At 40.5% G+C, this 127026-nt stretch overlaps 1 protein-coding gene and 1 pseudogene across 5 annotated transcripts; one reads left to right on the forward strand and one right to left on the reverse strand.

Moving 5' to 3' along the window:
• Window positions 1-22663: 22663 nt before the first annotated feature.
• Window positions 22664-121297, reverse strand: GJA5 (gap junction protein alpha 5). 5 transcript variants are annotated; one of them, XM_072644608.1, is made up of 3 exons: window positions 121046-121297; window positions 30259-30386; window positions 22664-25764 (listed from the first exon to the last, which is right to left on the reverse strand). In XM_072644608.1, exon 3 carries the CDS (start codon window positions 25727-25729, stop codon window positions 24659-24661), a length of 1071 nt encoding a protein of 356 aa, XP_072500709.1. In that variant the 5' UTR covers window positions 25730-25764; window positions 30259-30386; window positions 121046-121297; the 3' UTR covers window positions 22664-24658. The 5 variants fall into 5 exon arrangements, with proteins under 5 accessions (XP_072500709.1, XP_072500708.1, XP_072500710.1 ...); XM_072644607.1 differs by lacking the exon at window positions 121046-121297 and adding an exon at window positions 59719-59887; XM_072644609.1 differs by lacking the exon at window positions 30259-30386.
• LOC140522994 (etoposide-induced protein 2.4 homolog pseudogene) lies at window positions 72935-74624 on the forward strand (annotated as a pseudogene).
• Window positions 121298-127026: the final 5729 nt, after the last annotated feature.

Raw genomic sequence — 127026 nt, forward strand, 5'->3', positions numbered from 1 at the left:
TAACTGTACTTAAGAATGCAAATACTTTGTAACCTAAATCTGCTTAATTTTTTATCAATGTATATCCTTTTTTGGAAATTGGAAACCCTGGAGACCATATATGTGTTCTTGTATATATACTCACTTCCTAATGAGGTAGGAATTGCTTTTCCATTTTGTGGGATTACCCAATGCATATTTTGTTCCTTCTCTCTGTCTACTATTTGTATTACACAATCACAGAGCTGTTGTGTTGGAAAGGAACCCAGAGGTCACCTAATCCAGTCCCCACCCAAAACATGAGTCCTGTCTCCCATGTCCTCTACAAGGAACATACTTTTCTCAAAAACTACTCCATTACCTCCTAAGGAGCTCCATTATTCTACTTTGGGAGCACCTTTAATGATGGAATCATGGAATGTTTAGAATTGGAAAGGACTTCATTGGCCATCTATTCTAAACTTAATCCCTCCTTCCGAACCCCTAAGTTTTTTTAAAAGTTTTTATTAATTTTCTTTCTTTGATCATCATAGTTATCCCCCTTCCCCTTTAAGAGGAGCAGCTTCATGTGACAAATAGTATTTTTTTAGAGAAGAGAAAAGTTGGCACGACTGATCTGATACAATGAAAAAGTTCAAAAACGTGTCATGCGCATTATCTATGGACCTCCTACCTCCATGAAAGGTAGGTTGAGGGTGTCTTCTCATCTCTCTTCATTCAAGTCCTATTGATTTTTATAACTTCGTTACATTTACTTTTGATTTATTAATGTGTAGTTCTTCTTTCCATTTACATTATTGAAGTTACTGTGTAGACTGTTTTCTTGGCTCTGCTCATTTCACTCTGCATCAGTTCATATAAATCTTTCCATGCTTCTCTGTATTCATCATACACATTTCTTACAGCACAGTAACATTCCATTACATTCATGTACCACAATTTGTTTAACCATTCCCCTAATCAACCAGCATACATCTACTTTGTTTCCAGCTTTTAGCTATCACAAAAGGTGCTGCTGTAAATATTGTGGAGTATATGGGGACTTTTTTCTTAGTGATGGCTTCCTTGAGATACAAGTCCAGTAATGAAGTTTCTTTGCATAGTTCCAAATTGCTTTCCAAAGTGGCTGTACCATTTCACAGTTTCAACAACAACGTATTAATGTGCAAAATCCCTGTTATAACACAACTGACAAGTGGTTATGCGATCTCTTGCTTGAAGACCTCCAGTGACAGAGCAACCACTCATTCTGGAGGCAGCCCACTCCACTTTCCCAATGGTTATGAAACCTTTCTTGACACCAAGCCTAAATTTGCTCTTTGCCACTTCTGACATTACTTCTGGTTTTGCTCTTTGGGCCTAAACAGGACAAGTCTTATTTGAGAGACAGCAACATAAGATAGATAGGACACTGACTGGACACAGAATTAGGAAGCCCTGGATTCAAATCCTATCTCATATGCCAGATATATAACTCTGAGCAATTCACTTAATCTTTCTATGTCTCAATTTCCTCAACTGTAAAATGAAACCATTGGACTTGGTCACCTTTAAGCTCTCTTATAGCTCTAAATCTATGACCCTACTTCTTCTTCCACCCCTGAAATATTTGAACATAACTCCCCTCCTCAAATATTCTCTTCTCTAGGTTAAACACTTCCAGTTTCCTCAACTAATCCTCATACATCATCGTGCTGCTGAGTATAATCTGCATAGTCACCATCTTCTTAAACTGTGACTCCCAGATGTGAACACAATGTTTCAGATGTAGGCTGGCCTGGGCAAAATACAAAAGGATAGTCAGCACATTTTTAAAAAAATCCCTTTTATTACAAACTTAAGAATCATCAGCAAACGTGAGCATTTCAGTTTTTTTTAAAAGAAAGACCACTATTCTTGTAACCCTGCCTCTTTTCATGAAGCCCAAACTCACTTTAGTTTTTGGAGGCTTCCATAACAACCTGATGATTCATATTAAGCTTGCAGACCACTAAGACTTCTAGGTCTTTTTCAGACAAGATGCTGTCTGACTGAGCCTCCCCCATCTTGTCCTTGTAAACCTGATTTTCTTAACATGAGGTTAAGACTTTTAATTTTGCCTTGATGAATTTCATCTTATTAGATTCAGCTCATTTTTCTAATCAGTAAAGATCTTTTTGAATTCTGTTACCAGTGAACTGGATATTTTCCCTAAGGTGTGTGGTCTCCAAATTTGATAAGCATGCTATCTAGGACTTTATTGAATTCATTGATAAAAATCCCTGGGGCAACTGAATAGAGAATTATTGCCATGTTGACATTGATCCATTAGTGGCTACCCTTTGAGTCTGAAAATCCACCCATGAGTTTGAAATCCACCCATCCATTTCAATCACCTAGCCCACATCTTTCCATCTTTTCATGAGGTAATTCATGAAATGTCTTGCTAAATCTGGGTGAACTATGTCTTAGAATTCCTTTGATCTACCAGTTCACTAACCCTGACCAAAACGGAAGCATGCTTAATCTGGTGTCACCTTTTCTGGATGAAACCCCCGCTGGTTTTGTTAGGAAACTTAGTCTCATATCGAGACAAAAATCTTCCTCCTTGTAACTTTCAGTCTTTGGTCCTGATTCTGCCCTGCAGGGTCAATCAGGAGTCTAATCTTTGTGCACATGACAGCTCTCCACATATTTGAAGACAGCTATCTCTGTCCCTGGGCTATTTTTGCTAAAAGGAGCAATGCAAAGCCTCCCATGCTGCTATTTGTTATCAGGTCTGGACTGAAAAAAAAAAGGCTTGTTAGAGGAAGAGGTGGGATGTATTGACTGGTGTAGCGAAAAGAAAGTCTGCCAAGAGCTAAGTCACTAGTTAGCTCTGTCCCCTTAGGAAAGCCACTCCAACTCTCAGGGAAAATGAGGGAGCTGGACTAGTCAGGGGTTCTGAATATCAGATTTATGAACTTTTAAAAAATATATTTCGATTACTTCAGTTATGTGGTTTCCTCTGTAATCCTGTGGATTTTATTTCATGCATTTAAAAATATTAGTATGAAGAGAGATCCAGAACCTTCACTAGACTGCCCAGAGTTCATGACACAAACAAGGTTAAGAGCCTCTGGACTAAATGATCTTAGTGAGAGGAGTAAGACAGGTATTATTCTAGATATCATATCATATCATATAATTTTGCATAACATATCATATCACATCATATTATGTCATGTCATATCATATACTACACTATGTTATGTGATCATATTGGGGGCAGTCAGGTTGCACAGTCCACAGTGTGCCATACCTGAAAGTCAGGAAGACCTGAATTCAAATTTAGCCTTGGACACTTATTAGCTAAGTAATATTGGGCAAGTCTTTAACCTCTATTTGCCTCAGTTTCCTCAACTGTAAAATGGAAATAATAGCAGTACCTACTTCCCAGGGTTGTTGTGAGGATGAAATTAGATATTTATACAAGTACTTGGCCCAATGTCTGGCACACAGTAAATGCTACATCAGTGTTGGTTTTTATTATTATCATTCTTATTTCTGTTTGACAAGTGAGGAAACTGGATCTCAAAAAAGATCAAGTGACTTTACAATAAAAAAAAACAATAATAGTGATAATAAGACCTACCATTTCCATAGCAACTCAAAGTGTACAAAGGATTTCCTTTGATCCTTACAACAACCCTGGTAGGAGGTAGGTGTTACTGTTATTCCTATTTTACAAGTTAGGAAACTGAGACAGACAGAATCCCAGTGTCACACAGTTAATAAGTGTCTGAAGTTGACCTGGAATTAGGAAACCCTGGATTTAAATCCTATCTCAGATGCTAGATGTATAACTCTGGGCAATTTATTTAATCTTTCTGTGTCTCAATTTCCTCATCTGTAAAATGAAGACGTTGGACTTGGTCACCTCTAAGCTATCTTCTAGCTGTAAATCTCTGATCCTATGACCCTACTTCTTCTTCCATGTGACTACCCCTGAAATACTTGAACATAACTTCCCTCCTCAAATATTCTCTCTGGCTTGAGGTTTCAGAGTACATTTCATATGATCTGGGAATTAATTTCCCACCTTGTTCTCATTGTCTCTCATGTGCATTTATAACTGAGAATTCGGGTGTACATTTAAACTCTAGGCTTGTCAGTCGGACTGGGGGGGGGGCAGTGTGATGGCTTAAGAAGAACTTTTTAAAAAGTCTTTTTCAAATCCCTTCCTGCAGTGTGTGCTGTTCCCAGAGGTAAGCAGCTGGCATAGAATCTGCTTTCAGAAGCAAGCATCTCTGGGACCCCATCCTGGCTGACTCCCTTGCTAATCTTATTCCTTTTAAGGGTGGGAGCCACAGACCCAAAAAAAGAAAAATTTCCAAGGCATGACTATCCCAGAGATGGAGAGCTGGCTAGCTGGCTCCCCAGAGGGACACTAAATTTAGACCAAATGTTGATCTTGAATATTCCTTATAAACCCTCTGTACATTTAGGTTTCACTGCAAACTACCTCTTAGAAACGTTAGCTACTAAAAGGGACCTGGATTTCATGTTGACCAGCTGTTCCTGAGGGCAGTGAACACACCTGAGAGGGATTCACAATCATGCTCTGTTCCAACAATCCTTGTTATTTGGTTTTCTCTGATGACAGTCATTCTGTGACTCTAAAATGAGGGGGTTGGACTCAGTGGCCTCTAAGATCCCTTCCTTTGCTAATCCATGGTACCATGTCACCCCTTAGTCTTCTCCAAGCTGATCATCACTAGTTCCTTTAACAAATCCTTACATGGAGCATTCTGGCTGCTCTCCAATCTGTCACTGTCTTTTGAAATGCCTTTAGTGTCCCAACAGCCTTTACGTTCCAGATTTGTCTGGTCTGGGTCACCTAATCAGTGTTAGAGCTGGGAATAGCATCCAAGCCTTCTGATTCATGCTTCTGTTCTCTTTCGGCTAAATCATACTTGACTTGATGCATTTAGCCCACAGATATTTACTGATGCCCACTATAGGCAACGCATCATGTGAGTCATGAGAGGGAGGGCAGTTCCACAAACTCAGTGGATACACAGGTTATTCATCATAGGCTGCTTCCCATCTTCTTCCATCACGTTGCTTTCCATTGTTTTTGGTGCCCCCTCCACTTTTCTGCTGCCTCATTGTAGTGTAGAGGGGATGCTATACCAGCAGAATCTAAGCTCTGTCAGTTGGTACTAAGCCAGAAAGGCTTCCAGTGGAGTTCTGGCAACAGACTATGTTTCTGTCCAAGGACCAGTCTAGCTAAATGTGGAGAGGCCCATCACCAGCTGTTTGGATAAGGCATAAATCTTTTGGTTGTGGCAACCCATGTTACAGACAGATACAAAACGGCTCTCAGTTCTACATTCATAGTGTTGGTGATGGAATGGTGGAAATGGGAACTGAGGGTACTAAAAGTCATATAGTTATTAAATGGTCTATGGACATTAATGTAACTGATGGTACACAAAGTGTATAATTCCACCAAAAGATATAAAAACTACATTTGAAAAAGTTTTTGTGTACATGTATCACAATTCAATAAACAAAAAAAATTGAAACAAAATCTCAGTGGGTATTCTTTTCCCTTCATACCAGTTTCATGAGTATATAGGGACCAAGCATTTATTAAGGTATACAGAGCATCATGTGGGGTTCTGAGGGAGTTACAAGATTTGATGAAGGCCCTGCCTTCAAGAAGCTTACAGAGTACTAAAAGGGAAAAAACACTATGACAAATAACTGTAATCCACAGTGTTACAGGATATGTGTAATAGAGAATTGCAAAACAAACTGGTCTGAGAGGAAATCATCAAAGATTTCTTGGAGGAGGTGATGAAGTTTGTATATTTCATTTGCTTATGTAATAATTGGCTGAACATTAACTATAAACATTATTATAAACTAATTATAAAATTATAAAAGTTGTATATAAAATATTTTTTAAAAAAGAAAAGATGGGGAGGAATTCAACAGGCCAAGAAGCAGAAGGGGATATTCTAGGTTTAAGGAGAAGCCTGACCAAGGCCCATAGAGATATAAAGACTATAGTCTTTACATGGTGGGGCAGGGCTGGATGGGGGGAGCAAAGATTAGTTCAGTCTGGCTTGAATGAAGCATCACGAAGATGATACAAATTTGGAAAGGCAAGGAAGGCAAAACAAGTTGTATAAGGCGTTGAACACCAGAAAAGTACATACTTTTCTCCCAGTCATCAAGTATTAGGCACCTACTAAAGTGTAAGCACTATGCCAGTTTCAAGAATATTTGAATCTAATACTAGCTGCCCTAAAGGAATTTACATTCTAACAGGAGAAACAATATGGACATTGATAAGTATATATAAAAGACATGCCAAACAGATGTAAAGTAACCTGAGGGAAAAGGGAGAGAGGCTCAACCAATGGAGGAATGCAGAAAAATGTCATTCAGTAGGTGGCAGTTGATCTGAATGGTGAAGGAAACCAGGGATTTCAAGAAGTGGAGATGAGGAGAGTACATTCCAGGGACAGTAGAGCACCCAGTGCAAAGGTAAGGAGCCAGGAGAGGGTAGGAGGCCAGTCTCGCTGCACTATAGAAATAATATAAGTGCAATAAGTAGTAATAATGTTAATATATGGAAAAGTAAGATTGGGCCAGGTGGTGAAAAGCTTAAAAAGACAAATAAACAGAGGCGTTAATAGTTGTTCCTATAGGTAGGCAGCTAAGTAGCACAGAAGATAGACCACTGGGCTTGGAATCTAGGAAGACTCATTTTTATGAGTTCAAATCCAGCCTCAAACACTTCCTAGCTGTGTGACCCTGGGCAAGTCACTTAACCTTATTTGCCTCAGTTTCCTCATTGGTAAAATGAGCTGGAGAAGGACATGGGAAATCACTCCAGGATCTTTGCCAAGAAAACTCCAAAATTGGGGTCATGAAGAGTCAAACACGACTGAAGACAACTGAACAATGCATAGGTTATAGGGAACCACTGGAATTAACTGAGCAGGAGTATTCCATGGTCAAGTCTGAGGTTCAGCATATCACTTTGGTGGCTAGATAGTGGATGAGTTGGAGTAGGGAGAAACCAGAGGTGGTGAGGTCATTTAGGAACTCTAGGTAAGCGGTGATGAGAGACTGGATTTGGGTGAGGGTCAGAAGAGTGAAGAAAAGTATTCTTCTTGTAAGAGTCCTTTATGTAAGACATAAAGAGGACAAAAACCCAATAAGACATGGCAAATGATGGGGTGAGAAGTGTAAAATGATTCCACGTTTGTGATCCTGGATGAACAGGAGAATGGTATAATAATAGGGAATTTGAGGAGAGGGTGAGGATGTGGCAGGGAGGTAATGAGTTCTGTTCTGGACATGTTAAACTTTAAAAGCCCATGGGACATCCGGTTAGAATTGTCCAGTAGGCAATTGGTAATACAGGTGTAGAACTCAGGAAAAAGAGAGGCTAGGAGCAGATTTAGAGGACTGAGAGTCCTTTGCATAGATATGATTACTGAACTCATGGGAGCTGATGATGTCACCAAGTGAGAGAACAAAGAAAAGGGGGCCCAAGACAGAACCTTGGGGCAAACTTACAGTTCAAATATGTAAGCAATGCTCTGGAAACAATTACACATGTTGGAGAAAAGAAATGACAGTGTATCATATCCACATGTAAAGCAAATTATTCTGTAAGTGGTATGCAGGATGGATGCATAGTGGAGACTAATGCAAGGGCAGGTGGGAGATGAAGAAGAGACCTGCACTAGGATGGATGAGTGATGCTTGGAAAGTCTATCAACAGGACTAATTAACTGGTCACATGGGAAAGATGAAAGAGGAAAAAAGAATTATAAGTAACTCAAGGATCACAAACATGGGAGAGGTCACACTCCCTTAGCATTTGATTCAATTTGACAAACATCTATTAATTATATGCCAAGTATTGGGGATGCAAAGGCAAAAATGAAAACACTTCTTGCCCTCATGGAGTTTACATTCTGATGAGGAAAGATATAGGTGGGGAGAATACAACATGAATACAATTAAATACATTTAAAGACTCTACAAAAATAAATGCAAAGCAATTTCATGTGCACAAACTAAGATGGATGGAGACAGGCCTCTTATAGGCACCTGAGTGAATCTTAAAAGGAGCTAAGAATTCCAAGTGGGGAAGTAGGAGAGCATTTCAGGCATGGGGCACAGTCTATTCAAAGGCTTGGAGGTGGGATCACGAGTTCTATTGTAAAAAGGAATTGAGTCTTAATTAAATTTGATATCAAACCGAATTGAATACAGATGCCTGCCTAAAAATGCTTGTTGAATTGAAATAATCCTTTGGAAGATAGAATTATGTGAATATTCTTTTTTCTTTTATTTTCAATTTATGGAACAGAACAAGTATTTCCATAGTACAATAAAAAAAGATGATTGAACATAAAACTGCAAATCTACTAGCCTTTCTTTCAAACATATACAACAAAATTTTCATACAAATTGCTTTTTTTTCTTCTCTCCTCTCCTCCCCACCCTAGAGATGGCTACCACAGGACATGAATGTATGTGTATGTGTACCTGTTGATATCAATCTATCTTTCTACCTATCCTCAACAGGTATCACATCCAAATAGCAGCCCGGAGTGAAACAAGGTTGGCAAATGAAGGTCAGCTTACTGAAGTTGGAGCTGGATACACCTTTTTCTGGAGTGGGAGCAGTAAAGGGGAGTGCTGTGAAGCTGGCATGGGTTTTGCAATCAAAGCTAATCTAATCAGCAAGCTGGTATGCCTGCCATGACAATACGATTGACACTTGCAGGAAAACACCATGCCACCATCATCAGTACCTATGCTCTCGCCATGACAAACCCTGATGAAGTCAAAGAAAAATTTTATGAAGACCTAGAGACCGTTATCATCAATGTGCCAGAAGAGGACAAGCTTATAATTCTGGGTGACTTTAATGCTAGAGCAGGCTCAGACTACCAGACTTGGCAGGGAGTCCTAGGGAGGAATGGAGTTGGAAACAGCAACAGTAATGGTCATTTACTGCTGAAGACTTGTGCATCACATGACCTTCTCATCACCAACACTGTCTTCCATTTACCTAAATGCAATAAAACTTCATGGATGCACCCTCACAGCAAACACTGGCATCTAATAGACTATGTGATTGTAAGGAGAAGAGACAGACAAGATGTGAGAGTGAAAAAGGCAATATGTGGTGCAGAGTGCTGGACTGATCATAGACTTATCCTTTCCAAGCTAAAAAATCGAATTCATCAGATGCAATGCTTCCAAGGCAAAATGACTACCAAAAGAATTAATGTCAACAAATTAGAGCTCTTCTCTGAGCCTTAACGGTTTGCTGCTGACTTGGAGGGGAAGTTGAGCCAATACACAGTTGGCAACAGTAGAGCAGAAAAAGAGTGGGCAGCTTTCAGAGATTTGGTGGTGTACAGCACTGACTTGCTCATCTGGATCAGAACACTCGCAAACACCAAGACTGGTTTGATGAAAACGATGGGGAAATTCAAAAGCTGATAAATGAAAAACAAGAACTCCACGGGATTTACCAGCAGGATAGTTCAGCCACCTCTAAGAAGGCAGCATTTAATTCCATCCAAAGCAAAGTATAAACAAAACTTACAGAGATGCAGGATTCCTGGCTCAGAAAGAAGGCAGATGAAATTCAGTTTTATGATGATACTAACAATCCAAAGCACTTTTATGATTCCCTAAAAGCTATTTATGGACCAAAACCCTCTGGTGCATCACAACCACTCAATGCTGACGGAATCACATTGATTAGTGATAAGGACATGATCCTAGAGAGATGGGCTGAACACTTCCATAGTGTTCTCAACAGACCATCATCAATCAATGCTGAGGGCATTGATTGTTTACCTCAGGTTGAAGTCAATCCCTCCTTAGCTGAACTTCCAACTGAAGAACAGGTTTTAAAAGCCATTAGGCTCCTTTCATGTGGCAAAGCACCTGGTAATGATTCTATTCCTGCTGAGATTTACAAGGTAGGGGGACCACTGCTCATACAAAATCTGACTGAAATTTTTCAGGTTATATGGCAAGAGGAGGTTACCCCCGAGAGTTGAAGGATGCCTCCATTGTCCATCTCTCTAAGGGTAAAGGGAATAGATTGTCCTGTGACAATCACAGGGGACTCTCTCTCTCTTAGTCATTGCTGGCAAAATTCTTGCTAGAGTCCTCCTTAAAAGACTGATCCTTCACCTGGAAGATGGTCATATATCTGAGAGCCAATGTGGGTTCAGAAAGAGCTGAGGAACAGTCGATATGGTATTTGCTGCCCAACAAATCCAGGAGAAATACCAGCAGCAGAACAGAGGTCTGTACACAATGTTTGTAGATCTGACCAAGCCTTTGACACTGCTAGTCATGAGGGCTTGTGGGAAATTATGTCAAAATTTGGTTGCCCAGAGAACTTCATCAATATTGTACATGAATTTCATGATGGCATGTTTGCCCAGGTTCTGGATAATGGACAAGCTCTCTTGCCTTCCCAGTCACCAATGGAGTGAAACAGGGCTGCGTGGTTGCTCCCATGCTTTTTAGCATGATGTTTTCAGCCATGTTGATGCATGCTTTCAATGAGGATGAACACAGCATCAAGGTCAGCTACTGTACTGATGGCAAGTTCTTCAATTTGAAAAAGTTACAAATCAAGACCAAAGTGGAGGGAGAGTTAGTGCATGATTTTCTGTTTGCAGATGATTGTGCATTCAGTGCAGCCTCTGAAGCTGAGATGTAACAAAGTATGGATCAATTCTCTTGCTGTCTGTGCTAATTTTGGCCTAATAATTAACACTAAAGAAACACAGGTGCTCCATCAGCCACCACCACACCATCCACACATGGAACTATCAGTTACAACAAATGGAGAAGTTTTGAATGCTGTGGATAAGTTCACTTACCTTGGTAGTGTCCTTTCCAGGGTTGTACACATTGACAATGAGGTCAATGTACGCATTGCCTGAGCTAGTTAGCTCAGTGTTTGGGAGGCTCCAAAGAAAAGTTTGGGAGACAAGAGGTATTAGACTGACAACAAAACTGAAGGTCTACAGAGCTGTTGTGCTGATCTCATTGTTATATGCTTATGAAACATGAAAAGTTTACCAACACCATGCCAGGAAACTGAATCGCTGCCATTTGAACTGTCTTAGGAAGATTCTGAGGATTACCTGGCAGGATAAGGTACCAGACACTGAAGTCCTTGCTCAAGCTGAACTGCCAAGTATTCAAACCATGCTTCAGAGAGCACAACTCCGATGGGCTGTCCACGTTGTTCAAATGGGAAATGTATGCTTGCCAAAAAGACTATTTTATGGAGAACTTGCATGGGTCAGGCAATAACATGGTGGCCATAAAAAACGATACAAGGACACTTTCAAGGTCTCTCTTAAGAACTTTGGGTTTGACTGTGCAACATGGAAGACACTGGCACAGGACCGCTCAGCATGGCATCCCCACATCAGAAAAGGTGCTGTGCTCTTTGAGCAAAGCAGAATTGAGACAGCACAAAGTAAACGCATGATGTGCAAATTTGGGATATCTACCCTAAATATTCACATGGATTATCTGTGCACAACCTGTGGTAGAGTATTCCGAGTTCATATTGGTCTGATCAGCCACAGTCTGACACACTGAAATTTTACTTTACAATGGTGTTGTTATTTTGGTCCTCTTTGAAGACGAAGGACAACAACCAATCTATCTACCTATTTATCATCTATCTATCTAATGTATATATACAAACACACGTGTGTGTGTGTGTGTGTGTGTGTGTGTGTGTGTAAAATGTTTCTAAATACAATTCTATTTATAAGTTCTTTCTCTGGATCCAGATAGCATCTTTCTTCACAAGTCCTCCATAATTAATTTGGTCATTTATAATAGTCAAAATAACTCATTCAGTTTCTTTAAACAATATTGCCATTACTGTATACAATGTTCTCTTGGTTCTTCTCATTTTGCACTTCATTATTTCATGCAAATCTTTCCATGTTTTTCTAAGATCATTGAGTTCATCATTTCTTATAGCATAGTAGTATTCCATCACAATCATATACCACAACTTATTGGGCCGTTCCCCAATTGATGGACATTCTTGCAATTTCCAGTTCTTTGCCACCATGAAGACAGCTGCTACAAACATTTTAGAATATCTAGGTTCATTTTCTTTTTCCCTAATAATTTTTGGAAATAGACCCATTTTTGGAAATAGTGGTATTGCTGGGTCAAAGGGTATAGGTAGTTTAATAACTCTTTGGGCATAATTCCAGATTGCTCTCCAAAATGGTTGGATCAGTTGTAAACATTCTTTTTTTTTTCTTTTTAATTTATTTATTTGACATTCATTTTCACAAAATTTTGGGTTCCAAATTTTCTCCCCTTTTATCCCCTCCCCCCCCAAACACCAAGCATTCTAATTGCCCCTATCACCAATCTGCTCTCTCTTCTATCATCCCTCTCTGCCCTTGTCTCCATCTTCTCTTTTGTCCTGCAGGGCCAGATAACTTTCTATACCCCTTTACCTGTATTTCTTATTTCCTAGTGGCAAGAACATTACTCGACAGTTGTTCCTAACACTTTGAGTTCCAACTTCTTTACCTCCCTCCCTCCCCACCTCTTCCCTTTGGAAGGCAAACAATTCAATATAGGCCAGATCTGTGTAGTTTTGCAAATGACTTCCATAATAATTGTGTTGTATAAGACTGACTATATTTCCCTCCATCCTATCCTGTCCCCCATTACTTCTATTCTCTTTTGATCCTGTCCCTCCCCATAAGTGTCGACCTCAAATTGCTCCCTCCTCCCCATGTCCTCCCTTCCATCACCCCCCCACCCTGCTTATCCCTTTATCCTCCACTTTCCTGTATTGTAAGATAGGTTTTCATACCAAAATGAGTGTGCATTTTATTCCTTCCTTTAGTGGGATGTGATGAGAGTAAACTTCATGTTTTTCTCTCACCTCCCCTCTTTATCCCTCCACTAATAAGTCTTTTGCTTGTCTCTTTTATGAGAGATAATTTGCCCCATTCCATTTCTCCCTTTCTCCTCCCAATATATTTCTCTCTCACTGCTTGATTTCATTTTTTTAAGATATGATCCCATCCTCTTCAATTCACTCTGTGCACTCTGTCTCTATGTGTGCGTGTGTGTATGTGTGTGCTTGTGTGCGTGTGTAATCCCACCCAGTACCCAGATACTGAAAAGTTTCAAGAGTTACAAATATTGTCTTTCCATGTAGGAATGTAAACAGTTCAACTTTAGTAAGTCCTTTATGACTTCTCTTTACTGTTCACCTTTTCATGCTTCTCTTCATTCTTGTGTTTGCAAGTCAAATTTTCTTTTCAGCTCTGGTCTTTTCATCAAGAATGCTTGAAAGTCCTCAATTTCATTGAAAGACCATTTTTTCCCCTGAAGTACTATACTCAGTTTTGCTGGGTAGGTGATTCTTGGTTTTAGTCCTAGTTCCTTTGACTTCTGAAATATCCTATTCCATGCCCTTCGATCCCTTAATGTAGAAGCTGCTAGATCTTGTGTTATCCTGATTGTATTTCCATAATACTTGAATTGTTTCTTTCTAGCTGCTTGCAGTATTTTCTCCTTGACCTGGGAACTCTGGAATTTGGCCACAATGTTCCTAGGAGTTTCTCTTTTTGGATCTCTTTCAGGCAGTGTTCTGTGGATTCCTTGAATATTTATTTTGCCCTCTGGTTCTAGAATCTCAGGGCAGTTTTCCTTGATAATTTCATGAAAGATGATGTCTAGACTCTTTTTTTGATCATGGCTTTCAGGTAGTCCTACAACTTTCAAATTGTCTCTCCTGGATCTATTTTCCAGGTCAGTTGTTTTTCCAATGAGATATTTCACATTGTCTTCCATTTTTTCATTCTTTTGGTTTTGTTTTGTGATTTCTTGGTTTCTCATAAAGTCATTAGCCTCCATCTGTTCCATTCTAATTTTGAAAGAACTATTTTCTTCAGTGAGCTTTTGAACCTCCTTTTCCATTTGGCTAATTCTGCTTTTGAAAGCATTCTTCTCCTCATTGGCCTCTTGAACCTCTTTTGCCAATTGAGTCAGCCTGTTTTTCAAGGTGTTATTTTCTTCAGCATTTTTTTGGGTCTCCTTTAGCAGGGTGCTGACCTGCTGTTCATGCTTTGACTGCATATCTCTCATTTCTCTTCCCAGCTTTTCCTCCACCTCTCTAAGTTGATTTTCAAAATCCTTTTTGAGCTCTTCCATGGCCTGAGCCCACAGAATATTTAGTCTGGATGTTTGGGATACAGAGGCCTTGACTTCTATGTCTTTGCCTGATGGTAAGCATTGCTCTTCCTCATCAGAAGGGAAGGGAGGAGATACCTGTTCACCAAGAAAGTAATCTTCTATAGTCTTATTTCTTTTCCCTTTTCTGGGCATTTTCCCAGCCAGTGACTTGACCTCTGAATATTCTCCTCACACCCACCTCACCTCCTGATCCTAGCCAGAGCTTGGGGTCTGAGATTCAAATGCTGCTTCCCAGCCTCTTGGCTTCCACGGGGGGCGGGGCTGCTATTCAGTGTGAGATTAAGTTCAGGTACTCAGGTCAGGGCAGGGCCGCCTCTTGGGCTCAGTTCCCTCAGTGGGTTTATGCAGAGACCTTCAACAATGGATCCAGGCTCCTGTCTGCTTGGGGAGCCCTGGTCTGCCGCTGCATCAGCTACTGCCTCCCTAGGGGGCCTGAGTTATGGGGGCACCCCACTCCCCTCTCGACCTGCCAAGAAGACCCTCTCACTGACCCCTGTCACCTGTGGGTGGAGGGACCCGCGCGGCGCTGGAGATCCCGTCCCTGAAGCCCGCTCAGATCTACTCCTCTCCGTGCTGCGGCCGCGGCGGGCCGCGGCGGGGCTGGGCTGGGCTCCGCGTCCACAGCGCGACGGACCTTTTGCGAGAGGTTTACAGGTCCCTCTGGAACAGAAATCTCCTTTGCTCCACTGTGCTGTGGCCTCTACTACTCTAGAATTCGCCGTGAGTTCCTTTTTACCGATGTTCTATGGGTTGTGGGTTCAGAGCTATGTGTATATGCGTCTTTCTACTCCGCCATCTTCAGTTGTAAACATTCTTAAACTCTGTGGAAGGTGTAACTAGAATAAGGGTTCATGATTGTCCAAAAGGGCTGCTGAAAATGAGTCCATTGATAATAAGGAGGACAACTACACTGGAAACTTCCAAGACAAAAAGGAGCATGAGATTATAGAACCACAGAACCAGAGCTGAAAAGGACTCCCTCATTTTATAGGGGAAGAGACCTAGGTCTAGAGAGGGTTAGTGACTTGCCCAGGGTCACACAACTAGTAAGTTCCTAAGGCTGAATCAGAATCCCGGTGCCCTGGGGAGAATGTTTGAAAACAAAGGGGAAATTGTCCAAGATATCATGGTTGAAGAACTGGACAAATAAGGTTGGATGATCCTAGAACTATTGGAACAAGATGTCAGTATGACACAGAGGACCTTTGGAGCGATGCTCACTGGAACTTTGAGAAGAAGACAATCTTGTAAGTCAGAATTCTTTTCTGAAAATTCCATGCATTACACATTATCAGGAAATTCCTCTGTTTCTCCATGAAATATTGATGATGGTGATAGCTGATATTTATATAATCCTTTCAAATTTGAAAAACACTTTAGATACATTTTGTCCTTGGTTCCTGACAACATTCTTGTGAGATGGGTGCTATTATTATCCTCTTTTTATAGACGGGGAAACTGAGGGAACTAAGTGACCACCCCGCACCCTCAATCAGCCTAAGACTAGAAACTATTGACTCGGTACATGTGTGAACATATGAATGAACGGGAATGGGAATATGAATGAATCTCTGTGTGTATGAGTATAGCTTCTGAGATTAATGAAGCTTAATCGACAGACTCTTGATTAAGGGCTTCATAATTAAGATTCTTACAAGGTAATAAATCTTTGAAAATTAGGATTCCATGCCTGCTGCTGTTTCCTAATAGCTCCCTCCTCTGGTTCCTTGTATTTATTGGCACAATCATAGCTTGGATGGCATTGCTGATGGATAAGTTAACCTCTATGAATCTCAGTTTACTCATTTGTAAAATGAAGAAGTTAAACTAGATGATCTCTTGGGTTCCTTCCTATCTTTATGTCTTATGTCCTGTGTTCTTGCCCTCTTTCATATGTGTGCACACAAATATATGTGTACATACACGTACATACACATTACAGGCAAACATACACATATGCATAGTACTGGACTCCAGGTCCAATACTGAATGCACTGTGACACCTAGATAAAAATAATGTTGAATGATACAGCATATTTATATACATATAACACATATAAATACATATATAATAACATATAAATAACATATAACATATATAAATGCACATATATAAATACACATATATGATATATGTGTATCTACACACATATATTTGTATATATATACACACATATACTTATACATACACACATATACATATATATGTAAATATAATGTGCTGATTTCCAAGGTATACACACTCACACTGAAAATATAACATTCAGCTCCTGAACGTCTGAGCAGGCTCCAGCTTACTTCTGCTTATAACCTTTTATTCCTGAGGATTGGAGAGTGGTTTAGTGTGGGTTGCATGTATTAGAGGTATTTGCTGTTTCATGTGAGGGAGTTAGGAAGCATACTAAATAGAGAAATGGGTCTGAAAGTCATGAAGACCTGAGTTTGAATCCTACTGTAGACACTTGATAGTTTTTTCCCTGGTACAAGTTACTTAATCTCTGTTTACCTCAGTTTCCTCTTTTGTAAAACAGAGTTGAAATCACATTCATCAGGTATTTTGCAAACCTTAAAGCATAGTAGAAATACTAGCTATTCTTATTAATATATTTTTCAGTTTTTATATTATTTTAAGTAAATTATCCCCTTTTTACCCCCTTTGTCAGGTGATCAATGTGGGTTAGTAATAAAGGAAGAGATCCAAAGGGGGAGAATAGGGGCTTAGAGCGTTAATCAATATAGATGGTGACCCCAAATAGGTTTTAAGATGTATAAGGAGCTACGGGATACTACACAGCATTAACTCTTTCAAAAGCAGTTTTTGCAGTCACCTGTTTCCTCCTTCTGGAATCCTCCACAGCTCAGGGCTCCTGAGAGTCTTACTTTGGTCCTTGGCCCATCACTCTCCATCTTGTTCAGTTCTCATGAAGGAATATTCGTTAACCGTTTATTAAGGCTGGTTTGACCTTTTTCTACAGTTTAGCTTCCCCCTTCCCTTTGGTTGTATGTTAATGTGTGTGTGTGTGTGTGCGTGTGCGTGTGCGTGTGTGTGTGTGTGTGTGTGTATGCTCTGATTCATATCACCAGCAGCCATGAGGCCTCAGTGACAGTTACTGTCCTTCCTAGAGCCCATCTGCATCATATCAGCCATTTCTCTCAGTCAGAAACAGATTCTTTCCTGTTTTCAAATCCTGACTCCCTTTTTGGACCTAATAGAAACCAGATGAAGTGGTTGCTCCTTCTGCATTTTAAAATCAGATGCCCTGTGGGTTGCTATCAACATGAGATCTTGAGCCTGCATTGTAGCAAAGACATTGTGATGTATCACAAAATGAATACTCACATGCCATGGTGAACAGAATTTTCTGACATTGATAAAAGGCCATATTGAAGTCTTTCTCTTTGAGTTGCATCCAAGGCAACTCTTTGGGACCTGGTTCTTCCCACTAAGTTTTTATTTTGTACTTAGAGGAGCTCACCTGCAGAATAGAGATAACTGACTGATCTTTCCTGGACCCAAGGAATGATCATGCATGCATCTGATGGTGTCATCCCCAGAGCTGTACTTTAGAGTAAGCATAAGAATTCTGAGTTATAGGTGAAGAGGGAATACATTCTAATCACATCCTCTCCTGGGTGCTAGCTTTGATTAGGGGAAAACTGGAGAGCCCAGGAAGTGGACGGGATGCCTGAGGGTGGGTAGAGAGGAATCACAACCAAGGGTCAAAAATAGGAGTTCTTAACCTAGGGTCCATTACCTTATTTTTAAAATAATTTCAATAACTATTTCATTATAATTGGTTTCCTTTGTAATTCTACATATTTTATGCCTTTAAAAATATTATTTTGAGAAGGGTGTACCAAACAGTCCACAAAACAAAAAAAAGGTTAAGAATCTCTGGACTAAAGGTGTCACAAAGATCCAGCTAAAAGCATCAGAGGACATATTTCAGACATTTTCCTGGGGCAACCCTACATAGTTGGCTTGTGTTGAATCTCTAAGAAGTAATCAGAAGTGATGTTTTCCTATTAACACTCTGAGAAGAGGAGGCATAAATTCTAAATAAGAGTAATTCATTGTACAGATTCCTTGAATTTCTGTTTTTAGAACCAGACTTGGCACATCTGATTCTCACAGGACTGTCCTACTGTGGGGCCAAGAGTAAGGCAGGGGAATGGCAGGCCTGGTGAAGGGGATAAAAGACCTTCAGGAGCCAAACTTAGCATCTGTCAGGACTTGGAGATATATTCAGAGAACTCCCAGTCAGCTGTTTAGATCTATGTGAGTTAGAAAAGAATATGGTTGGTTGTTGTCTTTTGTTCTTGAGAGAGGACCAAAAAGCCATCACCATGATAAAGTGAAGTTTCAATGTGTCTGACTGTGGCTGATCAGACCAGTATGAGCTCGGAATGTTCTACCACAGATTGGGCACAGATAGTCCATGTGAATATTTGGGGTGATTATTCCAAATTTGTGTATCCTAAGTTTCCTTTGTGCTGCCTCAATTCTGCTTTGCTCATACAACACAGCACCATTTCTGATGTGAGCATGCTATGCTGGGTGGTCCTGTGCCAGTGTCTCCCATGTCACACAGTCAAATCCAAAGTTCTTGAGAGAGACCTTGAGAAGGTCTTTACAATTTCACAACATGAAATTAAACTAGATCACCCATTTGGGGAAATCACTAGAGCAAGTCAGCCTGGACCATTCCTTCATTCCTCCTCACCCACCTTCAACTTCCTGGAGAAGCTCCAGAATTTTCCCCCATCCTCAATGATGCCATATTCCTCATTATCACCCATGCTGATAAGAATTTTCCTAGGGCTTAATGGACCTCCATGACTTCTGTGAGAGAATGGCACTCATCAGGAGAAATAACCATGATACTGGCAATGTAATAATGTAAAATTATCCATTAATGCATAATTATTATATATTTGTAAATAAAATTTATTGTTACATAATAATGTAAAATGTGTGTGTTTGTCCTTTGTTGCCAAAGAAGACCATACCATCAGAGAAACAATGACATGACTTGCACTTAACTTTGTTTCGAGTGAGGGAGGGCTGTGCAGGTCACCAACCTCACTTCTCCTCCAGAACCATCTGAATCCAGTGACCAGATAGATATTCATCAGGATGACTGGAGATGACCCAGGATGAGGCAATTGAGGTTAAGTGACTTGCCCAAGCTAGTGAGTATCAAGTGTCTAAGGTGAGATTTGAACTTAGGTCCTCCTGACTCCTGCACTGGTGCTCTATCCACTGCACCACCTAGCTGCCCAATATAAAATGTTAAGAACCTGATATAAAGACCCTTCAATAATCCTAGCACTGGTTAGGAACTGGCAGAACCTCTAGGTATGTGACTTTCTAGCTCCAAGTAATATTTCTATGTATGGGACCATCTATATCCAAGCAGTAAGAGTACATTAGTAAAACATCACAGAGGGCAAACAACCCCTTACCCTAGGACCAATGATTAGATTATAAAGAGTTGAGAAGTTTAGTGGAACAGCGGGAATAAACAATTTTTTCCCTTAAGAATTTGGCAATTGAAATGGAAGAGAGATATGAGATGATAGCTTGGTTTCCTCATTTGTCAAATTAGGTTGTTGAAAGCACATGATGAAAAAAAAAAAGAAACCAGATGATGTCCAAGGTTCTGCATGGGCATCTTATGAGTCTAAGATTAGGAAATGCTAGGAAATTACCAGGGAAGGCTATGGAATTTCCTTACTAAAAAGTGCTTTGTCTGACCCATTAAAATGGATGTATCTTGAGGGCAAAGGCTGTTTTTTGCCTTTCTTTGTATCCCTTACAGGGCTTAGCACAGTCCCTGGTCCATAGTAGACTCTTAATGAATGATCCTAATCTGCTATCCTTCCATCTCTCCCCTCTTCTTCACTCCTCTTTAACCCAGTCTTTGTTTTTCCCAGGACCTCCAGTCTCTCTATCCAGTGGCCCTCTTGATTTTCCTAATTGATCTCCCCTGCTCTGGCTCTGCTTGTCTCTGTCTTCACATTTTCATCCACTATTTGACCTGTTCCCCTATATGCTATCCTCTACCATTGAATCCCTTGGCTCCTGTTCCTTCCACTGTTTACCCCGTTTATCTTCAAACCTGTGTCAACACCACTGTTCACCTTCTCTACTCTTACTCCCATGCTGCTGCATGCCATTCACCTGTGTTGACTGGGTTCACTATAAATTTACTTTCTCCAGTCTTGGTTGGAGGCTTATTGCTCCATGATTGTTTTGCTTTATTTTTTCCTGATTGTCTCTCTATTATAATCCCTGAATGACTGTTATAAACCCTGTCCTTTTTTTCATATTCCTTTTGTCTTCCCTACCCTTTGCCTCACTGCCCCAGCATATGACTTTACTTCTTATTTTACTGAGGGAAAAATGGAACTGTCATCTACCACATTCTATATGTAAGATGCTTTTCTATTTTCACCTCCCGTCACCTTTGCACCATACTTCTGCTTGGGGATAACTGTTCCACTTATGTCCACAATCCCATATTCTCACATCTCCCCTAGGAATTTGACACATCCCTTCCATCTTCCCCATTTTATTTAATCCTTTCTAGTTGTCTGTGAATGTACATGAGTTCCCTCCAGGTGTGTGTTGGTAAATGCTTAACTGGATCTCCTAGAAAAAAAGAAGTACATGACATACCTTTGAGTTTAAACACATTATTAACATTTTCTCTGTCTTAAGTCTAAACAATTAACAAAACCATAAACCAGATCCTGATTTTCAATAATCAATTAATAAACACTTATTAAGCACCCTCTATGTGCAAGATTCTATGCTAAGCACTTAAAGAGTGAGGAGACCTATTTAACTTTATTTCCCATGACATATTCTTTCTGCACTACCATTCTCCCAGTCATCCAGGTTCCCAGCTCTTTATTCTCTGTCGACATCATCGCATCCACTCCGTTGTTGGTCTTACCAATTCTCTCTTCAGAACATCTCTTATATAGACCTGCTTCCCTCCTCTGACACTGCTACCACCCTGGTGTATGTCCTTAAACCTGAACTACTACAGTTGCCTTTTGATTGGTCTTCCCATCTTCTCTCTCTCCATCCCAGTCCATCCTCCATAAAGCCATCACAGTGACCTTCCTAAAGCATAGGACTGACCATATCACTCTGCCCCCTATTCAATAAACTCCATTGGTTCCCCATTACTTCCAAATCAAAATATAAATACTTCTGTTTGGGTTTTAAAGCCCTTTATAATCTGCACTCCTCCTAACTTTTCAGTCTTCTTGTACCTTACTCCCCTAAATGCATCCTACGTTTCAATGACACCAACTTCCTTTCTGTTCCTCACACAACACCCTCTGTCTCCCAACTCTGGGCATTTTGATCAACTACCCATTATGTCTAGAATTCTCTTCCTCTTCATCTTCCCCTCCTGGCTTCTCTGGTTTCCTTCAAGTCTCTCCTAAAATCCCATCTTCTGCAAAAGGCCTTTCTCCATCTCCCATAAAGCTAGAGCCTTCTCTCCAATATTCTCCTTAGTTTATCTTATTTCTGTCCTGTTTGTTTGCATATTGTTTCTCCCATTAACCTGCGAACTTCTCAAGATTGGGGCTGTTTTAACCTTTCTTTGTTTCCCTAACACTCAGCACAGAGGCTGCCACATAGTAGGTGCTCATTAATTGTGTATTGACTAATCCAGACTTCTCTTTAAACCTCCAAAACAGGAGACAATGAGGCTGACGTTGAGCAGCTCTGCCTCACTTAAATCCAATTCACATACAAGTCAAAACATCACCTTCCTGATGTCCCTGGTCCTCTTGGAGAACAAAGGATGAACACAACCAGGCACATAGTAGGTATTATGTGTTCCCTTATTTTACAGATGGGGAAACCAAAGCTTGAGAGGTTATGTGACTTGTCTGCCACTTAGAACTAAGGATGAACCACAACAATCCTACCTCTAAGACTTTGCTCCTACTGTCCCCTCAAATGAAATGTCTTTCCCTCTTTTTTCCCAGTTGCCCAATTGAAATCCCAACGTCGTCTTTCCAGTTTGCTTCCTTGAAGCCTTTTTTAGTTTCTCTGTCCCATACTGAGTCGTCTCTTCCTTGAACTCCCTTCAAGGCTAGACTTGGTAAACCAATTATGCACATTGTTGTTCTCAAATGGTTCCATGTTTATGTGATTTCTCTCTTCTCCCTTGGTCTCAGAGGCCAGGAGTACTTCTCAGTCTCCTGTATCCTCCTAGAGTCTGGCAGGATTTCTGAGCTCATGATGGGTGCTCACTAGGAACTTATTAATCAATTGAGACAGAAGCCCATGTACCCTTCTTCTGTCCCTGACCTCCCTTACCCTTTCACCTAGAGCCCATCATTGAAGGGACATACAGAAGAAAAGGATGGCAGGCCAGCTTTTATTAAAACAAATACATAAATCAATGCCTTTCTCCTTGGTTAAAAAAACAACAATAACAATTCTATCAAGGAGAAACCTCACAGGGTTTCTAATTCAAGAATAAACAATTCATAAAACCAGAGACAGAAAGAGAAAAAAAGAAACTCCCCAAACCAAAGGAACATCAAGAGATAAAGAGGAATTGTAACACCTAAGAGTTGCATTTGAAGCCAGAAATGACCAGCTCTTTCTTTATTTGGTTAGGTTCATAAGTTCTGTCTTTTGAGCCTACCTTGCTTATGCAGACCCACTTAGGCACTTAGGATGAAAGCACAGTGGGAGTGGTGGGTGGGGTTCTCTGCTAGGAAGAGGAAGGCAGGAAAGCAGAGGATGCCTTTCCTTTCTGAATACCAGTGTCCAGTTTTGAAAAGTCCTCCTCCATCTGGTTTGGTGACCACTCCAAGGAATGGCCTAAGCAGGCAGATCTGTGTAGCTCCAAAGGGGACTCTTCTATAGACCACACTGGATCTAACAAGCATGTGCTTCAGGAGAAAAGAATAGAATTTCCATATGCCCAGTTGTGGCTCCTTCCAACAGGAGTACAGGAAAGCCTTGTTATTACTGTCCTCAAATCAAACCTCTTCAGGGAGATCACAGACTGGATGCCTCCACACAGCTGGTGATCTGGTACCTCCCATGAATGCCAACTTAAAAGTCTTCAGGAGAAATAAGATAGGGGATGCAGAGTGGATCTGTCCAGTGTGTCTCTTCCACCCCTCACCCCCAAGCCCACCTCCTGCCAACTTCTGGTTTTGGTTCAGAGCAATAGGAGTTGGATTTATCTCTGAGAAGTATGATGCCCCTTTGGGATTTGTGGATGACATACTACTGGTGATCAGTATCCCGAAGAAGGATAACTGGTGGGGGTACTATCCTCCCCCACATGCATTCATATTGACATGACCCTCGGTTCTTGGGGAGGACAGGGCATGGGAAGCAGCCTAGAGGAGGGAGAAGAAAACAGCTTCTAACAACTGGTTGAGAAGCGAAGGAAATGGTAATATTAACGGTTTCAAAGATTCAAGTAAAGTCAATCTTCCTAGTGAACTCTGGGCGGGCACACTGTCGGAATGAACAGACCCCAGGCAGACAATCTAACCAAATGAGTATTTCCTTCTGATATCGCAAAGTCAGGCATGGGTGTGGAGCCTGAGGATGTGGAGGCCGAGATTAAGGGTCCAAGAGCCTGTTCCTAAATCGAAAAGAGGAAAGGGGCATGCCAAGACTATGTGTGGGCTCCCAACCTCTGCCCAAAGGAGTAGCCTTGGGGAGACAACACCTTGGAAAATGTCACCGATCAAAGCTGCCCAGGCGCATGCCATCGACTGTGATCTATATAGGCTCCCCTGGATCTCACAGACCAACCTCAGTGGGAACAAATAAGGCTGAGACAATTTAAAAGACTCTGTGGGGCCAGGCATTTCACCAAGACTTGCCAAGGTGGTACTTGTAAAGCTGTGCTGAGCATGGGGATGAGGGACCCAGCTTAGGTTCTCAAGGCTACTCTCGGCCCTCCTGCGTGTTCTTGGTAGAGAGCATGCCCTTTGTACAGTGACATAAATCAAAATCTTGGAACCCTGAATGATTTGCAAAGTATCCCATCCCACAATCACTCCCCAGCCCCAATCTGCCCCACTTCAGACCTCCTGAAATGTCCTTACTGGGTACCTTCAGTGTGTGTGAAGATAAGGGGGGAGCTCCTTTTATGGGCCCCCACGAGCACTGCAGGTATGGTGCCAAGTTTCTCCTCTTCTTCTCTGTTGCCCCATTGCTGGAGGAAGGAGCAAGGTTATTATGAACAGAGCTGCCCAGCAGGGGAGCAAGGAGCAGAAACCGAGGACCCCTACCCAATGCTTAGGCTCAACATGGACATACATCCCTACTCCCAGCCCTCCCTCCCCCCAGACCCCACACGCCCCAGGACCATCCTGAGCACCATCACACTGACAGGTCGTCGGATCTGGCCTTGCTGCTAGCCTTGCTCAGGCGACGTTTATCACTGTGGTAACTCTGGGGGAGCCGGGGAGCGTTGGAAACCCCATTAGCCACCTCGGGCTCCTCAGCATACTGCATGTGCAGAAAAGCTCTCCCCGCTGCCTCCCCACAACCCTGGACTCGCTCGGTCGCCAAGTTGTCTGTATTCTGCCGCGCAGCAACGTTATTGCTGAAATGGCTGCTGTAGAACTTTCCACTGGAGCTGCCCTCTACGCACTCATTGAAGTCTGGGGGTGGCGTGCAATTCTGGACGGCCCCAGGCCGAGGAGGAGGCAGGCTGGCCTCCACAGTGCCAGGGCAAGCCTGGGTGAAGTGGCGCTTGGCTTTCTTCCAGCCCAGATGGTAGAGTTCAGCCAGACTAAGGCAGAGGGACAGCCCCCCCACAGCCAGCATGAATACGATGAAAACATTCTTCTCGGTGGGCCGCGATACATAGCAGTTGACAGGGTGAGGGCAGGGTTTCCGGCGGCAGATGTGCAGGGTTTCCAGGAAGATGCCATAGAGGAGATACTGCCCCACGATGAAAGCCACCTCCATGGCCGTGCGGATGAGGATGCTGCAGACGTAGGTGTTGAGCAACGTGCCCTGAAGGATGATCCTTCCGCTCGGCTCTTCCCTGCAGGATAGCTCAGCCTTCTCTGCCTGGTACTCATAGGTGCCCTTGGAATCCTTGGCCCTCTCAGCCTCCTTCAGCTTTCGCTTCTCCTCCATGCGGACGGTATGCATTGCATGGCCCATGTACACCAAGGACGGGGTGGAGACGAAGATAATCTGCAGCACCCAGTATCGAATGTGGGAGATGGGGAAGGCTTGGTCGTAGCACACGTTTTCACAGCCAGGCTGCAATGTGTCGCACTGAAAGTCGGCTTTCTCGTCCCCCCAGGAGGACTCTGCCGCTGTGCCCAGCACTAGCATGCGGAAGATGAAGAGTACAGTGAGCCAGACTTTGCCAATCACTGTGGAATGTTTGTGGACCTCTTCCAGGAACTCCCCGAGGAAGCTCCAATCACCCATCTCTTTTCAAGCTGCAAGGAAGAGCACCACCACCTCTGCAGACAAGACAGAAAAGAGGAGAGATCTACTCAGAGCCAGGATACATTCATAACATGCTTGAATAAGTCATTATCATTAAAACTCAAAATCACTGATTTATCACTGAAAAGGCTTATAGTTCAATAATTAACATCACCCACATTCCATTCCCATGCCTCATTGTAGAATGTAGGTGATAGTGGATTTCTGAAGGTTATGCCAACGGTAGGCTAGCTGAAAAGACTTCAGATTGGTAAGGCTTCAAGGATGGGCTTGCTGACAGGCATCCTATTTATCATTTGAGAACCAGTTCATTTAGCTGAGTTCAGAGAGACTTGTATCCAGAAGCTTAGATAGGAGGTGATGACAGGTTTGAGTCTCCAAACTATCTATGAAGGTGTAGACCAGTCAAAGTTTACCTCCCAGATTCCAGGGAGATGAGCAGGAATATTTATATAGCAGTTTAAGAATTTTAAGTGATATATATACATATATATAAAATTTGCCCCATAGAGTTATTGTGAGAGGTCAAAAGATATATCTCTATATATCTATATGCATATATACACACAATATACATAGACATATCACACATATAGACATGTCATACATCTATACATGTATGTATGTTGTGCATATGTATATAGATATGTATGTATATCAAGTGAGATATATATTTTTTGACCTCTCACAACAATCCTGTGAGGTAAATGCTATTATTATCTCTATTTTGCAAATGAGGAAACTGAGGCTGACAGAGTTGAAGTGACTTGCCTGTGGTCACACAGTTAGAAAGCATCTGAGAGAAGATTTGAACGCAGGTCTTTTTGACTCCCCTTATCCAAAACTCTATCAACTACACCACCTTATTGCCCCCAAAGTGTCAAGAGTTTTGTTTTGGATGCTGTGAGTAAGAGAAGGGAAGGAACAATGACAGATGTGTCCTAGATGTTGCAGGGGAAGGGAACTGTCCTTTTCTCATGAAGTTATGGGGAATGTTGGGACATGGCTTCAAGAATGGTGCTGGTTGATTTGGTGGTTCAGAGAGTAGCTTGGGAGTGGTTACTGAGGAAATTTTAAAAATGTACTTTTTCCCATTAAAACTGTACACAGGTTAAATGTTGGAAAAAGACTGAAGAGCGAGAGTAGAGGGTATTGGAAGTGAGGTCAGAGCGTAGTTATTTGGTCAGTCAGTCAACAAACATTTATTAAGCATTTACTACATGTCAGATCCTGTGTTGTGAGTGCACAGGAACTGTGTTTGGAACTGATGTGAGAATGAGTGATTTAGTGGATGGTAAAGCAAGCATAGAAAGTGGAAACCTGGAAACACATTGGACCCGAGTGCATGGAAAGGGATAGGATTGTGATTTGGGACATAGTTGCTTTCCCCACTCATTCCTCCACTCCCTCACCCTCTAACACATCCACCTGTAGACCACACCACAGCAGAGTTAGCTAAGAAGATCAGATTCTGTCTCATACCTTAGAATCTGTATTGAGAATTTCAGAACTCAGCAGAATTTGTTTCTACAAATATTAAGTACCTGCTGTATATAGAATACTCTGCTAGGCACTGAATTACACAAAACTCAAACTTTTTCACCCACATACAACCTGGCAGGTTGGGTGGAAGGTGTATGAGACACTGTTCAATACAAAACTCAGTCTGAATGAAGCAATGACAGATTCTAGGGCTGGCAAGTCAATTGAGAGAACTGTGGGTCTCTGCCTACTGGCTGTACCTGAAGGCTTACTCACAGGAAACCAGGAGTGACTGTGAAGGATGTGGGAAACACAGTTATTTGTTGTACCTGAAAGCTGCCTCTTCCTCTGGATTTGAATTTGTGGTATTGCACTCAGGGATCATCAAGTCCTATTTGCTCATTTTGACAAATGGGGAAACAGATGCTCTGACTATAGCGGCTAGCCCAAGGCTTCCTCACATGAAGATGAGAACTGAAAAAATAAACTTCCATACCACTGAGAGCACAGATGCTAAGCTGATTTTTCAAAATTGTCTGAACCCACACCTGTTAAGTGCACCCCAATAATGCTCTGATGACTCAGCTTCTCCAGAACTGGTTTCAACCAGCATCAGTAACAATGGATTTATGGCATTGATATATATGTGTGTGTGTGTGTGTGTGTGTGTGTGTGTGTGTGTGTGTGTGTGCATAGTATGTGTATGTATGTATGTGTATATGTATATATATAGTATGTGTATATGTATACACATACGTGTGTGTGTGTGTATATATATGCCAGCAATTATTGCCCAGAGCTGTAATTTCCAACAGCTGTTCTCTAGGTTCTGACATATGCTTGGCTACTTACTGCCCACGTAGGAGAGAGCTCCTGTGCTGATCAAAGGGGCCCATCTATCCCTGCTCCTGGATTTCATTTATCTGGACTTATCAACACAATCTTACACAACAAATCAACGGCTGATCTGGGATTGGAATCTAGCTCTCTGATTCCCCTACCCCTACCAGCCCACCAGGTGACATCTAAGAGCAGAGAATGATTACTTCCAATTTTTCCTGCATATTATTTTGCATATAGTTGCTTGCCCACTGTCTTTCCTATTAGATCCTGAGCTCCTTTCAAGCAAGGACTTTTACTTTTCTCTGTATCCCCAGCACTTAACACAGTGTCTGGCCCATAGCTGTTGTTCAGTTGTTTCTGACTCATCACGACCCCATTTGGTGTTTTCTTGGCAGAGATACTGGAGTGGTTTGCCATTTGCTTCTCTAGCTAATTTTACAGATGAGGAAACTGAGACAAACAGGGTGAAGTGACTTTTCTGGGGTCACACAGTCAGTAAGCATCTAAGGCCAGATTTGAACTCAAGAAGATGAGTCTTCTTGACTCCAGACCCAATACTCTATGCCCCCAGCACATAGTAGGACTTACTGGTTATTGAACTGATTGACTGGTCTCACTTCCTCTCATGTGCTAATCAAGCTGAGTTTATTCCTCCTTATATTTTCCAAATCATCTCACATCTATTCCAATATCATGAAAGAGCCTTTCTTTGGCAAGACAGAATGACCAGGGACCCTTGGTTTAACACTTACTTGTCTTTACAAGTGGTGACTTTGACTTTCCCATTATTTAAATGACCATATAAAGTGGTTTCACCACTCCACCCTCTTCCTCCCCTTCCCTCCTAAACTGGAGACATCATTGGACATTGTAGGTACAGGATCATAGTGTTTGCTCATAGTCTAAAGAGATAGAAACTGATATCAGGAGACCTGGATTAATTTCTTGCCTCTGCTTGGGAATGCCTTCCTTCACCACATCTTCTTCAATTTCCCCAGGTAAAGATAGAACCAATAATATTGAGTCATCCCTCAAATACTTATATGCATTTCTAATTCTCAAGTGCTTTGAAATTCTTTCTGAATTCCTGTGAGGCAGCACATTATTAACGTAGGAGTTGCTCACTTTAAGTAAACCAAATATCTGCCCATGTGGATTTGTATAAAAGATAAAGAAAGGGGTGCTTTGCTTAATATTATTCTACTGCAAAAATATGAAACCATTTTTATCATTGCAAATGTTTTCATCCCTCTGGTCCCAGGGGATCCTCACAATTCTTGAGTTAGAGAGTGGAGTTTACACCAGTTCACAAATCCACAAAGACCACAGAATCAGTGATTTGTCCAAGAGTCCCACAACCAATTTGTGGCACAATTTGTTTGTGGTCCCACCTCCTCCCACAACTATTGAATCCTTTTCCAGTTTTCATGTAATTAATTCATGACTGCCTCCCTCCCTCCCATCCCCAACCTGGAACCCTTTCCAGAGGAAGTTTCCTTTATAAGAATTCCCAACAGAATTCCTCAAACTATCCAGCTCCATGATTGTTTTTAGTTTGGTTGGTTTTTGGAAGAAAGAAAGGCAAAAAGCATTTATTAAGCACCTATTATATGTCACTGTGCTAAGTATTTGTCAAGTATCTCACTTGGTCTATGCAGCAACCCTAGAAGGTAGGTCCTAGGTAGTACAGTGCTACCCACTGGGCCTGGAGTCAGCCCTGGACCTAGAGTCAGGAAGACCAGATTTCATATCCAGCCTGAGGCTCTTACTAGTAGTGTGACCCTGGTCAAGTTGCTTATCTTCTGTTTGCCTCAGTTTACCTACTGGGGTTGTTGTGAGGTTAAAATGAGATAATATTTGTAAAGCACTTAGCAGGCACAATGTAAGTGTTAGATATTATTGTGATTATCTTTATTTTACAGTTGAGAAAACTGAAGCAGCAGGTGTTACTTGATTGGACTTGGACTCAGATTCTCCTGCCTGACTCCAGGCCCTGCACTCTATCCATTGCACCACCTTGATCCCTTATAAGGAAGCAGAAGGTAATTTGGTTCTTTAGTTAAACTGATGTAGAGAATTTTTGTTGAAATTTTCCCCTCTAATGCAAAACAATAGCTCCTTATAATTTAGTCTTAGAGAATTGCCCAGGGGACCGAGTGGCTAAGCAACTTGCTGATGTTTACCTGGACAGATTGGTCAGGAGAGGACTCGAACCTAGGTCTTCCTAATACCAGGGTCCACTTCTTGCATGCTATGCCTTACTGTAGGTGTACTTGTAGAATGGAATTCATCACCTTCTAGGAGTTTATTGCTTAAAGAAAAGCAAAATGAGACAACTTCATTTGTCAGGTGGGTAGACTGAGGATTAGAAAAATGAATTGATTTCTCATGAGTCATACATTTAGTTAGTAAGAGAACTCAGAAAAAACAGATCATAGGATGCAAGAACACTGGATTCAAAATGGGAAAGGAATCATGTCAGACATCACTTTGTTAGAGGCTCATTGAACTGAGAGTCGGAAAGGACCTTCTGGATCACATGTTCTGATCTCTTCCTTTTACTTCTCATGAATAAACTGAGGCCTAGAAATGTGCAATGGCTTGTCCAGTGTCAGAAAAGCAGAAGGAAAAAGCAGAGATTCTACCACTAGTTTTGACTTCCAATCCCGTTTTCTTTCCCCATATCCTATATCCTTCCTTCTGGTTGCTGAGCAAAACTGTCATTAGGGGGAACTTCAAAGCCATTATACTCTACTGAGGACAAAGAGGGTAGCTCCCGATCAGACCCCAGTGGTCCATAGAGAGTTCAGGAAAATCACTTCCAAAGCTGATTGACTTAACTGCTTTCTGTTCAATGGGAGGCAGTCCATTATTTTTAAAGCATTTGAGCTGAAAGAAGCTTTTTGCAGGGAAAAGAATGATTCTGCCTGAAGCAGCAGCCTATGCCTACTGCTTTTTTTCAACCTCTTATAATTGTCTATAAATACCATAGCATCTCTACCTCAGAAACAGCCTTTTCCTCATCACATTCACGTAAAGCAGCCATCTGATTCCACCACTGGCCTCAGCACCAGCTACTGGATGGGCTGGTAGCTCCAGTTCATCAATTTTTCATCAGTCAGTCGTGAAGGTCTATTGTTAACCAACAGCAGGGAGATGACTGTGGCAGGAAGTGGAGTGTGAATGACTCCAGTGTTTGAAAAATAAAATCACAGGGCTTAATCATATAATAATAACTTGGAATCCTAGAGACTGAATGCTTCACATCTCTGCCCTCTCTAGCTGCCAAAATGATTTTCCTAAAGTCTGACCATGTCACTCCCTTCCTCAATTAATTCCTCTGGCTCCCTATTACCTCTCATATTAAATATCTGTTTGACCCTTAAAGTCATTCATGACTTCATCCCAACCCCCCTTTTCTCTTTTGTTCCACATTATTCCCCTTTACAAACATTATGGTCCACCCCAACTGGTTCATAACTCTTTACACATAACAGTCCATCTCCTGGACTTGTGCCTTTCCACCAGCTCTGTCCCTCCAATGTACTCTCTCCTTACCTCTGTTATTTAGAATCCTGAATTTCCTTCAAGCTCAAACATCATTTTCTACAGGAAAGCCTTCCTGATTCCTTGAGTTGGTAGTGCATACACCCCAACAATGACTTTGCATTCTTTTAATCTAACTGTAATGGGGTAGAGATGGAGGGTGGAGAGACTGATAAATGAGGTTCCAGTCCTGGGAGGCTGCACACAGGGATGATGCTTGCTATCAACCATTTGCAAAATGCTTTAAAAATATTATCTCATATGACCCCCTCCCCACAATAACCCTGAGAGACGGGTACTATTATTATCCCTAGTTTACAGATAAGGAAACTGAGGCAGAGAGAGCTTAAGAGACCTGCTCAGTCACATGGCTGTTAAGTGTTTGAAGCTGGATTTGAACTCAGGTCTTCCTGACTCCAGATCCAACACTCTATCCACTGTGACACCTAACCACCTCTTTATTAAAGCAACAATGACAACAACTTTTGCTCCTTACCTGTAGGTCTTGGGTCAAGACCTAGGACACAGATGTGGTGTATTTAAAAGGATATTATGAGCCAGGATAGAACTGGGGTCCAGTTTTGTCTCAGATCCTCGCTAGCTATGTGACAATAGGCAGATCTCTTAACCACTCTCCATCTGGGATTCCTAAATTGTAGAGTAGGAATAAGAAGACCTCTCTTATTCATGTAGCCCTCAGTGGCTGCTGCCACCCATTCAAAGAGTTCATGGGAAACGTCAAGTGGTAGCTAGCCATCAGCTGGTTCTCATTAGCCGGATCCGGCCTGTAGCAGAGCTTGGCTTTCCTGGGGAGCGATGCTTTGCTTCTTAAAAAGCACTAGCCAGGTACCTCGCGACCTCCCCCCACGCTTCCGTGGCAGGGCTTATCAGGGACCCGCACCCCAGACGCTCCTGTGGACTTTCTTGCTCTCAGACTGTGGTCAACTAATGAATGTCCCCAACCCAGCGGTAGATAATGGCTAAAAATATTATCGCCCCTAGGGCTATTTGCATTTTAATAGAGGATTCTTGAATAATAACAATAATGCTAATAGCTGAGCACTTTTAAAAATGATTTCCTGAAAACAGAGTGTGAGATCAGCCGTGCAAATAGAATCTTCCTCATTTTACCTCCAGTCATCAGCACTCTCCTGCCTGCTAGGTGTCTCTACCTGGATGTGCCACAGGAATCTCAAATTTACTATGTCCAAAATGGCATTCTTACATATGCCCCTGAAACCATTCTTCATCTAAACATTCCTATTTCTCTGGAGGATACCACTATCCTTCTGTTCATCCGAGTTCTCAACCATAGGATTGTGATAAGAAGGATCCCAAATTTGGAGCCAGAATCCAATTTCTTCATTTGACATAAGAGGATCCTGAGATCTAGAAACGTTAAGTGATTTGCCCCAGGTCACACGGATAATAAAGGAACCGAGATAAGACTCAAACTCAAGTCTTCAAAGTCTTGTGGATGCTACCTCCACAACATCCCTTACAGCCTATTATGATTTACAAAGTGCTTTCCCCCAAACAACCTCATAAAATCGACAGTCCAAGTACTGTTTATCTCTATTATATATACAAGGAAACTGAGGCTGAGAGATTGTGACTAGGCAGTACACAACTGAGTGGTGGAATTGAGATTTGAGTCCAGATCCCAAAGGATAACTAGATGGTACAGTGGATAAAGGACGTGGAGTCAGGAAGACATTTTCCTGAGTTCAAATCTAGCCTCAAACACTAGCTATGTGACCCTGGGCAAGTCATTTAACCCTTTTTGCCTCAATTTCCTCAATTATAAAATGAACTGGAGAAGGAAATGGCAAACCACTCCTGTATCTTTGCCAAGAAAACTTAGACACGAGAGAAAGAGTCCTGATTTTTCTACTGTATCCTGGAGTTATAGATCTTTAGTGATGGAATTTCAGGTACTATGATAGGGTGGGGAGACAGCTGGATAAGGTATCTAACTCACTCTTAGAACTTTCTGTGGGCCTTGTGAGGCTATTCATACCAACAACTGCCTGGGTCTCCTGATCACTTATAGCTTGGGGGTACAAATTCAGGCAAGCAAACCAGTCTCTAGCCTCAAAGAGTTTATATTCTAATAGAAGCTAGAAGGGGATTTAGGGAAGAGAAAGGGTAATGAGAAAATCACAAAGGAATCTGGAGAGAAACTAGGTTTGAGTGGGGTGAAGCATAGCTGGGCCCTTTCCTAAAATGATGATCCTGGGGAGGGAATCATCAACAAGGAGAGGAAAGTCCCAGGGAAGCAATAAGACTGGTGAAGAAGGAAGAGGGTTTCAGAAAGAACCCAGGCTGGGGCCCTTCCTAAAATGGTGGGGAAGGGAGAATTTCTTGGAATATTTCAGTATCCCTGACCCTCCTAGTTCAAATTTCCTTTGCAGTTCCTATTCCACACCTATCTTGAGTTACCTAGGGCCAAGGTTGATAGTGGTTCCACTTGGTGTTCTGACAGATTCTTAGCTGCACTTGAGGGCTGTGGTGGGAAGAAAGCGGGAAGGGTCATGAAATTTCTCCCTGCCAGCTGTCAGAGGGATTTGTCCTGTTTAGCCTGCTGCAGAGAGTAGAGATAAGAACCCCCAAGGTTTGCAGAACCAAAAGAAAATGTTCCCCTCTAGTTAGAAGCCTAGTGGGTCAGCAAGTTGCTGGCTTCCCAGGCACTAGCTAAAGCTCCTAGGAGAAAGTGGGGATGAGAAAGACCAGCTCCAGGAGGCCAACAGAAAGCCAAGGGGCTGTTGATCCGTGATGGTGCTGGCTCTCCGGCAGCTAGAGGAACAAAGGCTGTGTCTGCAGGTCTTGTGGCATAGAAGTGGCAGGGTCCGGAAGAATTCCCAGATTAAAAATTCTCCTGGCAAGCTAATCATCTAAAAGACAGAGCTTCCTGGGGAGGATGGGAAGCAGCATTTAGGAGAATCACAGGAGATGAGAAAGCTGTGGCTGGAGGCAGTATGCTGCTGACAGCCTTCTGCTCCACACCTGAAAACATGGTGGCCCAGAAGGAATCAGCCCAAATGATGCTCTTCTGGGAAAGATGGAGTGGATGATAGCAGACATCCCCATAAATAGCTGTCAAAGAAGTGGATGAACTAGTGTCAAAGAGACCTGAGTTCAAGTCCTATCTCTGACATGTATTTCTTGTATGCCTCTGGGTAAATGATTTATCCTCTGAGATGTGGCATCCTCTAGGCCTGACACAAGAGTCAGTAGAGTAAAGGCAGTCTGCTATAAGGTAGCTATGTGTTACAATGGATAGAGCACCAGGCGTGGAGTCAGGAAGACTCATATTTCTGAGTCCAAATCTGACCTCAGACCCTTACTGTGTGACCCTGGGCGAGTCACTTAGTTCTTTGCCTCAGTTTCCTCATCTGTAAATGAGCTGGAGAAGGATATAGAGAGCCACTCTAGTATCTTTGCCAAGAAAAATCCAAGTGAGGTCGCGAAAAGTCAGACACAACTGGACAACATCCATATGGTGAAATTTCAAAACAACAGATCTTGAGTTCAAATTCACTTGCTATGTGTGTGACTTTTAAAAGGTAGCTTCAACTTTCTGAGCTACAATTATTCATAAAACGAGTAACAATAATCTCTTCTAGACTCCTTTCCCCACCATTGCTGCAAAGATCAAATTAAATGAGGCAGAAGAATGAAAGAATGCTGGGTTTGAGGAAAAGCTGGCTTTGAATACTGACTTTGCTATTTACTGTCCATGAGACACTGGGCAAGAATCTTAACCTGTCTGACCCTCAGTATTCCTTTTTGTAAAATAAAGAGGTTGTATTTGATGAGCTCTAAGGATCCTTCTAGGACTATTATCCTGAAATATATGCAAAGTGTTTTGTTATTATAGTATACTAGGGTAGATAAATTTAGCCTGTTATTAATTTTGTTATCATTATTGGAAGAGTGCAAGGAAGGCTTTCATGCATTTGTTACTTGAAATTGAAATTTTATTATTAGAGCTTTATTACTTGGGTTTAAGGCAATACCCTTCAGTGATTTAATAGAAAGCTCACTGGACCAAGAGTCAGGAGATCATGTGTCTTCTCTCAGTTGGGTCCCTAACTAGCGGTGTGATGTTGAACAAGTAACATGACACCCCTCTGCTACTGGTTTCTCAACTCTCTAGTAAGAAGGGGTAAAATTAAAATCCCCATAAGTCCCTTCCAGGGTTAACAATGGATCATTCTATGTCCTCTTTTGTCTGGACCTTCAAATTCCTTGATAATGGAACTTTCTCATTGGAAACTTAGAGAGTTGTCAAGGACCCAGAGTCACAGTTAATATGTGTCAGAGACTAGACTTGAACTCAAGTCTTCTCAGCTCTAAAGCCAGCTTTCTGTTGATTAAGCCACAGATCCAGAACAAAATGCAAATTCCCCTAGGAGGGGGTCATACAGTATACAGTTTTCAGTTAATGTGAGGGCAAGCAAAGTAGGATCTTTTTACTCTTTTTATTTATACCAAGAAGAATAATGCCTCTGAATAATGTGATTAATCCTGCCCACTGTTGGGCCTGCCCATGGAAGGAAGTTTGATTACAGAAGTTGTTTTGTAGGAGGGTCCCAAGTACCTTTTGTTTTTTCTACTGAGGCACTGGATCAGAGGGTCATGCCCTCTGATTCTGAAAAGTATATAAACACTCTCCGGGTGAGGTTTTACTTTGGGGCTTGGAACTTGGACTGGAAGTGTTTGTTTGACCAGAGGAAGACTCTGGGAAGGTGATAAGGAGCCCTGATCTTGGAAATCCAGATGTTGGTGCTTCTCTCTCTGGCAACTATGTAGGTGTGCAATGGTCAGACAGTTGGATCGGTTTGTTGAATTGGAATGTATGTATTGATTATGGACAGACCAAGGAAGCCATGTCTGTTGATCTTTGATTTCTCTGTATTTTCTCTGAAGTTCAGGGTGCTGACTTTTTCGCCTGAACTAAGTGAATGATACATGTGCTTGATTAATGTGATTATTAACCCCTCAAAAGTTTGCTTTTACTTTTAGAGAAGCAAATTTAGAGAACCTGTAATAGTAGGTCCCCCCGTGTATGTTGGGCTGCTTACTGATATGGTTATTAACCTCAAAGGACAGTGGAGTGAGCATTGAACTTGGAATCCAAAGACCAGAGTTCAAGTAAAAGAACTTCCATGTATATGCTACATAATCCCGATCAGGCCCCTCTCTGGGCTTCAGTTTCTTTCTCCATAGTATTTTTACTACCTCTTACAGCACCCTCTCCAAGGCCAACTTCTCACTCCAATTGTTGGGTTAGTTCCCTGAAAGATGACCACTGATTCTTCCTAAGGTTTGATGGGGTTTCTAGTACTGAAAATCACAAGCCCCCACTGGTGTGCCTCCCAACTGATTATCAGTCAGACTTAATTAATATTTAGAAAGGGTATTGACTAAGCAAGTATAACATGGACAATTGTTATAAAAAGTCTTCTAAAAAATGAGGGTGTACTCTCCCCTTTCACAGATAAGGTCCCTGAAGAGATGAGCTTATACCTCACAGTAAAATCAAAGTGAGGCAAAAGTGTAGGAAACCTGCATAACAAAGGGGTCACTTGCAGCTCTTCATTACCGGAAAAACTTTTCTCCCTTCATCTAGTACAAAACCTTCATTTTTCAGAGAAAGAAGGAAACATACATTTATTAAGCACCTATCATGTACTAAGCACCATGCTAAGTGCTTTACAAATATTATCTCAGTGTACCCTCACAATCAACCCTGGGAGGTAGGTTTTATTATTATCCCTATTTTGCAGTTGAGGAAACCTAGGTAGGCAAAGGTAAATGACTTGCCCAGAGTCATACATGTAGTAAAGTATCTGAAGCCAGATTTGAGCTAAGGTCTCCCTGATTTGGGGGCAGCTAAGTGGAGCAGTGGGCCTGAAGTACAGAAGACTTATCTTCCTGAGTTCAAATCTGGCCACAGGCATTTACTGTGTGACTCTGGGCAAGTCACTTAAGTCTGTTGGCCTCAGTTCTTTATCTGTAAAATGAGCTAAAGAAAGAAATGACAAACCACTGCAGTACCTTTGCCAAGAAAACCCCAAATAGGGTCATGAAGAGTTGGACATGACTGACATGACTTCCTGATTCCAGGCCCAGTTACCACAGAATCACCATTTTCCAAGAAATTGATGCTCACAGCCCTGCCTTAGATGGATGGTAAATAACAGAACTGGAATTTGAACTCAAATTCTCCAAATAAATACTTTTTTCCACTGTATCACACAGTGCTTTGGACATAGTAGAGATTTAATAAGTGTTTCCATATCATTCTGAAGGAAAATCTTTACTGCCTTTCCTAAGGGGTCTATCCTTATCCCTGTTCCAAGGGCATGCTGGCAAATGTTTAACAACCAGCTCTCCTAAAATAAAAGAAAATGTACAAATGACTTCCAAGTTTAATCAGCATTACTAATGTTTTCCCCACCACTTTCTTAAGTCTAGACAATCAACAAAAGAATAAATAAATGTTGATTTGTAGGATTTACCAATTTCCAAGATGTAAATAAATTGAATGATGTCTCTAGAGAGCCAGCTAGAGCTGGCTCCAGCACAGCCCTGTGCCTGTTCTGTTTGACACTTTTATAAAAGAAGAGTTAAAGCAAAGATAGCAGGTTTTAAAATTAAACAATGGCACAAAGCTGGACAGGATTGTTTACACAATGGAATCTGAAAGTTCTTGACAAGCTAGAAAATGGCCCAATCAAATAAAGTAAAATTTCAAAGGAAAAAAAGGTAAAGACCCATTTTGGTTAAAAAAAAAAACCAACTACATAATGTACATAAAATCAGGAAATATTCATGTGAGAAAGCTCTGCAGGTTTTAAAAGTCAGGGATTGACTGGATTCTGGGGAGAATTTGACTTCTTGTGTAAGACATTTTCGTGAACCACTAGGAACTTTAACTGTTAAAAAGAGAGGGGAAGGAAGAAAGGAAAGAAGGAAGGAAAGAAGGAAGGAAGGAAGGAAGGAAGGAAGGAAGGAAGGAAGGAAGGAAGGAAGGAAGGAAGGAAGGAAGGAAGGAAGGAAGGAAAGAAGGAAGGAAGGAAGGAAGGAAAGAAGGAAGGAAGGAAGGAAGGAAGGAAGGAAGGAAGGAAGGAAGGAAGGAAGGAAGGAAGGAAGGAAAGAAGGAAGGAAGGGAAACATCAGTACGGGCTGAAGTTAAACTTTTTCTAAAGCCTCATTTGGTCCTCTATCAACTATGCCAGCCTGCTTTTCAGGAAGGAAGTGGGGGATTCTTTATTAATTGACTTTGCAACAGCACCCACATACATAGATAACAACACGATCCTCACAGTAAAGTTGAGAAGCAGCGTTATCCCTATTTTACAGGTGAAAAGAACTGAGACTCACAAAAGGTAATGACTTTTCTAAAATGTCATTGTTTGTAATGCTAAGACAATGACTAAAACCCAGTTCTTTCGACACCAAATCCAGTGCTATTTTCAGTATATTATCTCTAGTAGGGCAGTAGGGATGAAACATAGCACTGGGCACACAGTTGATTCATTTATTGATTTCATTTATTCAACAAATATTTATTATCTGAGTGCCTCCTAAGTCTAAAGCACTTTGGAGGATATAAGGCTGAATAAAACCTTTCCTACCCTTAGGAAACTCAAAGTCTAGTTAAAATAAAGAAAGGAAGGAACAAAAGGAAGGAAGAAGGAAGGAAAGAAAGAGAAAGGAAGAAAGAAAAACAACTTGGTGACTGATTACTGAGGTAGGCAACCAGTCTGCCTCCACAATGTAGAGGGGACTCCAGGTTATTAGACTCTGCTTTTTCCTTTCTAAGAGTAATTAACTTTCCCTTTCCTTAGCTGGTGAAGGGTCCTTCTCCTTAACACTCCAAATGTGGAAAATTGTGGAGAGTTCACCAAAAAGGAAAAGTGAGTGAGAAGATAAGGAATTTAAATGGTCTGTCAACTCTTCTGTACCCACACATTCTTTAACACCTCCAGAAGATAGCATATCAAGGCTGCCACACATACACACACACACACACACACACACACACACACACACACACACACACACAGAGCTGCCAGCCTTGAGGGAAGATATTTTAGCAGAAAGACAGAGAGAAGGCAAGAAGAAAGGGAAGAATAGGGTGAGACAGCAGGAAGGAAAGTGAGAATATGAAAGTATGAGGAAGAGACAGAAAAGAAAGAAAAACAGTGAAAAGAAAAGGAAGAACAAAGAATAAAAGATGAAATACAGAAGAGTGTAACCTCTTCATGGGGTGCCTTGCAGTGACCTCTATAGTGTAGTAACCTCTTCTACAGAACATGGGCCACTCACTCTCTGGACTGGCTTGCTTTGCCCAGTCTTCCTTGGGGTTCCCAGAGAAGGACTACCATCATGCAGCTACATTTTAAACTCTCTTGGGGTACAAGGGTAACCCTGTTGTGAGGGTAATACAATCTTTCTAATCATTACTTTAGCAACTGAGCTTTTACCAGTGTGTTTTCCCTCCAATACAAAAGTTCATTCACAATGATGACATCATTCTTTGTTCAACATAAAACGTTTACTTAATAATAAAGTAAAATCAACAAGAGTTGATGTATCATTTACTTAATATAAAGCAGTGCAGGAAAAATTAATACACTGTTGTCAGCCTATAAATCTGGGTCACACTCTCCCACCCATGGAAACGTTATCCATAGGAGAAAGTAGGCATATATGTATAGAAACCTAGCAGGGAATTGCATGAGTGAAGATAATTCAGGTGCTCAAGATAATTCATGATTATAGACATCCAGGGTTCCTTCATAAACAGTCTATACCAGACAAAGGTGCTTCTCTGATAAATGTTGATCTTTTGTTTTATTATAATGATAAGCAGTTCCCTTAAGCCAGCAAACTGAAAAGCTCCATAGGTTGGTCCTCTGGGCAATATAAACCAGACAAACCAACTCACTGATTTTATATTAACCAACTGGCTCCTGTATCTGCAAAGCAGAGATTATAGCAAAACCCCTTGGGCTGACTATCTGGACAATGCAGATGAGCCCAGTTTGTTCTCTACTCCACAGAATGTTGTTTATTGTCCAATTGATTTCAAGTCTATCCAAGCCCTTGAAAAGCCTTTTCCCTCTTCTCCTCCTCCATATCAAACCAGAGATGGCAGTAGAAAGGAACCAGCACCTCTGAGAGGCTTCATCTCATGCTTTCTAACCTGCTCCTTCCATCTTTTCGTTTGCTGGTTTTTCAACATAGTTGAGGGGCTCAAATCAGGTTCCTTTAGTGACTCATCTATTTTGTATTAATTATAAAAGCAACAATCTTTATTTAATCATCCTGTAGCTTCTAAACAATTACTTGATTTACCACTTTACCAGTTTTAACTTCACAAACTCTAAAAACAGTTACAAGCAAATGAGCAGAGGGACCACAATGTCCTGTAGTCTCAGGCATTTCTCTGTCTTCAAACATATCCTGTCACTTCTCTCTTCAGTCTTCCTAGCAATCTGTTCAATAGAAAAGTAGGTAGGGGGGTTTTCATACTTAAATAATATTCATTTTTTCATAAACAAAAGTTCTTTTTTCCTACTCTTTTCCCCATCCAAATTGCTTACATATAAAAGAGTAATACTTTATATTGTCACCATTTGATTGGTATTTTTCTACATGCTAAAACTTATTTTCTGCCACCCAAGTCCATTCCATGCCTCTTGCAGTTGCCAAATATCTCATATTCAAAATGTAATGCTTTACAAGGGGAAGGAAAGTGGGAAAGGGAAGAAAGGTTGGATAGAGGGAGAAAATCAAAGGATAAAGAAAAACAGAAAGCAGCAGAAGAAAGGAGAAGCAAGAGGAAACATAAAAAGAGAAAGGAGAGAAAAACGTAAAAAGGAAAAGAGAGGAAAAGGGAGAAAAGGAAAATAGATTAAAAATAGAGAAGTGAATTTCAGATTATTTCAAACTTTTCTGAAGAAGTAAAATGAGCAGAACCACAAAAATAATTTATACAATTACAAGATTGTAAAGACAAAGAGTTTAAAAAGACTTAAAAACTCTGATCAATACAATAAGCAACCATGATTCCGGGGAGAGGGGGGGACCAATGATAAAGTATTTTACTTACTTTCTAACAGAGAGGTGATGGATTCAAGATGCAGAGTGAGACAAGTACTTCTAAACATGATTAGTGCGGAATTTGTTTTGCTTAACTATTCATATTTGTTATAAGGATCTTGTTTTTTTATTTCTTTTTTAAAAGTAGGAGAGGAAATTGAAGCAGAAATGCTGGTTAATTGAAAAAAAAAATTTTTAATTATCTGGAGGTCATTAGTCACTAATCTCCTGTCCTCTACAAGTTTCACATTCAATGTTCAGTCCGTCATTTCTTATGAGTTTCTCAGAAAGAATAAAAAGAATTCCTGCCAAAGGATGTGATATTTGCCATGGCTGCCAAGAAGCCTTACTCCTAACTCACTTAAGATCCCAGAAATCCTACCTAGAATAAATAAGAAATATTTACAGCAGTGGAATGTCTTAGAAACCCAGGAAGGAAGTTATTAGGGATGATTCTTCATCAGAGGAGAGGGAAGCTGGTTGGAGGAAGGCTGTGGGGGTAGGGAAGATTCTTATTAGTTCTGGAAGCAGGAAATAGGAAAGACCTTTCATCTTTGATTCCCTGACTTGCACCCAGATGCAGTCAAAAGGAGCCCCAAATTGCTACCATCTGACAGCTGCTCAAATGTGAAACGGTCCAGAGACAGGTGTAATTGATCACATTGCTACTCTTCAGGAATTCCCCTCAATCTTTGTTGAGATGCCAGAGACACATGGAAGTCTTTTTGATGACAGTATCCATTCCCTTCCCTCTGGGCATGGCACCATGTTTGGGTCTTTATCACTTTTCACCAGGACTATTGCTTCTCCAATCCAGTCTCTCCCTTCTCCAGTGTATTTTCAACATAACTTCCAAATGGATATTCCTAAAATACAGGTCTAATCATCTCACTCTCCCACTCAAAAAACTTCCATGGCTCCCCATTATTGTTAGGATAAATTTAAACAGCTGTCTGGTATTTTAAGCTCTTCACAATGACTCATCCGTCTTTCCATGATAATTAAGCATCCCTTCACATATGTTATGCCTTAGCTAATTTGGCCTCCTTGGTGCTGTTCCCTGTTAATAACATTCTCCCTCTCAAATCCATGCTTTGAATAAGCTGCTCCCACAGTTGAAATCTTCTTCATTCTCTTCTCTGCATTTAAATAGGCCCTTCTACATGCCAGGCACTGTGCTTTACAAATATTATCCCATGTAAGACTCACAACAACTCTGTGAGGTGGGTGCTGTTATTATCCTCATTTTACAATTGAGGAATATGAGATAAACAAAAGTTAAGTGACTTGCCCAAGGTCACAAGCTAGGAAATGTCTGAGGCAGGATTTGAACTCAGGTCTATTGTGACTCCAGGTTCAGTTCTTTTTGCCACCTAGGTGCCTCTTGGAAACCTTGGCTGTCTTCAAGACCCAACTCAAATATCAAGAAATCTTTTCAGAGAGCCCCATCATTAGTTTCTTCTCCACTGCCCCCATCACCATATACTTACTTTGTATATGTCCTATATTTATTTATCTATGAACATGTAGTATCAAGCAGATTTTTGGTTCCTTCAGCACAGAGTCTATTCTACTTTTTTTATGTATCTGCAAAGTCTAGTGGGGAAGAGATTGGACCTGTGATTTCATTGATAAAGGGAACTCCCAGGTGAGAAAACTCCCTGGACCAATGCAGGTCAGCACCTTTTATGGAAATTATAATCTTAATAAATTGGCTAGAGCACAGAGAGGTTAAGTGATTTGCCCAGTATATGTTATCAGGAGTAGTGTTTGACCTCAGGTCTTCCTGACTTCAAGATTAACTCTCTGTGGATCATATCATGGCTTCCTCTACCTGGTACATAGTAGGCACTTAACGAATGTCTTGATTGGTTATTTGATGGTTGATCAAGCACCATGCTAGGTGCTGGAGATACAAAGACAAAAATGAAAATGTTGAAATTCTATTCTGGCAAAATTCCTCAAACCCTGGAGTTGTCTAAATTCCTATCTCTTCTTCAGTGGTATGATGATAAACCATAGTTTGATGATACAAAATTATCAATTGTAAATTTATCATTTACATTATAAACAAATTCAGTCTTCACCTCATTATTTACTGGATTCTGCTCTCTAGTATTGTATATCCTACTGGAGAAAAACAATATGTACAAAATACATAGACATAAAATTTGTATTTGGTGATTTTATGCAGAGCTGAGTAGTAGAACACTAGCCTGGGCACATGGATAAAGGCTTTGGCTAACACCTTAGTGGGAACTACAAAGGCACTCGTCTGGAATCCTCAAAATGAAGTTAGAATGGTATGTGAGATGGAGACAGAGGAACTATCCCTATGTACAAGGACCACGAAACTAGTGATTTATTAAATTTCTTTGTTATTGCTCCTCAGGGAGCTGGCCCTGTAACTTGAATAAAGCTAAAAATAAGATGCAAGTTTCTTATTTCCTAGTCCAGTGTTCCTCCATACATTAATCCCCGTTGTCCCTTTGTGGAACCTGGAATTCCAAAGGAAACAATTTCAAGCAGTCCTAGGATTAGTATGTACCAAAAGCCTGAGCTGCTCCTTCAACTCCACACACTACAATTCATTTTTTGGTAATCCTCTCCCCTTCTCACCTCAAAATGGAGGACCAATCTTAGGCTTGAATGATTTTTCTGACATTTTTAAGTCTCAAAATTAATGTATACAAACAAGCACCTCACATCTTGTGAGATTACCCAAAGGGTGGCTCTCTATCACTTCATGTTAAACAAATGACAAGTCTTTTAAGTGAAAGCCTACTATGTGCCATGGAGGAGCACCTACTATATGCCTAGTATTATGTGGGTGCCATGGAGGAAACATTAGAAATGCCAGATATGTTCCCTCTCTTCTAAAAGCTTCAAATTGAATTTTCTGTATTCCCAAGAAGAGGATAAACTCCTTAGAAGAAAGGGGTAGCATTTCTCTGTTATCTCCCAGTACTAGACATGCATATAACCATCTCAATAAGAGTTTGTTGAATGAATGAATGAGAAGCCCCATATGAGGAAGTCCCATTAAAGCTTCTAGATAGTCATGGAGAGAATTATATTCTTCTCTGGTTAGGAAGAAGCTTTATGAGATCCTGTCATTATTTCCTCCAGGGCAAGCCATATCAGTTCTTAAATTTCCAAATGAGAAAGGCTTAGATTTGGTATCTACAATCATTAAGAAAAGTGCTCCTTATTTTGGGATGGGGAGCAGTACTAAGTCTAGTTTTGTCTCTTCTCATCAAGTAGTTTGGGGGCCCATTTTATTTTGTCCAGTTCTGTAAGCAGTCACTGATTACATTCTACATGACTATGCTGAGTGCTTTGGAGACTACAAAGAAAACACAATTGCTCTTTGAAAAGAAATTCCAATCTTGTTGGAAAGATAGGATATACATGAATAAAACAGTTATACAATAACATGAAATCATATGTTAGCACAGCAGGGGAGGCAATACAGTTGAATCATGGGGGTTGGAGATCATAGATCAAAAGCTGGAAAGAAAGGACCTTAGAGATCAGCTCTTCCAATCACATCATTTTATATATGAGGAAACTGAGTCCTAGAGATGTTAAAAGACTTGTCCAAGGTAATGGTGCTAATAAGTAGCACAGCTGGCATTCAAATTTGAGTGCTCCTTCCGATGCTTCACATTACCTCAAGGAATATACGAGCCTTTCACCCATGTTAACAGAATTAGACTTGAGCTAACACCAAGACCCTAATAATGAAAGTATCAGCAGAAGGTAAGCAACCAGTTGGGAGATCACTCGGTAAGTCAGCAGTGGACTCAGTCTGAGGATCCAGTATTCATGGTGCCTTATGACAATTCTGATGGTTCAAGAGAGAAGGAATCCACTAGTTTTCCTTCTGCCTCAATTCACTTGGTAGGATGCACAGATACCACAGCTGCCTCAGTTCCCTTCTTCACTCTGTTTCCTGGCATCATTGGAGATCTCATCTAAATTTGCCAGAATTAGACTACAAATCCACTCAATAAAAACTGCATCAAAATTTGTACCCTGCTACAGGTTCTCAGTGGTATCTGGAAGATTTTTGGTTCTCAATAAAAATTATTATTCATAGAAATGTTGACAATGACAACAATGAGCTGGGACATTACTATAAATCTACTAACTATAAAGAGAAATTGAGTGGAAGGCAAGTTTATTGTGGATCTCCAAATAAGAGGGTTCATTCATTCATTCAACAAACACTTATTAAGTTTTTCCAGGGACTATGAAAGGTGCTGGGGCATAGAAAGACAAAAATAAAATTGTCCCTGCCAGCAGAAAGCTTATATTCTATTGGGAAGAAACAATCTCATTAACAGAAAACTAAATACAAACTGGATGCTGAGTAGCTACAAAGTAATTTCATTCATTTGTCAAGTAACTAAGAGATCACGGCCGGTTTCCTTTAGGAGGTGGCACTTTCATCTGACTTTTGAAAGATGGTTGGGATTCTATGAGGCACAAGTGAGAAAAGAGTGCAGAAAGGGAAAACAGACTGTGCCCAGGCATAGAGAGAAGAGATTGGCTGCCATGCATGAAAACTAGTAAATAAGCCAATTGGGTGATAATGTAGGGTTCATAAAAGACAGTAATATAAAATAAGCCTAGAAGGGTAGGCCAGAGACAGATGGCCAAAAGGCATTGAAAGCCCAACAGAGGAGTCTGTATTGTATCCTAAAGGCAAGAGAGAGCCATGGGAATTCCATGAGCTCGGCTGTGACATAGGTATGTGTTTTCAGAAACATAACTGGCAGTTGTGTGGAAGATGGATCAGAGTGGGGATTCACCTGAAGTGAGCAAACTAATTGGAAGGCTACTGTAATCACCCAAGAAATGGTAGCAATCTTGAACTCTGTGGGTGGTGGTCATGGGAGAGAACAGAAGAAACAGATGCAAGATTCCTTGTGAGAGTAGGCACTACAAGATGTGGCAACTGATTAGGCATGAAAGATTGAAGAACTAAGGATGACTCCAAGCTTGTAAATCTGAGTGACCAAAAGGATGAGGGTGCTCCTGACAGAAATAGGGAAACTAGTAAGAGGGTAAGGATTGGGAGGGAGAAATAATGAGTTCTATTTGGGATATTGAGAGTTTAAGGTGGTTACAGCATGTCTACTTGGTGATGTGGAACTGGAGTTCAGAGGAGAAACTGGGACTGCATATATGAATATGTGTGTCTACACAAAGACGAGGATTGGACCAATGGGAGCTGGTGAGATCATCAAAAGAGAAAGTGAAGACAAAGAAAAGAATAGGACCCAAAATAGGGCTTAGAGTATATCTACTCACACTAGAATGGTCCATGGATAATGATCAAACAAAGGAGACCAAGAAGCATCCAGAAAAGCTGGAGGAAAACCAGGAAAGAGCAATGTCATGAAAACCCAGGGATAAGTGTCTAGAGGAAGTGATGATTGACAGTGTAAATGCTTCAGAGAGATTAAGGAGGATGAAGACTAAGAAAGGGCATGGGATTTGGCAATTAAGAGACCATTGATTCAGATTGAGACTTTTTTTTTGATACAACCAATGCAAAAATTTGTTTTGCTTAATTATACATGCTTATAACTGGGGTTTTGTTTTTCTTGCTTTATCAAGGGGAGGGGTCAATAGGAGGGAAAGAGAATCTTCATTTGAAAATAAACTAAAATTTGATTTAAAAATAGAGATCATTAGTAACATTGGAGAGTTATTTCCATCACCATAGTGCCTGAAGACAATCTCACATACACAGTAATCCTGTGACATGAAAAAGCTTTATAATAAAGCTCCAAGCATATTTATAATTATTTCATCTCATATCTATCATGCTTACTTTAATGTTTCTCTGATTATCTTTTCTTTCAAAACAGAGAACTAGAGAAGAATTATACAAGAACCTTGGTTTGGTCCATAGTCACACCCCTAACCTTCGTTGACCATTGTACATCTCACCCCGCTTCATTAAGGAACAGTGGTTGACCTGAGGTTACACAGCAATTAGTAACAAAGCCAGTTGGACTCACACTTTCCTCACATGTCTTCCATCTTTCAGCAATTCCTGGCTTAGCATCAAAGAACGCTTTAAGGGAGGTCGCTGCCACATATGTGTTTATGAGATTAAAAACTAAGAAAGGCAGATAATTGAGAAATGAATAAAAAATTGTACTTTCATTTTAGGCAAGGATTCTTAACCTGGTGTCCAAGGAGAGATTTCAGGGAGTCTATGAAGTAACCGACTCCATCTCTTATTTAACCTGTTAACAACACTGGGGCCATCATCCCCATTTTTTCCCCAAGAAAAATTCAAATTCCACCACTGTAACCGTCCAGGGTACTAATAGGTGAGGTTTCATCCTATCTTGTGGGAGACCAGGCCTCCACTTCAAAACCATGTTGTGTATTCTTTTCCCTTGCCCTTCCAGCTCCCCTTTATGCCTTCCCCATTAAAAGGAAGCTTCTTGAGGTCAAGAAGTGTTTTGCTTGCTTGCTTTTGCATTTTACAGTTAGCACAGTGCCTGGGACATAGTAAAGATTTAATAAATGCACTGTCTGAATACCTGGCTGCCTATCTGCCTGTCTATCATCTATCTATCTATCTATCTATCTATCTATCTATCTATCTATCTATCATGACAAAGATAACCATTTTTAATAGAAAAAAATTATTCTGCTTAGAGCTTAAGTGGGATCGGGGTAACTAGGGTCTTGCCACTCTTTCAGCAGTATAAACTTTGTAGCCAATTAGCATGAATAAGTCATTAAAATAAGAAGCTACCAGATGTCAGACTTCCTTCCCTCAAATGTTACATTTCAGGTGAACTCTTCTCTAGGCTCCCATCTGTGGCCTCCTAATGTCCTCTCTGGCAGAATTTTTCTTACAAAGTTGATTTGAGGGTGTTTCATGCCTCTTGTTCTAGCTACGTTTTGTGAAACATGAGCCAGGTATCAATAATCACTAGTTATGGCTCTGATGCCAGGGGAAATGTTATTCTGGGTTTTCTGCCCAAAATCTAAGGGGGGGAGGCGGAATACACTGGTATAGTGGACAAATACATGAGTGATTACAGTACATTGTAAGACCAGTGGGTGTGATTTTTGTGTTTTGAGTTCTTTGATTGACTGGCCAACAAAACCATATGAATAATCCACATTCCTTGACTGTGTCCACTAATCTCCTATTAGACTTAGGGTGTTTCCTTTTTAGTTCATGCCTTTTTTGGCTCACCATCTCTTGGGATGTGCTATTCACAGTATTAATTAAAGTTGGGTCCCCCGATGGTCAGAATTCCCAGACTTCTCCACCTGGTGTGATCATTTGGTTAGAATTCATATATGGAAAATCACTTCCCTTTTTAGTCACTTTGGTTGGGGTGGTCTTACTGTTCCCTTCTGGGTTCCATGCATGGCTGAACAGCAGGTACTAACATTCTACTGATGTCCAAAGCTATACAAGAACAAAAGCAGAAATTATGGTGCAGCAGGATTCCCTTCCAGGCTGTGTTGTACATTATTAGCCTCTCTCGAGTCTTCCCTTCAATCCCCAACTGACCAGTTTACTGTTCCCTGAAGTCTGCAATTCCTCATTTTCCCCTCTCCAAAGCCCTGGCTTTCTCTAAGACTCAGCTCGTGTACCATCATCTGGGGGAGGGGCTCTGGATCTGGCATCCATGGATAGATTTCAGGGAATCTATGAAATTGGATGGGGAAAAATATTACATCTTTATTTTTTACTAGTCTCTAACTGAGTGTTAGCATTGAGGGCAGCAACCATTATTCTGGGAAGGGGTCTAAAGGCTTCACCAGACTGCCAGAGGGGTCCATGACACACAAAATGTTGCCCTCTCTTATGGGGGCAGCCTTCTCTGATTCCTTGGTTGTTAGTACCCTCTGAATTGATCTGGGGCCAGTGCATTCCTGCCTCTGATCAGACCTCTTTCAGACTCTTTGTCCTACCTCAGATTGCTTATAATTTTTTTTCTTTTAACATAGGCACATAATAGGTACTTAATAAATATTTGTTGAACATTACACATATCATAAGGAAGTATTCAGGACAGGTCCATTCTTGCTTATCAGTCTTTGCTGATATTTCTACAAAAGCGAGTGAAAGAATCAAGCTAGCTATATCTAGAAGTGAAATAGGTGATTGCATACATAGAATGACTTTAATGGTCAAATCAATAGGCCCTGGATTTGAATCCTACCATAGATAATCAATATCTATCACTTATGCAAAGTCATTTAACCTCTGAGCTTCAGTCCCTTCATCTATAAAATGAGAATGAGAATAGCACCTACCTCACAGAACTGACGCTTGCAAGCCTTAAAATGCTATATAACTGTGAGCTATTATTATTATGAAATCCAAATGAGGCCTCAGGTTTCTGACTCTCAGCTTAGAAGGCTACAAATTTTCATTCTCTCAGAAGAAATTGCCTAGAAGCCAATAGTCCAAGGGTGGAGTCCAAGGTCACATGTGGCCTTCTAGGTCCTTAAGTGTGGCCTTTTGTGATGTTAAGGCTACAGATTCCTCACTCCTGTAATAGTCCATCCTCTCCATAATACCTAATGTTTGGATTTCACAATGGGAATACTCTGACAATGAAATCTCCAAACAGCCTGGAGAAACAAAGAGAATTGGGTGACATGAATTGTTCCCACTTTTTCCTCTAAAGGTAGATAACACACCATGAGGTCAGTTTCTTTTGCTGGTTATTTACTATTGGAGAAGAAATGATTGACTCATAAAGGAACCATCGCCTGCCATTCCTCGGGAGTCTGTTACTTTTGACAATGGACAGGAAGGCAGCTTCCTTCCTCAGGAGTGCTGAAACTTTCCAGGAAAATTAAGCATCTCTGTTCTTGGCAAACAATTCTTGTACCACAGGTGAAACAGATAGGTGGTGGACACCCCCCCACACACCCCCATACACACAGACTACAGAGAGAGCTTTCAAATTCTTTTCTATAGTCTGGGAATCTTTTTTTGTGGGGCATATGATCCTGGGACCCAGGTCTAGAACTCCTCCACACAAAGGACCAAATCTGGAAATCATCCAGTCTCTTTTCAGATTGGTTCCTGTAGTGATGCCCACCTGAGATCTTGGATATTGCTTCCATAGGTTCACTGGAGTCTTCCGGGTTCACTGGAGTCTTTTGGGGAGACCTGGCTGTATTATGGGCCCAAAGAGGGGATGCCCCCTCCCAATTCTCCAGTCTTGCACTGCTCTGAGTTTCTAATTGGTAATGCTGGCTGGCCTAGGTGACTTGTTTCATTTTATTTCCTACTCAGCACTGTATAATTTAACTGCAAGAATACTGAGGCCTCACAATCTAACTCCCAGTTCTCTGAGATGGCCAATTATAGGGACTAAAGTGTCAGTCTCCCCAATGCCAAGGCCAGTCTCTAGGCAGGGACGTAGAAACAGACATATTCATATTGTATGGAGATTCCTGGCCTGGCTGCCCCACCACCCCCCACTTCATAGGCATGCTGGGAATGTTAATCAGACCAAATTACCATCCCCTTAACTGACACCTGTCACCCCTTCCAACTTCCTAAATACAGCAACGTGATCCCCAGAGCTAAAAAGAGAAAAAAAATCCCAAACAATTCCTTCTTCCTCCAGCCACCTAGATCTACTGCTGCATTCACAGCTCCTGCCTGGCTCCAGCCAAGGAATGCCAACACAGGGCCCATGGTCTTAAGTTTGGGGCAGGTACTCACATTCTTATACAGAGTGAAGAGGAGGCATAGCCAGTGTACAGAGACCTGCTCTACTCTAGGAGGCAGAGAACTTTTTGTTTGGTTGATTTTTTGTTTTTGTCCCACAATAAACCCACCAAGTCTTTCTTCTACTAATTTATGTGAGTCTGGTTTCTGACCTGAAGTTCAGAAAATCAGGCAAAATTTTATCTGACACTGAGCACTGCACACCTTCGCAGTGTGACCCTGAACAAGTCACTTAGTACTTCTCAGCCTCCTGTAAAATAAAATGGTTAAGGGGGGCGGAGCCAAGATGGCGTAGTAGAAAGACGCACATACACATAGCTCCGAACCCACAACCCATAGAACAACTACAAAGAAGTAACTCACGGCGAATTCTGCACCCAGAGGCCACAGAACATTGGAGCGAGGGAGATTTCTGTTCCGGAGAGACCTGCAAACCTCTCGTAAAAGGTCCTTCGTGCTGCGGACTGGGCGCCGGGACTGGGAGCTGAGTACAGCCCTGCCGTGGCCGCAGCACCGAGAGGAACAGATCCGAGCGGGCTTCAGGGATGGGATCTCCAGCGGCCGCACAAGTACCTCCACCCACAGGTGACGGGGGTCTGTGAGAGAGTCCCTTTGGTGGGTCGAGGGGGGAGTGGGGTGCCCCCATGGCTCGGGCCCCCTCGGGAGACAGAAGCTGAGGGGCAGCGGCAGACCAGGGCTCTCCAAGCAGGCAGGAGCCTGGATCCATTGTTGAAGGTCTGTGCATAAACTCCCTGAGGGAACTGAGCCTGAGAGGCAGCCCTGCCCTCACCTGAGCATCTGAATTTAATCTCACACTGAATAGCAGCCCTGCCCCCGCCAAAAGCCCTGAGGCTGGAAGCAGCAATTGAATCTCAGACCCCAAACACTGGCTGGGAGGATCAGGAGGTGAGGTGGGTGTGAGGAAAATATTCAGAGGTCAAGTCACTGGCTGGGAAAATGCCCAGAAAAGGGAAAAGAAATAAGACTATAGAAGGTTACTTTCTTGGTGAACAGGCATTTCCTCCCTTCCTTTCTGATGAGGAAGAGCAATGCTTACCATCAGGCAAAGACACAGAAATCAAGGCTTCTGTGTCCCAGCCCACTCAATGGGCACAGGCCATGGAAGAGCTCAAAAAGAATTTTGAAAATCAAGTTAGAGAGGTGGAGGAAAAGCTGGGAAGAGAAATGAAAGACATGAAGTCAAAGCATGAACAGCAAATCAGCTCCCTGCTAAAGGAGACCCAAAAAAATGTTGAAGAAAATAACACCTTGAAAACTAGCCTAACTCAATTGGCAAAAGAGGTTCAAAAAGCCAATGAGGAGAAGAATGCTTTCAAAAGCAGAATAAGCCAAATGGAAAAGGAGATTCAAAAGCTCACTGAAGAAAATAGTTCTTTCAAAATTAGAATGGAACAGATGGAGGCTAATGACTTTATGAGAAACCAAGAAATCACAAAACAAAACCAAAAGAATGAAAAAATGGAAGATAATGTGAAATATCTCATTGGAAAAACAACTGACCTGGAAAATAGAGCCAGGAGAGACAATTTAAAAATTGTGGGCCTACCTGAAAGCCATGATCAGAAAAAGAGCCTAGACATCATCTTTCATGAAATTATCAATGAAAACTGCCCTGAGATTCTAGAACCAGAGGGCAAAATAAATATTCAAGGAATCCACAGAACACCGCCTGAAAGAGATCCAAAAAGAGAAACTCCTAGGAACATTGTGGCCAAATTCCAGAACTCCCAGGTGAAAGAGAAAATATTGCAAGCAGCTAGAAAGAAACAATTCAAGTATTGTGGAAATACAATCAGGATAACACAAGATCTAGCAGCTTCTACATTAAGGGATCGAAGGGCATGGAATAGGATATTCCAGAAGTCAAAGGAACTAGGACTAAAACCAAGAATCACCTACCCAGCAAAACTGAGTATAATACTTCAGGGGAAAAATTGGTCTTTCAATGAAATAGAGGATTTTCAAGCATTCTTGATGAAAAGACCAGAGCTGAAAAGAAAATTTGACTTCCAAACACAAGAATGAAGAGAACCATGAAAAGGTGAACAGCAAAGAGAAGTCATAAGGGACTTACTAAAGTTGAACTGTTTACATTCCTACATGGAAAGACAATATTTGTAACTCTTGAAACATTTCAGTATCTGGGTACTGGGTGGGATTACACACACACACATGCACACACACACACACACATAGAGACAGAGTGCACAGAGTGAATTGAAGAGGATGGGATCATATCTTAAAAAAAAATGAAATCAAGCAGTGAGAGAGAAAGATATTGGGAGGAGAAAGGGAGAATTGAATGGGGCAAATTATCTCTCATAAAAGAGGCAAGCAAAAGACTCATTAGTGGAGGGATAAAGAGGGGAGGTGAGAGAAAAACATGAAGTCTACTCTCATCACATTCCACTAAAGGAAAGAATAAAATGCCTACTCATTTTGGTATGAAAACCTATCTTACAATACAGGAAAGTGGAGGATAAGGGGATAAGCAGAGTGGGGGGGGATGATAGAAGGGAGGGCATGGGGAGGAGAGTGCAATTTGAGGTCAACACTCATGGGGAGGGATAGGATCAAAAGAGAATAGAAGTAATGGGGGACAGGATAGGATGGAGGGAAATATAGTTAGTCCTATACAACACAACTATTATGGAAGTCATTTGCAAAACTACACAGATTTGGCCTATATTGAATTGCTTGCCTTCCAAAGGGAAGGGGTGGAGAGGGAGGGAGCTAAAGAAGTTGGAACTCAAAGTGTTAGGATCAGCTGTAATGTTCTTACCACTAGGAAATAAGAAATACAGGTAAAGGGGTATAGAAAGCTATCTGGCCCTACAGGACAAAAGAGAAGACAGAGACAAGGGCAGAGAGGGATGATAGAAGAGAGAGCAGATTGGTTATAGGGGCAATTAGAATGCTTGGCGTTTGGGGGGGGAGGGGAGAAAAGGGGAAAAATTTGAAACCCAAAATTTTGTGAAAATGAATGTTAAAAGCTAAATAAAGAAAAAAAAAATAAAACTCAACAAAAAAAAATAAAATAAAATGGTTAACTTATGCAATTTTTAAATTCCCTCTCTCTCTGCTGTATCATTTTATGCATCTGTGAGCCTATAATGAGGGTTACATAGAAAAAGAAAATTCTAGAACATTGGTTCTGGAAAGAACTTGAGAGTTCATCTTGTCCAACAACTTTTATTTTAAATGTCAGAGTATCTAGACCTAGAAGGGTCTTTGGAAACCAGCTGACCCAACCTGCTCCCTTTACAAATAAAAAAAAAATCAAGGCATATCCATTAGAAATAGGGAGATTTGATGAATTCTCGAAAGTTCCACAGATAGAAGAATATAAAACTAAGACACAAATTTAGGTCCTTGAATTCCAAAATCCAGTATTTCATCCCCTTCACCAGAGGTATCAAACACACAGTCCACAACATGGGGGCTGCCCAACCAGATTAAAATGTAATTGGGAAATAGTTAAGAAAATACAAATACCCAAAAAACAAACAAACCCCAATCTTAATATGTGGTTTCCTAAGGCAATATGCAGCTCATGAGAATCCTTATCCAGGCAATTCAGTGGTCCCCATTTCTGTTTTAGCTTGACCATACTGCCTGAACATCATAAACTACACAAGCTACCTCCCTACGAGGGGACTAAAACTTAAAACATTGAAGTGTTTTGCCCAACAGCACACAACCCATGAATGGCAAAGTATGGCAGTGTGCATCATGTCCAGAATGTGCCAAGATGGAACCCAGAAGGCACAGTGGCATAATTTTCTCTTTTGTGCATTCTCTGACCCCCTGTACTACTCACCTGCTTTGCTAGTAACCATTGAGTCAGGAGGAAGATGGCATACATAGAGACAGGCTCCAAACTAGCCCTACTGCTCCTAGGGAGGCTTCGGTATAGCCTGTAGAATGGTTTACCATGAGTTTCAAATGTCTCAGGGATGATCTTGGAACCTGAAAGCTTCTACATGGGACCAGACTCATTTTGATGAGCTTGAGTGCATTCTTATCTAGGATGGGAACAGTGAAATCCTTGAAATGTATTCTAATAATCTTCAAAGTTTAATTTCAAAAAAAAGAAAGGAAGGAAGAAAGGAAGGAAGAAAGAAAAGGAAAGAAAGAAAAGAGGAGAGAAGGGAAGGAGAGAGGAGAGGAAAAAAAGAAACAAAAAAGTGGTATATAACTGTTAAAATTCTGTGTAGTAAATTTCAGTTAACTAGAAATTTGTATCAAGCAGAACCATTACACAGATACAATTCAGTGATGCTTGCTGTCCATGATAAAGATCAGAAGGTTCTTCAGAATCATCCATGAGAAAGTTAATTAGGTACAGCAGAGATTTAATGCTCAGTGTTAGGTTTTTATGATATTTTGAATTCTCTGAAGTTTGTTAATGTGCCCATGGCATTCACTCATTCATTCCACAAATATTTATTGAATGCTCACTATGTCCAAGGTTCTGTACCTTGTGTTATGGAGGATACTAAAAAGAATAAGAGTGCTATAGTCCATAAAGGGAGAAGCACATGTACATAAATAATTTTAAATGAGGAAGAATGTGAAAACGCAGAAATGAGAGAGATACAACTTGCTATGGGAATTCCAAGGAAGGAGAGATCACTCCCACTAAGGAATTGATACTCAAGGACCTTATAAGAGAGGTAGGAATTTTATTGATAGAGCTAGAAGGGAAGAAAGAAACTTTGAGGCAGAGGGTACAGCTTTAGCAGAGGCACCAAGGTGGGAAACTCCAGATTGTGTTCAGAGATCAGCAAGTTGTCTAGTCTGGTTGCATCACAAGGTGTGTAAAGGGGAGAGCTTTCAATTAATCTGAATGTTTAATTAATTAGAATAGCCATTTCCCAAATAGGATAGACAGCAATGTATTTTGAATCATAGAACTACAGAATTGGAAGGGACCTCAGAAGTTACCAAGTTCAACTTCTACTCAAAGTATGATTCTTGCCTATGACATCCCTGACAAGCAGTCATCCAAACTCTACTTGAAGACTTCCAGTGACAGGGAACTCACTACTCATCAAAGCAGACTATTGCATTTTTGGACAGCTTTGATAAGATTTCCCTCCCTTACATTGTGCTGAAATCGATCTTATAACTTCTTTCTACTCATTGGTCTTAGTTCTGCCCTCTGAGGTCAAATGTGATCCCTCTTGCATATGACCACCCATCAAATATTCGAAGAAAACTATCTTGTCCCCCTATCCTCCAACGCTTTTTCCCCCAAGATAAATACTTACAATTCTAGTCATTGCTTATTGATGATTATTCTTTTCTTCCTAAAAATAATTTTAGGGAAAGTGAAATGGATAGAATGACTATCCCAAAGAACAGCGTTTGCTTTCAATCCACTACTAAGCAATTGTCTCAGAATAGATTTCACCCTGCTGACATGGTTTTTTTCCCTTTGATTAATCAGACAAAAAAATGGACCTCAAACTTACATTGACTCATTCTGACTTAGAGACACTTGAAAGGGGATAACCACTGCTGGCTGGAGAGGTGGTGAATATACCTCTAGCCATGAAAGACTGGTTTGACAAAGGTTCTCTTTGGAGAGCACCATGATCACAGGGAGAAAAGGGAAGCTGTCAGTCTTTCTAATCTCTGGTTGGACATTCATGGAATCTCCAAATTTCAGAGCTATAAAAGAAGTCAAGGGCTCCCCCAGAGTACTGCCTACTCTGTGTACCTGAACAGGAAGACAGCCTCCACAACATCCTTAATGAGTGATCATCTGGTCATATGTCAACCTATAGACTCCATGATTTTAAAAAGACAAAAAATAAAAGTCTGGCTGTTATAGATAGAGTGATATACACACACATATGTGCATTTGATTTATATAGGAATTTATATATATAATAGATATCCATATCTGTCTATAGATGTCTATATCTATCTATCATCTGTCTATCTAGCTAACTACCTAGCTAAGTGGTGCAATGGATGGAGTGTCAGGTCTGGTGTTAGGACAACTCCTCTTTCCAAGTTCAAATGTGACCTCAGACACTTACTAGCTGTGTGACCCTGGACAAGTTGCTTTATCCTGTTTGCCTCAGTTTCTCTTATCTGTAAAATCAGCTGGAGAAGGAAATGGCAAATCACTCCAGTATTTTTGCCAAGGAAACCCCACAAGGGGTCACGGAGAGTCAGGCATGACTGAAAAATGACTAAACAACAATAACACACACACATATGTGTGGGTATATGTACATGCATCTATACATACATGTGAAAATCTTTGACTTCATCAGCTGGATATCATCCACTGTGTTGGTAGGGAAGAAATAGATAAGCTGGATTCCCCCTAATCCCCCACCCTGAGGCAAGATCACTACATTAATTTTGTCATGTAGCTGTCAGGTTTCTAGAGGATCTTGCCTCAGGAGCTCAGCAATAGATGTGCTGGATTCCAATGTATAACCTGAGGGGCCTTCAGTCATGACTAGATCCTTTCATCTGCTCTGGAAGGGTTCTTCTTAGGAACACACTCCTGCTCATGAATTTCAAACTCAGGAATGGATTTCAAGTGCCAGAGTCAATGAGAAACAAACACCACTGAGGTACAAAACTGTTTGCTTTGTGTCTTTTCTTAATTCATAAATTTCCAGGACAGGGTCACACATAGAGAGCTGGAAGGGACTTTAGTTCAACTTCATCATCTTACAGTTGAGGAAACTGAGACCTTGGGAAGTTAAATGGCTTGTCCAAAGTCACACAGATACTAAGCATCAGAAATGAGACTTAAACCCAGGTCCTCTGTTTCTGGACCTTTGCTCTCTCCACTGTGCTGTACCATAGGTTACATTTAGGGTGTTCCATGCGCAGTAGTCACAGTCCCTGCCACATTTTGAAGGCAAAGACTCAAGAATCACACAATGTTAGAGCCCCAGGGCAGCCTAGAGGTCATCTAGTCCAATCTTCTCAACTTACAAATCAGGAAACTGAGACCAGAGAAGGTAAATAGCTTGTCCAAAGCCCTAGTTATTAGAAGAGCTAGACTCAGAACCCACATCATATACTGAGAACCCTGAACCCCAAATCACAGAATATCAGAACTGGAAGGGACTTTTGAGGGCATTTTGTCCATCTTCCTTGTCTTACAGATGAAGGAACAGAGTCCAGAGAGGGAAAGTGATTTGTCAAAAAGCCACACAATTAGTAGAGCAGCTGGGAGCAGAACTTAGGTTACCACTGAAACTTAAGACTCAAGAATCCAAGAACCATAGAATGTCAGACCTGGAAAGAAATTTAAAGGTGACTTAGTCTACTTAGCTCATTTTACAGAGGAGGAAACTGAGTCCTGAAGAGAACTGATTTGTGCTTGGTTACACAGATATTCAGAAACCCTTAATTCTTTAAAATTCCTAATAAAGTCCTAGGAGCATCAGGAAACCTGGTGCCAGGCTCACTTTGTTATTGGGACATAGCCAGGTTTGGGGCTATGCACCAATGAGAGGGGAAGTTCAGGGACAGGGCATGGCCTCCAAGGCCCTCCTGCATTAGACAGCACACAATTGAAAAGGAAACTATGAATAGGGGCTGCTTTACATTTCCTCCGCCTGTGCTCCACTGTCTCTTTCCCACTAGCGTCTAAACGGCAGGTTTGATTTCTCACCCGCCACTGCGGCTCAGCAGGGACATGATACACTGCAGGAAACGAAGCAGGGAATATTTTTAAACCATCCAACATGCCTTAGGAGGAAAAAAAACCAAAACACTTTCATAGACACTCTGGAAGGCATCTCAAAAAAATTCCATGCCTCGAGGAAACATCGTAAAACAGACTGGACTTTGCGTTTTTAAGGGAACTCTCCCGCTCAGTTAAAAACACCCTGGACCTGAATTGGAACCTGTTTCTCAGATGCCTCTCATTTGTCTTCCCATCTGTTAGAGGTAGGCTTGAACTCCAAGTGACTCTCATGGTAATTTCTAGATCTCTTTATAATGGTAAGGGTTAATTCCTCCATTGGGCTAATCCAACGTTTCCCCTTTATATTAACCAAGAGTCATAATCAACTAAGCATAGCACTATCGACAGAACATTTTTTAAGAACTGTATAGGAGGAACACTTATAATCCTATCCAGCTTGGAAACTGATTTCTCCCACCACTGGTCCATGTCTCATAATTCTATACCTCCCCAAGGAATTTTGTTTCCCAATTTTGTTCTTACCTGGTTTGTGTTCTCTTCAACTTTTCGTCTTCTTCTTAAAATTTTTTTTCTTCCCTCCCAAAAGTTCTTCCCTGGCTTCTAATTAGTCTTTGTTCTTGTTCCTGTCTGTTATTCCTGTTTGACCCTCTCTTTTAATCTGTCTGTCTCTCTCCCTCCTCCCACCCCTTCCTACTGTCCCTCCTCCCACCCTTCTCCCCTCTGTCTCTCCCTCCTTCTCTCTCTCTCTGTCTCTTTCTCTCTGTGTCTCTCTGTCTCTCTCTTTCAAACTTTTCTCCTCATTTACAAAGTGATTTCCCGCCCCCCACCCCACCTCACTCCCTTTCTAGCTTCTCCTTGCAGTCTCCCCAGAAGGAGACAGAACCCGCCTCTGACAGCTGGGCTCCCTGAGTCCCTGGAGCTCACTGCTCTGTGTGTGAGCTGAGTGCACGCCTCCCTTAGGGTATGGGCAAGGCTTTCCTGGAGTCCTGAAGGCTAGGACCTCCTCTAGTTCCCTTTACCCAAGACACCCCCCCCTCCCCAAGTATACCTGAAGATATTGGAAGCTCCCCAAAATCTCCCTCCTAACCTTGCTCCTGTCCAATTGTGAAAATGACACATTCTTTCAACAAGCAGTTGTTAGTAGGCACCTGCTATGTGCAAAACTCCAGGCTAGGTGCTGAGAGGGACACAGAAGTTGTCAATGAAATAAATCAGTCAAAAAGCATTTATCATGCAGTCAGGCACTGAATCAACAAATGTTTATCTAAAATCAGCCAGTCATTGAATGTTAATTTTCCAAAGAAAGGTAGAGGACCTTTCTAAGTCTCCATGTACAAAGGAAGACTCTAGTCAGGGTTATTTGCCCCTAAAAATGGAACTAGATTTCGGTTACTGAGAGATCTTTGTCTCCTCCCTTCAGCCCACTGCATTTCTCGTTCCATGATCATGGATGGATCAATAACTTGATGCATGTCATCAATTGATTTTGTTGTTATTAACAAATTGAAATGAAGTAATCCAGTCACCAAGGATCCATAGAAATCTAAAAATGTTAGAGAGCAGCTAGTCCAGCCCCATTGTACTCCAGATGAAGGAGCAGTAATGGGTCTTAACCAAGGTCCAGTAGTGAGTGGCAAAACTGGGTCTCCTAAGTCCCAATACAGCATTCTTTCCACTATGGAGTACATGTGCCTCATTACATGCTGTCCATGCAGCTTATCACTTCATAGACCTGGCAGGCATAATAGAGTTTCTAGAGGCCATTCTGCACAGGTGGGTAAACTGAGGGGCTGAGAAAAAGAAGACATGACTAAACAAGCAAAAATAAATGTATCAGTGAAAGAGAATCCAGGAGTCTTATTTCCCAAACCCAGTGGTTTCACTCTCATCTCCTTTTGCTCAGAAAACCTTGCTTGTTTTGTCTTATATTCCCCTGATGGATCATTCTTCTGTAAAACAATTTAATCCAGATTGTTAGTTGATACAGTTTATAGTTCTGCTTACATAGCTTTCTCTCTTAGAAAAAATTGTAAGGTCATATGTGTGTGACAGTTATATGTGTGTATACTGTTTCTAATGCAGCTAGGTAGTGCAGCCTTGAGTTCAAATCTGGCCTCAGACACTCACTAGCTGTGTGACCCAAGGCAAGTTACCTAACCACTGTCTGCCTCATTTTCTCCATGTAAAATTGTTTCAATAATAGCACCTACCCCTCAGGGTTGTTGTGAAAATAAAATGAAATAATACGTGTATGTAAAGGGCAGTTAGGTGGCACAATGGATAGAGTGCTGGGCCTTGAGTCAGGGAGACTCATCTTCCTGAGTTCAAATCTGACCTCAGACATTTACTAATTGTATGATCCTGTGTTTCACTTTACCCTGTTTGCCTCAGTCTCCTCATATGTAAAAGGAGTTGGAGAAGGAAATGGCAAACCACTCCAATATCTTTGCCAAGAAAACCCTAAGTGGGATCATGAAGAGTCAGACAAAAATGATATCACAAAATGCTGGAGAAGATATGGGAGAGCTGGTACACTAATTCATTGTTGGCAGAGCTGGGAACTGATCCAACCATTCTGGAGAGCAATTTGGAACTATGCCTAAAGGGCTATAAAAATTTTCACACCCTTTGACCCAGTAATATCGTTTCTAGGGCTGTATCCCAAAGAGATGACCAAGATGGGAAAAGGACCCACATGTACAAAAATATTTATAGCACCTCTTTTTGTGGTGACCAAGAACTGGAAATCAAGGAGATACCCATCAATTGGGAAATGACTGAGCAGTTGTGGTATATGAATGTAATGGAATACCATTGTACTATAAGAAATGACAAACAGGTAGACCAGAAAAATCTGGAAAGACTTATATGAACTGATGCTGAGTGAAATGAGCAGAACCAGGAGAACATTATACAGAGTAACAGCCACAGTGTGCAAGAACTTTTTCTGATAGACTTAGCCCTTCATAGAAATGCAAGAACTTAAAACACTTCCAAAATGCCATGCAAAATGCCATCCACTTCCAAAAAAAGAACTATGGAGTTGGGCTATTTTCTCCTTTGTTAGGTTTTGTTTCTCTCATGGTTTCTCCCATTTATTTTCAATTCTCTTTTGCAACATGACTAATGTAAAAATGTGTTTAATAGGAATGCATATGGAGAACCCATATAAGATTGCATGTCTTCTTGGAGGGGAGGGGGAGAAAATTTGAAATTTATGGAAGTGATTGTTGAAAACTGCAAACAAAGAAATTAATAAATTTGGGGAAAAATTTTAAAAAATGATATCACCACCCAAACAACAACAATATGCCCAATGACAGAGTAAAATCAGGGACAAGTATAACCAGCCTAATCTGGTAGATTGAGAAATGGAGGGACAGAGAAATTTAGTGTAACTTGGTACAGATCTGGGAATAAAACTGAGTCATGTGGTTTCCTGGTCCAGTTTTGAGGTCCCTGGATCATGCCAGCCTTCAAAAGCCAAGCAGCTATCCAGTTACTACATTCTACTTAAGATGGCATCTTGTACAGGACCCACAGCAAGTTTGTTTTTGTCCCGCCATCCGTGGTCTTGTTTATTCTTAGCCTATTTCCCTCCAAGGCTGAGATGAAGAGACTGACAAATGTAAGGAAATTTTCATTCTAGGAACCTCGGGGCATTTTCTTAGTGGTATTGGACCTGTATGTAGCCACATGGTCCAAACTATAGCTCTTGGAAAATGTCTGTTTTCCCATTGCTGAAAGAGGATTCTGTCTTATCTCTTCATCATCCTCTAGCTTTAATATTCTGCATGGATTGGGTCCTAAGAATGAGGCATTCATTTCTGGATTTATTCACTTTTAAAAAGCTAAGGAGAACTCTTACCCATGGACTCCCTATAAAACATTCCTTTCTCCTCCTAGTCTGTCACATTGCCATTCTGAGACAATTCTACCCTGGTGTCTTCCTCTCTTTACTGGTAACTCCCTACCAGGACTGCCATTTTGGGAAAAGCCCTATCTGGGTTTCACTTATACCAGGATACTGCCCTGAACACCACCTCTTCCTCCTTCTCCTCCTTCTACTTTTTCTCCTCCTCACCTGCTTGGCAGGACATTTCTGTCAGAGCTTGGTCCCCACTGGCACAGCCTTCCAGAAGCTAGGGTCATTTCCACAACACAGTGAAATACATCTAGGTACTGATTAGTGCAAACAATCAATCCCTTAAAGTAGTCACTTGTATTTGTCAGCACTATTGAAAGTTTGAATTCAAATTCAAAATTCAATTTCAAATTCAAAATTGGAATAATTATGCAAAATATGGCAAATGGCTCCAGTCCAATGGAAATATGGAGTGTGAATTCAAATAATGCAGCCTATTCAAGAGGAATTCCTTTTTTATACCAGTTGGGATCTAGCTGAATCAGAGTAGGACATTAGACTGTTGGTAAATCAACCAATAGATCAAGCATTTATTGATTGCCCACTGTGATCTGAGAGTTATGCTGGGTTCTATGGGGAACCAAATAAGGATTTAAACTAGACCCTCATCTACACACATCATATACTTCTGGTTGGGGACACAAAACCGGTGCTTTGGACAGACTCCCCTTTACATTCACCTTCAAATCTTTACCCCATCTCAACCTGTTGAAATATTTCTTCAAGGGCTAACAGACCCTATATCACATTTTCTCTGAATACCACGAGTAGAAGCAATCTCTTTCCTTAAGTGTCTCATGCCTCTCTATTTTATTTTTCTTTTCAACTTAATCCATTTCTAACTTGTGTTACAGTAATTTTATCCATCTCATCCACCTTCTGGACTTTAAGCAGACAGGAGCGTCTTCTTTAAATCATGTATCTCCTGACTGTATCTCGCACAGCTACCTTAAGTAGATGCTTCATAGGTGTCTCTTCCTTTAGGTTAGACTGAATCAAACTGTGGCAGGAGAGATTTTGATTAGGCACCAGAAAGAACTTTCTGTGCTTTTACTACTTGTTAAGTAGTAACATGGGTCACTCTGGAAAGTAATGAAATCTCCCTCAAACCCTTTAAAGAAATCTGTGCTGCAATGCACTTCTCTGTCCACAATGCCTGTGGCATACATAATCTTCCCTAGAAGTACAGGGATGACTTAGGAGACCTTTTAAAGTCTGTTCCACCCTAAGAATGTCTGGTTCTCTCATTTTCCTTCCCATGACACGTGGATGCAGATGTTAAAAGGGCCATCTCTCCTTGTGCTTTCTCAGCCACACAGCATGCAGGTAAGTCCTCCTGTGGTCTAATTACAAGAGGAATGGATCCCCAGTGATTCTCTGGGAGGGCATATTGGGTAATTGGAGACACAATTAGCCAACTGAGGTCATGCTTTTCAGCCAGTGCAGTTTGGCACCCCATTGTAAGTAGACACAGACACTGCAGGCATAAGCAGTCCCCTTTTAAATCTTTTCCTTTTCAGATACAGGCTAAAATGAACAAGTCTCTCTTTGCCAGAACACCCTGTACCAAGAAATGGAAAATGAAAGATACAGCCCATGTTATCCCTGGTATTCTGAGTGATCCAGTGACCCTTTCACTTTGTCTGGATGCTAAAGACAAAGTTTCAGAGGTGGGGAAACTGAAGGCATGCAGAATCTCCTGAGTCCTCCCGACTCAGGACCCTTTGGGGAGAGACTTGAGCTGAGTCTCTAGAAAGGAAACTTTAGCAAGCAAAATGGGTCTGGAATAATAGGAAGCATAATCACCCAATGCCTGATTCTTTTCCCAATGGCATTGTGGTAGACCAGTCTACTCCAATCAGATTTGACTGAGCCAATAGCCATCTTTATAACACAATCAGGCTCTTGAGACAGGTCAGTAGAGCTTGTCTTATGATGTTCATTGAGACCTGTTCCAGGGGAACACGCAGGATGACAGTTCAGGTTCCATGCACACTGTAAGTCCTTGGCTGAGGCATTTCTGAGCTCTGCATTCAGGAATAGGAGATTACTGTAGATGGTTGGAGTTACCACCTTTCTCCTCACACAAATGATATGACCCTGCTTACTCTTTTTTACATTTAAATAGTATTTTATCTTTCCCATTACATATAAAGACAATTTTTAGCACTCATTTTTTATAAAATTTTGAGTTCCAAATTTTCTCCCTCCCTTTCTTCCCCTCTTCCTAAGATGGTAAGAGATTTGATATAGGTTATGTATATGCAATCACGTAAGACATATCTCCATATTAGACACATTGTGAAAGAAGAAATAGATTGCAAAAAAAAAAGTACAGTTTCCTGATTATTTTTCTAAAGAAGAAACAATGAGTTTGAATCATCTCTGGGTTGTTTGGGGGGTGGAGATTGGGGGTAACAGGATTGTTGTTTAGTCGATTAGTCATGTCTGATTCTTTGTGCCCCCTATTTAGGGTTTTCTAGATACTAGAGTGGTTTGCCATTTCCTTCTCCAGCTCACTTTACAGATGAGAAAACTGAGGCAAACAGGGTTGTGCTGGGGCCTGTTTATTGGACTGGTGCCATTAATTGGCAAAATCACTCACTAGGTTAGGACTTACGGATACCTAGGTTCTCTAGTACTAGGTCTGCAACTATTGGATGACCTTGAGCAAATCATAGATTTAGAGTTGGAAAGGACCTTTGGGATCCTTCACTATTTTGTGCCTCAGTTTCCTCTTCTGCAAAATAGGTATTAGAGTAATATCTCAGTTAGGTAGCACAGTGGATAGAACACTGGACTTGGAGTCAGGAAGATATCTTCATGAGTTCAAATCCAGTCTTAGATACTTCCTAGCTGTATGACCTGGGCAAGTCACTCACATGTAAAATGATCTAGAGAAGGAAATTGGAGCCCACTTCAGTTTCTTTGCCAAGAAAATGCCAAATGAGATCATGATGAGTCAGACATGACTAAAATGACTGAACAAGAAGTAATATCTCAACAGGTTGTTATCAAGATCAAACCTTCCTTAAGTTGTTCCAATCAATGTCATTTCACAATAACATTATTAATACACTATGACTAAACCAAGCCCTGTTATAAAGTTGTGAAATCCTACCACTGATTCGGCTGATTATCTGTTTATAGTATCATTCCTAGGTTTGCCTATATGGCAATAACACTTTTATCTCCTTTGGTCCCCAAAGTACCCAACTCTGAGCTCTTTCACATCCCTGTTCATAAATCAGTGTTCTCAGGAGCACACTTGAGTGGAACTCCTAATGGGGCCATTCTACAGAAGTGGATCTGACCCCACCTAAGTTGGGTACCTGGGACATAGTGGTCACTGTTCCCCCAACACTACCCCAATACCAGGATGGAAATGGATCAGAGTCCCTGTGAGTATCACATACATGATAAGAAAGGTATAAAGATAGTATAACTCTTACCAATCAACCAGAAAATGCTTATTCGTTGTTCAATAATGTCCCACTCTTAATGACCCAGTGGACCGACTGTCCATGGGGTTTTCTTGGCAGAGATACTGGAGTGGTTTGCTATTTTCTTCTCTAGTTTTAGGGAGGGGTTAAGTGCCTTGCCCCAATCACCTAACTAATAAATGTCTGAGGTCAGATTTGAACTCTGGTTTTTCTGGTCTTTTTGACTCCAGGCCCAGTGCCCTATCGATTGCACCATTTAGCTGCTCCATAAATATGTATTTGGCACCTACTATGCTCCAAGAACTGCAGTGGACACAGGGGATACAAGTACAAAGAATGAAACAATTCCTATTCCAACTCACAATGAATTCATATTCTAATGGGTTGCCTGAAGAGAGTCATTCAGGGCAAGGAGATTATCCATTATTGAAGTTTGTCTGTAGGAGTGGGCACAATGTGGGAAAATAAGACCTAATTTTCACTCATATATATGGTTGGTGGGAGGTCGGGATAAGAAGGCGATGACTCCTCATCCTCACCTGAACCCAATGACATGGCAGGCTGAATTCCAAATAACATACAAGCTAATATTAACCAACCCCCCTAGGGCAAGACCAGTGGGCTCAGGATGGACTGCCAGTCTTTCTCTTTGCTTTGTCCTCTGAGCCTATGGTCTCCAAGCTTTGGAAGAGAGTAGCTCCTTATAGCCCCTAGGCCAGATCTGTCATGCCCCCACATCGGCTGACCTTTCATTCCTTTAGTATTCTGTAGAGCTTGGAATATAAAAATGATCTTACCCAGATGGCATTGTACACCCTACTTGGCTGGGGCTCAGCCCTTCCCCTGGCTCCCAGCTCCTTAATGTGTATTGGAGGAATTTGGAGGCTATCAGAAAGGAAGTCAAATTGTTTTCGGAAAACAATAGCAAAGTAACTACAAGTCATTAGCTTCCTCCCTGGGGCCCCAAGTCAAGTCTGTCAGAGTAACTGAAGAGATTGGTAGTCCTGTTTACTTACAGAGCTCTGGATAAGACCCATAAATTAATTCCTGTGTGTGACTTTCTGGAATGGGAGGAGGTAAGTCATGAAAGTCAGAAGTGGACAAAGACTTAGTAATGTAGAAGAGATTTAATGAGAGAGGTAGAGAGAGAGAGAGAGATACATAGATACAGTTAGAGAGACAGGATAGATAGATAGATAGATAGATAGATAGATAGATAGATAGATAGATAGATAGATAGATAGATAGAGAGATAGAGAGATAGATTAGATAGATAGGAATGATAGAGAGATAGATACAGACAGAGACATAGACATGTAGATATCCATATATATATGAGCATATATATTTATATACACATATACGTACATATTTGCTTGCATACTGTCTCCCACAATGGATTGTGAGCTCCTTGAAGTTAACAATAAGTCACTGTCCTCAAGAAACAGACCCTCCTAAAGAAAGGTATTATGTATCTATATACACATACATGTGTATACATGTGTGTATATGCGCACATGCACATGTACATACATATACATATTACATATCCCTAGACTTCCTGAGCTGAGTCTTTAGAGTAATCAGGAGCTGAGTCAAGGCAGGACCAGCTCCCCAGAAGAGCCCCCACCCTTCACCTCCCACTAACCCCCCAGTCTGTCTCCCCCTCTCCTTACCCCTCCTCCCCCAACCATGTGCCTGCCATTTGCACCACTTAGAAGTGGGGCATTCCTTTCACTCTGCTACACATAGTCATGTGCCATGTGGAACACTCACCACTCCCTTAACTCCTTTACATGTGAGGAACAAATCCTTGGGAATTAATTTTTTGGAAGCTTATTTTTCCTTTTGCTTTCTCTTCTGTCATTGGGATTTATACTTCATTATTTTTGAAAGGTTATTTTAATCCTCTCTTGCAATATGACTATTAGTGATGGCTGTGAGCTTTTGTAGATGCTGGCAGGAAGAAATTTTATTTCATTCCTTTTCCTTTTTCTTTTATGTTTTAATTGTTTATTTTAAATATATTTTTGCTTGTTCAATGTTTTCTTTTCCATCATGACATTTTAAAGTCTTAAGTAATGTCTTGTTCCATGTTTTTCTTTGTTTGGTTTGTATCTGTTGGGATTTTTGCCTTCTCACTCTGGAAATTTTATTTTATTTTGACTTTTCTCTACTTGGAGCAGGCTATCACCCCAACTTCTTTTGCATGCATTTTTCATTTTTGTATATTTTCTCATTAGCCACTGTAAGTTTTGATTCCAGAAAAGTTCTCTTTTATTTCAATTTTATTTCCCCTTTTGTTGGACTCTGAATACTAGGATTAGAAATAGATTAAAAGACTAAAGTTATTACAAAATATTGAAAAAGAATGTGAAAGACTTGGAGGATTGCAAAGTAATGTGTGGTAACATAAAACCAGGTAAGGTCACCCAGGGTGAATTTCCTGCCCCATATGGAATGTATGGCCGCCTTATGTTGTAGTACTGATGATAAATATTTGCAAAAAGTCGATCAATAAAAATAATGGCAACTTATGCACCAGTGTTGTTTTCTGAGGATGAAAAGGTAAATAAATTCTATAAAATAACTCAAAAATCCTTCAAATTAAAACAAGATTTGACATTCAGTGATTTAAATGCCAAGGTGGGAAAATGTCAGGTTGGCATGAAATATATGGATAAGAATGATCTAAGAAGAAGAAGAAATGAGGCCAAAGACAAAGACTATACAGAAGCAGGGTCCCTTTATATCATGAAACCTTTCCCCAAGAAAAAAATTGGCCTCCTCAATTCAGCACTTCACTTCAACCTGCCCACTGTGGAGGTGTTGGGCCTCAGGAGTTATATGACTAGAAAGTGACTGGAACTGTCATGGGCCAATGAGATTAACTTCAGGGAGACTGTCTTCTGAGTTTATTGCTTGGAAAAATCACTAAGAAGAAGAGTCGCAACTTTCCCAGGGGTTCTTGCTTCATTGACACTGATTATGGACAGAAGGAAGGGGACAGAGGGGTCAGGGAAGCCCAGTGGGGCCTTTGGAAGGCAATGCATTTCCTGAATTTTCAAAATGAGAGGTTTCAGGTCTCTTCTATTCACTTTATAGTTGATAGTTTGGGTGGCAGAAGTGATATAGATGTTGTTCAGTCATTTCTGACTCTTCATGACCCCACAGACCAAAGTATACCAAGACCTTCTATCCTCCACTCTCCCAAAGTCTATCAAACTCATGTTTGTGGCTTCCATGACACTATCTATCCATCTCATCCTCTGCCATCCCCTTCTCCTTTTGCCTTCAATCTTTTCCAACATCAAGGTCTTTTCCAATGAGTCCTGTCTTCTCATTATGTGACCAAAGTATTTAAGCTTCAGCTTCAGTATTTGTCCTTTCAGAGAATAATGTGAATTAATTTCTTTAGATATCGATTCATTTGATCTCCTTGCTGTTCAAGGGACTCTCAAAAGTCTTCTCTGGCATCATAATTCAATCTGCAGCTCTCAGCTTTCCTTATAGTCCATCTCTCACAGCCACATATTATTACTGGAAAAACCATACCTCTGACTATACAGACCTTTGTCAGCAAGGTGATGTCTTTGCTTTTTAGTATGCTTTCCAGAGCTGCCATAGCTTTCCTTCCAAGGAACAAGCATCTATTCATGGCTGCCATCACCTGTCTGCACTGATCTTTGAGCCCAGGAGTATAAAATCTGACACTGCTTCCATTTCTTCTTCCTCCATTTTCCAGGAAGTGGCAGGACTAGTTGCCAAGATCTTGCTTTTTTTGATGTTAAGCTTCAAGCCCAGCTTTTCCACTCTCCTCTTTCACCCTCATCAAGAGGCTCTTAAATTGTTTGTTTTCTGCCATCAAAGTAGTACTTTCTGTATATCTGAGTTTGTAGATATTTCTCCTGGCAACCTTAATTCTGACTTCTGATTCATCCAGCCTGGCATTTTGCATGATGTAGTCTGCATATAAGTTTAAAAAGTAAGGTGACAATCTACAACCTTACAGTATTCCTTTTTTAATCTTAAACCAATCCATGTTTGGTTCCATGTTTGGTTCTAATTGTTATTTCTTTGCCTATATATAGGTTCCTCAGGAGACAAGTAAGATGATCTAGTACTCATCTCTTTGAGGACTTTCCACATTTTGTTGTGACCCAAATGATCAAAGGTTTTAGTGTAGTTAATGAAGCAGAAGTAGTTTTTCTTTTGGGGGGGAGGAACTCCCTTGCTTTCTCTATAATCCTGTAAATGTTGGCAATTTGGTTTCTACTTCCTCTTCCTCTTCAAAAACCTTCCTGATCTTCTGTAATTCTCAGTTCACATACTGCTGAAGCCTACCTTGCAGAATCTTAAGCATAACTCTTGCTGGTGTGTGAAATGAGTACAATTGTTCAGTAATGTGAATATTCCTAGAAATTGCCCTTCTTTAGGATTGGGATGTAAACTGATCTTTTTCAATCCAGTGTCCAGTGCATTTTCCAAATTTGCTGGCATACTGAGTGCAGCACTTCACCTTTTAGGATTTTAAATAGAATACCATCACCTTCACTAGCCTTATTGTTAGCAATGCTTCTGAAGTCCCATTTGACTTCATTCTCTAGGATGTCTAGCTCTAGATCAGTAACCACATGATCATGATTATCAATGATGTTAAGATCTTTCTTGTACAGTTCTTCTGTTTATTCTTGCCACCTCTACTTAATTTCCTCTGCTTCTGGTAAGTCCCTACAATTTTTGTTCTTTATCATGTCCATTTTTACATGAAATATTCCCTGATACCTCCAATTTTCTGGAAGAAAATTCTCATGTCTTTCCCATTCTGTTGTTTTCTTCTATTTCTTTGCATTGTTGATGTAAAAAAAACTCATCTCTCTTCACTATTCTCTGGAATTTTGCATTCAGTTGGGTATATCTTTGCCTTTCTCCTTTACTTTTTGCTTTCCTTCTTTCCTCAGCTATTTGTTAAGCCTTATCAGACAACCATTATGCTTTCTTACTCTTCTTTTTTTTTTGGAATATTTTTTGTCACTGCCTCCTGTACAATATTGCAAACCTCTGTCCATAACTCATCAGGCACTCTATCTACCAGATCTAGTTCCCTAAATCTATTCATCACTTCTACTTCATATTCATAAGGGAGGTTATGTAGGTCACATCTATGTGGTCTGCTAGTTTTCCCTACTTTCTTTAATTTAAGACTGGATTTTGGAAAAAGAAGCTGATGATCTGAGCCACAGTTGCTACAGGTCTTGTTTTAACTGACTTTATAGAGCTTCTTCACATCTGACTGTAAAGCGTACAATCAATTTGATTTATATGTTGACCATCTGATGATGTCCATGTGTGGATCATTTTGGGGGTTTTTGAAAAAAGAATGTTGACTATGACCAGCATGTTTCTGCTTCATTTTGCACTCCCAAACCAAGCATACCTCTTATTCCAATTAATTTTTTATTTCCTGCTTCAGCATTCCAACTCCCTATGATGAATGTGACATCTTTTGGGGTGTTATTTCTAGAAGATGTTTTAGGTCTTCATAGAACTTGACCAGCTTTGTCCTTTTGGGCATTAGTGTTTGTTTGGAGCATAGTTTTGTATCACTGTGACATTGAATGGTTTACTTTGGCCTTGAACAGATATCATCCTGTCATCTTTATATTACAGATAGATAGATGGATAGATAGATAGATAGATATCCTATTACAGCTTTTCTCAATGTTTCATTGACTATGAGGGCTACTACTCCACTTCTTCTAAGGGATTGTTGCCCACAGTAGTATACATAGTGATCACCATTCCCATCCATTTAAATTCACTGGCACCCAAGATGTTTAATCTTTCCATCTCGTGTTTAACTGCATCCAGCTTACCTTGGTTCATAGATCTTACATTTTAAGCTCTTTTGCCATAATGACCTTTATAGCTTCAGACTTTCCTTTTGTCGCCAGACACATCTGCAGCTGAGCCTCCTTTTGGTTTTGTCTAGCCATTTTATTAGTACTGGAGCTACTTGCAGTTGTCCTCTGCTCTTCCCCAGGAGCATGTTAGACATCTTCCAACCCAAGAGGTTCATCTTCTGATGTCATCTCTTTTATCATTTTAATACTGTCAATCAGAACTCTCCACTATGACCTATCTTGAATAACCCTGCATAGCATAGCTCATAGTTTCATTGAGGTATACAAGCCCCTCCACCATGGCAAGGCAATGATAGGAGGGGGATATAGAAGCAAAGATGACCAATACTGTCAAAAATGCTTCTTACCAAGGGACTTCATCTAGGGTATCTATATTATCTCCAAAGTGCACACCTGAATCCAACAGAAGAGGGAAGCTTTGAGGAAGGGCAAGCAGAAGAAAATAAGTAGGAGAGTGCATCACATATAATGAGCAGAATCTTCCAGTAGTGTACTTAGGGAGAAGTATACTGACTTTCTTTCAGCTGCTTCTGATTATTGGAGACCCCTTTCTGTATGGACATGTGTGATCCTGGTGAGAGTTTATCCTCACCTCAATCTTCATTGCTCTTTTTATTGCCCCCTCCCACTTTTGAGTTCAGTAAAGTCATTAATGCCATCTGATTCCAGGATATTATTGACTTAGCATTCAAGGTATCTAGGAGAAAGCCTCAACCAATCCCAATATTCAGCAAGATTATCTTTGACATACTTTTTCACCTCTTGCTTTATGATCCAGCAAATGTTTGTGAATCTCTTCTTGTTAACCAATGAGTCAATGTCCTGCACATATCCCTTTATTGCTTATTCCACTACTTTGAGTATGGCTGGTTCAACAATAGAATTGAAATGCATCAGCAATTATCCAAGACAGAAAGGCAATTTGGGTAATCACCTTACCACTTTGCATTTCATCTGTCTTGGGCCTTCCTGAAAGCAATGTAGTCTTCTTACATCATCAGTGACTGCCTCCTTCCTAGCCTCTTCTCTCTGTTCATCATCAAGTGCTAATGAAGCAAAGACCCCTAGGAAAGTATACTTCTTCCAGCTGTGCCTTTTCTCCTTGGTAATTTTCCTAAGCAACTCTTTTAAGACTCTTTCCAAGACAGGCTCCCTGAAGTCTGTTCTGAGCAACTCAGTCTCTACAGGAAGCTCCCTTCACCACATCAGTCTCTTGCCAAACTGTAGGCTGCTGCAGTCCATTGAAGTGCCTCCAATGGGAATGAATTTGGTGGGGAGGCATTGGTGGCTATGCTCCCTATTTCTCCTTCTCTAGAGAAAATAGGACCCACTCTAAGTATCTTTCTGTGATCAAAAGATCTGAAGTGTCTAAGTATCCTCTATAAAGATCTGGAAATCTATTGTTTTGTTGTAAGAGTAGAGCACAATCTTTTTTTACATCAATACAAATATTTTAACACCATTGCAAATGTAAAATAACTACAGGTTTTTCTATTAGTGTTTTCTAGCATTTGCCAGCCCCATGCCTGTAATCATTTGAATACCTTGTGTCATCCTTTTCCTTCTCCCCTTGCCCCCTTTACCATCCTCAGATGAATGGATTTTGTAAATCCAATTGGTTGGTGGTTCCTTAGTTGTGGACCAGCTAATTCTATTTATTTGTCTCTTCAGCCTTCACTGTCTTTGTTTCCTGTGACTCCAGTTTGATTTTCATCTATCCACTACACCTGGAGAAGTGGGTCTAGACAGGGAATAGCCAGAAATGTTGGTTTTGAGAGATGATGTTTGTCCACCTCTTTAAGGGGAAAAGGGAGAGGAGAGTTCTTATCACTGGCATTTTTAAAGTTCTCTAATCTACCAGCTCTAGACAAGTGTCACCATTAGCATGGGGTGCCATGAAAAGTCAAATTTTCCCTAAACATCAGCTGCAGCTCTCTCATCTAAAGAGCCAGAGACCTGAAATCTGCTTCATCATAACCACTGTCAGTTATATCCAGACTTTCAAAAGGATGCTGCAAATAATAGGGCACCATAGCAGAAAGCAAATTGAAAGACATTAAAACTGTAGCACTGAACATGGTGAATATCAGATAACATCATAAAAATTTAAATAAACTATTGCAATAGACAGGAAAACACTTCTTGTTGGTATAGGAGTTACTCCTGAAGTAGCTGTCTATAAAAAGTAAACCCACTGACTTGTCAAGGTAAAGATCAGAATGCATAAAAAAGCAAGAAGAATGAGAAAAACTTACTCAATATTGAACTACATAAACAAGAGATAAACAATGATAACTGGGAAATGGACATCTGAAATGATATTGACACTCTATACAGTAAGTTTATACACAGTTTAGCCACTATAAAATTATTTCCACAATAGAAAGACCAACAGAGCTCAGAAATAAACTTAGTCAGCAAATATTTGACTTATCTGCCAAGCAGAGAAAGGTGGCCATCAGAGGCAACAGGGGTTTAGAAGATAAACTATTTTGTAAATTCTCATGAAGAAGAACAAGGACAATTATGAACAGTATCTTCTCATGAATCAGAAAAAAAGGCAGTGTAGGGCAAAACCAGTTTAAGGAAATCTTGATGGATAAGTCAGTTGAACAAAGTCATCCTGAAGACATTTACGAATGACAATGGAATGCCAGCCATTAGCATAAAAATGGAAAAGATTTCTAAAAATTGCTATAACAAATGGTTTCATCATCAAAGGCTGTGGAACCACCACACTGAGAGCCCCCACATTATAATCCTGCAAATATGTACAGGGGAGGTAGACATGATACTAAAGAGAAGAAAGATAGAATCATAGGATCACAGGTTTAAGGTTAGAGGGGATCTTAGAAGTCACCTAAACCAACTTCCCCATTTTACGGATGAGAAAACTAAGTCTCAGAGAGGTTAAGGAATTTACTCAGGGTCACAAAGGTGTAAAAAGTGGAAAAAGCCAGGAAAAGAATCCATGTTCTGTGATACCACATGTACCATGCTAGAAAAGTAGCTGGATTGGACCATGTATAAATAGAAAAGATCCATGCTAGAGGAAGAAAGTCAAATCAAGTCAACAAGCATTTATTAATTGACTGCTATATACTAGTCACTGATGGTGAGAAAGCAAAAAATAAATCAATATTTAAGGTATCTGAAGGAGTGAAAGATTCCAAAAGTAGGGGGGCAAGGAATCTCAGACACAAAAAAGGTAACTGTGAAGACATCAGCAACCATCATTTTATTTGCCTGATCTCCCATCTATATGAAATAGTATACACACCATCTATACTCTAATTGAGGATATCCCAAATGCGGGTATTAATAGGGAAAAAGTAAGCTTTCACAAGTAATATTCAACACTGGATCATATCTTTACCATTTTTCAACTAAGTAGAGAATATAAAATCCTATTTTTTATTATAAAAAAAATTTGATTCAAAAGAACAAAACATTGCCTTGAAGGTTCCTTCCCAACAATGGATCTCCAAAGTTTTCAGCAATATCACTCAAGCTTCCTTAAAAGATATCACAGAAAAAACCTTCAACCACTGATTCAGCAGATCATAAGAATTAGGCAAGGCATAAAACTGAGAGATTCACCAAAGGGGTTTGTAGGTGTTGTAGTGGGCATTCAGCACAGGGTCCAAGTTAAGGAGAGTTTTTCTGTGTATGGTGAAGCATTTGTGGACAACATGCTAGTACAAGGCGTAAGCCCTAGCACACTGACAAGTTTGTCAGTCAAAGGAATCAAGACCTTGGCTATACAAGAAAAACCAAAATGATAAAGAATGTCTATAGGCCCCAGATTTCTTCATGCATTTGGATGGAAAACATATGCATAATAATGACCCTCATTTATATAGCACTTTAAAGTTTACATAGCCTCAGTCTCCTCCTTCACCCTTCATTTTGGAAGAGGACCAGTGACACTTGGGTAAAATAGTAGGTGATGGGTGATGTCTTGGCTTATGTATGAAATGGATCGAAGTGAGGCAAAGTTGCACAAAATCCTCAGCCTCACTCTCTCTTCCAGAGACATCAAAGTCCAGGGGCAGGACAAAAGTCAAGATAACTTGTAATGGCCTGGGATGTAGTGGATGACCTTGTCGTCTTCCATTCCAACCAAGCTTTAAGTGCTCCACAGCACCTGTTTTAGCCACCTTCATGACCATTGGAACAAATTGTTTTCATCTACCCATTCCACCAGAGGGAAGTCTTCACATGCCTGGGGGAGACACGCCCCCCCCCCCCAACTCACTGATGGCAACCTGCTGGTTACCTTTAACCTGGTTTAGCCCATCTGCTGAGCCAGTTTTATTAGGGTGTGGCCATTGAGCATGTTACAACTTCTTGGAGCCATAGCTGAGAGTTGGGTGAAAGTGGACACCAAAGGTGGATGAGCAGCCCTGGCAAAGGCTTGGCAAGTCCTCACACTGGAAGTTCTAGTCCTCCCTGAACACCCCAGACACCCCAACTGACACATAGTAGGCATTTGATAAATGCCTATTCTCTTCCTTCTCCATAATTTATGGTTTTAAAAGAGTTACCCATAACACTAAGAGAGACTTAGTGACTTGCTCAGGGTCATACAGGTAACCTGTATCAGCGGCACGACTATACCATAAAAAGTGCTGTATGAATTTGATTATTATCATTGTTAGTATTATTAATATTATCATTGTTATCCCATTCTCCTTTTTTCCATGGACTTCAGATAGAAATGATCTGAGACAGGCTATTATCCCCTTACTATTTTTTCACATTTAATCTTCTACAGAATGTTAGTCAAATAATTAAAACTATTTTTGTTATAGTTGAATAAAATTATTAGGGTGTAAGTTCATACTCTGTAGGCTCACTGAAAGCCTCTTTGGTACAGCTAGTAGCAGACAGGAAAATTCTTACTGCTGTGACAGCAAACTGCTATAAGCAAGTTACATCAAGTTGACCAACACTTTAAAAAGTACCTACTGTGTGCCACACACATTTAAAAATGTAAAAACCATTCTTAGTTCATGGGACATATGAAAACAGATGACAGGCCAAATGTGGCCCATGAATCATAATTTGCCAACCCCTGTCTCAGAACCCCACTATGCCTACATAGACCCAACCTGTTCTCCCCAAAGTGTCACTTTGGCACCTGATGATTCAAGGCATGTCAGATATAGGTAAAAGGAGGCCCAGAGAAACAGGATCCAGCCATCACAAGGCCGAACAAAATTCCATATGTACTTAAGTTGGTGAAAGATTAGCCCTTCCTCAAAGAAGGAATTGATTCTGACTTTAGAGACAGAGATTCAGAGCCTGCATGTAGTGTAAGGTATAACATATGGCAAAAGTGAGAATACTTAGGCTTCTAGTCTTACTAGAGACTAGAACAGGATACAGATCTGGGAGTCCTCTATGTAGAAATGATCAAATCCATGAGAGCTGATGACATTGCCAAGAGAGAGGGTATAGAGGGATGTATGAGTGATGAGACATAATGACCCAACAAAGGAGACTGTGTAAGCACTTAAAAATTTTTTCGTTCATCTGCACTGTATCTTTCAAATTACTATTTATTAAATGGGATAGCCATACTTGACACCTTCTTATAAATAAGTAGATTTGCTCCTCCACACTTAAATTCTCTTGAAGCCTGGGCAGTACGTGCGAGAAGTATCATCTTCCTTGGTTAGTAGTTGTTGCTTTCTTGAAGAGAGGTTCACTTTTAATCATCAAGAACAAACTATTTGGTGATGGTATTTTTATCTTCCTGGAACCAAGATCCTTTAAGTGTCTCTGAATCATCCTTCAAAACCAACACTAAGAACCTGTGGGAACTGGCAGAATATTTGTACAAAGCAAAACAAAAAACCAGTCTCCCACCAACCCCCCTCCAATCCCCAGATGGGAATACAAAACAACACACAAAAGGAAATGTGTTGAGTGAAAGGCAAAACATTAGGGAAGATAAGAATGACCTTGACAAACCCTGAGAAAACCCCATCCAGAATCTTGGGAGATGATTTATGTTGGGGGGAGGAGATAAGCTTAAATCTCAACATTCAAACCCAACTTTATAAAAGATTTCCCCTACCTCACCCCCCAACCAAGCTAACTGCCCTCACTAGCCATCTCAGCTCCCACCCCTCCTTTTGTGGACTCTCAGACATTGCTGATTGTGTGGGTATTCACTCTGCCCATTGGGTGAGAATGTATATATAATAATATATGTAGTAATGCAAGACAGGGAATGACTAAGGAAATAATAAGTCAAACTCACCTGAAACCAAAATTATAGTTATTATTCATGCTATTCATAAACTGTATTAACATATGATACATTATTATAACAATAATTCCTAAATTTTATATAGCCAGACAATGTGCTAAGCACTTTATAATTATTTCATTTGATCCTCATAATGGCCCTGGGAGGTAGGGGCTGTTATTATTTCTATTTCACAGATGAGAAAACTGAGGCAGACAGAGGTTAAGTGACTTGCGCAGGGTTACCCAGCTAGTGAGTGTCTAAGGACAGGTTTGAACTCAGGCCCAGCGCTATATCCATTGTGTCGCCTACATTATTAATCAATAAATATTTACAAACATTTAATAATCATAATAAATATTCATAGAGTGCTTTCAGGTTTGCAAAGTTCTTTACAAATGTCTTCTCATTTTATCTCACAACAACCCTGGGAGGTAAGTGCTATTATTATCCCCATTTTGTTGTTCATTCAGTCCTTTCAGACCCTTCATGACTCTATTTGAGGTTTTCTTGGCAAAGATACTAGAGGGGTTTGTCATTTCCTTTTCTAGTTCATTTTACAGATGAGGAAACTGAGGCAAACAGGGTGAAGTGACTTGCCCAGGGTCACACAGGTTAAGTAAGTGTCTGAGAACAGATTTGAATTCAGAAAGATGGGTCTTCCTGACTCCAGACCTAACACTCTACTGCACTATCTAGCTGCCCTTTCTCATTTTACAGATGGGGAAACTGAGGTAGAGGTCACACAACTAGTAAGTGTCTGAGGCCAGATTTGATCATACTTCTTCTTGACTCTAGGCTTAGCAACCAATTAACTGTGCTACCTGTATATTAATACTATACCAATGTAATATTATGTAATGTGAAATATTACAATGTAATATGTTATAATGAAATTTAATGTAATAGTAAACAATATGATATAATGTATCATATCATACTATATGTAAAACCAAAAAGAAGAGGAATTCCCTTTTGACAGAGAAATTCTACTGATATTCATGACTAGGGATGACATCGTGCTGATTGTAGGAGCCAAAATATCACAGGGTGTTCTTGATAAAATCCATTGTCATTGAGGAAAGATTTGTGTTCCAGTTCACAAAGGAGAAACAAAGTAGATATAGGCCCCCATCTCAGATGGATGGACAGCCTATTGAATTTGTTCATCAATACTTGCGTCTTGAACAACCACTACAAATGGATGATAAACCTGAAAGGAAGGAGGACCAGATGAAAAATTGTGCAGCCATCTCAATATCTCCTATGTCTGGCATGCACTCCCCTCCACTCCTCCATCTCATAGAATCCCTCTCTTCTTTCAAGACACATTTGAAGTATCACCTTATAGGCAAAGTATTTCCTGATGCTTCTCAACTATTAATGCTCCATCTCTACATCTGCCTTCTATTTATTCTCTTTATGTTTATTCTAAGGGTAGGGATCGTTTCATCTGTTTTAGTTATATTCCCACATGCTTGGCATATGGCAGACTCTTAACAAATGCTCATTGATTAACTGATTGATCCCAATTTGCTCACTGCTACAAAACCCCATCTTTTTAGCCCCAGTACTCTTGAATGAATAAAGGATAAAGAAAGCTGGTAATGCTATATGGTTATAAATGAGAATCACAGTTGTAGGGGATCTGAAGGATGATGGAAAGAAGTGTAGTTTATAGTATATAGTATATCACTACCAACGATTGGCATGTGAGAAGTGATATCAAGGACATTGCCGAGAATATGCCTGGTCAGAGAAGAGGATGGAGGAGTGTTGGTATTGTATTAAGAGAGCGATAACATATAGACAGTGTGACCTAATGCCTAGAGCACTGGACGTTGGACCAGGGAAACCGGGGTTCAAATCCAAACTCTGACATTTACTAGTTATTTGGCCTTGGACAAATCTGTTGTCTCTAAGCCTCAGTTGCCTTATGTGTCAAGGGAGATGGGATAGACTTTATAATCTCTAAAGTCCCTTCTACTTCAAGAATAATGATCCTATGATCAACAAAATATTATAAACCCTAATGAAAATAGTTTTGTGAATTGTTTATATAATAGCACAGATTGATATAAAGTTTTAAAGATTTGCAAAGCACTTTACCCACATTATCTGTCACTTGAGTCTCTCGATGTTTTTCTTTGAACAATCATAGAAGAACATGGATAAGAACTGCTCTGGTTGAGAAGGCACACATAGGCACTAACAGGGGAAATCAATGAGGCAGCAAACCCTAATGGAGTATGCTTCAGCTGGGGATTGGGTAAGATGACCTTTGAGGCTTCTTTCACCTCTGTGATTCTAATTCCATGATTCCTCATTTGTATTGTGCTTTGCAGTTTAAAAAAACTCAAAATTCTTTGAGATGGGCAGTGTAAACATACAGTATTATTTGTACTTCACTGATAAGAAAACCAGGGTTAAAAGTATATTATCTATACTCTCATTAACGGTGGCCAAGATGCAAGCTAAGCTCTCCACTCTCCAAGTACTGTATTCTTTCTACCCTTGGTTACCCTTCTACATCTCCTTGCTGTGCCTTTCTCTCCATTCTAGGGGATCCTTCCAGGTTCTCAGGGTCCTCATGTTGTCTCCCCCTTGGATGGTCAGAGCTTCTATGGGGACAGCCCACCCAAGCCTTTATTCTCTGGGAATGTCTCATGCTCTGGACCTCTTCCCTGGTTCCCCTTAGCCTTTCCATCAGCATTCACCTAGGGCCACATGGTACTTCAACACTTAGATGTCTAATTCAATGGATTTGTGATCTAATGGTGGGAGCGGGGAGGGGGAGTTGTTATGCTTTCCAATAATGTAGATCATAATCCATCCATTCTTTCCCATCATGAGTAGCTCTTGTCTATCCCTTGTCCCCACCATAAATCTTCCACAAAGTGTCTACTCTTTTGGATTTCTTGATATTGTAAGGATAACAATGGAGTGTTTGGGCTGTCCATTAGTTATCCCTCACCTCAGTATATGACCAGTCCATCTTCCTTTATGGCTATACTTAAAAGTGGAAGGGGGATTTTAAGAACTCCTTTAAAAAGCACTAAAGATATAAATAGAGGAAAACATAAGCCTAACTTTCATAGAGGCAGCTAGGTGGCACAGTTGGGTCTGGAGTAGGAAGTTCCAAGTTCAAATCCAGCTTCAGACACTTACTGTCTGTGTGACTCTGGGCAAGTCACTTATTCATTTCCTGCCCAAGTTTCCTCAACTCTAAAATTGGAGTAAGAATAGCAACTCTCTCCCAGGGTGGTTGTGAAGATCAAATGAGATGGTATCTGTAAAGGCTTAGCACAGTAACTGGCACATAAGGGGCAATTAATAAATGCTTGCTTCCTTAATAACTCTACATGTGAATGGATTAAACATTAGTCCTCTCTGAGAAGGAAGGACAAACATCTACAAACAACCCAATAAAATGAGAGCAAGTAATTGGATAAGAAAACAAAACTGGCAACTTGTTGCTTATAAGGAACAAACTTACTAGGCATTAAGTGAATGAAAAAAAATCAGGAGTTGTAAAAGTGTTATGAAACAAAGCAATTTTATAATTCACATGTTTAACAGAGTTAAACAAAAAAATTATATGATGCTTAAAAGAATATTAGACAATCAACCATTATTAATATTAAACTTATATGCTGCAAATGCCATGCAGATAAATTCATAAGGGGAAAATTATTTGAATTACAAAAACTCATAGACAGTAACACAATATTATAGGAGACTTTACTGTTCCTGTCTCAAACCTGGACAGATTTAACAGGAAGATGAACAAAAGGATAACTATATAATTGAATAAAATGTTGGAGAATTAAGAGCTAAAACATTCTTGGTATCTTTTGAATGGGACCACTAAATAATATACATATTTCTAAGCACCTCATGGCACTTTTGCAAAAAAAAAAAAAAAAACCAGAATATGCATTAGAGCACAGAGAAATTGTAAATAAATGTAAAAAAGCAAAAATACTATGTACATCCTTTATAGACTAACAAAACAAATAACATAAATAAATAAATAAAACAGTAAAAATAGTCATCAATTCAGAGAGCACAAAGAAAAGACACATACCTACAGAGAGACTTAATGATGAAATTTTAAATAGCAAGTGAGTCCATGAACAAATCACAGAAATAATTAATAACTTTGTGAAAGACAATGGTGATGAGATAACATTCTACTCTTAAAAATATATTAACATGATAGAAAAAGAGGGTTAATGAACTGAAATCACTTTTAAAAATTAGTCAATAAATTAACAAAACCAAAACATGCACAAAAGAGGAAATCTTGAAAATTAGAGAAGAAATAAATAAGTTGGAAATAAAAAGTTTATGAAACTGACAAAACTAGAAACTGTTTCCTTAATGAAACTAACACAACTGATAAACCTTTAGCCACCCTGAATGAAAAGAACATATCACAAATATATTTAATTTTTAACTAAACAAAAGGTAGAGACAATTACAAAACACAAAATAAGTCAATTTTATCATGTGAAATTGAAAAGCTTTTGTATAAGCAAAAATAATGCATCTTGGATAAAAAGGAAGGAGTTAATTGGAGGGGAAAGTCTTTGTATCAAATAGCTCTAATAACAATCTGATATGCAGGATATAAAGACAACTAACAGAAGTCTATAAAAAATAAAAGCCATTCTCCAATAGATAAGTGGTCATAGGATATGAACAGCTCTCAAAAGAAGAATTGTAAACTATTAACAACACATTAAAGAATACTCCAAATAATCCAAAGTGTTAATAAGTAGCAAAAGAAATGCAAATCAGAACAATACCTCATACCTCAAGACCCCAGACAACAGTTGCCAAAGTCAGTGTAGGAGGGATTTAGGAAAGACAGGCACATTAATGCATTGTTGTTAGAGGTGTGAATTGGTACAACCATTCTGGAAAGCAATTTGGAGTTATGTAAATAAAATTACCAAAATGCCAATATCCTTTAACCTAGAGATTCCACAGCTAGACATATGCCCTAAGGAGGTCAATAGCCAAAACAAAAAAAAAAAATAGCATTTTTTGTAGTAGCAAATACAGCAAAGAACTAGAAACAAAGTTGCTATGCATCAATTAGGAAATAACTAAAAACATTTTAAACAAAATGTGATATATATAGAGTAGAACCTCAGTTTACAAATTTAATTTGTTCCGAGATTCTGTTCCTCATGCAATTTGTTCGTATTGCAAAGCGAATTTTCCCATAAGAAATAATGTAAAGTAGAATGGTCAGTACTATATCCCAAAAATATTAATATAAAAATAATTATTTATAATTTTAAGTAAGTGTTTTGTCCCTAATGTGCCTGAAATACAATAACAATGATTAGTACACAATATATTGCTTGGAAGGAGAATCTTCTGTGAGAAGATAGGGGATTTCAACATTGGGAGTGCTCTCGCTTAGGCTACTTTTGACTAACACTACCACCTTCACTTATTTTTCATTTTTAGAATCGCTTTCATGTTTTGACTCATTGATTTTTTCTTTATGTTCGCTTCTGACTAGGAATTTATCTAATGACACCTGTTTTTGATGTTTTTAAAATTAATTTGTTTTCAATTTTCAACAATCGCTTCCATAAGTTTTTAATTTTCTCCCCCTCCCTCCCCAAGGCGGCATGCAATCTTACATGGGTTAAAAAAAACCAAAAGACATTGCTCTAGCTGAGCATCATCTCTTCACCAGCCATCAAGTCCAAACAAGATGTTCCTACCACGAATTTTTTATTCGTCCTGCAAGACAAATTTTGCGAAAAATTTTTCCTCATCCAATGAAGCATACATAAACCAGGTTACTGGTAACCTGAGGTTTCACTGTAATTGACTATTACTGTGCTTAGATAACATGATGAATACAGAGAAGGATGAAAAAACTTACATGAACTGATGCAGAGTGAAGTAAGCAGGGCCAGAAAAACATTATGCACAATGACTAAAACGACATAAATGGAAAAAACAAAACAAAAAGAAAATCATTAAAACTGGATATTGTAAAATTATAATGTCCAAACTTGGTTCCAGAAAAAAGATATGGGAAGAATGACCCTTTGTTCTTTGCAGAGTTGGGGAACAGGGGAGTAGAACATTACATATAACCTCTGACTTTTCAATGTGCTAAGTGGATTTGCTTTTTTAAAAAAATGTGTTTTTTCTTTATCTTTTAAAAATCTTTGTTATGAGAGATGGCTCTCTGGGAGGGTGGAAGGGAAAAGATGTAGCAGAAAAATGACATGACAAAACTGAAAATATCAATAAAAATCTATTTTTAAAACAGTAATAATAAGATCCATGCTTTCTTCCTAGCATTTATTATCCTTTCATTTACAATATGTTGAGAATTGATCCCTCAATGGCCTCAAAATTATATCACATCCAGCAAAAGCTATTAAAAGGATGTTTAGTGATGCAGACTAGTTAGACCTAGACTCTTCACCCAAATAGATAAGCAGGGTATTGAGATAAAACAGTTAGAATGGATCCATGAGTGCAGCCCCTGACACCAAAGGCTTTCTAACCAACTCCTGTCTTTATATGTATGTGACCTGCTCATGATTAGTGTCTTCAAAGGTACCTTGAAGTCTATTTACTAAAAATTGGTATTTGTATAAATTGCTCTAGTTCCCTTTGTCTAGCTCAATACAAAGTCACACAGACCCTACCCACCTGATGCCATTCAATAATTCCATCTATAATTTAGGTAGCTAGCTGATTTCTTGGGTGGCAACCACAAGTGGCTTCATTTTCCAAGACTATTCCAAAATAGAGACTTGGATATAGTCGTGTGACAAGCGCACACATCTCCTTGTACTCTTTTTCTTTGAGAAAGGCTCTCACTCATGGCTTCTTTACTATTAATAAACTCTAGTTTTATGAGAGGTAACATAACTGTGTTTCTGTTCCAAAACCAGATGAATGCATTTTATCTGATCTAGCTGCTTTTCCCATTTTTGTTTTCTTTGGTATCGCTCATATTTCCTCATTTTACTGTCCGAATGTGGTGGCCCCACTGTCATTAATTAGGAAAATCATTTATTACAGTAATCTTGACAGATGTTTTCCATTTTTCATTGTCCTCCCTCTAATGAAATGCCCTCAGGATATTTGAGTCTGTCCCCAGGTTTTCTGTAAATATCTGTCCACTCTACTGTTTATTGCTCTTTTATGAGGTGATCGTGCTCATAATTTTCTACTCCCGTCTTTCATAACTTAGCTATGGCTTCACTCTCTCAGGACCAGGCCTGTCTCATCTACCCCCTCAGGGTTCTCAGGTGCCTGGAAGAGTTTGTGAGTATCTTCTCGGCCATTACCGCAAGCCCCCAAGAGCAGGTTCTCCCCATTTGTTAGTAATGGGTACCCCATTTCCATTTAATCAATGAATATCAATTAGCCTGTACAAAGAGAGATTTACTTCACACATATAACAAGAACAAATATACAAACATTTTCCTTAACACTTGGGAACATAGTACTCTATACTGACCCTCTCAGTCTCTGGCAATGGTTAGGCTCACAACTTAGCTCAGTTCCTCAGTAGCATGGATCCCACCAAGTTCAAATCTAAAGACAGTATTTCTGCCAACTTTTATGGGCTGAAGTCCCAAAGGTTACTCCAGATGAATCATTTGTGCTCATTGAGGCCTCAATGCTCCCCTAGTTGCAATACCAGGCCTACATTCCTGGATTCCCAGTACTCCTGGCTTTTCAAACTCCCAAGGTTGGAGACTCCACTCTGTACCTAGAATGGAAAGGAATTGATGAAAATGACAAGGGCCCAGGCCCTTTTCTTGAGGGGCCATATGAGAGATGGTGGGGAAGACAGAGAAAGAGGCCCCAAGACTCTCTCATTACTGTATAGTCTCATTGAAGATGAGCAAAAGAATCATCTCAATCCAAAGACATAGACAAAAGACACTGCCGAAGCTAATTCCAGCCCTTTTGAAGACACTGACAATTACAGATTTGCTGCCAATAAAAAAGCCTCCTCCCAGTCACACTTCTCCCCCTCCAAAAAACTCCTCAGTGTTGATGGACCAACTGGAAACTACATAAGCAGTAACTGAATATCCACACATGCATTCATCCTAACAATTCTCCCAAAAACAATTCCTTAGCACCCTATACTAAAGGGATTACACCCAGGGAAGGAACCAGTAGCCTCATAGAGTTAAATTTTTTAGAAGAGATATCAGCTATCCATGGGGCTAAGTCAACCTGTCTGAAGCAACAAGGCTGCTAAAGGGAGAAGCATGTGTTTTATGACCCAGATCATTCCAATCACCACCTCCCTTCAAACCCTGGTAGAGAAAGTCCAGTATCCCTGAGCCCCAAAGCTCCAGAAATAACCATGACCCCACTCCCACCAACCCGGCTTTTATCTCTCTCCTTGCAGCCAGAATTGAGGGGGTGAAGCAGCCTCTTTGGAGAAAGGGCCCACCATCTAGGTCACCATTAACTGCTGGCCAACTGCTACCAACAGGGAACAGAGCCCCAAAGTAGCTGGGTGTAGAAGTTTTTTCCAAACCACTAGCCCTACTTCAATACTAGCTCCAGCAGCTGTTGTCAAGGGAAGCAATTCTTGTAGAGATGGAAGTTGGCAACTTCTTTTGCAGATACCTCCTTGGCAGTCACAGCCAGTCAAGATTTGCAGAAGAAAGCTCTTGCCACCAAAGTCCTTGGCATTGTCAAATGGTTCCATACCAGAAATTGATGTGATTTTATTAATGGAAATAACATTAAAGAACATGTGCTAATCCCTGTTTGGAAAGGAATACAGGGCAGTTCTAGCTCCCTTGTAGCTTGTGTTGTTTCCCTCTATTAGAATGTGAACTCCTTGAGATGAGAGATTGTCTTGCTTTTCGATTTGTATCCCCAGCATTTAGCCCAATACTTTCCACATAGTAGGTGTTTAAGAAAGGTTTCTTCCATCATTCATTCACTTGGTGTATTCATGGCTTTACATGAGTTAAGCTACTATAAAGAAATGGTGATAGTACATGTCAATGTCTGTTCTTTTATCCATTCTCATTTTTTTAGTATCAAGAGTTTGCTTACATATGTCAGGTTGGGAGCTGCCACAATTGTATGCCCTAGCTTCTCATTTTGGTTCTTTCTTCTAATTTGTTATTGATTTTGATTTATGATCTAACAAGTTGGTGGTCTACTATATATATAAACAGTTAGTTCAGTCATGACTCCCACATCAACAATCAATCAATTCTTCTCTTTTAAAACACAATTAAATTTTATGATATTGCTTGATTATTTTAATGTCTAATACTTCCCAAATCTCTTCTTAAAGAAAATATTCATGATATATAGGCAACAGGCAGTCTACCTGTTCCACTCAACTCTTACCTGCAGTTCCAAGAAGCTGCAGCATGTGCAGAGGCCACACTCTGGTAAACCGTTTCAGCAGATGAGCTCTACCAGGTTGAGGGTAACCAAGGGATCTCAAACCCATTGGTGAGTTAGGGGGGTGTCTATACCAAGCATGTGAAGACAGTGTTTGGGAGTCTCCAAAGAAAAGTATGGGAGAGAAGAGTATTACACTAACTACCAAACTGAAGGTCTACAGAACCATTGCGGTGACCTCATTGTTGTATGGCTGTGAAACATAGACAGTCTACCAGTGCTTTGTCAGGAAACAGAATTGCTTCCATCTGAACTGTTTTAGGAAGATTCTGAAGATCACCTGGCAGGATAAGGTATCATACATCAGTGTCTTTGCTCAAACTGAACTCCCAAGCATTCAAACTGCTTCAGAGAGTGCAAGTCCCATGGACTGGTAGTGTTGTTTGAATACAAAACATTCATTTGCCAAAAAGACTATTTTATGGAGAACTAGCATGGGGCAGACGATCACATGGTGGTCAGAAGAAGCAAGAAGTGTCAAGGACACTCTCAAGGTCTCTCTCAAGAACTTTGAAATTGATTGTGTGACATGGAAGACACTGGCACAGGACTGCTCAGCATAGCATGCCCATATCAGAAAGGGTGCTGTGTTCTATGAGCAAAGTAGAATTGAAACAGCTCAAAGGAAACAATGTGCAGATTTGGAGTATCCACCCCAAATGTTCACATGGACTATCTGTGCCGAATCTGTGGTAGAGCATTCTGAGCTCATATTGGTCTGATCAGCCACAGTCGGACACACTGAAATTTGACTTTATCATGGCAATGTAATTTTGGTCCTCTTTATGTACCAGACAATGGTGTAAGTGATTTACAAATACTTCATTTGATCCTTACAACAAGCCTATTATTATCCTCACTTTACACTTGAGGAAACTGAGACAGGAAGAAGTTAAATTACTCTCCCGTGATCATACAACTAATAAGTATCTGAAAATAGATTTGAACTGAGGTCTTCCTGACTCCAGACTCAGTACTCTATCCATTACATCACAAGCTGCCTCACTCAAGAAACAAATTTAAGCAAGTATTCATTGAATGTCTACTGGATGTAAAGAATGGAAGAGGGGAAATGGGATATGCCCCCACTTCCTTGAGGAGATTGAAATCTACATATATATGCTATATATATATAATTCAAGAACAACTAACATTATAATGACATTGTTATAATATATCTAAACAACTGACATACATAAAACAACTAACATTATAAGATAGCATGTGTTAAATGCCACACGAAGGATAAAGACAAATTCTCTTTAGAAGTTCAGAGACGGATCTCTGGGACTTGATAAAGTCAAGAAAAACAGCATTCTGGATAGAATTTAACCCAGATCTGGTGGGATGAGTCAGATTTCAATAGCCAGACACATGGAGGAAGACATCTTGGCGTAGAAAAGATCATGGGTCCAATTTAGCTGGAATTTGGGATCCTTATAGACCAATGGTAGGCGATAAAGTTAGAGAACTGGTTTGGGCCCACACTCTTCTGAAGAGATTTGCAAAATGTTAAGTCTACCAAGGCCATATACTTAAAAATGTAATAATAATTTTAATTATTTTAATTATTAATTAAAATAATATTATCATAAATAAAAACGTAAAAAAGATATCCTTTTTCCCATCTGTCCCCAGGGCATTGAGGAAACACCCAGCCTGATGAGCCTGCTTATTCCCCCAAGAAAGGACTCTGCTTTTTCTGCAAGTTGCCCTTTCAGAGAATCAGATTTTGTATTGACAGAAACACAGTAGAAGTAGTGAATCGAGCCAAGAGTGAATATGGAATCAGAAAGCTGGATCCAAACCCTGCATAAAATCCTCATGAGCGTCATAACCCTCAGTAAGTCATTTAACCCCTTTGAGCCTCAATTTCCTCATCTGTAAAGTAGGGATAATCATACTGGCAAGTCATGACCAATCTGAACCTACTTCTTCATCTGTAAAATAGAGACAATAATGCCCCCTAATTTCATAGTTATGGTGAAGATCACATGACATCATGTATGCCAAGTTCTTTGCCCATGATATAGAACTATTTTTTAAAGTGAACTGTCATTATCATTGATACTGACACTGGAATTATTGATAACCTTGAATTGGAGCTTTGATTTACTACCTGCTCCTTTCCCCACCTTCCCCCAAAACTTCCACCATCCTTCTCTCCACGCCAATCAATGTTCCTGGCATCCCTTTGGCTTTTCAGTAAGAGGTACTCATAATTCTTTAAGCACTGGCTCTCCAAAAAACAGTTTTACCCAGGACACCCTTTTAAGTTAAACCTGCATTATTAACATCGTCTCCATCACCTTCTTAAGCCTAGACGATCAACAAAACAATAAATCAAGCTCTTATTTGTAGCTTTTGCTGATTTCCAAGGCATCAGGGCTCTCACTGAAAATTTAACAATCTGCTCTCAGGGAATTGGTTAGAACTAACCAGCACAGTCCTCCCTTCCTGCCAGTTTATCCAGACATTTTTCTAAGTCTGGTCAAAGTTATTCAGAAAGTGACTTCCGAGCTCAGCAAAGTTCTTCCTTTCTTTCCAAAAGAAATGTGAATTAAAGACAAATGCCCCCTGACCCTCCAACACAAGTTGGCAAAGATAGTCAAGTCCATAAGATCCAGCCCTCAAAGGAAATCAAATAGGTTCAAAAAAGAAGGTCACAATATTAATTCAAATGGAAAAATCAATGTGACTCATTTCACTCAGATTTACTGTCATCAGATATTGAGGACCGATATTTTTTCTAAATGTTATTTTAGGTGTTGGGGGCAGCTAGGTGGTACAGTGGATAGAGCGCCAGTGCCAGGAGTCAGGAGGACCTGAGTTCAAATCTCACCTCAGACACTTGACACTCACTAGCTGTGTGACCTTGGGCAAGTCACTTAACCTCAACTGCCTCATCCTGGGTCATCTCCAGTCACCCTGATGAATATCTGGTCACTGGATTCAGATGGCTCTGGAGGAGAAGTGAGGCTGGTGACCTTGCACAGCCCTCCCTCACTCAAAACAAAGTCAAGTGCAAGTCATGTCATCATTTCTCTGATGGCATGGTCTTCTTCAGCAATGAAGGATGAACACACACACATTTTAGGTGTTATTTTTAGGTGTTAGAAGTAAGGGTTTCTCCAGTTGATAGCTTTTGTGGACCTACTATGATAGCTAATCTAGCCCATTAGTTGTCATTTACTCATACTGCTTCCTTACTCTGTTACTCCCAGGCAGGAGACGTCTTCCTGAAACTTTTTTTTCTCATCTGTAGAGTAGTTCTAGCATACTGGTTAAAGGAAATTGGCGCCATAGAAATACTGTGCGTGAGAAGTGCCTAACATGGTCATGCCAAACTATATTAAAATATAATTGGGAAATATTTAACAAAATGAATAACAATATAATAGAACATATATAATGTTACTATGTGCCACAAAAATTCTCATGTCGGTTTAGTAGACCCATGTCTATTTGTTTGACACCACTGCTATATATCCTCCAATATATCTATCTTCTAAGATTAAGAAAATTTCTTCCACTTATGCCCAGAAAAAAAAACCCTCTTTATGGGTATATAACATATATATGGGTATATAACATCACATAGACTGTCAGACTTTTTTGATGTGTTGGTTAGTTTCGCTGAACTGTATTTTTCCTCATTTAAAAAAATTTTTTGGTTACAAGGAATGACCTTCTAAGTAGTAGAGGGGTGTATTTAGAAATGGAGATGATTCAAGAACAAAATACACCCAAAAATGAAAGAAAAAGGAAGAAAGGAAGAAAAAAAGGCAAGTCTCTTGGTCCAAGAGTGACATAATCTGAGTCATGGACCGAATTTCTCATTAGAATAGGCCCACCTCTCATTATAATATGCATTCTCTCATTATTTGTTAACCAATCAGAGCTGATTTCTGCCTGTAGGAACACACACTCTTTCAGAGTATATAAGTGTTCAGCAGCTCCCTTGGGTTCCCAAGAGTGCCACTGATCTCATTTGTTAATTATTAGCTAGCCATAATTAATAAGTTGATATTAATTACCCAGAAATTACATCTCTTGGACTTTTCACATGTGACAAGAATATTTGTAAAGCATTTTACAAACCTTTAAGCAGTGTTATATAAGTGCTCATTATAACTATTGTTGTTATTAATTAAATTCAAATCACAACAAAAAGTATTTTTTAAGTCCCTCTATTCTGTGCCTGACACTGGAGATACAAAGGGGAATAAATGAAACTGAGTCTACCCTCGAAAAGCTTATACTCTACTGGGGAATAACAATTGACTCTAAAGTTTGCAAAACACTTTACATACATTATCTCATTTGCTAATATATGTATGTCCATACAACTGAGCATATCTCTTTCCATCCTCACACACAAAATATAGTCATTCCTTCTACCATATTTGACTAAATGTTAAATTGTGTGGAGTAGTCTATAGGTCTTGCAGATATTCAAATATGTAGTAAATATTCAATATTATATGTTATATAACATATATAAATATATATTCAAATATATAACAAATCTGTAATTTAATATATTCAATTATATAATTCAAAGGAGTTAGAGATGACTGTGAGCTAGGAGAATATGAGAAGGCTTCCTTGAAGGACGAGTAGGATTTAGATTAGACAGAGGTTGGAAGGAGATCAGTATATATAAAAGAAGGTTCTGCTGGGGCTGGAGTATTACTGGTTGATTGACAGCTACTGTGCACACGAATACTGTCTGAGAGGTTCTCTTGGTAAAGATATTGGGGTGGTTTGTCATTTCCTTCTCCAGAGTATTAAGGAAAACCAAGATTAAGAGACTTGCCCAGGGTCACATAGCTAATATGTGTCTGAGGTTGAATTTAAATTCAGATCTTCTTAATTCCAAGCCCCTCACTGCATCCACTGAGCCATCTAGTAAGCAATCTTAGAGACCACTAAATTGACCCCTTCATTTTACACATGAGAAAACTGAGGCCCAGAGGCATCAAATAACTTGCCCAAAGTCACACAGCTATTATCTAAGACAGGATTTGAACTTAGGTCTTCCTGACACCAAATCCAGTATCTTATCCACTATACCATGCTGCATCTAAAGGTTGCAGTTTTGTGGTAGGGTTCAAGCCAGATAATCAATAATGCAGCAAAGAAGAACAAAGGTATATTGTTGTGGAGTTTATTTGGGGTTTTCTTGGCAAAAATGCTGGAGTGGTTTGCTATTTCCTTCTCCAATACATTTTATAGATGAGGAAACTGAGGCAAACAGGGTGAAGTGACTTGCCCAGAGTCACACAGCTAGTAAGTATCTGAGGCCAGATTTGAACTCAGGTCTTCCTGACTCCAAGCCTAGCACTCTATCCAGCATACCATCCAGCTGCCCTAGAACCCAATTAGGATGCACTGAAGATGTCCCCTAACTGCAGCCTCAGAAGGACTGTACGCTTTAGAAGGACACTTGCCTTTTCATTTTTCAGGGGCTCCCTGGCCTGACTATTCAGTTTGTATTTTATATGAAATCCTAATCATTCATCCTGCTTTCCAAAGCTCACTTCTTAGCCATTGCCATGATCTTTCTCGAGGCTTAAGGCTCATATTATTACAGCTCCGCAGACTGGGAAGATGAACACAAAGGCAAAAATGATTGACCCCAGAACCTACCGCAAATTAAATTACAGAATGGGGAGTAAATTTCAAGACCTTCTCCAGGCTCTTCGGCCTGGGCAATTCTTACGCTCCACAGCCACTGAGTCGGAGAGGCAATGAAAGAACTCTATTGAGGTTATTTCAATCACAGGAGTTAGAGCCAGAAGCAATGCTCTCCTTCAAACCTTCCATTATGAGTTCAATTTAAAGATTGGCTAATAAAGGTCCAGTCCTCAGAGCACAGGTTGGCAAACAATGACCATCGGCCAAGTCTGCCCTCCACCCTTTTTTTGTACAGTCAGGCAACAAAGAATGGGTTTTTAACATTTTAAAATAGTTTTATTGTATTTTTAAAAATAAGAAAACCCATTCTTGACTCACAAATTATACAAAAATGGTAGGCGGATCTGGCTCTTGGGCAGTAGTTTGCCCTGTTTGGATTTTTTCCACTTTCTGGTGGGTTATACAAATTTGTGTAAAATATCCTGCCTGGTTTCAATCTGACATGATTAGTGAACCTTCTTCCAGTCATGAGTTGCTGAGGGACTAGGACTGTATCTTCTAATCAAGTAAGGATCTGTAATTCCGTTCAAATACAAAAGTATTGATAAGTTCCTCCTCTGCCCTTTTTGCACTTTGATTTTTCCTGGGAGCTTTCAAGTGAGGAAGGCTTCTATGAGCCACTGGATGGAGAGAGGGACAGAGCAAACTGTATTTCGCTTCCCCTGCTACCATGTGCTTATGATTTTATGTTATCTGTTTCTTTTGTTTTTATCCTTTCCTAATCTTATGTGTGGTGGTTGTATTTGTCCCTTGCTCTCGAAGAGGACTATGACATCAAGGTGATGACATGACTTACAATTAACTTTGATTTGAGTGAGGGAGGGCTCAGTTGGTTAGAGTGTAGTGCTAATAACACCAAGGTTGCGGGTTCAATCTCCATAAGGGCCATTGATCTTAGGTGAAAGAATATATGGAGATGGATGTTACAGATTACAGGCTTGTGAGTTTCAAAAACTCCCATCAGAAACAGGGAGTTACTCACCCAGCCCAGGAACTGTTCTATTACAAAGAGCTGGCCCATCTGAGAAGAGAGTGACTTGTCCATTGGTGATATCATGCTGAGAAGACAACATAGTGTGGACTCTAGCGGATAAAATGACCACATGGTCCAGGAGGCAAAAGGTATCCTACAGTCATATCCTATAGTCCCACATGTTTTCTACATATGTGTCTGACCATCTTTGTATTTTAATTTTCCCCAAGGACCGAGCATGTATAGAGGAGACAGTGGGTCCCACAATTTGAGGTGAGTTTGGGGGTAACTTTTATCTTTTCTAGAACTCAGTAGACACTCTCTTGTATTCAGAACTCTGATGTCAACAGATGGATTAATATTTGGAGGAGGATGCTGGATGGAAGCTTGTGAGCAACTGTATTAAAAGTCACAAGTCTCTCAGGCTTATTCCTGGAATCCTGAGAGGAAGAATAGTTAGCTGCTCTTTGGGAATCTAGCCTCCCAGAGAGAGTTCTACATACAGATAAGAAAACTGAGGGCCAGAGAACAGAATCAGTTTGCCTTAGGTCACATATCCAGTAAACAAATGGCCAAGCTAGACTTTTAACCCAGATCTCTGCCTCTAAAGCTGAAGTTTTTCTTGCACAGAATCTAAAGTCACTGGGAACTCACCAATAGCTGTACAGCCTTCCTGAGAATGAGTTGGAGCTCAGAAACCCAAAGAAGAACTATGGAACTCAGTTCTCAGCTTCAGTTACCCAAATGACCCCCTTTCAGTTTATCAGAATCTTTTTTCATTTCTTCCAGAATATACCTGGAACCCCACTAGATAGAGCCATCTTTCAGAGCCAAGAGAAAGACAGAGACAAAAACAAAGAGAAACAGAGATAGAGACAGGGAGACAAAAAGAGAGGCAGAGACAGAAACAGAGACAGAGAAACAGAGAGAAAGGAATAGATAAATATATGTATGAATAGAGATGGATAGTGAGACACTTATACATTCACATTTACATGTCTGTATGTATCCATGCATACATATATATGTATATTCACACACAGGAAAAGCCAACCCTCCACCATTTAGATAGAATTCCCTCAGGCTTTATTAGACTTTCAGGATCAAGAGCCCCCTCTGATAGAGGTCCATCTGTTTCCTGTAATGACCACAAGAAGGGTCAAGTATTAGAATCCCCTCTTCCCATCCTCCTTACTCATATAGAAGACTGGTATATTCAAGAATCAAAGCTCATTGCAAATAGAGCAGTTTGTTATCAAAACCCCCCGAGACACTTACTAGGTGTGTGATCTCAAACATCTCACAACAGCTCTGTGCCTTGGTTTCTTTACCTACAAAATGTGCTCAAAAACAGTACCTACCTCACAGGGTTGTTGTGAGCATCAAATGAGATCATGTATGTAAAGTGCTCTGCAAACCTTAAAAAGATGTAGTAATGGTATTATTTCATGCAGATGTTCTCTATTTCCAAGGGCGAGTTCTTCATTTGATTGTAGTCTTCAAATTTTTCTAGTTTCAGCTGAACAATCCCAGGCAATGAGAGCTAATCTTCAGTTTCTCATGATTTTTGGTAACACTGAGCCTGAGTAAAGACAAAAATCCTGTTCTAAAGTCTTTGAATTCTAAGGTTCCATGATCCTAAGTTTCAGTCTTCACCAATCTGAGGTTGTAGTAGGAGAGTGGGGGGAAAAGGATGAGAACTGAGAAAAAGAACTAATGAAAAAAGCGAGGTGAAGGAAAAAGAGGAAATATAATCATTTAAAGAATGGGAAGGATTGAAGTGGCATGGGGAAAGACTGAGGACAATAGGCACATAAGCCATAATCCAAAGGATATAGGAAAACAGATGCCAAGCAGATACAAAAGAATTTTAAAAACTTGAAAGTCCTGGGAGAAAAGTTGAGATGCAATGCAGTTCAAACAATATGTTTCCAGTTAAAGTAAATGTGAAGCTTGGGTAGTTAGAAAATCAAATATGTACCCAGAATAGGTATGGACTGGAGACAAGAGGCAGGAAGATCTATCAGTCAGCTCATGCTTCCAGCAAGCACTTTCTGGGAATAATCATCAGCAGAAGGCTCAAAGAATGGTAGAAATCTGGAACTCTACATATAAACTTAGTGGGTGGCTTGCCCACCTCCTCTCTCATCTCTTTTCTATCTCTGCTCTCTCTGGGTTGTCTTGTTCATCTCATCCTGTACTCATGCAGTTCCAACTTTCCCAAAAGAGGCACTGAATGCTCCAATCAAGTCTCTCTAGGGGTAACTGGTGTTTGGCTACTCCCCTTCCATTCTACACTGTAGATCTTGAGACCCCACTGGGGTGCTTTTGATTTCACAAATCAGCTGGATGATTTCACTCACTCCCAATCAAAACATTTACTAAATAGAAAGGAAAGCAAAAATAATTATATGCCCATTCATAAGTCTGGGCACACTCTCCCACAAATGGATATGGTATTTGTGAGTAAGAGTAGTCGAAAACTTAAAAGAATCAAGTAGTGGTGTGTAAGAAACATGTGCCCAAGGCAACTTATAACTCTGGAATCAGATTTCCCTTATTTTTCTCAGAAACTATAAACGTTCTTGAATAGGCATGAATTGCTAGACTGTTCCATGGCTGAACTGCTTCACTTCTAAGCCAGTCTGATCCTCCTCTTGGTTAGAATCCTTTTCTATTGGCTGCTCCTCTACTGAACCATTCTTCTTTGTTGCCAAATAGTACTATACTCAATTAGTAAAATTGTCATCCCATTACATAAGAAAAAACAAAGAGCTACAAATAGACAGGAGCAGAGAACAACGAGGTAAACGGTGAGTTGAGAATGAAAATATCACAAAAGTGAAAAGATAAATTATATTTCCAAAGCAAATTATAAGGGAAAGAGGATATTTCAGGAAAGAATGAGTGGACAATGGTTGGCGAGAGAAAAAGAAACTTTACTTCTGTTCTTTGCACTACCTAAAGTATGGTCTTATGCTCATCTTTAGATGCCTCTTGGATAAACAACTTAACCAGTGGGTGGGGGCATTTCTGTCTACTTACATGATAAAATTCAATGATGAGGATATAGTCCTGTCAATCCTAACCCAGAGGTTTTGAGCTCCACTTAATACAGAGGGCTCTGGGAGTAAAAACAAAAACACACCACCAGCTTTGTGTAATTCTCGGGGAAGTTGTTAACATCCAGCCATTTCTGATCCCCATTTGAGATTTTCCTGGCAAAGATATTGGAATGGTTTGACATTTCCTTCTCCAGCTTATTTTATAGATGAGGAAAGTGAGGCAAACAAGGTTAAGTGACTTGCCCAGGGTCACACAACTAGTAAGAATTTGAGGCTGGATTTCAACTCAGCTCTAATCCTAATTCCTCCCCCGGTGCTCTATCCACTGAACCATCTAGCTGCCTCTCTTAGAGAAGTAGCTACCCCTGTCTCCTGTTCTGATGCTTCTGCGAGTGGCAGCACTTGATTCAATTGATTAGGGAAGTGGTCTGTATTCATTTATTCAATTAGATTCTTGGCTCAGTCCCCACCAATCAAGAAAACTTTTCATTCTTGCCTTTTCCACTTCCTTAGTTCCTATTCATGTTCTGCTGAATTGAGCAAGAGAAGGTACCGACTGGGTCCACTACAAAATTGTCATCTAATTTCTGCAGCAAGGCAATCATTTTACTTTTCCCTAATTGATTCCCTAACCTATTCCCCACAGCAGGTGTTCCAGATTTTCTCATCTCTACTCCAGCCTCCCACATTTGCCCCACCCTCACAACTGAAGAGCTTCATATTTTACTGATAAAATTGGGGCCATTCACAGTGAGCTCCCTCTTCTCCTATTCTCTATCACCTCCCAGACCACTCCCTCCATTCTCTTCCTTTACTCCAGTCTCTGACAAATAAGTGGCCCTTCTCCTTGACATAGCCAGCTCCTCCTCATGTGGCCTACAGCCCGGCCCTTTCCATCTTCTCCAACAGAATGCTCCCACAATCATTCTCTCTCTCTGATCTTTGATCTTTCTCAGTCTATTCATTATTTCCCTGCTGCTTATGAGTTTGGCCATATCTCCCCTACTCTTTAAGAGAAAAAAAAAATCCTCACTAATCCCTAGTATTCCATTAAGTTATTACCCAATATCTCTCTTTTCTCAGCCAAACTTCTAGAAAATGCTGTTGACTCTCACTTCCTCTCTTCTCGCTCATTTCTCAGTACTTTGAAGTCTGGCTTCCAGACTCAGCATTCAGTTGAAATTTCTATTCAGGCTTACCTTGGAGATAGTGTGGGTTCAGTTCCAGGCCACCATGATAAAGCAAATATCACAATAAAGTGAATCAAATGAATTTTTTGGTTTCCCAGTTCATATAAAAGTTATGTTTACATTATATTAAGTGTGCAATAATAGTATGTCTTTAAAAAAAGTACATACCTTAATTTTAAAAATACCTTATTGCTAAAAAAGAATGTTAAACATCATCTGAGAGGGTCTTGCCTCTGTGTTGATGGCTGTTGACTGATCAGGGTGGTGGTTGCCGAAGGTTGGGGTGGCTGTGACAATTTCTTAAAATAACACAGCAATGAAGATTTTTTTCTTCCTTTCACTTGAACACTTAGAAGCCATTGTAGGGTTGTTAATTGGCCTAATTTCAATACTGTTGTGTCTCAGGGAATAGGGAGGCACAAGGAGAAGGAGAGAGATGGGAAACAGCTGTTTGGAGCAGTCAGAACTCATACAACATTTATTCATTAAGTTGGCTTTCTTATATGGGCACAGTTCACAGCCCCACAAAATAATTACAGTAGCAGCATCAAAGATCACTGATCACAGATCCCATAAGAGATATATTAATAGTGAAAAACTTTGAAATGTCGAGAGAATTACCAAAATGTGACACGGAGATATGGTGTGAGCATATGCTATTAGAAAAATGGTGGCGATGGACTTGTTCAGTACAGGGTTGACACAAACCTTCAATTTCTAAAAAATGCAGTATCTGTGAAGTGCCTGTATTGGAAGTCAATAATGATTTCTCACTAAATCTGATGGCCAATTTTATGTCTTCCTCATCCTTGACATCTCTGAAGATGACACAGCTGAGCATCCCATCCTACTAGATATTCTTTGTTTTCCAGGCTTTCATGACATTGGTTCCCCTACCTGTCTGATCAATTTTTCTCAATGTCCTTTGATGAATCATCATCCATATCCCATTCCCTAGCCACCCCTCAACCCCCATCAGGTTCCGTGTTGGGTTATATTCTCTTCTTTTTCTATGCTTTCTGTTGATGACTCCCTCAAGCTCACATCTGAATTTCATATTTTGAACTGGATGTCTTGTAGGCGTTTCATGCTGAATCACCTTAGGAGATTAGGCAAAAGACTTGGATGTGGAGCAAAGATGGACAAGGTTGGGGAGGGGGAGAAAAGGGAGGGGATCTAATTTATTATTTCACCTAAGGGCAAACTACCCTTGGACTTTGAGCAGAAATTGACTTTGGCAGATGGGCAAAGATTCATGAAATTTGGAGCCAGAACAGTGTCCCAACTAGAGTTGATATGTCAAACTTTTCCATTATGGGTTGGGTTGAAGGCTGGCTGACAAGCTCACTGCTCACTAGTGACAAGAGCAGACCATACAAATGCAGAAACATAGACGGAGTTATAGTTAAGATTGCCTTCCCCCTGTGCTTCTCTGGGCTCAGAATCCATTCCCCTGTCTACACTAGCCAATGTTAAAGTTTCTGATCTTTATTTACTTCTCTAAATATTACTTGCTTAGTGTAGTCTCCATCTCTTTTACCCATAAGTTCCCTCCTCCAAGATCAAAGTCAAAGGTATTTATGATAATCTACCCTCAAGTCAAATCTGATTTTCCTTAGAGCTTAGGGCATTATAGGAAGAATATCTGACCTACAAAAAGCCCTTCTCTCATCCTGCTTCCCTTTCCTCCATATTCAAGCCTTTTGACTGAGCTCCAAAAGTTTGGTTACATCAACATGTCCAAAATACCACTCATTATTTTTTCCTCCAAATCCAACTCTCTTGCAAATTTCCTTTTTTCTCTCAAGGGCACCATCATTCTTCCAGTCATTCAGGTTCACGACCTTGATGTCATCCTCAAAACCTCATTCTTCCTCACCTCCATGTATCCAATCAATTGCCAGACCTTGACATTTCTACCTCCATAACCTCCATAACCTCTTACATCTGTTTCCCTACTCTCTACTCACACAGCAACTCCCCTAGATCAGTTCCTCATCAACTCTTGCCTGGGCTATTGTAAGTCTCCTAAGTAGCCTCACTATCTCATATCTCCATTCATATTCTACACAGCAGCTAAGGTGATTTTCCTAAAGCACAAATCTGACCATCATATTCAATAAATCTCAATGACTACCTATTACCAAATACACACTCCCCTGTTTGGACTTTAAATCCCGAACACAACCTAGTCCCAACCTACTGTTCCAACCCATTAGTCATCATACCTCTTCCCAAGGACCACTGTCTGGTCACAGAAGTTGTTGCTGTTTCTTACATATGGCTCTTCATTTCTTCCATCTGTGCCTTTGTATTAGTAGTGCCTCATATCTAGAATGAACTCCCCCTTCACCTCTGCCTCTTTGAAGTCCTAATTCAAGTCAGCTCAAACGTTACTTTCTATAGAAGACCCTTTCGGACTCCTCCTAGTCATGAGGACCTAGTGCGTATATTATATAAATTTTATGTATACCTATGCGTATGTTGTCTACTACAGTCTGATAATTTCTTGAGAACAGGAACTGTTCCTTTTCACAATACAATATTAAGCACTATGTACCAGGCACAGTGCTAAGCACTAAGGTCATAAATAAGAAAAAAGATAGTTCTGCCCTTAAGAGACTTATAATATAACCGAGAAAGACAAGACACAAAAAGAAGCTGAAAAGAGAGTGGGGGGTGGGGTTTGAAAGTAGAGAGCAATCCAAGGAGCGCAGCTGTTGGGAAATGACTGAGCTGGGGGCCCCCTTTAAATGAGGCTTTAGGAGGAGTTTTTTTGTTCTGTTCTCCAGCCCTCCAAGCAGTGGCTCAGAAGATGGGGGTTTTGATGAGGTGAGACTACCAAAGCTCAAGTACTCTCCGGTTGGTGAGTTTCCTGGTGATAAGCAAGATTTTGTGCCTAGCACACTCCCTGAAACAAATCAGGCACTTACCAAATGATTGCTGATTGACTAATTTATAAATAAATATTACATTTCAATGGATTTAATCACAAGTAAGATGTAACATATTTAACTAAATAAGGATAGTCCAATTACAATTCATTCTTTACTTTTAACCTACAAAGCAAAAAGAATAAAATCAAATTTATTCAATCAACTGCTGTACAGATGAGGCTTTCCATGGCTCCTCCTACTCTCAGGTACCCCTCTATGCACACCCCTTTGATGAGAAGAAGGAAGGGGAGGGGGAGGCAGATAGGAGAGGAGGAAGTGAGTTGCTCAGTTAGCATTCAACTTGGATGCCCAGTTGACTTGGGTTTTACTGGCTCCTTTCCTATTCCCCTTCCTCTCCTCTCCTACCCTCTCCCACACCTCACCTCTCCCAAAACCTTAAACCTACTGCACTCTGAAACTGGGACACCAATAGGCCCCTACCTAAGGGCTCCTCTCAACCCTCCTAGCTTCAGAGTGATTATCAATAGTGACTGATATCCCACCCAGCCTGATATCTTTCTTTTTCTTGACCTCATTAAAGGGGCCATGCCCTGGCTACTTCTTAAACAGGCCTATCCAATGAATGGACATTGCTTCACCCGAAGTGAGTGCCTGCAAAGACCTTGGCCTAAAGGGCCCAAGGTCTCCCAGTGCATCCTGGGTCATCTCCAGTCATCCTGAGGAATATCAGGTCACTGGATTCAGATGGCTCTGGAGGAGAAGTGAGGCTGGTGAACTGCACAGCCCTCCCTCACTCAAAACAAAGTCAAGTGCAAGTCTGATGACATGGTCTTCTTCAGCTAGGAAGGACGAACACAATGCACACCCCACACAACAAAGTCTAAGGTATTTAGCCTCAAGCTCCTTCATCAGCCACACCCACCAAGAGTTAGCAAGCTTGGTTCCACCCAAAGTTTCCCAGGCAGTTGAGGAACTTAGAAACTAGGATGGCTACTTTTTGTAATTCCTTGGAGAGACAGATGATAACTGTTCTCAGCCCACTTCCTGGAAAGACTGGCTCATCAGTGGGGATGTGTAGAAGTCTAGCTCTTCAGTTGTGTTTCATCCTTAGTTGAATGGTAGATCAAGAATCAAGGTCAAAGCATGAAAAGAGACTTCTCTTTCAAAATTCTCTCTGGCTCCATTCTAAGTCATTTCCTCTTGGGTCAAGCCAGACTTCTCTAGTCACTGGAAAGTAGTGGGCCAGCTGGAGAATATTATGGAAATTTCACTGCAGCAATGAACTTCCTGTCTAAGCCCCTCCCCACTTTTTCCTCACCCTCAAGAACTGCTACATTCCAAAATGGAACTCCAAGGCCAGGGGAATATACAGTATCACTCCACTTGGATCCTCTAGTGGGAATCAGAGAAAAGACATTCCCAGCCCTATTGGAGAGGAATTCCCTCTATAGATGTCAATATCTCAATCTCTAGCATTGAGCTCATCATGCATTTCGTAGACCATCTCTGATACCTTCAGCACTACAGGAAAAGGGAACTCAATAGTCATCCTTACAGCATCAAGTCCTGTACAGACATGAAGACAATGGAACTCTTCTGACCAGTGTTCTTCACATCATCACTCTATTTCCATTAAGGGCTTGTTTTTCACCCTTCCATGCTCTGAAGAAGGAGGAATCAGTCTTCGATTTAATTCTACAAATATTCATCGAGCACTTACTATGTGTAAGGTAGTGCAATGTAGTGAAAAGAACACAGGATATGAAGTCTTAAGACTCCAGAAAAAATCAGGCCTTTGCTATGCCCTACCTCTGAAACCTTAGGCAAATCACTTCTGTAAGTCTCAGTCTCCAGATTTGTATCTTTAATCCAGTCCACAAGCAAGTATCATACACAAGGCATGGTGCTAAATGCTGAGGATACACACACAAATTGGACAAACAGTCCCTGCTCTCAAGAGTTTTTCATTTCCCTGGAGTATGTAACATAATAATAGTAATAACTAGATTTTATTTATGGGCAGCTAGTTGGTGAAGTGGATGGAGTACCAGGTCTGGAGTTAGGAAGACCTGAGTTCATATCCAGCCTCAGACACTTACTAGCTGTGTGACCCTGAGCAAGTGATTTAACCCCTGTTTGCTTCAGTTCCCTCATCTGTAAAATGATCTGGAGAAGGAAATGGCAAACCACTCTACTGTCTTTGCCAAGAAAACCTCAAATGTGATCATGAAGACTTGAACATGACTAAACAACAGCTTTATATAGTGCTCTAAGTTTTGCAAAGCACCTTACACGTTATCTCCTTTGATCCTCAAAACAACCCAGAGGTAGTCATTACTATCTCTATTTTACAAATGAGGAGACTGAGATAGAAATTAGAGATTCTTAGAGATTAAGAGATTTGTCCAGGGTCTCATAGCTATTAAGTGTATGAAGTAAGATTTGAACTCAGGTCTTCCTGATTCCAAATCCAACCTCTATCCACTGTGCTACCTAGCTATAAGAAGATAAGTATATGCAGGATAATTTGAGGAGGGAAAGAGTACTCACAACCAGGAGACTCAAGAAAGACTTCCCTAGGAGGTGGCCCATGACCTGGGCCCCCAAGGAAGCCAGGGATTGTAAGAGGCAGAGGCCAGAGGAGGAGTGACCTTTCCTGCTCTAAATCTATCATTTTACTGCTGGGGACTGTGAAAAACTTTCTAATTAGATTCTCTAAAATGTTCCTGTTTCCTAGGACTAAAGATTTAATTGCTTGAAGTGACCTCATGGGTCATCTAATCCAACTCCCTGTTTTTACAAATGAGGAAACTGAAGTCCTGGAAAGTTAAGTGATGCCCAAGGTCACAAAAGAGACAAGTGACAAAACATGGATTTAAACCCTCATTTTCTGACTCCAAATTCAAACCACTTTCCACTTGTTTTTTTTTTACAGATTCCCAGCTATTCAAAATGAACTCAGCGTCTCCTGTCCCATGCCTCCATCTCCCAACATCAACCCTCCAGAATCTCTCTCCTATCCTCCATTAAATAACAATTTGGTTAAAATCCTCTTTCCTCAAGGGACATTCCTTCCTGAGCATCTTCATGCTACTAACTGCTGGGAATCTGCCTCTCAACCCTTTAAAAAGCAATAAAACATAAAATAAAATCTTGATGAGGTGGGAAAGATGGCTTTTCATTTATAGGTTCAAGCAGAAGATCATCGAGGTCTCCTCCCATTCTGAATCTCTGAGAAATACCATAGGGGTGATTTGACTAGAAATTCTTTAGTGACTGAATGTCATTTGCTTGACCCACTTTGTTACACTTGAGAAAAGGAAGCTGATTAGCCCAGAATGTTGGTAATGTTAGGGAGAAGATATTTCAGGAATTCAAGGGACAAAAGAAAGTTGAGGAAGGGACTTTTTTTAACATACAAATAGGATCCTAGATCAAGAGGTAGGAAGGTCTTTAGAGGTCATCTAATCCAGCTTCCTTCGTTTACAAATGAAGAAATTGAGTCCCAGGAAGTTTACGTAATTTGTTTATGGTCACATGGGCTGTAAATGGCAGAAACCAGATTAGGTGGTGATCTGTCACCAACTGGTAAAAACTCTATTACTTCAGATGACTTTCAAAAAGTCTCTGGTTTTGTCATTTTGAGCTGGGTTTTTATACTCTTCCACAATAACATTATGTATAATCCTTAATGCTAGGTGGCACAGTGGATAAAGCACTGGGCATGGAATCAGGAAGACTCCTCTAGGTGAATTCAAATCTGGCCTCAAACACTTACTGGGCAACTCACTTAACCCTGGTCGCTTCAGTTTCCTCATCGGTAAAATAAGCTGGAGAAAGAAAATGGTAAACTGCTCCAATATCTTTGCTAAGAAAACCCCATGTGTGGCCAAGAATTAGAAATTGAGGGGATGCCCATCAATTGGTAAATGGATGAGCAAGTTGTAGTATATGATTGTAATGGAATATTATAATGCTATAAGAAATGACAAGCAGGATGATTTCAGAAAAAACCTGGAAAAACTTACATGAACTAATACAGAGTGAAGTGACCAGAACCAAGAGAACGTTGTACACAGCACCATTGTACAATGAACAGCTGTGAATAACTTAGCTATTCTTAGTAATATAACGATCCAAGACAATCCCAAAGGAATCACAATGAAAAATGCTATCTGCCTCCAGAGAAAGAACTGTGTCTGAATTATAGACCAAAACATACTATTTTTCACTTTCTTTCCTTTTTCCATTTTTTTTTTGTTTTTAGTGTTCTTCTACAAAAAGACTAATGTGAGCATATGTTTTACATCATTGTACATGTATAACCTATATCAAATTGCTTACCATCTCAAAGAGGGGACAGAGGAGGAAGAGGAGGATAGAATTTGAAACTCAAAATTTTTTTTAAAAAATCCAAATCTAAAATTTTTACATGTAATTAGAGAAAAATAAAATATTATTAAAAAATAAATCCACAAAGAGTTGGATACAACTGAAACACACTGAAAGCACAAAATGCAGTAATTTCCGTGATAAAGGTTCTGCAGTGATCTAGATACACTTTCTCATCTAAGATTAATAACCATTGGTGGAAATCGATTTTGATTTCCTATTTCAAACATTGATTAGAAAATTCTATTGGACACGTATTTATTAAGCACCTACTACATGCCAAGTACTGTGCTAGATGCTGGGAATACAAAGACAAAACAAACAAACCCAGTCTCTGCTTTCTGGGAGATTACATTCTCCTGTGAAGTGGGAGAGGGGAGGGACAGAGGGAGGATGCTTTTTACGAAAACGCTGAGAATAAAAAATTTTTAATTTGCAACTCATAGCAAGTTGAGCAAAGGAAATGCATGTGTTCCAGTCTATTCATTAAGTTACATCTCTAGGATGGTAGACCAGTACTTGGAATTTGTACCAATGTGTTATCTCTTTGTTTACCTTTTTCATGCTAATACTCAGAGACAGAAATTAACTCTGGGATGTTTAAAAAAACAACAACAAACAAACAAACCCACAACTATGGAGTTGTTATGTTTGTGTCTCTTCTCTAAAAGAGCTGTTTCCTCTCTGTGGTCAGGCATAGTAAGTTGCTACTTACATATAGAACCCTGTCCTATTAGTCAAAGTTCATATTCTCAAAAAAGCACAATTTCATGCTCGCGTTGCCAGATGGAATCTCTAATCTAGTTGTCAGATTTAAGTACGTTACTTGAAGGGCCACTATCATTTTTTTATCATTGCATTTATTTTCGTTTATTCACATGCATGGTGCTACAGGGTAACCCAAAAGTTTTAGTGCAATTTTCTATAATTAAAGGCTGAAGGATCTATGAAGATTTTGGAAGCACCTTATATCACCCTCCAAAAGGAGGTCATCCCCTAAGTCATCATACAAGTATCCCTCTCCCTACTTCTCTTTCTAGTTACTAAAGGAGATGGTAAAGTAACAACTATAATATTTTGAATTGTTAGTAGCTTTCACCCAAGTATCTCAGGCCAATTTAGTATAAGAAAAACAGCCATCATGGTCATTTTATTTTGCTTTCAGGGTGCTTCTAGAGAGCCCACAGAAGATGACCTTATATCCTAATTCTTTTATTTAGCTACTACAGAGGTCCCTTCCAGCCCTAGAGCTACGATCCTACGATGATCTGTAAAATGAGTGGGTAGGACCAGATCAAGGGTTTTTAACTTTTTGTGTGTCATGGACCTCTTTGGCAGTCTGGTGAAACCTATGGACCCCTTCTCAGAATCATGTTCTATTACCTACATTCATAACCGAAGAAAATTTCAATCTACCCACTAACCCAGGTCCATGGATCACAGATTTAGAACCCTGGGAATAGATGACCCCTAAGACTTCTTCCTAATATTCCGGATTCTGTTATTTCAAACAGCAGAAATGGGAGGCAAGGCATCCTAGGTATAGGGAAAGATGAGAGAAAAAGGCAAACAGGTCAGAAAGTATTAGATCTGTTTGGGGGACAATGTGTGTAAAGAAAGAAGAATGTGAAAAAATTAGATTGGACTCAGATTGTGGAGAACCTTGAATGCCAGGTCACCCTAATGATGTCACTGGTCCTCTTTGAGAATTAAGGACAGCAACAACAAGTATAGACTTTGCTCAGTAGCCAATGTTCAGAGCTGTGATTTAGGGAGATCAGTCTGGAAGCCAGTACTCTGTGGAAAGCCCTTTTGTCCAAAAGGACGTAAGTCAAACCAAACACCACAATGGAGGAAGTGTACAAAGTCCTGCACCTGCCCTCAGACGAGGAGTCTGGACAGGATATGGGCTCCACTGGCCAGCCTGGCTTCCTCTGCCATTGTTTCACAATCCTCACTTTCCTGATAACCCCAGCTGTGGGAACTGCTAGATGTTAAAAAAACAAGGTAAGGGCTTAGAATGTGCTTTTTTCTAGATGGGAACTTGGCCATGGTGGACAATCAGGTAAAAAGTGAGAGAACAGAAAAGAGTTAGGGAAGAAACTTATATGGAGACGAAATAAACTGCCAAGGTCTCATCAAAAAGAAAAGGCTTGCCATGGATGCATCATTGTGTTAAATTGCCCTAGAAGAAAGAGCTAAAACTTGAATGCTAATAATAGCTAACATTTATATAGCACCTATGAAGGGCCGGGCACTGTGTTAAGCGCTTTACAATTATCTCATTTGATCATCACAACCCCAGAAGGTAGAGGCTATTATTACCCCTGTTTTACAGATGAGGAAACTGGGGCAAACAGAAGTGACTTGTCCTAGGGTCACATAGCTAGTAAGTGTCTGAAGGGGGATTTGAACTCACGTCTTTCTGACTCCAGGACTAGGGCTCTATCTCTGATTAATAGAGTATTGACTTTATAGGGTTGACAGTGAGACAATTCTCTGGGTAGCAAGGTGATGAGCTATATGTATAAAATGAAGGAGACATCATCAGACATGGACATTTGTGGGTTAGTTTTTCTCTCAAACAAGAGAACATCCTGGGGGGGAGGGAAAAGGAGCCAGTCATGGGGAAATAGCCTCAACATTTAAAAAAAAACTCTGAGTTTTTTGGATTTGTTTTTTACGATGAATGTTGTTTTCGAATCCCTGGTATGTAATCCAGTTCCTGGCACCTGGTAAGAGCTAAATCAATGTTTACTGACCTTCCTGTTCCGAGTCTTTTGTTCTTCCAAATGCATCAAATCTCATTCATTTGTTCATCCATTTATCCAACAGCTTCAACTGAATAAGGAAAGCTAAGCTGGATGCTGAGAGAAATAGATAAGACCCATCCCTGACCTCATGGATCTTACAGTACAATCAGCCCCTATGGAACCTGATGCTGAATCCATGCTTGGAATGCTAAAGCCTCAGGCTGGTATTACTGTAGCTAGAAGCCACACAGACCCAAGGCAAAGACATAAAGTGTCAGAACTAGAAAAAAACCCTAGACATCATCTAGTGACTAGATTCCAATCCAGCTCCGTCACCTGATACGTGAAGAAACTGAGGACTGGAACTATAATAGAGTGGAAAGAGCATTTAAAATCTAAAGCCAGTGGGGTTGCCATGGGAAGAACAATGAGTGTGGAGTCATTGGTCCTGGGTTCAAATGCTGTCTTTGCTCTTACCACTGGTAATTGACCTTAGATAATTCATTTAACTTGATCAGCCTTCAGTTACCTCATCTGTAAAATGAGCAAGTTAATTTAGATGGTCTCTAAGGTCCTTTCCTACCACCTGCTTTCCTAGGACCTAAGCTTCACATCCCAGTTCTATCACTTATTAAGTTGGGCAACTCAATGCTTCTGTGCCTCAGTTTCCCTATCTGATAATAAGAAGAGTTACACTTATATGGTGCTTTAATGTTTGCAGAGTGCTTTACATATGGTAGTCATTTGAATGATAATCCTGGTAAGGTAGGGGTTATTATTATACCCATTTTACAGTTGACAAAACTAAGACAAACTTATCCATAGTCACACGACTGGTAAGTGTCCAAGTTTGGATTTGAATTCATTTCTTCCAGACTCTAAATTCATTATTCTAGCCACTGTTCCTCTGACTGTCTAATCTGATCTATAAAAATGTTCTATAAAAATCTTTATACACCTTGGGAATGGGGGAGGGAGGAGGACCTAGATTGCTCTGAAGCTCAGACAAGGTAATCTATGCAAATTGCCTTGTAAAACATAAGGCCTATATAAATATCCATTATTATTGTGATTATCGCACAAGGTCACAGAGTCAGGAGCCAAGCCAGGATAAGTACGTGACTTCATGCAGGGTTCTTTCCAACTCATTTCAATTCCTGTAAAAGCCAGTATAATCCAGAGTTTTGTTTTTTCACACAAAAAATACACTGATGTATTTTGAAGATCAGTAGAAGCTAAAACAGGGTGAGAAGGTTGGGGGTTCCAGGGATAAGGGAAGCGTGTGTGGAATCTTTTAGTGATTTTAAATTCATACAAGGTGGTCAGCCAACCAGCCACATTTGCTGAGCATCCTCTATTCTGTGCGATGTGGCTTGTCTCTTTTTGATTGCAGCTTGGAATAGAGAGCTGAGCTGACTGGTCTTGGAGGTAGGAAGACTTGGGTTTAAATGCCGCCTCAGATACATGCTGGCTATGTTCCTTTATATCTCACTACCCCCAGGTAACTCTAAGACTATAAATTACAGAGAAAATGCAGATTTTTCACTGGTAGAGGGAGAAATCATGGACCCAGGTCCAACTATTATTTATAGCATGTTAGCCTGGCAGAGTAGACACAGTCTACAAGGCCTGGTTCAAATCCCATTGGCACCATCTTCCACCCCCACCACCCACACATATATACTTGCTAGTGGTGTGATCCTAGGCAAATCATTTTAGCTTTCTCCTGCCTCAGAGCAACTTCTGAAGATCTTATCTACGAAAGTTGTAGACTGGTTTCTCCTTTGTATTTCCAGTGCTGTATTGCACAGTGCTTGGTCCATAATAGTAGGTGCTTAATAAATGCTTATTGACTGACTAATTGTGGTGTTTATTCATAAAGAAAGTTCTCAATCCCTACAAGAGGTCCTCCCCAGATGTCAAAATCACAAGTCCTTTGGGATTTTCACAACAAAAATAGCATTTCAATATGTCAGAAGATCCATGGTTTAATCTGTGTGGACACTCCTTTCATCAAAGCAGCAGTCAGTCTTCATGAGTTTTTACGGCCAAAAACAATCATCACCTTGTGGTCAACTGTGGTGATGAGTCTCACATCACTTATCTGGATTTGTCCCTGGAGGACAGACAGTCTGTTGCCAGTCCACCACAAATAGAGTGTCTACAGATACTACCACAAAAGGCAGAAGCCAATAAACACAGACACTGCCAAGGATGTCGGTACCCAGGGAACAAGAGTAATTAGAATTGTTAACCTTTTATAAACCACTTGAAGAATATTTTTAAAACATTGTATTTTTGCTAGTGATGACTCCATGGCCTCTCATGAGTTTACTCATTGGCATTCCTGATCTCTGAGAATGGCAGGAGTCCAAGAAGAGCTATGCATTGAGGTTACAAAGGGCACATAGCCTCATGTTTTCCCCAGTGATGAGACACAGCAAAGACTAAAGCTATGCTAGAATAAGACCCCAAGAGGCTGTGCAGATATATAGGTTCAAGGCTCTAGTCTGGCATTCAGTTGCCAAATTGGGAACAGGGACTTCTCTCCCACCACAAAATGGGATGAGTTTATATCCTGAAATATGAGGGCTATTGATGGGTTATTTTTTCTTGATTCTGATCTGAATATGAGATTATGAGATGGAAAAGCTATTGAAGTAGTTAATTTCTTAGTTTCCAAGAATTTATTAGGGCTCACTGAAAATGTGTCACATGTTGAAACAATTTTTTAGGGCTAAAAGAATCAAAGGTTCATAGTGTGTGTAACGGTTGTGTGTCTTTTAAAATTCTAATCTGGTAACACCACTGATGTTATTACCATTAGGAAGTATTTGCTAATTAAATATGGAAAGTAGAGATAAAAGCAATGCATCAACAGTTTCCCAAACTTTATTTTAGCCTATATTCTACTATCTCAAAATCCATAATGATATGAGCTTCTGGAAAATTAGATGCTGTCAGAATTGGTCCATCTATTTTGTGGACATTGTCCCATAACAGTTGGCCCACACAGCCTCTGAAGTGATATAATACTAGAAAGAGTTGACATTACAAAGCAGAAGGATGCTTGCACAATGATACAATGATTTGTGGGACATTGGAGGAAATTCATATGTGTATACACACACGCACACACACGTGATGACTTCAGGCCTGAAACCGATGCCTACGACCCAGAAGGTTGGTGCTGCATTGACTTGAATGACTATAGACAAGACTAGGCCCTATCAAGTGGCATCAGAGACGCCCCAGTGAATCCCTGTCACCAATGGAATGATGGAAGGTCCCACAGCAGAGCTCCACATTCTTCTTCTGTGTAGAACTGCCAATTTCCCTCCAGTTCCTGCTTGGACCTGTTGGCTATTCCTCTTCACACACCTCACAACACTATTACCTACTGCTTTCTCTTAGGTTTATATTCTTGGTTCTGTTTAATAAGGCTACCTTTGATATTCATTCTAACCAGACTTGCTCTTTTTCTAGACCAGGAAGAAAATTCATGAAGAGCTCTGGGGCAAATTTGACTGGGAGAGGTGAGGTAATAGAAAACCTTTCACTGTCCTGGACTCCAACCTCTTCCCAGAGAATAAAGCCTTTTGGGAGGAGGGGAGGAAAGCACCGCTGAAGAGAGGACCCTGGTGAAGCAGCTTACCCCTCCATATCCCACTGAAAGACAAAGGACACATACTCTATAACAAAGCTCTAGAGGAAAACTGTGCTAATTTCAATTCTGGAATCATCTTGCATCCAGACTGTAGACTAGATATGCCCCTCTAGGAAATGGAACACAAGCTCAGTGAATTCAAACCAGCCAAGTAGAAGGTGCTAATTCCATGAATCCATCATCGTTCACTTCTCTTATTGGCACATGTTGTATGGAAGTCCTGGAGGCAGTATAAGCCACAAACCTAGACTGAGACAGATATTTGTAAGCCCAACCTCCCCCCCCACCCCCCCCCACACACACACTGCCACAGCCACCACCACCACTACCACCACAACCAACAACAGCCAGAAAGGAATGAGGCCCAGGGTCAAAGGCAGTGTGGCCACCACTTTGATTGTTCCTCCTGGCCTCTCTCTCACCTCAAGGCTCAGACTCTCATCAAAAACTATTGTGCTGTGCTCTCTCAGCACCAAGACCTATCTCTACAGCTACCAAAGCATTGCTTCCACATGATCCTCTTTCCTGGGACCGCTAAATGTCCAGCTGAATAGCTGATAAGATCGCTCCTCTTACAGGCTGCTCTGGCATCAGATACAGGAGTCAAAGAGACAAGAAAGAGTCATTTCTACTCCTCTGGAGCTTCCAACCCCCACCCCCACCAGTGCCTCGACTTCCTGACACTAAGAATGCCCATGTTCTCAGACCAAAATACCTGTCTTCCCCTCTCTCCTTGGTCCCCATCCCCACCGCTGGCCTACTTGAAATGCTACCATTAACAATGCATTCTTTAGGGTAAGGCAAATACCCCTGGGATGATTGACACCTTAAGCTCTCAAAAATCATTAAGACCTGACTATGGATTAGTTGATCAGATCCTTTCCAAATTGACTGCTTAATAAAGGAATAAAGGAGAGATAGAAATCCAGAGTTCAGGACATCATCCTAGGCAACAAAGGATGGAGTGGGCCACCTCAGAGGGGTGTCCTAAGTGGCAAGGCAGCAGGAGAGAACAAAGTGCTTGAGTAATGTTAGGAGTGTGGTATGAGAGGGGAAGAGGGGCATTAAAAGGGGAAGCTAGCTGATTGGAATGACAAGCTTCCCTTCTAAAAATCCTGCCTAGAGCAACCCTGATTCAGAATGCTGTTTAAGCCAATGCATGTTTGGATTTGATTTCCTTCCTGCTTTTTCTTGGCTGTCTCATATACACCCATCACTCAGCCTCATCCGTTAGTCCAGTACCCCATTCTCCATGATACTTCCCTGATATTCTCCTCCACTGATTCTATATTGGTCCATTTGTGGAAGCCAGGAATGCAGACATGTAAACTGAGTGAATTTCTTAAGAGAGGAATGTTTCCATGAGACAAGGAGCTCCAACAGACTTGAGGACAATTTAGTTCCCAACACACACATTTGGAGAGTTGACAAAAATAATATTTAATTCAAGTAACAGGATAATTCCCAGTGAAGAACTGGGGGCAGGGAAGGAAGACTTGTAGAACCAGAGGCAACCACCTCTGTTTTTATAAAATAATATCAGATCTGGAGTCCTAACTCCAGCGTGCTTTGGGAGACAGAGGAGTTATTATACTCATTAAGGTGAGTTTTGATCTCCTCTGCATTTTGTGCACTGGTGACTATTCCGCTGACTTACTCTGTGCTCTGAGACCAGTGAATTTATCATTCTGTAGCTCAGTTCTCAAATAATTTAAATGGGGTTATATAAGGTGTTCATCTCTGCAATTATCATATTGAATAACTTTTAAAAAAAGTTTCTGGACATCAGAATAGTATAATAGAAAGAATATTGAATTAGAAGGCAGGGGACTAGGGTATCTTTTCCCTGTAACTTACTTCTTTTGTGATCTTCAATGGGCCATAGGATCATAGACACAGAACTGGAAGGGACCAGAAAAGCCACCTAGGTGAACTTTTTTATAACCTCTCCAGTCTCAGATACCTCATCTGCCAAGGAGAAATGTAGTCAAAACTGCATAGAAACAAAGGCTGTGCCATTTTTTTGAGGTACCTTCAAGGTTTGCTATGTCCTGTAAAGACATAGTCATCCAAAGCCTGTATTTAACCTCCATCTAGGAGAAATAGAGAGAAATACAGTCTCTGCTATCTAGCACCTCAGTTCTAGGTCTCGTTTGGCCCACTAATCGGTTGTTGTAAGCATGAACAAGTCATATTACCTCTGTACAACAAAAGGGTTGAACTAAATGGTCTCCCACACCTCTTCCAGTCCTATCATACTATAATTCTAGGCTTCTGGTCCTAGTCAAAGGACCTACATTCAGATTTCACCCCTATTACTTATTAGTTGTGGGATTTTGAGTAAATAATTTCATCTTTTGAACCTCAGTGAAATGATGGTCTTAGGGTCATTAGACTCAAACTATGATGCTTTGATGATAGTGTAAAAGAAACCAACAGACATCTAACCAAACAAAAGGAAATAAAAGTCTGTGGTAAAATTCTGCTTATTCTTGCTTGGAGTCAGGTGTGCTTTTGATCAAACTGGGGCCCCTGAAACATAGATACTACAAATAAAAAACAAACAGAAAACCCTGATACAACAGTCTAGAGGGTTTGTATTAGTGTTGTCTTCTTGATATCAACACTTTGAAGTGACTCATTCAATTGATTGGGGCTGCCTTAATCAAGGCCCCTGAGGGATAAAAACACACAAGAGAGAAAGTGTGCTTGGCAATGGTGAGAGTCAGGTGTGATCTTGGTCCAAGGTGAAATGATGCATATGTATGGTGTGATATCAAGGGATCAAGAGAGGCTCTGATCCCTCTCAAATACCTTCCTCAGCTGCTGGCTGACACTTGTCATTCCAAGAGCTGGGTCTTTTCATTTTAGCTTTGATCCTTCTCGCCCTCTGTGGAGGGTAACATCTGAAGAACACTAATATAGCAACTCTTTTTGTAGTGGCCAAGAACTGGAAATTGAAGGGATGCCCATCAATTGGGGAATGACTGAACAAGTCATGGAATGTAATGGAATACTATTGTGCTATAAGAAATGATGAGCAGACAGACTTCCGAAAAACTTTGTAGACTTATATGAACTGATGCTGAATGAAGGGAGCAGAATCAGGAGAACATTATACACAGTAACAGCCACATTGTGTGATGACTGACTTTGATAGATTTAGCTCTTCTCAGTAATGCAAGGACCTTAAACAACTCCAAAAGACCCATAATGGAAAATACCATCCATACCCAGAGAAAGAAATATGGAGTCTGAATACAGATTGAAGCATACTCTCTTTTTTGTTTCCTTTTCTTTTTTCCAATTTGTTCTGATTCTATATTCTGTTCTATACAACATGAGTAATGTGAAAATATATTTAATAAGACTGTATATGTAGAACCTATATTAGATTGCACACTGTCTTGGGGAGAAGAAAATTTAAAACTTACGGAAGTGAATGTTGAAAACTAAAAATAAATTAATTAATTGAAGAACACTAACTTTGAAGTAGGAGAATCTAGCTTTAAATTGCTTACTTCTGCGACTTATATACTACCTATGTGACCTTGGGTGAGTCAGCCACTTTTCTGGGTTTTGGTTTTCTTACCTAAAAAAGGAGGGGCTTGCAGTAGATGATCTCTAAGTGTCTTCCAGCTCAAAATTCTAGAATTCATAAGCTGCTATTAGTTATATATACCTTAGTATAAATGTAAGATCTGAACATTTTGGTAAGGGGATAAGGAAAGAGGAAGGAGATGTGAGAATACTAGTAGGTACCTAAAGGAAAAAGGGACACTGAAGGAAAAGGGTTTGGGCTTGGCAAGAAACTTGAAAGAAACTTTCAGCTTTCCCTGGGTTTGCCCGCTAGTAATATATTGTATACTTCATACAAGTGTATAAAAAGTAATTTCCCATAGTAGAATGTGAGCTCCTTAAGAGCAAAACATATCCCTTGGTTTATCATTGTAACTCTTAAACACTTATATGGGAGGAAGACTACCCTAGAGGAAGAGTTATTATTTGTAAGAAAGAGAACTTACATAGGGAGAAAGGGCTTATATAAGGGAAGGGAGCTTACTTAGGGAGAGTTGTTGTTGTTTCATTCCTGAAGAGGACCATGACATGAGGAAAATGATGCCATGACATGCAAGTGAATTGGATTTAAGTGAGGGAGGGTTGTGCAAAGGCACCAGACTCAGAGCCATCTAGGTCCAGTGGCCAGATATAGATCAGGACGACTGGAGATGGCCCCAGTAGGGAGAATTAGCTTGCATGAGGTAGGGGAAGTGTGTTCTAGTAAATGTTTACTAGCTCTCCGGAAAGGTGGAAAAAATTATACACATGATACACTTAAATCTAATCTGCACTATAATATTTTCTCCATCACTTTCTTAAATCTAGAAAATCAACAAAACAATACATCAAGCCCTCATTAAGAGAGTTTGCTTATTTCTGAGATGCAAATGTTCACATTGAAATGTAACAGTCATTGTTGCAAGCTGGTTCAGTGGGCTCCAGTGTGCCCCTGAGAAGGAGATTTATATATACAAGGAGAAAAAGTAGAGGAAATGGCTCAAGTGCAGAGAAAAATAATGACAATCATATGTATGTATGTATATATATATATATACACATATATACAGTGCTTTAAAGTCTACTTTATAGATCTTATTTTATTTGCACCTCACAGCAGCCCAATGTAATGAATAAATCCTCTCAGCATGCCCAATGTGCCTTGCCTGGTACCAATCTACTTAGAGGTTTGCTGAGCCTACTTTATGCTCCTCTCTGGCAGCTTCTGAGTGAGGAGAAAGACTTCTAACTACTATTGGTACAGGAATGGCAGACTGTACAATCTTCTGTCTGTCCACCATGCATCCATGAACACTTGGCAGCCCTATTTCTTTTATCTCATTTGTGTGTGTTCTTTGCTAATCATGGGTGAAGGAATCTACAGAGATGGGGGCACTCAGGCGTCCAGTGAGACTGAGAAATCCATCAAAGCTAGCAGTAGCTGACTCTGATGAGGAACCAAGACAATCCTGAAGCAGAACCTGTTTACCTAACCCAAAAGTGAATCAACATCGCAAATGAGGCAGATTAGCAAGGAAGCAACTCAGCTACTGGTTGTAGCACACCAAGAAGTAAAGCTGGTGGGAACTCCAAAAAAAAGGGGGGGGGGCGAGGCTTTCATGGCCAGAGAAGTAACCCTTGGTTTGGATTTGAGAGGACTATTTTATACTGCCAATCATAAGAACAAACCCCAAAATCTGAAACAGTTTTGGAAAGAAATTATTTGGTAGGGAGAAAGCCAGAAAGGAGGTATGACTCCCTCTTTGTGAGATTATATTATGTAAAATTCAGGTAAGGGTATAAGGACATTTGCCTAATTGACTTCACATAGGCTGTAGGTAGTCTTCAAGAGATGGACAGTTTGAGATGTATGTCAGCAGGTATATCAATCTAATTTGGGGAACCCAAAATACAAGCTTTGAGTGAGCCCAAACTAAGCATTGGGTGGGATCTAAGCATTCCTCATAACCATCAGCTTCCCAGGAACATCTCTGAGGTCAGCTTGACCTCTACAGTAAGCTTTTGGGCCAAATTAGGCTATTTCCTAGCCACATAAAACTAGGTTCAGCAATATCAATAAAGGATAAATAATAAATACTTTCTCCGCAGTACCAACCACTTTGAATTTTAATCCATTCTCCTCAGGGACCGAGTATATGCATAGGAGAGAGTGCATTTCCTGGTTTGGGGGAGATGTTTTGTAACTTCTATCCTTTGCTACACCTTCTCAGTAAATATCATTTTGCAAAAGTTAATTGATATCAACCGGTTAATGAATATTAAGGGAACACATCAGATGGGGAGTTGTGAGCAATAGCACTAGAAGTCCTAGCCTCTCAAGGGGTTACCCCCAGGACCTTGTGGGGAAAAGCAATCCAATGTTCTTGGGGAACCCAACCCTATTAGTGTAGGAGAGAGCCCAAGGAAGGTGCTCCACCTGTAAGATGGGTACTACAGATATCATTAGGATAGGAACCAGATCTGTTATTTCACCATAATGGAGAATTTCCAGTTGAGGATGTTCCTTCTACCAGTGCAGACTGACGACTTCTCTGCAACTTAGAGTCTAAGAGAGTTTCCCAGAGCACTGAGAGATTAAATGACTTGCACCGGATCAACTAGCCAGTACGTGTCAGAGCTAGGACTTGGACTTGGGTCTTCTGACCTCTGATCTACTCTCTATCCTCCATTCAGTCACAAGAGTGATTTTCCTAAAAAGCAGTCACCCTCCTTTTCAATAAACCCAGGGATTCCCTATCACAGGATCAAATACAAAATTCTCTGTTTGGAGATTTAAAGCCCTTCATAACCTACCCCCATCCCAACACACACCTTTCCAGTCTTCTGACACCTTCTCCCTGCCATATGCTCTGATCCACTACATTGATCCTTTTGCTGCTCCATTCTGGGGCATTTTCTGTGACTGTTCCTCATACTTGGAATGCTCTCTCTATTCATCTTCCCTTGGCTTCCATGATGTCCTCCAAGTCCCAAGTCAAATCCTGCTTTCTGCTGAAAGCCTTTCTCAACCCTTCTCAACTCTAGTGCCTTCCCTCTGTTAATTATTTTCTATTCATCTTGTAAATAGCTTGTTTATGCACATTTGTTTCTTGTCTCCGCTATTAGATGGTGAGTTCCTTGAGGGTAGGGACTATCTTTTGCCTGCTTTTGTATCTCCAGTGCTTGGCATAGTACCTGATAGATTGTAGGTATTTAATAAATGCTTATTGTCTGACTGACTCTCCACCTCTCACAGATATTATTTATTGTTCCCACTTCATCCATCAGGATAGAAACTGAGGCTGAAAGACATGGAATGCCACGCATGCCCAGGATCACCCAGCTAGAGTCCAGGGCAAGGTATGAACCAGGGTCTTCCTGATTTCAATCAATCAACAAGAGCTCCTTCTGTTCCCAGCACTCAAAACTTTCCTCAAACCAGAGGGCCTAAGATCAAAGTGGACATCAATGAGTAAACACTTAATTCAGCTGTTACTTTAGTGTGAAAAGTAGTTTGTTGGAGCTATGGCTGAGAGACATAGCAAGATGGTGAGACACATCGAAAAGTGGCTCGACAGAGACAGATAGGCAGCAAAGCAGCGATGTGTGCAGAGTTGGGGATCTGAAGGCCAAGATTTCATTTTAAGTCTCTGTAGGCTGGAAGCCTGCCCTGCTCCTGAATGCAGCTACCATCGCTCCCTTCTCTTCTTTCTTTACTCCCCACCACAATAAATATATCTGACATATGTCTACCTATTTCCACAAATATGCTTCACATAAACATCTCCTCATAACAAATATATCTCATTTTATCATCTCATGCAATACAAATAAAACTCATTTTTGATTCATTGGCAAAAGATAAGAAACCTGTACTTGGTCAATATTTTCTTTCATTTGAAAGGAAGTGGGAAAAGCATTGGCTTTAAAGTCAGAGGACCTGGGTCCAAATCCCAACTCTGTTATTCATTCCCTGTGTGAACTTGAGAAAATGACTTTAGTAAATTACTCTCTTGGTCTCAGTTTCTTCATCTGTAAAATAGGAAAGTTGGACCTCTGAGGTCTCTTCTAGCTCTACATCTATGAACTCAAGGAATACAAATATGCCTGTATCACTATTTTGCATACCACAAACATTTTATAAATCACATATCACAGACAACCCCCTATGAAGAACACAAGCAGCTTAGTGACACGCTGCATTCCCTGCCCCAACATCTTTGTTTTGGCTGCTCATGGGTGAGCTGGCTACTACAAGGCCCCAGGGGCTTAAAGCCTCATTGTTGGAAACAGAGAGAAGTTTAAGAATTCTTGTGTACAGATAATTAACTTTCAGCCACTTTACCAAATCTCCCTCCTTAAAGACAGAATCTACTGGCGTGGCTGACCTTATGGCCATCACAGGTCCCACATGTGAGTAGAGGAAGGTGGCTGCTAATGGGATGTTCTCTGACAGTCCAGTAGAACATCCACTAAAATACCAACAATCCCCCTTCCTTCCATCTTTCCCCACCATGGTCCTGCTACACAGCCTGGAGTGGGACTGGGGAGGGAAATGACTGAGGGTTGTGAGGGCTGATTATGAGGAAAGACCAAAAGGAGAAAGCTGTCTCACTCAACAGTATGGATGGGGAAGCCCAGCAAGCTGTGTTCACTTACCTTCCCAAGATTCAGAATAAGGAATCTCTGTTCACAGTTCAACAAGCACGGATTCTATCTTTCTCACCTCTGATGACAACGATGAGAATAACAATAAAGCTGATTATGAAATGATGATGACGATGATGAAATTATTATAACTTACATTTTACCCCCCAAAGAGGGGCTGAATGGCCCCATAGAGAGAGAGGCATTGACATCCCTCCTCTAAATGTCTCCTTATGCTGAAGAACTCAAGAGGAAAGCTTTCTCTCTAGGACAGAGGGGAGGAGGAAAGAGCAAGCCAGAGGAAGATCTATGGAGGTAGGGAAGTGGGACTGTCAGAGAAGGTGTGAGCCCAGCTCCAGGCCCCATCAGCAGCACCTCATTGACTTTTAACGCTTCCTTGTCACCTCATCCTCATGGCATCTCTGATAAAATACCATTCTCAGTGGAATCTCTTAACCAGTTCCCTCCATCCCTCACCACCTTCCTCTGCTGCCCCTCCTTTCCAAACATGTGTTGCTCTGAGGTCACTACATTTGTTCTAGGCTAGGAATATTCACCAGTGGGACTAAGCCTTAGAGGAAAGGCCCATAAATGTGACTTTCTCCTTTGGTACTGACATGTTAAGCCTTCATCTATCTCCTCCTACCAGGTTCAGATCCCAGAAGCCACCAAAGTTCCTGGACATTTCCTCCAACCTCCTCATCCTTTCCCTTACTAGCAGCCACAAGCATAGAGACAAAGAATCCCATCCATCTGAAAATGGGGGTTCAGAGAAACAGGAAATATTTGCAAGTTAGAGAAGTCATCATGGAAGAAAGAATTGAGCTAAGTGTTCAAGAATGCTTAGAAACTGAGCAGTCAGAGAAGAGAAGGGAGAACAAACTAGGAAGGGGAACAGTCAAGTTATAAAGGCAGAAGTAAGCCAACAGAGCTAAACAAGTAAGGATGGTGATCTGACTTAGAACCCTGTCTGGTCCTTTGCCTTAGCATCAAAGTGACAGCTAGTCTTGGAAGCAGGGAAGCTATGTGAATTTGACGACAAAAGGAAGTCTTCCAACTTCAGAGGTTATCCAACACAACCCATTTCACAGTAAGAATCTACAACATGTGTAACAAGTAGTCATCCAGGCTTTGCTCCATTGATGGAGAGCCTATCACTTTCCAAAAGAAGCCATTCCACTCTGACAACCCTAGTTATTAGGAAGTTTTACTTCAACATCAAATCTAAAGCTACCTTTTTAATTTCCATTCTGTGCTCCTACTTCTGCCTTCTGTGATTGTCCTCTGGGCACAGAGAATCAATCCAATTCCTTCTCTGTGAGATAGCCTTTTATATACTTGAAGATAGCCATCATGTCCATGAGATTTCTCCAGGCTAAACATCTCCACTTTCTCCAACTGACCTTCATATGGCCTGATCTTAAGGCCCTTTGCCAACCTGGCTAGCCTCCTCCTGATACACATCAGTTTATCCACATCTTTCCTCTCCATGTGGCTCCCAAAATTAAACATAATATTCCAGGTGTGGTCTGACCAAGGCCAAGTACAGCAAATCTATCCCCAACTCAATTCTGGACTCTATTCTCTCTTAACACATCCTAGGATCACACCATTGATAGGCAGACTTGCCGGCCACTAGATCTCATACAAAATCCTGTTGAGTCAAGCCTCTCCTATATTGTATTTAGAAAGCTAGGGTTTTTTTTTAAACTTTGTAAAGCTATACATTCATCACTGTTAAATTTAATCTCATTAGATTCAACCCAATGTTTGAGCCTATCAAGATTTTTAAGTATCTTGGTTTTGTCATCTAGTATGTTAACCCTCACTCTTGGCTTGGTGTCATCTTATAGGTTAGTCCATGTATGCCTTTCTTTAAGTCATTGATTAGAAACAAACAAAAAAAGAAAACAGCAGAAGGCCAAGTGTGGGTACATGGGCGCTTGATAAGCAAGCCCCTTTTCAAGTTGACAATTAACTTTTGAGGTTAGGCCATTCCACCAGTTCCAAAGACAACTATCTAGCTACACAACTATGCAAAGACAACTAACTATCTATACAAATGCAATCTATCCCACAGTTCTCTAATTTCTCTATAACGGTAGCATAAGGCAAATGCTTTACCAAAATCTAAGTAAACCATAGCTACAGAATTCCCCTGATCTACTAGTCTATTAACAAAAGGAACTGAGATTTTTCTGATCTGGCCTGTTCTCGATAAAGCCATACTGGGCTCCTTATGATCACTGATTCCTTTCCTGGATTTTCACCAAGTAACCCTTTAATAATAAATTATAAAATTTTGTCAAAAATCAATGTTAAATTCAGTAGCCTATAATTTGCAGCCTTCCTTCTCTTCCTTTTTTTTAAAAAAATGAGACATATTCTCTTTTCAAATCTCCTCTATTTCTCAACACTGATAGTAGTTCAGGAATAATAATATTAACTAATAATATAATTACAATAATATCTGACAACCATATGCCTAGCATTGTGCTGAGCACTTTACAAACAGTATCTCATTTGATCCTCATAACAACACTGGGAGGTAGAGGTTATTACTAAACCCATTTTACAGCTGAGGAAACTGAGGCAGACAGAAGTTAAATGAATTTCCCAGGGTCACACAGCTAGTAAAATGCCTGAGGCTGGATTTGAACTTCAGTCCTCCCGACTCCAGGCCCAGGACTTAATGCACTTAGTACCACCTACCTGCCTCTTATTGCACATTCTTTCAGTATCCAAGAATTGTAATTGATGTTAGTCTGATGACTTAGATTCATCAAGGACAGTTCAATGATCACTTATTACACTTCTGTTTATCTTGGAGATCAACTCACTATTCTGTCCTTTCCAGTGCAAAGATCATTCTCCTGAGAAGAGATAATAGAAGCACAATAAGAAATGAACCTCTCTGATTTCTCTGTCACTGAATCGTCAGTCATCTTCCCAAAGAGAGGTCTAACCCTGTCACTCTCTACTCAATAAACTCCAGTGGCTCCCTATGACCTCCAAGATCAAACAGAAAATCCTCTGCATTTGAAACCCTTGATAACCTGTCCATCCTCTACCTTTCTAGTCTTCTTACACCCTACATCCCACTGCCACCCCAGGATTCTTTGACCTAGAGACACTGGCTTCTTGGCTATTCTATGAACAAGACACTTCATCTCTAAACTCCATGCATTTTCACTGACTGTCCACCTTGCCTGGAATGCTCTTGCTCCTCATTGCCACCTCCCAACTTCCTTCAAGTCACATCTGAAGTCCTGCTTTCTATAGGTAGCCTTTCCCAATAGCTCTTACTTCTAGTGTCTTCCCTCTGTTAATTATCCTTATATAGCCTGTTTGTACATAATTGTTTGCAGTTTGTCTCCCCCATTAGTCTGTGAGCTCTTTGAGAGCAGGGCCTGACTTTTGTTTTTGTTCATATCTCAAGCACTTATTATAATGTCAGGCACATAGCATGTGTTTAGCAAATATTTAATCACTTCTCTACCATCCTTTATCATCATCTTATCTACCCAGAGCAGTGTTCCTATCCCCTCTTGATCTTCTTTTTCCCAATAATTTTTTTAAATTTTCTGTTGTTACCTCTACTTTCCTCACAAGAAGCTAATTATTCTGAATTTTAGCAACCATGGTACTATTCTTATAGGATGAGACTATGTTTTTTTAATCATCCTCCATTACCTCCCTTATTTTTTCCTTCCTTCCTTTCTATCATGCAAATTGGCTGGTAAATTCCCTCTGCATGCAAATAAATCTCTTTAGATTAATTTCTCTCTTTTCCTATTCATCAGAACCGTATCTCTTTGAGTCTTTAGGATTCCATTCTTGAGAGTTTCCTATCCACCCTGGTTTGACTTCTTCTGAATAATTTTAAGCCACAGGCTCTTACCTATCTTGCTCAGAACGTTTTGAAATCTACCCTCCCCAAAACCAAGATGTGTGCCATTCTATTCTTGGCTTTCCTCTCTTCTATCACAAATTCTAAGACGGAGTGGTCATTTCCTCCAATGTTCCTATTATTTCCTACTTAGCAACCAGTTTCTGCCATTAATGAGAATCAAATCTGGAATAGAATTTTCTCCTTGTTGGTTCCTCTAACTTTTGAAGAATGAAATTATTGTAAAGAAAAGAGAAGAATTTATTAACTATTCTGCTTTTGGCAGAGAAAGAATTCCACCAGATTTCCTGAAAATCAAAGTCTTCCTCCAGCACACTGCCCCCTGCCAGGCATGTGGTCTGTCTCCCAAACTTTACATTCTGCCGTCTTCAGTTTCCTTTCCATTAATCTTCACTCATGTGCTCCCCACCTCATTCCCCTCATTTTGTTCTCAATGCACATAGTAAACATTTAATAAATAGAGTAGATTTCTTGACATGCATATATTCTCTTTATATTATGTATTATATACATATAATATTTCTCTGTACTGACCCTTTACCCTTTCTTTTTAACTAAAGTATAATTGGGGGACAGGGGAAAGAGCAGATCTTCTAATCTACTCCAGCTAGAATGTGTCTAATGGAAGGCTGAGCTTATGCCCTGGCAACTTCTGAGAAAATATTTGGCTTTGGACTGCCAGGCTTGTGGTTCACTCAGTGGAACTTAGAGAGTGTGACTACCCTCTGCCTCACTCTCTTCCCATCAGTAGAATGTGTCAGAACTCTTTAAGCCTCTCCCTGGAGGCTCTTCTTCAACCTTGGTGACATGGGGACTTCTAGCACATGTTTTCAGGCAAACCAGTCTGAGGGTTGAGTTCATCCCCCAGCTGGTAGTCAGTCATCTTCTCCGAGAAGCAGTGGAGTAATTGCCATGAGTTTCTCCTAAAGAGCATCTAGCACTGATGGAGAACCCAGGAGTTCCACTTCTTGAATTCATAAGATTGCCTCCAAGGCTAGACACATCTATTTCAGGCTCACTGTTCAGCGGCTTCTATTTAAGTAACACAAAGAAGTAGAGGCAACTAGGACCTTGAGATCCAGGGGCTAATATATAAATACTTCAACTGCCATATTGCTGGTGTGGGTGAGAAGTGGCCCTTCTCCATCCCTCCAGGGAGACCCTCAGAGAGTTCAGGCATGATGAGCAAATGAGAAGTAAGTCAGAACCAGAGAGTACAGCCACTCCCTTTAAGGTTCCATAAGCCTCCTAGGGTAAGGACCACTCCTCTCTGATGCAGCTTTGGCATAGGCTCACCCCAGCTTCTGCCATCACAGGACAGGGACCAAGGGATCCCCAAAACAGTAAACCCCAAAGCATTGAGCAACATGTTTCCCCAGCGTTAGGCTCAGTATCCCTTAATATGTGTCCTAGGCATAGCAGACTAGGAGCCTGCCCATTTGCCATTATATCCTTCTCCCACCCCACCATTACAAAAATGTATTCTTCTAAGTTACACTGTAGTCATGGGTCTCATCTTTCCCAGTCTCAATGAAATTCGGGGATCTATTTCCCTCCTTGTATTAGTATCTCTTATATACCTTTCTCTTTACTCACGCTTTGTGTGTTTGTACACAAAAATTTGCGGCCATGGGTTCTATTGCCTGATCATTTCTTGCCTCCTGTGTACTTCTAGATGTTTCTAATGCTGCTCTTTTTGACATGCAATAGTCTGGTATTCCTATTTCTTCTTCCCTGGTTTGTGTCTGTGTCCCTTCTCTGGGGTCTAGTTTCAGTAGGTTTAATCACAGGAAAAATGTGCCCTGTCTAATTTCCCTAGTGAACGAAGAGCCCTAGAGAATGGATCTTTGTTTAACTGCAGGGACAAAACAAGAGTTTCCGGCTTGAGCTAACCACATTGCTCATGAGGGCAAGCAAGGATGAGGCTGAATGTATCTGAGAGCATGTTCGGGCCCTTTAGAGCTTCATAGCTAGAGCTGGGTAAGGTCAGGGAGTGGGGAAGAGGGATATCCAAGGACTCTTTCTTGGGGCTATTACTTGCATGAAAAAAAAAAGGCTAAAGGCTGCTGTTTTGTGTTCCTCA

The sequence above is a fragment of the Notamacropus eugenii genome, chromosome 2 (genome assembly GCF_028372415.1).
Source record: "Notamacropus eugenii isolate mMacEug1 chromosome 2, mMacEug1.pri_v2, whole genome shotgun sequence".
Classification (NCBI taxonomy): domain Eukaryota; kingdom Metazoa; phylum Chordata; class Mammalia; order Diprotodontia; family Macropodidae; genus Notamacropus; species Notamacropus eugenii.

Excerpts from the sequence above, each read along its gene's own strand:
- GJA5 (XM_072644609.1), bottom strand. The coding sequence starts at position 25,729 with ATGGGTGATTGGAGCTTCCTCGGGGAGTTCCTGGAAGAGGTCCACAAA.